We start from the raw sequence: 144,179 nt of genomic DNA on the forward strand, positions 1-144,179 counted from the left end.
TTAACGCTGAATTAAATCGTGACACTACACTCAGATAAATTAAGAACAATTTCATTTTACTAAGAACAATGTTGGTTTTATCACAGCATTTTAAAAGAGGTCTATTTTCTTTTCGTATGCGTTACTGATTTAGTTTTTTTTACATAAAAAAACAAAAGGAGCCTGTATTTGAATATTTATTTACTATTGTTATCCAGTGCCGGATTTGCCACATACCGCGCTCCAACGTACCCGTAATAAAAAAATATTAATTCACAGTAGGATCTTGCCTCACTTCCAAACCTTACAAACTATTTACCGTAATGTTCTAAAGTTTAATTATAATCGATATATTTAGCCTGCATCTATACCACTTCTACCTTTCAAGCGGCTAGATTTACCTACCATCTTACTTTGTGGAATATAGATCACAATTTGCTAAAATAAGTCTAATTGAAAGTGTTACTACTTCTATATCTGTCGATATTAAATAAAAAAAATAATTGTTTGTTTTATTTAATACCCTAAACTTGAGAAGGGTTTGATAGAATTTGCTACAGGCCCCGCGCTGGCTTTATCCCGCATTGTTGTTATCGTAACTTAAAACTAATGCAATAGAAAACTTATACCAAAATTATACTAAGAATCTAATATCAAATGCCTGTATAAAACCGGAAAACATAAAACTGAAACCTTTTAATGCAATCCTTGTAGTTTCTGATAGTGTGCAGGTTAAATAATAAATCAGTCTCACATGCAATAGTATTTAGAGTGCGGAATACGAGCGTAAACGGGTACCAAGTAAACTGCTATAGAGTTGCTATCGTTTACAGAGAGAGCGCGCTTAAGAACAGTGGCGTATTTACCGGCAGGTTGAGTACGCTGGATATTTTTAGGGCGGCAAATTTGGAGACAGATTTATTTTGCTAACTCATAAAAATCAAAAAGTTTTTCTGATGACCTCAATATACACATTCTGCGAAATTGCAGAATGTGTATTTTCCTATTCCCTCTTCCCCTTATCAACCTATTTGTCTCAGTCCTACAACAGGTGGGGAGGCTGCGAAATGGAAGGTTTGTACTTTACGTAAAATTTTGTGCTTTAAAGCACAAACCCAAAAAATATTTAACGTGTAACGAAATTGTTGGATCCTAAAAATAATCTAGGACATGATGATGACAGTTGTAGAGGCAAGGGCGGCCGTACAGCATATACCTTGAAAATTTGTGAATTCGCCACTCTTTAAGAATCTATAGATTAGATTGTTTGATTGTAAGATTGTTTTTTTTTTTCAAAACTAGAGAGTTATTATAAAGAAATAATAAACCAATTTCATTAGTACGTGGGAAAGTGATATTCTGACCGATTTTCCTGTCTTCATAATATATATAATAACATTGTCATTTTCGCGTGACATTTAAAGAGTAACAATGTGAGGAAAACGTTTCACAGGAATTCAATTGAGATATTTTTATTTTGATCTTAAAGAATATAAATAAATTGTCTGTATTCTGCTTTTGTTCGGAGCACACAAAAATACATTAAAGCAATAGAGAATATTCAAATAAAGGATTTACGAAAGTATAGTAGGTAGTTATATATAGATTCCTGCGAGTAATTTGGTATTAAATCCCTGAAGTGTAGACGTCAACAATACTGCCTGATGTTTTTACATGCTGTCCTGATTTATTGTCGCCTTTACTATTTTACACTCTCTCTTCATACGATACAAGACAAACGCATCTCTCGAATTCTACGGTCGAATACAAACAATTTACGTATTGTATACCTTCAGATTATAACACAAATTACGAGAAAATAGATATATTTAATAACTAAAGAATCATTGTAAAACTGTGGTATCCTTTACCTACATAATAGCTTTGTTGTTCCTGATTAATATTGAATATATTATAATGATCATTGCATCTTACAATTTATTATATATATTATTTGTATAATGTACTTAATTTTTTAGATAGTGTATAAAAAGTAGCTATAGGAATACTTCAAATAGATAAATACCTGGAGCTATAATACTAATTTTTGACTTTGGGTTTGCTGTACATTTGAACCAGACTATGCAGCATTGATACAAAAGTTAAATGTTGAAGTTGCTCGCCGTATGTATAAATATATTTTACACTTTGCATTTTTTTCGGGTAACAAGATTTATGTGTATAGTAAACACTACATTATATAAATACGTTTTCTCGCTTGTTTATGTTATATGTACTTAAATATATAAAGTTTGTAAGCATTACACTGTTGACCTTGAGCAGCTAAAAAACAAGGGCACTATAGGCCCAGCCTAACATTTCTGATGTTTCGTGATCATAATAACCAATTATAATGATCATCTCAAATGCCCTTACGGCTGAGGGTCGTATGGTGAAGTCAGAAGGCCAACACTGCTCTTCTTTTTTGGATAGATTCCGTGATATATTAATATTGATAAAACACTAAAAATACTCAACGTATGTAGATTGCGTATATTATAGAAATTGTCGCACGGCCAAGGGCTAGTCTTATAATTACAGTTGTATCGCGTTGTACATTAAAAAAAATGAACAAAATGTTTCAAACGTAAGAATGTTTGCAGTCATAGTTCAATAGAAAAGTTTTAAGAACTTTTTAACAAATGTAAACAGAATTACAGAAATTGACCGAAGGCCTTTAGGTGACCCCATCAAGAGATAATATATGTAAATAGCACTATAAAGCCTAATAAATTTTATACTAAGAAACCGGTTTCGATCACAACCACCATGCAACAGATTGCACGTATAGAATTGATCTTGAAAAATGTATTAAGAAATGTTATTTTTTACTTGTTGTAAAAAATATGCATTTGAAATCACGAAATAGACTAATAAGGTCACCGCTGTGACACACACGGCTTTATTTTACATTTAGGTTAGCTTACACAAAATATTATCTATATAGCGCGGTACTTAAATAGGAAAATAAAAATTATTGCGAATTCCATCTCACGATAAAATCATTATTATTTAAAGTTTACTCCTGACTTTATAAATAGCTATCACAGAGTAACAGTCATAATTAAGTAACGAGGAAGAATAAACGCACGAACATGAACAAGCCATATAATTTTATACATATTCTTAAACCCATCAAAACCTACCTGAATAAATTTTAAATACTTCCTTGTAGTACCAGAATCTCATGCAGCAAACAACGAAATCAAAGTGTATGTAAGCGTGTAAAAGTTAATATGTATTGTCTTTATTCATATAACAAAAGACACGAAAGAAAATGTCTAAATAGGTAGAAATATAACAAGCCAACATAACATGCAAGTATTTAGGCACGCGGGTATGCGATCCAAAATTTAATGTCGAGTTATTAGTCGCTCGGTTGTTATTGAAATATTTACATACAAGAATGTCGCTGCAGGTGGGTTTATTGTTCTAATATCGATTATTAATACTATAAATAAAATGTTCGATAATTTTTATATTGTAATTAATATTTATTTCTATTATTAATTTCTCATTATATTATAATAACTTGATCATTCAACGACAGCATGATGTCTTAAACAATAATAATTATTTTTATATAATTATAAAAAAAATGTATCTTCGCTTAGGTTTAATCATAAAATAATTTTATACTATTGCCTCATCCAATTAACAGAAAACAATATATTATATAATTTATTGCACTTGTTTTAGAAAAAAAATTAAATTCTTATGAAACGACATTTAATTGATACCTATTAAAAATATGTATGTATGTATGCGTTGTATTATTTTTAAGTTTATTGTAGGTGTTGATATAGCTTGTGTCACTTTACACTTGTAAAATTTTTGTTAATATTTAATTAATTCATACTTAGTTATTATACTTAATAAACATAAAAAAAACCAACATCTATTATTTTCTTCCATATCAAACGATTTTATATTAAATTAAAAACATTCAACAAAAGTAATTTTTATTCACAACCATCCCTATTAACATTTCTTATAAACTCTAGTATAATATTCGATTCCATTTTCAATTTGCTTTTCGCTTACAACGCCATCTTCGTTTACAAGTTGGAACTGTTTTCTGTCAAAATCGGGGAAAAATGTATCACATTCATATAGTTTTTGGATTTCTGTTAAATATATTTTCTCACAATTTGGGTGTTCAATGGCTGCCTGAAAATAAAAAGAATTTTGTATATATTATGAACGTTTTACAGTCGTTATATATAATAGATATAAAAATTGAAATATTAAAATTAAAGTACAGTATTAACCAAAATTAATAAAATATTATAGACTGAGAGCGACATCTATTATTTATTTAGTTAAGCAAGTCTGGTTCAACACCTTAAAATAGTCCTCTTACTAAAGTATATAACAGGAACTAGTAGTCTCATAAAATTTCTGCTCTGTTAAGGATTTATATTATAACATCTAGCGATAACAACAAAAAATCTAGTGGTGCTACAACAGATTTCTTAAATAAATTGTCTTTTATAAGCTGTTATACAATCAGCCTTCCATGCCTGACATGTCATTAGTTATATATTGAAGACATGCCAGTTTCTTCACTTTAGTTGCATATATGAATAAATACCATACTAAAAAAATATTCAAACATCATGATTTTAATGTACAACCTCAGGATTAAGCATTGCAAAGTCTGGCAACAAACATCTATATGTGTGTTGATACATATAAAAATTGAGTCTACAGTAGGGTGTTGGAAACATTAATTATAGAGGTTGAACAAATTCATAAAATTCATTTATCAATGATATTTTTTTATATATGGAACAAAAAAAAATTTGGATTGTACTTACTTTATAAATGTGTGAACCACCTATAACCCATGCAGCTTCAATGTCGGAACGATTCTCTATTAACTTGATAGCTTCATCTAAATTATTTACAACTTCTACACCATTTGGGACCTAGAAATAAGAGTAGGAATACATAAAATATTATCTTCATATCTATGAACATTTAATCCTTCATATTTATGCACTATATGCAATACTGCAAACATGTCATTCTAAAAATTATTTAAAGGTTTTTCATTTTAGACTAGTTGTAGTAGGTTGAAAACATTACAAAATTTAAATTGATTATTGAATAGTGTAATGTTTTCTAAATACAGTCAAAGCCTGTTATAACAACATTGAGTCCTATTTCATCGTAAAAACTGATAGTCATAACAGCCGATGATGTTGTTATTAAGTACCTTATACAATATTATTCAGTTGGGACCTTTAAATTTGGTCACTACCGGTGTGTTGTGTCGGTTTTGACTGTAACTTAAAGTTAATTGTAATAACTGTTAGTTAAATATTAATACTCTGAGCAAGATTGTAGTAAGACTTTTTAAATTAATCTTAAAAATGTATATTTCTTGGCCACATTTGTGAAATAATAAAAATAAAAGTTTTTTATATTGTACCATGATCTATCATAAATAAAGACCTTTTCCTATAGATAGTGGATGTTAAATTTACCTCTCTTTTGACATCATCAACATTTCTTGTTAGGACAATATTAATTCTATTGTGCAAAGGTTTATATTTTGGTGGAATGCAGTCCCATGTTACTCTTCCCATTATAACAGCATTTTGCCTGGAGTTATCCTGAACCGTAGATGTCATTTTGGTGAAGTATGCCATCTCATTTCTGAAAGTACCATTAAGTAGTAAGAAAATGAGTTATGAAATGAAAATGAAATACATTTTTGAATCGTCGGTAATTTATATATAGTATCTATATTTTTTATTTGATATTCCAATCTATATATATTGCTGTGTGTATATCTAAGTATACTGCTGATGTTGGACTTTTCTTCACGCTTGATTTATTTTAATATGTGGCGAGCTACCTTAAAATTAGGGTAATAATTAAATTATACATACTTTAAACGCCAAGGAAGAGTCCCATTTACACCGATTCCCATATTTTCGCATGCTGCAGCAATCAAGTTTAGTTTGATCTTTGACATAATGATGAAACTAGATTTTAAAATAAAAGCTATATTCTAAATTTCGCTAAGCACTCGATTTTAAACAAATACTAACAAATAAATTAAATGATAATGAGAGAATACAAAAAAAAGTTTAGATTTCTAACATTCCACTTTCTGGCTTTCTGCTTTCCCGGCAAAAATTTACCGCTCTAAATTCTAAAATGTAAATTGTAATGATTTCAATGATTGACATTTTTATTATATGGTAGTCTTTGGTTGTCATAGTTATCGTGTATCAACAGACTTGCACTCACTGATAATGTTTCTTATTAATACTCTGTGGAGTTATGGACTAGAATCTAGATTAATCGTAAACTGCACGAGATAACTAGGTATACTTTAATCTGTGTGTTTTTGATGCATAAAAATGTGAATTATCAATAAAGTTTAGTATTAACGCTAGAACCTCTTAGACAAATGGGTCACGCATATACATATATGTATAATATTTTCTCTAATTCGAGTTTAATTTACCAATCCAAGTTCAGTTTGTAAAGTGAAATATCAAAAAAACAACACGACACAAAATACAATCGTTTCTATGGTCCGTCCACTCTAATAACTTTGTTTCTCTGTATCGTTGTCTTGCTCTTGTTATACCTCTCATTTGAAGACTTCACCTATTAGATACTTTTACTAAGTTTGACATACGTTTATTAGAAATGAATACAGAGAACTTAATAATATGTAGAATTAGATACTAGCCCCGAAGTCGAGTCTTTGGAAGTATGAAATTGAAACTTATTGTAAATTTTAATGAACTATCAATAAATTATGCATATTGCTCTCAGACAGGAAATAACTATCTTTTGACTTAGGTACAATAAAAAATGTATAAATATCAGTAGCCACTGGTAGAGGTACTATTTCGTTTTACATTCAACTTAAATAATTTATGTATGCCCATGTGGGTATTTATATCTTGTATATAGTACAGTATATACTTCTATAAATATAAATGATTGAAATTATTAAATTAGATTTTATTACATTGCTGTTATTAGTTGTTTCCTAATTAATAATAAGAATATTATATTACACATCTTCTTACTATCTTTGTACTATATTTATTGCTCAAAATATTTTAGGCGAAATACCTGCAGCTGAGTTTCATCTTTCGAGAACAGGAGCATTATTTAAGGCAGTTTTTCCACGCACCACCTCTATGTGGAACCAACTGCTGAAGTATTTCCGAACCAATTCGATTTAGCAAGAAAAGAGCATATCAATTTTTAAAGGGCTGAAACGCACTTGCGTCCCATCTGGCAATGTGTCCATAGGCAGTCAACATCAGATGAGTCTCCTGTCCGTTTGCCCCTATTAAAATAAATTATGTAGTCTGAAGTCCCACAGACTGTATGTCTAATATAGACATTATTTATGCATCTGTTCCATTTGTCACATTTATTTTTACATGACGGTTTCTTCATAGTAGGTACCTATTTTCAGCAGCCAATTTAATTAATAAAATTTAATTTGATTCATGAAATATATCGATAAAAAGTGTTTCGGCTAATCTAGAATTTAATTCAATCCACAATTTATTTTCATTCCCCTTTAATAAAGCTGACAAGGAAAGCTTTTATCTTGAAGATACGATATCAAATTGCAATGGACGCTCGGGGACCGAAATAGGACCACTTACCCTATAATTCAATTAGTTTTTAAATGATTTCCTTTGGGGTGGCTCGGATCTGATAGTTGGTCACTTTAATTTAGAAGTTTGTTGTGGTTAACTAGTATAGTTTGGTTACACCATCTTTGCGTCTTTGCATACTAGGCACATATGAACCAATATATTTCATTACACGTATTTTAAAGTATATGAAATAAAAAAACAAAAATACTAACGATTTAGATAATAATAAAAATAAATAAAAAGATTGGTCCCTATGGCAGTGTATTTTTAACGCACGAGGCACGTAAATTTTTCACGAAGATGCGCAGCGTTTTTGTCTTAGAAAATGAACAGACCGATTGAGAGAGAGTGAGAAAGGGAGATCGAGAAAAGATACACGCTATTAGTTGATGTATTCGTTTAGTAGTTACATATTAGAACTTTAGATGGCAATTCTGTCGCATAACGTCTTGTACAGTAAAAGCAGATTTAATATTTATTTAGATTATCATAAGAAAGTACACAGTGTGAATATAGATATAAAAATACATGGAGTGATCATCTACTGGGGCTTTTACCTTAGTGATAATAACAATTACAAAGAAGTTTTACTTCTGACATGTGTACTTTGTACGTACGCACTTTTTTTAATAAGTGAAAATGCGCTTACCCAGGCCCGAGCCATGGTTGAGCTTGACGCGGGGACTGTGCAGCTGTATATACACTCAAATGCTTCTGCTATTCAGAGATTCACTAAAAACACCAAAGCCTTTCTCACGCCCTTATGGGGTTCGCCAGGCGTTCTACCCAAGCTAAAAAGTATTGGAATTACTAACCACTTGCAATTTCCATTCTTGGCCTAGAACCAACTCCGACGATCTAAAACTACACAGTCTCCGTTCTATAGTTCGATGCCCTCTGTATACTATAGAAATTCGTATGTACGGTTTAAGCACTCGCTCGGTACCGTAGCTAGCAGAGGCTGGAAACAAATTTAAATTACATTAAAACTTGCACTCGAACCGGGAATCGAACCCAGTACCCCTCACCTTAGCGGCCACATACAAAGACCGCTAGACTATAAAGTCTTAAAATATATAACTTTATTGTAAAAATAGTAACCTTAGTTATAGTACACGAATAAACGCTATTTTTTATTAGAATAGTATAATTTGTTATTTTAATTAGATTTTTGTTAAATAACATTTTTATTGGTAGTAAATAAAAAATTCATGTGTCGGGTTCCAAGCTCTTCCATAACTACATTTTAACTGTTAATAACACGGGTATTGAATCATGCAGTATATTAGTGAACGAGTGTGTGTGTGCGTGAATGTAAGTGAGTGTAATATTAACTATTGTACGACGCATTAATTCTTAAAATATTTAATTCATGCACTCTGTACGCAGTTACATGTTTTGCATCAGGCGTATTACGAACAATGTATTAAGAACATAAAACTTCCGCCCAGTTAAGTAAATATAAATTAGAATTTGTTAACCCGCTCGCTAAACGGATATTACTTCGTAACTTGGTGAGAAATATAATTAGAAAACTTTCTTATCGTGAACTTACTTCACGCTCCAATGATTTTGATGATAAAAGGAGTCAAGATTAGGGCAAAGCCGAACGGAAAACAAAACGGAAGGGTGCCAGCAGATGTGGACTTCCTTCCAAGCTTGTAAAGAAAGTTTTTAGTTTTCCTAAATTTGAATGTATGAGGCCTGCCTTAATTACATTTAATTAAAAATATATATATTATATAATATACTTATACCAATATTGTCTGAGAAATCCAGAAACTATATTATCTTTAAACATAGTTTATATTTTAAAAATATACATTATTTCATAGAGTATACCAAATCCAAAGACAATATTAGCATATGTATTTTTATTTTCTTTAATACGGAATAGAATCAGAAATGTCTTCTCTCTACGTATTGCTGGCTAATTTTCTTATTCAAACTTTTGTGTAGTATTATTACAAAGAGAAAGATCTGTGTGTTAGTACATCGGAAAATTACATACCATAAACTATACGACAGACTCCAATTGTTTATATTAGAATATCTCTAGGTAATTGAGAACTGGAGACATAGACAAGAAATGTGCATAAAATGACCTCTCTATCCTCTATAGATTGATATATTAATATCATACAATTCAGCAGAGATACTTGAAGGTCCTGACCCTCCTCAGTACAATTTCGTAATATCTCGTGATGACGTAACGATGGTGAAGTGATCGTAGCTTTAGTTTAAACAATAGCCGGAATAGTTAGGACCATTAGTCAAATTCAATTTATCAATGCAATTTATTCTTGCAAATATACGTAAGCATTAAGAAAACCATTGTCCCGACTTTAACGGGCTGATGATAAAGAATCTCAGTCAAGAAATTTACGCGTCCACCGGGAAAACGCAAGTATAAAACGTTTTATTAAGCCTACATCCTAATAAAAATCCCTAATACAATGGTGTCGTAAATAGGGCTGTCGGAGTTACAAATATAATGCTACACTCGTGTTCCCTCGTCTTGGCTTCTCGAAGGTACCATGACGTTATAAAACTACGAACAGTTAAGGTGTAGAGAGACTCTTTGCAACTGAGACTTATCCTAATGGCTCTTATCTCAAAATCCAATACGTTTTTGATGTAAGCGAGTTTTTCGGGCTCCAGAAGGTACACCACTCCTTCTTTGTAAATTGTATTAGTTTTTACAACTAACTCCTAAGCGAAATTAGAGAATTATCACTGAATAAATTCAAATGAATCAATATATAAAGAATTTTGGATGCCGTGCTAATAAACAATGATTTGGTGCTTTGACCAAATAATTGTCTACGGTTTACCCAAGGCATGCGTCTGCGGCTAGGTTTCCTTCTAGCTGCCAGTTTTCCTTGAATGATTAGTTGAAGGAGCTCGTGTTTTTTTGGTGTTACGAAAATCGTGTCCGGATGACGTCCTTTTCTTAGCCGTCATAAGAACTTATTTCTCATGCATTCTGTCCAGCTCGGTTATACTTCGTACGTCCAAGATATTTTAAGCATACGTCCATAAACCCAGATCTCGAACCATTATAGCACAGCACAGCCATTATAATATACAATCATTGATATACAACACAACTATATATAAAATCAGTTGTAAATTAAATAAATTTGATACTGTAAAGTTATGGTGGTTAAACGTTTAAGGATTTCAGATGGAAAGTGGTTTTAAGAAAGCTCAATTTCGATATTTAAAATAGGTGACATCCCTAGTCGTAAATTCTGTTAATGACCAAGCAACCTGCGTGCGTCTTTATGCGTCATTAACCCATAAAGTGCGCTACCATATGGTTGGGACTTGAAAATAAAATTAACTTGTCTTTCACTTTATTTATGGAATGTGATTTGATTGTAAAAATAGGGAATTACTATTGATTAAAATTATCACTTGATGTTCCCGACAATTTTTTTTTATGACATGAGTATCTAGTAAGACAGCGTACAGGACAGGAAGATCAAATTTATTTAATTTACAACAAAGTATATAATATATATGTTTGGGTTATAAGTCAACGAAAAAAATTATTTTATGGCCTTAAAATTTTATTTTGTTAATAATAATAGACAATCATTATGACGTAAGTTCGTTTTGTCACAGACGGCTGACTAACTTTATTTTTGTTTTTTTATTAATTATACTTCATGACTACAAGTAGCAACCTGTATCCAAATACATTTGACGTTGATCTGTAAAATAAATAAAATGTTACATATTTGATTCCTGAACACAAACATTTTTTATAACGAATGTTAGTAATATCACTACATAGTATAAAACAAAGTCGCTTTCTCTGTCCCTATGTCCCTTTGTATGCTTAAATCTTTGAAACTGCGCAACGGATTTTGATGCGGTTTTTTTAATAGATAGAGTGATTCAAGAAGAAGGTTTATATGTATAATAACATCCATTAAATAGCGGAAAAGTACTGTTATTTCTGAGGTTTCTAATGTGATGTCGTAAATAATTACATTTTTTCCGTTTACATTGCAAACGCAGGCTGAACCCTAGGAGTTTTATCAAAATAATGTACTAAGTATTGTACACAGTTTTTGTGTAGTGTATTTAGTATCAGCATTGCACCCGTGCGAAGCCGGGGCGGGTCGCTAGTAGGTTCATAAACTATGATAATAGTTACCTCATGTTATATGCAAGTCGTAACTCAGATTTACTATTTGACTTCGTGTAGGAAATGAAACTTAATATATTCAAAAGGCACTATCTGAATTTGGTAGTCGTTTCACGGCTAACATTTCTTCTCGCGCGATATATGTAAATATTTAGATACCACTTTACTCAGAGTCGTTTATTTTGGTTTGGTTACCTAAACTCTTTTATAAAGACAAATATTTTAACAATAGGTAGGTATATGATTTTAATTGCCATTACAAGCAATTTAATGAACAACTCTGAGTAGGTATTAATAGAGTAGTATTCAAATGTGTCTTACGACCGCGCTTATAATAATAATTATAGTCCCCAAAAAACTTCTTTTTTTACCCCGCCAAAATGTATGTCACCAAACAAACGTCAAATTGAAAAAATGGTCCCGTTTCACTTTATAGACGCGTAATTTGATCCTTTTTATTTTTTTCTGGTCTTGTTAGTGGCCAGGATAATGTAGAGCAAGACAGGATATACGCAAAAAGGGTGTGGGGAAAAGGGACAGTCTATCGTGTACTTTCTCTTATAGTCTGTATAGATTTGTTGAAATGATAGGGTCCGTTCAGCTTCAATTTTCTGCTTTTCAGTGAACGTCGGAGCGTCGGGCAGGGTATACGTCTCTCATGTTTAAATCAGAAAATTCCGTGATTCCATGTGATGTTTTCCGTTTGTTTGACGGGAGTGACTAAGGAATTCGCAATGACTCGATTTAAAGCGAATTAGAAGGAAAATACATCGTTATATGTTGTTATTGTAGGCAAATGTAAAAATAAGATCGTCTGGTGTTTTGTTTTCATGTATTTATGGACTTTTTGACGCTCGCAAATCGGGTGTGTAAACTGTAAGAGTTGTGTGCTCGGTTGGAAATTTGGAAATTGGATTTATTGGGATTTGGTGAGCTTAAGATATTTTTGATTTTATTTCTGTCTGTAAATATTTATATAAGCTAATAAGAGTTTTTATGTTTGTTTCTTCATATTTTGTCGATCTATAGAAAATTCGATACAAATTACTTAAGCCCACAAATAATTAATTGAAAAAATAATGAATGTATGTATGTTAAGTTTTTCCGCAACAACGCTGAACGGTTGATTACATTTTGAAATAATTATGGATAAAGTATCATCAGTAATAATTTACAGTAGTACTAAATACGCTAGCACTTATAATAATCTTTTGAAGGTTAAGAGATAAGGAAAATAAACACGGCCCGTGATGAAAATGTATTTATTTAACTTGTATTTTCGGAATAATTATTCGGAATTTATTTATTTATTTATTCTCTGATATATAATAAAATTCAAAATCATTTATTCGTTTAGATATGTAAACTTATGAATGTAAAAAATATATATGAAATGTTTCTAAATTTGGTTTTATTTTATTTACTGCCAGTTCCCAAATCAGCATTGTCATCAGGTATTGTCTAGCATCCTAGCCGATGACCTGATCTAGATATTAACAAACCCTTACATGAATATATTCGATACTATGTATTTGTTTCCATGAGAATGTAAGTACGTACTCATATTTCACTATGCTTCCTGCTGATAGAGGACAAATATTTAAGACGTCAAAGAACATGGTGTATTAGTTGCACCTCCTGAAAAACGTTGTGTAAGACAAAAAACTTGGCGATCAAAAAGTGTGGCGCAGAGTTTATTGCCAGTTCTTCTATTCCGTTCTACGTCCTTGATTTGAGAACTTGCAGTATAATGTAAAATTTGAAGCATTTAGCATTTAATATGTTTTTTCTTTGACGTTCATAAGTGTACATTGTGTTGCCTAGATGAATGAATGATTTTTGAATTTGAATACATGAATAGATAAAATACATAGGAAATTACGGGATTTCTGCACCTAAGTTAACCGATAGCCTATGGGTAGCATGAATGCATGGTAGAACGGAGAAAGTAGAAAGATAGCTTCCCAATAGTTGAGCACAATTTGTGTATTTAATTTTTTCTTTTATAGAATATCAAACAAATATGTTTCTCAGACAACAACAGTTAGGTCAAAAGCGGCCGTAACTAGCGCGTATGATGTAATGAGAGTGGGTGACGCGTGATATGACATCGTTTGGGGTCTGTGATCTCTGGTATCTCTGCTCTTCGCCATAGAAATATTGCAAATATGAAGATAATGAATATTTAATTCATAGGTATCGTATTTAAGTACTAAAGTTATACTTAGTAATAATAAGTCCAAGAAGTATGAAAATAAAATCTATATCTAATATTTATGTACACAAGCATACAGTATTCAAATAGTATTAACCGACATAGTAATAATCATAACTAAAAATTTATAAATAGAAAATTAAAATAAATTTAAAAATTTGGTGGCCATGCCATACTTAATGTCCTATAACCTCCAGATGGGGCAAAGGACGGCCGCAGTGAGTATCCGACGCGTTCTGTTACGTGGCATTTCCTTGCTGTTACTTAAATTGAATAAAAAAAACTTGAATCACAAACCCTGTTGATGTGATTCACCGGCATTACCAGGCGCCAACTAAATTACCGTCTATACACTTGAATCCAAAAGAGTCTGCTACTAGTTCAGATAAAGGGTGTAGAACCAACGAGATATATTGACAAATGAGAAAAATATTTATTAAAAATGTTTATAAACTAATTCTATGATAAAAAAAACAAAAATCATTTAATGATGTTGGTAACATAATGTACACTTATGAACGTCAAAATAAAGAAATTTAATGTATTTAAATGCTTTTAATTTTACATTTACTGCTAGTTCTCAAATCAAGGGCGTAGAATGGAAGAGAAGTGGCAATAAATGAAGAACACCTTTAATGGATTAAGAATGTTTTGTCCTCACTATTATCTAATAGTGAGGACAAAACATTCTAAATACCAAATAAAAATAAATTCCAATATATCTATATTGGAATAAATTAACGTGAACGATGATGGAGCATTAACTAACTAAAAAAGTTCTTTAAACTTTATTATTTCAATATTCAGAAAGATAAGTTGGGATAAATATGGCCTAATTAACGGCATAAGATTGACCCTCTTAAGCTTTGCAGGCTACTTGATTTTATTTGCCTGGACACGCCATGCGTTGGACGGGATGGTCGCAGAACTTGACTTAGAAAGCGGGATAGTCGGTCTTAAAATGAATGCCGTAACAACCAAAGAAATGACCGATGAATGAATATGAATGAATATATCTCAAGAAATTGACAAATAATAGCAAAAGCTTGGAAGAGTTTTAAGCGTTTTGATTCATGGAAAATAAGAAAACGAAGTAAATGGCAGCTTTACAGTAGGTACTTGTCGACTACCTGTACTAATATTCAGTCTCAAACTTGGGCGTTCACTACAACGCAGCATAGAAACGAAGGAACGGTAGTGATAGGGAAGTGAAGAATATATAAAATACAACATTAAAAACAATAACTCAGGTAGCAGATGTCACAATGAAAAAAATGTTGTGTCGTTTTATGAAACCACGGTAAAAGTGAAACTTTATTTCACGTTATAGATATTTAACCAAAAAAATTTTGGAATCATATTCTATTAAGGGTATAAAATCGCTTTATCAGTCTTAATTTTATACTTTGAAAAGTTTGTGACTATGTACGAAAATACACAGTGCCATTACACATTAAGTTCTTAATTTAAGGGCGGCACGGATGAGAAGAACTCGTCACCGATATTATTTTCAATATAAAGTGTTTTCTCCGTAGTGGCTCAAGCGTGCGAACTTGAGTATGGATGTTGGAATCACGACTGTCCACCAAAAGAATTTTGTTTCTATGTGCACATCTAACACTGGTTGGCTTGGTGAAGGCCAACATGGTAAGGAATAAGTCAGAAGACGAATGTCATCATACAGATTAGATTAGACTGATCATTAAAAAATGATCTAAGAAGCGGATGCAATCTGAAGAATACCTACTTGCCTATAAAATCTTCTAATCATACATACCCACACTTTGTTCCTATCCTTGAAAGTGTGTATATTAGCATGCAATTAAGGGAATACACTGCCAGTGGAACATCAAGTAATGAATTGAAGTTAAAGTGCCGCGGAACTAAATATTTGCGTTGAAAACATACGGATGGATATTCGTTGTCTCAACGCTCAGAATTTACCGGTATTCAAGTTCTCTTCATATAGTCTTCTTTAAGTAGTTACAATCCCTCATAAAGAGAGACATTTGAAGCTGATCGGAAGATTTGTATTATATCATCGACCTAAGATTTTGCAAACTTTTCTTAAAAAACTTTACGGGGACTTTAATAAATTGGAACGAAACATTAAGACGAAACGCGCTAATTATTCCGTCTTTTTACTAAAAAATAACATTACAGTACAATAAGACTGTTATAAATCTTATCAATCACGTAATCCAACTCTTCACGAGTATTGTAGAAAATTAAGTCAACATAATATCACTTTATTAGAAATAATTATTGTAATTCATGTAAAGTCGCACTCTTTTTTTGTGAAATTTATTGTAGGAAAAAAATCGGTTTTCTGTAAAGTCGGTTAACTGACGATAGTAGAACGTGACAACGTCATAAGAAAATACTGATGGAATAGTTGTATTTTTCAAAAGAAAATTTTCATTTTATCTGTTTGATAGATATTTTGTTTGGATATACAGAAGGAGGTAAATGGAAATCGCAATTGAATTTATCAAGTAACATTTATTTGTACGTTTATAAATACAATTATGTCTATTATTGAACGAAATCAGCTAAACGCGAAGGCCGATTGTGCCTCTTTGTCGCTCGTTCCGCGCTCTCTTTTGCACTTCAAGCCTTGAATCGAACGCCTCAGACCGAGGTAAAGCCACATATGTCATGTTTTTTCGTGCGTGCACCTGGCTCCATCGAAATATAAGATTTTGAAGAAGTTGTCACATCAAAAATTATAAATAAACTGATAACATGTTAGAATCACTATTATTGACAAATTGAATTTTGATATTTAGTAAAATATAAGTAGGTGAGGTTTGAGACGGTATTTTATAGATTCAGTATAAAATATTCACCCGTGTCTTATTCTAATTTAGATTCAGTAAGTGTCACCAACACGTTTCTCTAGAATTCAATTAGTTGACAGACGCCATGCTGCCAGTCATTAATTTGACATCGCGCGTAATTCAACGCCTGACATTTCGACTGACCTTGCCATTAATAAAAAGGTTTCGGCTATATTTAACGGACTTCACACAATGAATACTCATTATATATACAATATTCATTTTATAGATTTTTGATTTTAATTCTGTCCACCTTACTAGACTAGACTAACCGTGTCTAAATCAGCAGCATTGTCTTGAATCTTTAACAAGAACCTTTAATTTACTATCTATTATACCTACTATACTATATTTCTTACCTATTATATTGTCAAATTAAGGCCCAGGTCCAAAAGGTTGTAGCGCCACAGATATTTTTTTGAATTTCAACATTTCAACAATATTGTGAGAACTTGATTGCTCATGCGATTTTTAATGTTTGTAACGTGTGATTTTTTTCGTCTACCATCTATAGACATATATAGGGCATACAGAAACTGATTCGATGATTTTTCCAGACCAATAAGCACCTGTGACGTTCATGACGTTAAAATAGTTTTCACGGTTCATACGTTATATTTGAGTTTATCTATTTTTATCGCGAAGTTCCAAACAATTCCATTTCATTTGGTATATTTGAACATCTGTTGTCATGAATCATCCTAGATACGTAATGTCTTGTAAATTGATGGATCCATTTATATACTTTTTGTGTTACTAGGAGTACAGTTAAATAAAACATAAATAAAATGAATTTTGCATATATTATCTTATTTCTTTTAGTAGCTCTGAGCAATCTAGTCAGCAAAGAAATATCTGGAGCGGACTATCTGTTTCCACCGGTGCCTATCAGCGCCTCTCTTATTACAGTCCACAGTTTTGTACTTTATCAGTCCATCTGGTTGGTGAACGACCACTCCAGCTTCTCATTGCCTCTGCGCATTCTATGGCCGAAATAAGATATACTTCGCTGTCGGCGTATGGTAGACAGGGGAGTCCGGGTTTGGTCTGTCTGGTTGTAAGTCTACCACTATTCCAAGACAAAAAAAGGGGGTATACTATCGTTCTTCAGCTTACATTACTTACTTGCTTAATTACACCTCTATCTATAACCTCTTTAGGACTGGGCATATGTCTGAATCTGTTTCATGATTGACAATCTAATAGGCGTATATCCGCTTTCTCTATCTGACAAAATCCGTCCACTTTTTAGGTCTAAGACATGTCGGTTTAATCACGATGTATTCCTTCACCGAGCGAATATTAAATGCGCACATAGACAAAATCAATTGGTGCACAGCCGGGGATCGAACCTAAGACATCAGGTATGAAAGTCGCACGTTGAAGCCTGCCTTTTAAATTATGAAGATCGAATGTTATTTTAATCCATCGAATAACAATATACAATTTGCACACAGAGCTTTGTAAACAAAAAAGCTGTAATGTAGAGTTACGGCCGCTGTATTTGTGAAATAAATCATTTCAATGTTTAATGTTTTAACGCGATATTGTAGGCGAGTTATATATACTTTTGTGTTCCGCTGTGGCTATGTTGTATGGAAAATATTGGCGATTCCATGATAACTAAAAAGAGAAGTATGAGGTGGTGTTGTATGAGATGTCGAACTAATAACTTCTTGATGGGATGGTTTAAAAAAATCGCGTGAGTGGTCTAGTGGCCTCAGCGTGCGACTTTTATTCCCGAGGTCGTAGGTTCTGTGCACCTGTTCTGTCTTTGTGCGCATTTAACATTCACACAAACGCCAAAGGAGAACATGACAGGAAACCGGCTCATGATCTACTTGCCTATTAGATTAACAAATTATCATGAAACAAAAACAGAAATCTGAGATCTGAGCCTACAAAGGTTACAGCGCTTCTGAAATATTTATGATAAAGTATAAACGGATTTTTACCATTTCAGGAAAAATGTGAAGCGTAATTTGAGCTGTTGTATGTTTTTATTTAATTAAACAGGAATAATAATATACTCACTGTCTTTATTTATAAAAGTTAATTAAATTAGATTTTCACATTTTACTGTGCTTTATAACTCTAGCGCTAACAATCAGTGGCGTGCTTTCTTGGGTGGATATAAAGATTGCGAGCATGGGACGGGGAATCCCCTACGATAGCGTCAGTCTCTTTTGCGGGAGTCCCCGAATTCTACATAGAGCTGAGCTAGTGCTAGTGGAGGAATCCCAAAAAAATTTTTTTATGCAAGTGATTTTTTTTTGTTTGTTCTTAAAGTTGAAAGACCGGGTGGGTGTCACCCCAAAAAAGGTGACAACCGGTGCGGACCGCCCCCCCCCTTTTCTACGCCACTGCTAACAATATAGCATAGCTTAACTGAAATAATAGTTGTAACCCCTCGAAATACATCAAAGGGGTCGCTCAAGGGTCACAACTGAACAAGGGAGTTGATGAAGCGCAATAACCTTTGATTTCATCATGCCATGGACCATTACGTAGGATCCTCACCAAATCAATATAGATATATAGTCAACCCACAGGAGAAAACTGTATGAATCAAAGCATATACCGTCTCCCGTCATTTAGCCTAAAACTCCATCAGTAAGAGACATGAAACCTGTATAAGTGAGAATCATTTTTCACGAGTGTTCCTCACGTACCAACCATAAGTTTTTTTTTATAGGACAGGGGGCAAAAGGGCAGGAGGCCACCTCATGTTAAGTGATACCGCCGCCCATGGACACTCTCAATGCCAGAGGGCTCACGAGTGCGTTGCCGGCCTTTTAAGAATAGTATTAATAAGTGAAATTAATACTTGCTTATAACTCTATAAGAGACAGTTAAATGTATTTTAAAGTCTTTGCTACAAATTAAGGAATTCACAGCTTTTCAGGTTGTTACGGCTGGTTTGAGGGTTTTTTAAACCTCTATATGTGAGACAGACCCCTTCTGTACTTCTCTTCTATAAAGAGAATATGGAGACAGCTATGGTTAGTGAGGAATCATTAAAGAGAAAATGAGATCGCGTTCCCCGAAGCTCTCGCTTATACCGGTTTAACTGTACTATAAAGATTTCTTATCTGAACAATACAGAGAACAAATGTAAAAGTTCGATAGATAGTGAATTGCACCAGATAATCGAACAAAGTAAAACACATAAAAACTTTTGAGACTTTTATTATCGTTCTATTTGTTTTTAATTACTTTATTAAGACTCTAACATACGCCGATGACTTTGAGGATTTGACCTCTACTACAAACAATAATTTACTAACGCCATCTAGTCTAACAAAATAGTGAATAGTCTAACAAAACTACGTGAATACGAAACCAATTATTAGCTAAATATAAAAATTTATAAATAAATATTGGTCTAGAAAAAATGGTGGCTGCCAATTATTTAACTAGTACATACATGATTTTTTTACATGTTTAATTCGTTCTGAGGTTAAAACTTTTTAATGTCAGTATTGCTAAAATACCGAAACCGAGTCATCATCATCAGCTGACGATGGACTCTGATGGTTGGTACTGGATCTCGAGGATGGTAAGCAGTAGACATACCGTCATTGAGCTCGTTGTAATCAGCTCAGCGAGACGATACAAGAAATGTGACTATATGAACCTGATGATGGACTCCGAAGGTGAGTAGTGGATCTCGAGGATGGTAAGCAGCAGACATACCGTCATTGAGCTCGTTGTAATCAGCTCAGCGAGACGATACAAGAAATGTGACTATATGAACCTGATGATGGACTCCGAAGGTGGGTACTAGGTCTCGAGGATGGTAAGCAGTAGACATACCGTCATTGAGCTCGTTGTAATCAGCTCAGCGAAACGATACTAGAAATGTGACTATATGAACCTGATGATGGACTCCGAAGGTGAGTAGTGGATCTCGAGGATGGTAAGCAGCAGACATACCGTCATTGAGCTCGTTGTAATCAGCTTAGCGAGACGATACAAGAAATGTGACTATATGAACCTGATGATGGACTCCGAAGGTGGGTACTCGGTCTCGAGGATGGTAAGTAGTAGAGATACCGTCATTGAGCTCGTTGTAATCAGCTCAGCGAGACGATACTAGAAATGTGACTATATGAACCTGATAATGGACTCCGAAGGTGGGTACTGGATCTCGAGGATGGTAAGCAGTAGACATACCGTCATTGAGCTCCTTGTAATCAGCTCAGCGAAACGATACTAGAAATGTGACTATATGAACCTGATGATGGACTCCGAAGGTGAGTAGTGGATCTCGAGGATGGTAAGCAGCAGACATACCGTCATTGAGCTCGTTGTAATCAGCTCAGTGAGACGATACTAGAAATGTGACTATATGAAGCTGATGATAGACTCCGAAGGTGGGTACTGGATCTCGAGGATGGTAAGCAGTAGACATACCATCATTGAGCTCGTTGTAATCAGCTTAGCGAGACGATACTAGAAATGTGTTATATGAACCTGATAATGGACTCCGAAGGTGGGTACTGGATCTCGAGGATGGTAAGCAGTAGACATACCATCATTGAGCTCGTTGTAATCAGCTCAGCGAGACGATACTAGAAATGTGACTATATGAACTTATTAATATTTAATATTAAATAAATATTAGGTAATATTTACTATAATACCACTATATTTCTTTGAGTTTATTGAAAAAATATTCAATTTCAACGATTCGTCTTCCAGTTGAAATTTTAAATATTTTTCTTGGTTCTGAAACCTACGAGTGCAGCATGTTATATCTAAGCCCGAAAATGAAATCAAAGTCAATCAGACCCAGTACCCACCTTCGGAGTCCACCGTCAGGTTCATATAACACATTTCTAGTATCGTCTCGCTGAGCTGATTACAACGAGCTCAATGACGGCATGTCTACTGCTTACCATCCTCGAGATCCGGTCCCCACCTTCGGAGACCATTATCAGGTTCATATAGTCAAATTTCTTGTATCGTCTCGCTGAGCTGATTACAACGAGCTCAATGACGGTATGTATACTGTTTACCATCCTCGAGATCCGGTCCCCACCTTCGGAGACCATTATCAGGTTCATATAGTCAAATTTATTGTATCGTCTCGCTGAGCTGATTACAACGAGCTCAATGACGGTATGTATACTGTTTACCATCCTCGAGATCCGGTCCCCACCTTCGGAGACCATTATCAGGTTCATATAGTAAAATTTCTTGTATCGTCTCGCTGAGCTGATTACAACGAGCTCAATGACGGTATGTCTACTGTTTACCATCCTCGAGACTCAGTATCCACCTTCGGAGTCCATCATCAGGTTCATATAGTCACATTTCTAGTATCGTTTCGCTAAGCTGATTACAACGAGCTCAATGACGGTATGTCTACTGCTTACCATCCTCGAGATCCGGTCCCCACCTTCGGAGACCATTATCAGGTTCATATAGTCAAATTTCTTGTATCGTCTCACTGAGCTGATTACAACGAGCTCAATGACGGTATGTCTGCTGCTTACCATCCTCGAGATCCACTACTCACCTTCGGAGTCCATCATCAGGTTCATATAGTCACATTTCTAGTATCGTTTCGCTAAGCTTATTACAACGAGCTCAATGATGGTATGTCTAATGCTTATCATCCTCGAGACTCTGTACCCACCTTCGGAGTCCATCATCAGGTTCATATAGTCACATTTCTAGTATCGTCTCGCTGAGCTGATTACAACGAGCTCAATGACGGTATGTCTACTGCTTACCATCCTCGAGATCCAGTACCCACTTTCAGATTCCATCAGGTATCAGGTTCAGCAACTTATTTTACTTGGTTGTACAAGTTGCACTTGAAACTTGACAACTCTAAATTTGAGTTTTGTTTGGGTAGGTACTTATATACATATACTTATAACATACAATAATTTTCGAAGTTCATGTCCTCGCCTCACTTGATATTTCTTTTTATATTTTGGCATTTCTAAAAAAATCCGCGGGTAAAAACTAAAATACGCAAATATTTAATTATTATTGGCTTCGACACACAAGCGTAGTCCTCCCGTCGCAAAGCGTTGAGGTGGACTGAAGACAAGCCGCATGCAGGGCTCGCGGGTGTGAAATTGCGGAGGGAAGCCCATTGCGCTTGAGTTTATTTACCTTTTATTACTTTCCATGCCCAGGAAACGAATTAATACAATTTTTTTTTTATCAAAATAATAATATATGCTATATCTAATAATACGTGTAAGATTAAAATAAATCGCATAAACCGTTTTGGAGCGAATTTGTAATTTATGTCTAATCTACGGTTCGATGGTAAATTTTTTTTTGGGAAATTGGTATTGCTTTTATCTTTTTTGATTTTATCAATCGATACAGTAGGCTTCAACCCACAATATATATTTTTTTCAAATGCATATGAGCGACAGTTCTCCCAACAATTTAATTTAAACTAGGGCTAGTTGACCGATTTGAGCACTGTTCAAGCCTTAAGACTAGCCAATCTCGCTGGCGATAAAGAGTACGCAATAAAATTTGTTTTACGACTTTACCCTTAGATCATTGATTTTAGTTACAGTTTTTTTTGTTTTATGTAGTATTATTTTGTATATATTATATTATGGAAAATTATTGGAAAACACTTCGTTGTTTTTGAGTTATATTAATTTACAAACACTTCGTTGCGTACAGATGAGCTATCTGTTTCAAGCCACTATATGTTCAAATATATTCGTAGAGATACGTTTCTAACATATAAAAAATTATATATTTATCCCTTTAATACACGCAAAAAGATGACATATATGGATTTTGACTTCTATATGCCGTAGGAGATAGAAGTTAAGGTTTAAGCTCTACGAACACTACTGTCATTCTTTATTTAAGTAAGCTACTCAAATAATACAAAATCATTAATAAATTAAATTGAAATTGAATATAAAAATTAAATAGTTGTTTTGCTGTTGTTTGTTGAAATAATAAAATTTTTAATCGTATTTTTTGTATTTCAATAATAATCATTATATTCTCTTAAAACCATACTTATTAAGTTATACTGAAACTGTACACGAATCCGTTCGGTAGATTATTCGAGAAATACATATTAGTTTTAAAATTTTAGAAATACAATGATAACTCCCAAAGCTAATATTCGTACTTTTGCATTTATGTTTAGTTAGGATGTAATTTAGTTTATAGTTTCAGTCAGTCACGATTAACGTTTGGGTCCTCGCCAAGATCAACCATTACATTTTAATGTATTCCTGATTAATCTAGGATTTAGTTGTCAAAATATATCTCGTCCGACAGGCGGACATTGAACAATCATTCTGGTAACGTAAACAGTTATTGTGTCATGACGAAAATGGAGAATGTAACGAGATGTAAGCTTTGGGTGGTGAGAAAGACCGCGACTGGAGGGAATCATCTGTTTGTTTTTATAGAACAGGGGCCAAACGGGCAGGAGGCTCACTTGATGTTAAGTGATACCGCCGCCTATGGACACTCTCAACGCCAGAGGGCTCGCGAGTGCGTTGCCGGCCTTTTAAGAATTGGAACGCTCTTATCTATTATGTCAGGAGTCAAGGTGTCATGGATTGGACGTGCTGATGACCAATCCAAATCAAACTCAACCTTCTCGTCCAGGCTGGTTTTTTTAAATCACTACCCTGTTAATCTGTCAGTTAGACTATCACAGTTATCATTGAATTAAATCTCACTTTCAAACATATTATTAACTACATAAATAATTATGTATTTAGCAATAGTTTATCGCTGGCTCCCTTTGTGTACGGGACTTGATGAAAAAAAAAGATAACAGAATAAACAACATCTACGGGTAATAAAATAAATTAGGTTTAGAATCTATATCTTCATTTTTTTCTTGCTTAAACTAACCTATATTAATCAGTGATAATGTAGCGTTCAAATATTGAAATAATTAATATAACAGACATAGTTACATACAAATCTTTACTTTTTACGATATAGTATATACTACATGTAGTACCTTGCCTATGTCCAAAGAGAAGCTGTATATCAGAAATTTACCGTCTTGTCGATTAATTATTATAAATTTAATTAAAATAGTGTTTATGTTTTTTATTTTTAGTTATATTTTCTTAGTTCTTCACATGTATAAATAATTACAACAATAAAGGCTTTTATTATTATGATTATTAGAGATTATTTCACGAACTTGTCCATTTCCCAATTAAAAGTCAAATTTGTATCAAACAAATTGTCTGGTAGAGAAATAAATAATTGTATGTGGTTAAGATTTTTTTATATGTATGTCAGCATATATTCTTATATTATTAATATATCTTGTACATCATAATGGCTTAAAAATGCCACCAATTCAAGGCACTACGGAAAATTGAATGAACGATTGCAACAAAGATAATGCATGATATAAAATTAACTTCGTTTTAGTATTCAGGCCACTGTATATGTACAGTTATTTTTAGTCAACGCGTGCCCATTTGTTTACCGTCATACCTATGCGCCACGTTAGCTGTCAGGCGTCGCCGTGACAGCTGTCAATTTTCGCGCCTTTCCGTTCAGCAACGCAACGTTTGTTTTGCTATTTTCGTGTACATAACAAACACTGTATAACTAAATAATTTCAATCATCTGCAATTGGAATATGGAAAGGTATTTCTGTGCCTGATACACATGTCTATAATTCTTGTCGGTTTCTTCAGGATGTTTTCTTCACCGTAATAGCATTCATAGCGTGGAATAAAATCTTATTGTGAAAAGCCTGGCATCGTTACACTTACTGTATATATCTTTATTCTTTGCAGACAAAAAAGTCGTAATGGTGTCTGCATTATGTTATTGACCTTCAAACTAATATATATATAAAAGTCGTCTGAGACTCATAAATTTATTTCAATTACAAAGTTGTTTAGGAGCGCCGATCAATTTCATGTAATTTACTTAACAAGGCGTTTTTTTGGTTTGTAATTTATATGCTATTCAATTTTTTAAATCAAAGAAAATGATTTAACATCTAGAAAAAAAAAGTATTGCACATAATTAATACATAAGTTTTATATTTGGTATTAGGAAATATGTGTTTATTGTGTGTCTAAATAACGCAGGCAGCTCGGGTGGCAAACTATTTGACTCAGATGTGATGCTCATCTCTTTCAACTTCCATACTCAATTCTTTTCAATTCTAAAACCCCCTCTTATCTTAAAATTAATTTCAAATTCTCAGGTTCTTATATATGTTACGTTTCTCTAGTATCCTTTTTGGAAATTTCATCTCATAGCTGATGCTTCTCAGGAATTTTTTCATTTATTTTATTAATAATTAGTCGGAGATGCTATACTTAAAAAAAAATTAATTGTGCACTTCTTGCACTTTTCCCATCCTATTTATATTATTAGATTTGTATTCTTAGGGTTGCCTAGAAGATATCGCTTGTTAGCGGTAAGGCCGCCTGTTGAAATTTAAATTTGCAAAGTCACAAATTTTTATGAATTTGAATAATGAAATGCGTAGTGTTATAATACTTTTACAAATAAAATGAATTCAGTCCGATTTGAATTAAAATTCAGGATAATATATTGCCATATGAAAGGTAAAAAATACGGAGAAAGAGCGTTACATATGTATGCGAAAATATATTATGTGAAAATTCTTTGAATACGCAGACAGGCGTCATACATCAGTACATTTTATTATATTTTCGCAAATTTTCCTTGGATTATATATTTTTTATATATACACAAAATAGGTAATTTATTTTAAACACTCCTACCACAACCTCGTTGCGTGGTTGAATTTTGTTGCCTTACCAATTAAATTTGGAGACCGATAAACTTGGAATATGCGATGCCAAAATACAAACGCGGTCTTATTAAAAACTTGAGGTTTTAGTACCATGTTTGTTATCATGTTTATATCCGTTTAAAAGAGACGTAAAATAAAGCTAAAGTATTCTAAGGTCCACAATCTGTACCACAATCGATCTATAATAATACCAAATAAATGACAATAATCTACATACCTATAACTGCAAACAGCGTATCACAAAGTAATGCTATTATAGAAAAAAATCTGGCATTTTTTGTTAGAATGGCATTATTGTATTGACTCTCATAATGGACCACGCATCGTTATTTAAAAATACAAATTAAAACCTTTTTTAGGTCTGGCCTCAGATTTTTTTACTCTGTTTCATGATCATTTGTTTTGTAAACCTCCTGTGCCTGACTCCCGCCGTGGATTTTGAGGTCTCAGGCAAGCCGGTTTCTTCGTGAGGTAACCTAAAGAAGTTCCCTTCACCGAGGGAATATTAAATGCGCATATAGAAAGAAATTCCATTGGTGCACAGCCGGGGTTCGAGCCTTAATGGATGTAAGTCGCACGCTGAACCCCCAACACTGGTCTGCATCGTTAGTTACCTAACTTATAATTAGACATTTTTTTTGTTATTATTAGTAAAAAATATTTCTTAATAAACAAAGCAAATGAGCAGTGTTGGCCTAGTGGCTTCATCATACGACTCTGATACCTGAGGTCGTAGGTTCAATACCGGGCTGTGCACCAATGGACTTTCTTTCTATGTGCGCATTTAACATTTGCTCGAACAATGACGGAAAAAATCGTGAGGAAGCCGACACATCTTAGACCCAAAAAGTCGACGACGGGTGTCAGGCACTGGAGGCTGATCACCTACTTGCCTATTAGATTTAAAAATGATCATGAAACAGATTCAGAAATCTGAGGCCATAGCCTGAAGAGGTTTAAGCACCATTGATTTATTTATTTTTAAACAAAGCAAATATGTTTGTCTAATTTTATAACTATATATATAGAAATGATAATCAAATAAATATAACAAAATGTATTCAGGCTTCCAGTGAACGCCCATGAATGAAACCTGAGAATTTGCGTATCACTGTATCGATCTGGTTCAATGGAAATGCATGCCTCGCAAACTAGGGTGCAAGTTTACATATAAGTCTGAATATACACTAAGCTTGTATAGTATAATAGACATTGGCAAAAGTGGATTTGATTTAATTATAATTGAATCATCCATAGAAATAATAAGGCTTTCTTTTATATTTTGATTATTAAATAGTTATCTGCAAAAGAGATATATGTATAACGATTATAGTCACTGAAAATTGTTAAAGAAAATAAATTTAGTTCGGAGACAGTTATTGTACTTACTATGTACGAATATATGCTAAAACTCTTTGTTTGTTGTGACGCTGTATTAACCAAAAACATTTTTTTAAATCGATTACTAAGTGAAGATTAAATACAAGTGTATTACATATATACTTTACCTTATCGGAAACAAGAATGTTAGGTTACAATTTATGAGTGTGGGAAAAACTGAAGGGATGAACCCTTCACTTTGGATTTGGCTACAATTAGTTTTAAAATATCGGTTAGAATTCCAATATCTCTTCATCCTCAAAATGAAAAAGCAAAGCTTGTGGCAAGGCCAATTCATTAGTACAAAAAGTATTGTATATTCTAAAGAACAGTGGGTAAATTTTTCATACTATGGCCTTATTTTTCGAAGTCCGGGCGTGTAGAGTTAAAATTAACTTTTAACTTTAACTTTAGCATGTGATAATCGTGGCAAAAATTACATGGAAATGTTCACTCTCTCAATGTTATATTCCACAAAAAGGAATGTTCTGCATGACACTGTTGAAACAATCATAAAAGGAGCTTCATAAAGATATTGTATATAAACGAAATAAGGAAGGATCTCTGTAGGTACCTATAGAGTTTGTGAACTGTGGCGTTAAAAGAATTTTCCCATTCACGAAGGGATGAGCTGGTATGCAATAACGCTTTTCTTTCCGACAGAGGTCGAAGGAAAATAAGCCCTGGAAAAGGCTTGAATGAAATGTCGCAAATAGAAAAGATATCTTTAAATACTTTTCTTACTATGTAAGTATTACATAATGTAAAGGTACCCCAAGATTACAAAAAAATGTTTAGGCATGCCTGAAAAGTGCCGACTGATTATTGAGTTATATTATTGAGTATTTAATTATATTCGGTAAAAATTCGAAACCTCGGCAGCGCATTTGACTCTTATTCTTGTTAAAGTTTCTTAACCTCTACATAATAAATCCTCGCAATTTTTTTTTAATTCGAAAAGCAGTGATTTTGAGATCAAAAAGGAGACTAACTAAATCAGCCGCCCATGGACACTATCAATGCCAGAGGTATCGCGAGTCTGTTACCGGCATTTAAAGATTTGTTACACTCTTTTCTTGAAGGACCCAAAGTGGAATTAACTATATTTTTTGTATACCGACGCGATACTCGAGAACTGCAATAAAACTTTCATTTTATTTAACGAGCGTCGAAATGTTCGACTGATTTTTCATGTGACCTCTGAGAAGTTGAATCAAAGCCACTGAGTCATTATAAAGTCTTGGCAAACAGAACAATTGTACTTTTGATGTTGAATGATCGCTCGGTTTGTTTACTCCAACGCCGCTCGTAAAATTTTGATAATATAAACTGCTATTGTTAAACATATTATGAAAATCATTTTATTTTATTTTTATTTTTTATATTTTGGCACAGAAACAGAAAACAGATTGATTAGATACATACAGTCATAACCTGAAATCCAATTACATTTGTACACAGCATTTTAGTGGCATCTTCAGTGCTGTTACACTAAATCATACATATATTAAGCTTTATGAACAAAAAATAATAAATTAAAATAAGTAACTTAGGTTGCAAGTCTTCGCCGTGAATAATCTTTTTACATTCACAAATACTATTGTGAAAAATATCAACATCAGAACACACAGAATTATTTTATAACGGAAAATGCGTTTTATATTAGGTCGGTAATACTTGTGCTGACTTTATGGCATTCATGACACATACATTAAATAAAACTTAAAACTTATCATGAAAATAATAAAGTTTAATAAATTTATCAAAATAAATTTGTATATATAACTTTTAATGGAATTAAACTTAATTAAATTTCTTGAAACAATATAACGAATGGACTTTTCATAAAATAAATATTGCGATTGACCTAATGCACGTTTTAGATTAGCACGCCACTCAGAATTCATTAGCAAATGAAATTCTCAGGAAAACTACATGACAACTCGGAAATTGACATATCACTGGTTATTACGTAGTAGCTTCCCGTAGCATTAGTTGTTCGTAGAGGCTACAAGTGCTACAATTATGATATCTCGTAGCAAATCTGTGAAACGATTTGATTATCATTTCAAATTCGTAGGATTATTTTAAGTTATTTAATTTGTTTGTTAAAGTAAATTTAGATATTTAATGAATAGCTAAACTGAATTAAATAGTGAAGTGTGGGAAGGAATAGCATTGTTTCTAAATTGGTCAATTCAATATCATATATTTTTTAGTCTTTTGGTGTTATTGAACACTTTTCTTGAATAAGCAGGTAATCAACAAGTTTTTGGCCCAGTTCCTCACTATGTTGTGCTTGGGCACAGAGTCAGGGAAATCCATTGGCGTAAAGCCAAAGTTCTAACGCGTAGTACGTTCAGTAATGTAAAGCCAATCACACAATGAATAAAAAATCTTGACTTTAAACAATTTTAAATCTAAATGTAATTTTTTTAATATTAAAGTGAACTTTGAAAAAATATGGCTTGTCTTTGAGTTAATGCGCAAACGCAGTCATTGACTATCGCCCAAACCCAATAACGTATCTCAATCCATTTTAGACATCTTATTCCAAATATTTAAAAAAAAACGTCTGCTAATCGACGGATTGTAATAGCCATCTGTCGATACGAGCTATTTATGGTAGGCTGGATCGGTGTATGTGGATAGACTTTTGTATGAAAATGACCGTTCAACTGTGCCAATATCCTATCTAAAGATTTTAATTATACCAGTTTTTTAAATGATTAAAAATCTATTTGACATGTTTTAAATATAGACATGTATATTTTAATAATAACATCATTTATTTAACAATTTAATACAAAAATAACATAATACATAAAAATATATCTAATAACTAAAATTATTTTTTAATAATTAAAATTTAAGTATTAAAAAATATTATTAAAAGGAGTCCCTTTAGGCAAGGTTCCGAAGATACTAGCAGCGTTGCCCCTTTGAATACTTAGACTAATTCTTTGTGCGAGGTAGCTGCCAGCTCTTCGTTCTCCTGTGATGTCGACTAACCTTTTTGATAATTCCCTAAAAAGCTTTAATGCGCTAGGACCCCACGGACCAAGGGTCTCGACACCGAATGGGACAAAATCATATTCAGAGCCTAGACCCCTGTATTTGCAGACTTTAGCTTTTTCAGCCGCATCACAAGCCGCACCAGTATTTTAATTATATTTGTACGGTTCTATTTACTTTATTTAGTTTATATTGATTATCAAATATGAGTGTAAAGAGCGAAGAGATTGAATTCCATCCGTCGCCAAAAAATGGAATGTCTTCATAGGGTTTGGTTATTGGGATGCAGATATGACATCGATCGACTGTCACGGTCTGACAATCCACAATCTCAGATTGTTTTCAATTCAAAAACGTATTGTATGCCATATGGTAGTTAGAATTCTCGTTAAGTGTCGACTTTTAATATAACCCTAATACTCTTCTATGGCAAATTAGAGTTAAATTCTTCCCCCTCTCAAAATAAAGTAATATGCAAACTTTCGTTACACGATACCGTTCTGTAACAAAAACTGTATCCCTTGGCAATATAAATATTGAGCCTGCCTAACTTTTTGTTTGTTCAAACAAGCAACTTCTCTATTTCCGTCGGTACTTTTGAAGTATCATTTTGTTCAATAACAAATCTATAACTTAACTTTACTAATACTTAAGTTTTTGCTATTTTCTTACGAGTTTCGCCATTGTATCACTGAATAGAAATTGTCTTTTGCATGAATGGGAGAAAAATAGTTTTCTATTTTTATGTTAAATAAAGTTTAAAATAATACAATTGTTGCTTCTATGATGTTTCGATAAATAATATAAAAAAAACGACGTTTAGAAGATTTGTCAAATAAAAGGCTACGTTCGTACAACATTATTGTTGACATTAAACATGTTTTTAACAATTACATAATCAATAAAACATCACACAGTTTAGTTCATACTCGTTTACTTCGCTGGATCACTTACGACGCGATCCAAGTTAAGCCTTGGCCTCAGGAACTAGAAAACGCCACCTTCAAACCGCTTGCCAATAAGGCACTTGGAGCTCGCTTTCTCCATCACCACGGCGTCTTTCCAGAGATATTGGGGCCTACTGAGGGGTCGGCAGTTAAATTCACAAATTAGCCCGACAAATGGAACTGCAACCGGTACTTTAATACTTAGTGTAATATCCTAATCGCTTCAAATATCACGCAGTCTATCGAATCCACAAGTAAACTATATATATTTAAATGAATTTACACGTAAGCAATAGAATAAACGTGTTCTTGATATATAACGCCTCTTTATAAATATAATATTTCCGTGATATACAAGGCAGTTGGATAAACACGTATATAATAAATCTTGTTTTCCAATATTATTCGGAAACGTTCAAATACAATGTTAAACATACGTGTGAATATAACACGAGTGTGATACAGGCTGTTCTTTTGAAGTTTCGTAACCTATTACTGTATTTGTTGTATTGTTTCGTCGGGAATCAAATACAGTGGCGTTTTTAGTGTTTGAGCAAAATATTTGTCTGAAACATGTTACAGCGCGCAATTAGGTATTTTCATAATATTTTATTTTTATCTATACTAATATTATAAAGAGGAAAGGTTTGATTTTTTGTTTGTTTGTATGAATTGAATAGGCTCCGAAACTACTTGGCAGATTTGAAAAATTCTTTCACTGTTGGAAAGCTACATCATTCCTGAGTGACATAGGCTATATTTCATTTTCAAAAAAAATAGGCATCCTTACTAAAATTACGATAACATTAACATTTGTTTATTATTTGATACAATTCTAACAGATGGCGCTGAGTTAAAGGTAGTTTAGTTTAGGTCCGTGTCGTGGTACCAACATTTCACATAAGTTCTCCTACGGTTTCCCTTGATTAATTTACTACTATGTAATATAACAAAAACCTTAGCCACAGCAACGCTTGGCCGAGTCTGCTACTAATTTAATAAACTATTTTTTTTGTCACCTGCGCTGCGTTGTCAAATCGCACGCTCTATTATCTAGAGTTTGATTTTGTATGATTAAAAGGAATCTTAATTATTTTTATATTCACCCATACAAAGGTGTATCTGCCTCATACTAAGACAAACTATGATGCTACGTTTTCTATCAAATGTGCAATTTATAGATAAACTCGTAATCGCCCTGTATTTGCGCGGGAGCATTGCCCGGACTGAAATAGCGGACTAAATATACATACACCAGGTGTTCATAGTAAATGGGACATACTGTATATTATTCGTAATTATTATAAATTTAGTTTTATCGTAAATAGTTGCAGAACGGTGTTTGGTCTCATTTAAGTATGCACGCGGCCGATTCAAAATAACTAAGATGATTTTTGAAGTTGTACTTCTTTTAGCGCGATGGAGAAAAATGATGAGAGTGAATTTTTACGATGCGCGCGCACACCGACACCTGAATCATCATCGTAAAGTTAGGTCTAGGTAGCATGAAAATCGAGAACTATGTTCAAGATGTATATTCTAGTATTTTAATATTTAGAACACACTTCTTTAAAACTCTAGAACCGATATGATCACGGAGTGAATGGATTCCATCGGTGGCTGAATCAGTTTGGGAACGTTTGATCTGTTAATGTGATAAACGAGTTTTTCATCAAGTGACACTATCGCTTAGTAATAATTGTGTAAATAACTTTTATCTGAAGAAGACTAGATTGTGTTAAATAAATACTTATTTAATAAAGTAAAAAATTCGGCATCTGTTTTTTTTTTGTTCTAAAGCGTGACTAAATTTTAAACAACTCTTTAATTTATAATAATTCTTTTTTTATATTTCTAAGTTTTATTCATACCAATCAATAATAATTAAGGCAATTTTTTCATTATTTTATATCGTTTGTATTGTTACATGAATGAAAAAGAATTTGGAAATAATTTTTATAGAAACATTTGCCAGCATCGTTCTATACCAAAAAAGTAAAATATATAAATATAATTATTAATCGGCACAAAATTATTCTAAATATTACATTGCACATTTAAGATATCTAAACTTTCGTATAAAATATTAAACCAGTTTAAGCTTACCCCAGATGTACGATATCTATCTATGAATCACCATATAGCCTAAGAAACAAAGCCTTATTTTAATGTTTCCCATCAAGTTAAGTCAATACCAAGTATTATAAAGGTCGGAATTCACCACTTACTCCACTTCCTGGACCAAGCAATCTCGTTTTACGACCTCTCCGGGAGATATGAAATTCCTCAGTTGCGGGCTGTGTTACAAGCTGTTAGCGATATTAATACTGGCAATAAAACTGATTTTACAAAATCTTTCCGACTTAAAGATAATCTATTTTATTATCGGCAAGACAGCGTTTTGTGCTTGCCTGATGACTTTTGGGACCGTGGGTGCGATGTTAATATGAGAAATTTTTAAGTGATATATATATATATAAAGCAAGTAAACTTTTCGTGTGTTTGAGAGGAGTCTATATAACAGACAAAACACTGTTTGCAAATTTTAATCTAAATAAATATTTACTTCAAAAGTACATACACTATACAATTTTGATTTCATCATTTATATATCTTCGTGAATTTATATAAATAAACCATTAGGATAAGAAATAAGCTTTCTAATGACATAAAAATACGCTTTGTTTTATGTATTAAATAAATATTCATTTCAGTAAGGGCGGTGTTGACATTAATTCTAGCGATCTGTAGTAATTTACGAGTTTTGGGTCTATTTTTGGAGATATTCCAGAGATGGCTTTAGGCTTTTGTGGTCAATTTAGTATTTGTGGTGTAGGAAATAATGTATTAGTATATACATACTTACAGAATTAGAGAATTCTCGTGTTTGTAAATACTCTTCCGAAACGGCTTGAACGAATTGCTTTTAAGATTTTTTTGTAAATCCAGTTACAGATCATATATTTTTATAGCCCTTAGTTGAGAGAAACTTGAAAAAAAATATTATTTATTAAATAAAAATATTTTTAAATATCATTTGCCGTGTGCAAAGTATATACCACCAAGTTTACGGGCGATAATCGCAACCGCAGCGGCTGCGTTACCGCACAAAAATCTGGTCTCGGGAGTTTTGAAAATAATTAAATTAAAATAAAATTCCAAACCGCTACCACCGCGAGTCCTAAGCGTCTGATAATATTATTTAAATTGACAGAATCTGCCGACGGTGTGACTGATGTAGGGCCGTTAAAGTATTATAAGCAAATTTACTGCTATTCCTCTTTTCAGCAAAAGCAAGCAAAGCTATCAAAAATATTAGGATAAAAACGTATTTTTTTGTAGAAATCCTTTCGATAGAATATTCCAAGTAAAAGAGATGGATTGTACATCAGGCTTTCATGATATACTTGCAGGGGTACCTCAGGGCTCTGTACTTGGTCCAGTGCTGTACACCATATATACCTCAGATCTACCATGTACCCCTGGCGTCAATATTGCAACCTATGCAGACGATACCGCAATCCTGGCTTCGAGTAAACAACCGGAAGAAGCCACGTTAAAGCTGCAGCGAAGCCTAAATGAAATAAGCAACTGGTTCGATAAATGGAGAATCGGGGTAAACACGGGCAAGTCAGTGCAGGTGACATTCGCTCTGGGAAGAAGGACATGCCCGCCTGTCAACCTAGGAGGAAGGGAGCTGCCTCAAAGTGATACAGTCAAATATCTTGGACTGCACCTGGACCGTAGGTTGACATGGCAAAGGCATATCGAGGCAAAACGGCTTGAAATAAACTTGAAATACAAGAGGTTGCACTGGTTATTGGGTAGAAACTCTAAATTGTCCATCGACAACAAACTCCTTATTTATAACTCTGTTATAAAACCCGTGTGGACCTACGGAATACAATTGTGGGGAGCAACATGCGACTCTAACAAAACTAAAATTCAAAGAACACAAAATTACATCCTTAAACAAATAAGCAACTCGCCGTGGTTTATTAAAAACGCTGAAGTACATGAACACCTGGGCATACCTACAGTTAAAGCGGAAATAAAATTGTACGCCCAGAAGTACAAGACTAGGCTGGAAAATCATCCTAACCACCTAGCTGTTCAACTCACCCTACCCGAGTGTATAAGCCGTCTCAAAAGACGAAGAACCCTTGAACTCGGCAACATTGTCTGAGCTAATATTATTATGGTAGATATTCCTATTGAGGAATGTTTCCACCCGTCAGTCCTCCTACAACTCATCTGCTCATAGTCAGAAGACTGATTGCACGATGCGCTCTTGAAAAAAAAAAAAAAAGTTTTCGAGAAAATCACACAATCTATGGTATACCACGGATTGTGTGATTTTCTTCGAAATTAAGTATACCACAGTAGTTTTCTTTCGAAATTAAATATACCACTAAATTTCGAATAGGAACCATGAATGTTTTTGTAGACATTGAAACCGTAAGATAAATTTTACCTGTTTTTGGAAGGTCTTAACATGGTAAGTTAATTAAAACAAATATTGTTCAGCTTCCTCTAGCTCGATTTTTATCTTCTCCGTGATCATTTGTATTATATAGGCATAGAAATACAAACTGTTCTTTATACTCAATTCGAGGTTTTAATAGCCAGCTATTAAAAATAACAGTGACAGTGTAACCTTTAAATGTTTTGGGCCTTTAAGGCCATTTGCTTAAACAGTCCTCGTGTGAAATTCGTTTACTTTATACACCTCTTTAAGGGATATGTGCGATGTAAATTACGTTGCGTATTCAATGATATCATCAGAGATGCTAATATTATATATATACAATTTTGTTTTTCGTTCTGCGCCTATTTGCAAAATCAAATTCTTATTCAACCATTTATTCAATTTAGATGCGTCTTAAGGCATGCTTATGAATGTCAAAAACGTTTACAAAATTCGCGAAAGAACAAAACTACGCCACCCGTTCGCAAAACTACCAGGAGGCCTTGTTCTGAGAAGAACGTGCAAGAAACTCAGCAAGTTTTACCCTCCGTCTACAATCAGCCTACAAGCTAATCTGTGCTGTGGTGGTGACGTGTGGAGTAGCTTCTTATTGGAAGCATCAACTCATCTACTGCCTAGAGCTATAGCCGGTCTTCTAGCTCTAGAATATGGTGATGTTTTAGTCGTTGAGTTCTTTCGAGTGATAAATAAATATTTATATCGACGTGTATCGAAAACGTAACGCACGCATGCAGTTTTACAATAACTACTTATTTATAATAATATATATGTATAAAAATAGTTAAAAGAAAATCATTCAATAATACACGACCAAAAAAAGGTTTTTTATTTAACGACAAACATTGTATTCGTTTGGGATGAAAAGCCTTTATCGCTTTAGTTTATTTGTGATCGGTTCAAACCAACTAACTGCCCTCAAGGGTATTCTTTGAACGCGAACATTTATTGCTTTATTGAAATAGGAACAAGTTCAATTGAAATATTCCCGCTGTGGTGATATTTAAATTAATTATTTTTTAACAAATTATTGGATACCTAAGCTATAGTATGTTATACATGTTTATATAGCAATGTTATGCTTAGTAAATTAACATTAGTTCTGTGCTTTCTTTTATATAACAGGGGGCAAAATGGGTACACAGTGGAAGAAGGCTCTTCAAGCAGACATACTTGTCACATATGAAGTGACAGTTTGTTTTTCAAATATTGGAAATTAAAATCGATTTTTGTTTAGTTTTTTTATTATTATTACTGTTTTGTTTTGTACGATCTCTCTTCGTATATGTCATGTTTGCCTTTCAGTGCTTATAAGAATAAAAATAGTATTTTGTAGTTATTTTACCGATGTAACAGTGTGCCGAGCGTTGGAATGCTTTTATCAATAAAAATGTTTTATTAAAATGTTATAAGTCTTGAAACTTACTTCTTTTTAAGACACGGACTATGAAACAGCCTAGGGTTATATAAAAACATAATATTGTAAATGTGTAATAGTGTTTCTAATATATATTAATTTTGATGTCAGTGTTTTAAAATAGTTTTAAATAAATAGGTACGGGTCCGCTGCTATTATTTCTCGTGTCTCCCCAAGCAAGCTTGTAAACACTCGATCTAAAATAAGTTATGTTTTCTATTAGTGTTTATATGAAACTGCTTCATTAAAGTAATGATTAAATATTAAAGTAATGACTAAAATTCATTTTAGAACCTGTTTAAGTTGACTTATTGTAGTACATGATGAGTGCTTCATTAAAATCACATAAACGCTCTACTGGTCAAGAACAAAGTAAACTACGTATTGGGAACTGAACCATTTGACTCACTATTCGTGGGTTCCGTCGCCCAGGGACGCACCGGCATTTGGTGCGTCCAATTATCTCCAATAGCCCGGAAAAATGTGTTAACACTTTATGCCTTCACTGGTAATTCGAAGAAAACACAGCACATTATTTATTCAATAGCCAATGTTTAATATGTAAAAGGTTTACCTTAATAATGTATAGCCGACGCGAAGGTTGTTAAACGTAAAATTCAACCCATAAATAAGTTAAAAATAACGTTATTAACCGGGATAGTTTGTAACACGACTGCCTGGCTTATCCGGTCGCTGGAAAATTGAATTATTTACCGTATCGCTATGGAAACCAAGCGTGTTCCTGTTTCATCCGTTTATTTAGGTACTTAAGTGAGGATTGAACCACAGAGAAAGTTATACAAGGTTTAAAAGACCACAAGGGCTCTGTAGTCGTTGGTTCGGACCTTAACGCTTTAAAGATGGCGTCGGGCAACTAAAATGTTAACGTCATAGGCCAAGCGCAGCTTGCATATAACCCTTTAGGAAAATACATGTTCATGAAACAGATAAGTAAATTTGATGCCATGTTTATCAAATACCCTAAGAAATAATCGGCCTATGAGCTGCTGATGACTCCTCTTCACGGCATTTGTAAAAAAAGGTGTGGCACTAGGCGACTGCCGCGGTAAATCCATTGCATAGCATTTTTTTATCAACTTATGCTATTATTATTTATTTAAAAAAAAAATTCTATTAACATTCTGTTTTGGATTTTTAAATATTTTTCGTGAATTTTACAATGTTTATATTATTTCTAATATTAAGATAAAATTACCTTACATAAAGCTTTCAAAAGTATAGGTTTATATCTTATTTTCACGTGAAAGAAATCGCTATGTCAGTGTCATAATATAAAAGCATCGCCTCCCGACCACTATCTGTCTTGCGTGTCAAACGTCTTTTGTTTTCCTACCCAAGATTAAGCTTCATTTAATGCCCTATCCTGGACAACAAAGCCTGGATGGTTTATGTTTAGATAATTGCGAGAAACCCATAAATTCAAAGATGTCAGCGTTTTCATGCTCCTTAGTACGATAAGATTATTTTTTATCTCTCTATATACATATGTATATACAAATAAACTATATTTATAATGGGACATAAGATCTGAATCTGTAAGCATCCCTACTCATCGGCAAATAAGACAGAGGGTGTATGCCGAGAGAAAAAGCCGGCGTTAAAAACTCTCGGTACTCTTTTAAAAGCAAATCATCAAACGACACAACAGCAAATTTATTACCGGTAGCCTGTCTAGCACTAGTCCCAGACCCTCGTATAAACTACATAGTCATTAACTTTATAGTAAGCCTTTTTACACTGCTTTTATTTAATACATTTCTTACATTTATTAAAAGACAGAGATAAAAGAGCCTCTGGGATTTTATTAAAGAAGAGTATCGCTTTTTCCAAAAAAGAATTACTATTTTTAAAAAGTCTCTAGCACCGGAATATTGTAGCCTGCGTTTATTCGTTTATTAACATTGTGCGTATGTTCTATGTTAGTAAACTTATCACTATGTTTGTATACTTATATACATAATATTTTAAGAAATACCTTGCAAAGGAAAAGTAGTATATTAATTTCCTTGATTTATTCTCTCAGAGATTCCCTACAATTTAAAATGTATAGCCGGCAACACACTCGCGAGCCTTCTGGTATTGAGAGTGTCCATAGGCGGCGGTATCACTTATCATCAGATGAGCTTCATACCCGTTTGCAGCCTGTTCTATTAAAATTGTGATGATACGTTTTGGTGTAGTCGGCTGCCTAGAGACTCATCAACTTTTAACTTCCCAAGGGCTGAAGTAATAATGATCAATTTATTACAGGTCATGCCGAACCAAACCGGCAGCGGGTTCCAGTGGGATAAACTGTCACCTGCAGAGTTCCAGCAGTTGCAAGAGTTGACTTCATGTAAGTAACCACTCGGCTCTGTGGTTTTGTCTATGTCGCTTGTAGTTAACCTATTTCTATCAGTTTTATTTATAAAATTGTTACGTTTAAATATCTAGTACCTGGATGACGGCATTTTTTTATTTTTATAAATTGTGTTTTTAGGAAATTATATTTAAGTACGATTAAGTAAGTAATAAAATGTTGAAATATGTTGAATAAAGATAATTATATTCATATTTAAGTTTTTATTTGACTGACATCTTTAAACGAGCAATTCTATGCTTAAGTTGATAAAACCGAATAAAATGGCATTTTAAACTTTGATAATTTATTTATTTTTTATTTTATTTATTTATTAACACTTCATTACATTGCAATATAAAAATTGAACATAATTAAATGAAAAGGAGGACAACTGGCGGCCTTATCGCTTTCGAGCGATTTCTTCCAGGCAACCAAATTTATTTAAAGTATCACAATAATCTTAACCTGTTTATTAATAATTATTAAATAATTTTGAAAACAAATAAATATACATTCTTGTCCTTGGTTCGCGCATATATGAAATGGAGAATTAACCTTTTAAGGAATATCAGTTGTCTCTCAGTAAATTTGTAAAAAGCTCGCATAAGTTAAAGAGGATATTTCTACTAGAAACACTTATTTTATTAAAGATCAAAGGCATTAAAATAGAAACCAATTAGCTTTATGGAAGGCTTTGATGACATTAGACTGATTGCGTTATTGTACAACAAAATTCGTCTCTGTTTGATGTCTGTGTTAATTTTTCTCTTTGTTTGTGAAAGGCTGCGTTGCTGTCTATTACAATTACTTTTTTTGCCATAGGGCCCAACTTTTGAAATATGTTTTTATTATTTTTGTTTTATTTTATTGTATTTTTTTGTGTTTCTGTGTGTGTGTTTTATTAGCAATGAATGTAATGTCTATGTTTAAGCTAATATCTAATGTAATGTCTAAATCTTATGTAAAATAGGGTAGGTTTTTTCCAGATTAAAATTAAATTGTAACCAAATCCAAGGATTTTGTGAGGAGTAAACTTAACATCAGGTGAGCCTCCTGCCCGTTTGCCCCCTGTTCTATTAAAAAAAAAAAAAGTACCAGAAACAGTTAATAATCTTATTTGTCTGCTGAGAACTAATCGGACAAAGTCGCGTGTTGGACTTATATGAAGGGGGCGACTATTAGCTAATTGTATTATTTTATTACCTACACGTTGTGGATTATCGACTCATCTGTTATTTCGCAAAAGCTTGTGTGATATTTTCCTACTCTTGGGGAGGACAAAACTCGCAGACGCATCAATTCGAACTGTTTTTATTTATTCCTTGAACTGAGAGGACGGTTTTTATGTATTAAATGTAAACAAAATTTAGCTTTAGTAGGTTTTTATTTCCGAAAAGCGAACAGTGTTCATGTGGTAGCATAGCAAATTGTTCCATATGTTAGTATGTAGCTAAAGAGGAAGGCTAAGTTAAAAACATTTTATAACATTATTTACCTAATTATTATTATTTTTTGAGCACAAAACACATTGCGAGCTTGTTCAACACATTTGAGCATTATTGTAAAACAAAAGCTGGCAAAGCTTGTACCAATACTGTTGAGTTCATGGTTGACAAATTAAAAAAAATGTTTATAAATAAATAATTATCTGTGTAACTTACTTTGCTTAGAAAAAAAAATTAAGCTTAAATTTAGCTTTTTCCGTACGAAAAATACTATGTAGTTCGTTTTTATCGTCAAAGTGTTTACGCTGTAATGTAAGGAGGCAGATGGATGCTTTAGATATGGCAGTATAATAGGTGTGTATACTAGTAAAATGGTATCTTATAATCTATTTACATCATAAGTATGAGAAAAAAAAATAATATTTCATTTAATGTCTAAAATTAAAATGACATTTGCATGCCAATTTTTATATAGCTGATTGTGTGGATTTTTTTGCAAATAAACGATGTATTAATTTGAATTTCCGTCTTTAAGTAATTTATTAGACATTATTGTTTTTCAGATTCAAATAGAAAATTGCAAGATGTGCTCAACGAGCTGTGTGATGTTCGGAAACAGAACCCGGATGGGGTGAGTCGTTATATTTTATTCCTACGTGTGTACAACGCCTTAAGCTTAGCTAGGAAATTACCTATAAAGATACAAGTAGAAATGTAATATTAAGTTGGTTTTAGCCAACAAAAATGCAGGCTGACAGGTCATTTGTTAGAGACAATTTACGTCAGAAACGCTGAAACGCGAAGGATTTTGACTACATTTTTTTTTAGCCATAATAATATTTTCCTTTTGAAATATATGTATTATATTTGTAATTATTATATATTACAATAACTATTAATATTTAAAAATTTAAGTATTATTATTTATGATTATAACATGTAATCATAATAATATTTACTTATTACTATAAGAAATATAATTTAAAAAAATGTAAATACATTTTTTTACTTGAAACTTTCTTGACGTTTACACTCGGTATGTTACAGAGGAATTTTGACATACAAGTCAAAAAGCCAACTAAACATCAGCAGGGCTTAGCGTAGTTTTACTTAAATAAATTATATTTTCAAATAATATATTTGATTGAAAAATATATATTGTGAAGCACTCGCTGTACCTCTTGACATTTGTGAGGCCTTTGATAAAGTTTGTTACGTAAGCCTCTTAGCAAGCTCATCATTAGGGTTACCCGTTGCTGTCTGCAAATGGATTACAGTTTTCTTAAAGGGGCGATCGGAATAAATTTATCCTTAAAGGACTTACGACTTAACACAAACAAAACCCATGCCGGTCTAATGAGTTGTGGATTCAGGCCCACCTGTCAGCTTTGGGCGCTTCATTGATTTTAAGTCCCAGGTGGGATCCAAACATTTGGTGATATGCCAAAAGTCCAGCATCTTTCCAAACAGTAACAGCTTCTTAATTTTTCGTAATAGTTTCGTTTCGTTTGTGGAGGACTGCAGTTATCTTTGGACCGGTGCTGGAAAATGTAATTTGGGTGTGGATGCTATTGAGAGGCGAGCAAATGGAATTATAGACGACGTTTCACTAAGTGTCGATTTTTGGCGCTCCGTTGCCTGGCTTTCAACCCTCTACAGATTTCGCTTCGGATAATGCTCAGGACCATACAACCTGAATCCGTCATCCCGTTTAAACAGTCTGAGAGCACGGTGCAGTTTCACTACTTCGTTGTTAACATCCCCAAGTGCACTACACGATTTGGATCTTCGTTTCTTGTAGAAACAGTAAAAGAGGAAATATTAAAGAAGTCAAGGAGTTCCCTTGATTTCTTTAATATTTCCTAAATGTTGGGATTGTGGCTAAACGTATGTCTAGTTCTGTTAAACAAATTCCATGATTTTGGTTGTTTCCGAATGTCCGCTTATTTGTTCAAAGGTCATCCACGTATATGATGCGTGAATTTGTATTATGTTTTTTTTTATGTGCCTATATATATAATTATATTTTCTTATATATAAGTAAACATAATGTTTTCAAGTATTATATTTACATTTTATATAATTTCTATAGCCGCTAATCCACCCTATCCTTATTTAAGTATGAATCAATCACACTAATCAATTAAAAGTCGTGTTAAATGAAATTTACGGTGAAAGTTGTTAGTAGTACAGAAATAGGTTTAGAACTAAAATGAGAAAAGTTTGAATTGAAAATACAATTTGAAATTGCGATATAGTGTTACTAAGTTAATACATTGGGGGTTTGTGCTTTGAGAAATCATATTTGTTTGAATGTCACAATATTTTAGTCTTTCTCTCTTCAATCGGTAGCTTATGTATGAGCGTCGATGTCTGCAAGGATCTTGATGCGAACAATCTATCCCTTATCTCCATCCAATTACTGGAGCTTTTGACTAGGTGCTGCAACCGACTGCCAGACCATGATTCTTCGAAGCTAGACTTAACTTTCCCTAGAAAAAAATTTTTCGATACTAAAATACATGGTCTCTCTTCAGTTGGTACCTCATGTCTGAAGGTCGTTCAGCAAGAATCTGTCGCGGACAATCTATGTCCGCTACTAATATGGCTTCTGTCGACGCCTCTCTTATAACAATGTACAGTTTTGGGGTCGATGAGTCTTGCATTTGCAAATACCTTGGGATTGCATGGAACAAAAAGTCATTGTTTAGATCGGTATAACAGCCAGTATCTTTATATTAAGTTACAGAGTAAGGAATCCGGTGCGCTCCAAAACGGTATTTGTTTTGAAATACTTGAATACGTGATCGCTATCGCAATTGGCAATTATCGACTACCAGTACTGCTTAGTGCTTCTTTATTTAGATTTATAGGTTAAACATCTCCATTTGTGTATACCTTCACGATGAGTGCAAGGATATAGAAAAGAAAGTTCTATTGGTCCGCCTTCGAATGCAAGACCTCAGTTGAACATCGCATGACTACTAATGCGATAGTTAAACCTTTGCCTGTATAAGATCGCTTACGAAGATAAGGTCGCCCTTTGCAAGTTTTTTTGTAACTAATGTATATAAATTAGATATAATATTATCGAAAGCAAAAAAATAAGTAGATTATATTAAATCGTGCCGAAATATATGAAATCCAAATATAAATCATCATTATCCTATGACGCCATAAACCTTTACGCAATAAATCCGTTATTAGGATAAATAGCGCTGCCGTGTATGACGTCATATTTTCTATCTCGCTCCCACATGACGTCACAGGTTCCACATTGCACTTCATTGACGGAATATTTGATATCGATAATTTTGGCCGTGGGTTTGATTTGTTTTACTAATAAACTCTTGCAACGCGGTCGTTGGTAGCTTAGAATACCCACTGATTAATATTCATAATATAATGCAAAACTATTAAGATTCAGTATATTATTCATATATTATTACATGATTTAAAAAAAAATTACAGACAGTTATTCAATTGGCTTGTTTTGTATCTGTAGCTTGGTTTGTGACTCGTCGATGCAACAAAAAAATCCTTTTTAAATAAATATGTATATTTTAATTAATTAATATATTTACCTAGTCATTCTTAATGGCACTTTGTTTCCTCGCGTTTTATCTTTTCAAGTAATTCCGATTCTCTTCTGTAGGTTTGTTTTGGACGGCTACGTTTCCGCTTGAAGATTCCGCGCTGGCAAAAATATGCTCGGCTAAAATTTAGTGAACTTAGGTTTTTGTTCAAGTGACGCTTTAGATGCAAATTAATCCAGTACATATAATAATAACACCTTCATTCATCCACATCTTATTAACACACAAATATAAATGATGATGAATCCCTATTTCCCTTGATTCCGTTCATCACTCGGGAAGGGCTAAACCGGTTTCTCTTATTATTTTTTATTGTGTTTGTAATTGTGTAACCTACATGAATATATGATTTTTGACTTCGACTTGACTTTTTTACTCACTGTCGTGTGTATAACGAGCTATATGACCTGCCCATCTCCATTTAAGTTGTAGGGCATGTTGCTGATCATGAAGGTTGTGTTATAACTTTAGTAAGAATCCGAGGCGAGGTGCCTAGTTAACTTCTGCGTATAACGAAAATCACAATCCTATCACACATATTACAATAAGCTGAATGAAATAGGCTTCCGGAAAGGGTAATTGGTGTACAATTGGTTCTTTGAAGTCTTTTAAAAATAAGTTGGACGGGTTTTTTCCAATTTTTTACTTTTTTCACTTTTCTTATAAAATATTTATTCCAAATAGTGCCAAATATGAACCCGGGACCTGCAGATTAAAATCAATAAATACTTCAAGCGTCCAGTAATCTTCAGCGGGAGAAAGGCGCAGTGGATTAAACATTCTATGTCCTTATATTAAGGTTGAATTTTGTGTACAAAGCAACGGTGACGTCACAACGATCTGGGTCATAGTGACGTCAGGGATGATAAGAATATCTGATATGATAAGCTCGACTCGTTAATGAGGCGTTTTATTATATGTAGTTACCATGTTTTTTATGTTTACTGAGATTAGATACTAGGAATAATAATGCAATACAATAACATATTATAGAGATTTATAAAAATACTGATATTTTATTCATGTACTAGTTGCCCTGGAAAACTTAGTTTTGGGTTAATATTTACTTGGCTATGTTTATTAACTGATTTTATAATAATTAAAGTATATTCCCTAAAACATAGAGATTTTAATTTTTTATAGATACGTCTGCATTCTGCATAAATAATACCTGATTTATAAATAATATTTCAATGAAATTACACCATTAGTTGAAGTACCTACTCATCTGTCACTATCCATCATAGCTTAAGCACAATTTGAGAATTAGAGACGAAATATAAAATGAGTGATTAATTTTTTAGAAATAGGTATTTTTAATCTTTATTAATTTCTCTTCTACATCTTCTATTTTAATAGAGAATGTTGATACAGCTATAATCATGTAGTCTACTCCTTAATAAGCACACCAAAATTTATATTAAAGTAATTTTTTAAACAAGGGGCAAACCGGCAGAAGGCTCATCTGATGTTATGTAATAAAGCCCATGGACACTCTCAATGCCAGAGGGCTCGCGAGTGCGTTGCCGGCTTTTTAATAAGTAATCCGCCCTTAAAGGGCCTTAAGACATAAAGCTTCCGAAATACTTCAGTGGGCAGGTGGTTCGGCACTGCTGCCTTAAAAACGGGTGGAATTTTGTATTCTGCCTTTACTCCCGATTAGGTATTAATCCGAACTCCTCTGAATACTCTCCATGCTAAATGCGGTAAAATATGCAGAGTAACCCCACATCTCTACGCAACGCCAAGGGATCAATCGAAAGGGATTGGTCGTCGACGATTCGAACTGCTCTTCGTTCAATAAGGTCAAGTGGAAGGAGTTGTTATAGAGAGCTTGATGATATATAAAAAAATCAATATTAATTACTACAGTTTACATGTGCGTAACACTGAAAATGTTTAGAACTGGCCAGTTAGAAAGATTGCTAATGAAAACTTTTTTGAATTTCAATTTTAGAACTCTTTGGTATTCTAAAGTATATTGCATTCATTTGTCATTTGTTTTCGTGATTTGGCGGCAAATCTAAAACTCTTGTTACACGTGAAAATGAAACGTGAGAGACTTCTTAAAAGCTGAAAATAAATAGTGAATGCCGTAATATCAAAAGTTTATATTACGTCATAGAAATAAATAGTTGCCCTTAATACTGTGGGCTGTGGGGAGTTGAGACATTGATTCTATATTTTGTAGTAACACCATGATTTCTGATACAGATGTGATTCGTGGTTACGTTTCTGCGAGTTTCATAAAATCATATTTTATACAATTTGACAATAAATGTAATGATCAGTTTATATGTATTTTTGCACCACTGATTTTATTATCTGTGTATGTGTGTTTTATTGCATTGATTATTTATAACACAAAACTTCTACTGATATTAAAGTGTAAAACTATGATACCTTGGATTATTAATAATAATTGACATTTAGAATAAAAACAAAAGGAAATAATAGAGAACTTTTTTATATACTTCAGAAATACACACATTATCCTTACAGCCTATGCCAATACAATAATATGGTATTGGTCGTCGTATTAAAAAAAACATAAAACTACCCTAAAATACTCAATATAAAAAGGTATAGTGTTGTCAATTGTTTCTTAAATAACTTAATTTAAGATAAACTTTGTTCATTTGTCTTATATAAATGTCACCCTACATATTGCACGAAAGCTCTTATCATTATCATAACGCGGAAAGCCTTTACGAAGGCCCTGTCGGAGTCAGGGAGGCCAAAACGGCTTTATTTAGGAGGCTTAAACAACTTACAGGATTTAATCGAATATAATAGTCAATATCATACGAATTTTGTCAATTGTTTAACAAATAATTATGTAAATTGTGTTTTCCAATTTATCCTCTTTAGTTTTGTGATTATAAAATGTTATTTATGTGTCTGTGTTTATTTTTGTAATTGCAATATCTTACTGGTAGATTAATAAAATTGGGATTGATATTATTATGACAAAAGTTTTTATAGTTCTTAAATTTAATTCAGTTATCGCTATAATGAATTATGATAGTAGCCTTATTTAATTTGCTATTAATTGACGTATTTAATTAAATACTCTTTACACAAATAAAACACTTAAATTATTTCGTCTGAATATAATATCTCAATTTTTCATGAAGTGTGGCCACTGTACGAGGAAGTCTTAATGACGTCATGACACACGCGTTCACATTAACTAGCTCCCACGTTATCTTCACTGCCTTTTCCTCTCCATTTTGTGCGCAAAAAATAACTCAAGTAAAAGTCTTAAAGCCTCCTTGCCAATATATTTCCTGGGAATTTGTGAGGTCTTCTGAATTAATTGGTTATATTCAGGATGCTGCTTTGGTGTGCTCAAATTCTTACATATATTTTTTTTAATTAGATTTATTAACTGCACTATGGCAGTATCGTGAACCGCATTTAGAAATGCGACTTCCATCCCTAAGGTCGTAGGATCGAGCCCGGGCTTTCACTTAAACGGTGTAGGAAAATATCGAGAAGTTTAGACCCATAAATTCAAGGGCGTGTGACAGGCAAAGGAGGCTGATCACCTACTTGCATATTTGATTGACAAATAAGCAAAGAAAGATACAGAAATACCACTGATATATTTATTAAAAAATATTAATCAAAATAATCTGCTCCTGTATTTTTCTTTGCCTGGTGGCATCGGCGTGTGATCTTTTTCCTCTCCAGTTTGTGCGCAAAAATAACTGTCAATATTATTTTCCTGGGAATTTGTGAGGTCTTCTGAATTGATTGGTAATATTCAGGATGCTGTATATTGGTGCGCAAATAACACATTAAATTATATGTTTAGACATAAAATATTTATTACTTATGAAATGTACATACATATTGGCCGCGCTAATCGAGCATGGCAAATTTTAAATAAGGATTTTTTTTTTGAGGAGGCCTTTGTCAAAAAAGGACACACAGATACACAAGAAGATTAAAATGAAAATATTTTTAAATGTAAAAGATATTATCTGAATAAATTCTATTATTATTATACTTATTTTATTAATCTTCCAAATCCCGTCTAAAATTCCGTTATGCAATATTAATTCGCTGTACACAAATAGGCTTTGAAATGCAAATGAAAACCCTTATTAAAACAAGCCATCGAATTTCTAAAGGTCAGAAATTCACGGTTTCGATTCAAAATCAACAACCGTGGACTTTCGATATTTTGAACTTAATTTCAATGCAATAGAATTGATTTTGCTGCGATCTATTGATGACCCAGTGATAATTACGTGGCCTGCAAAATAATTATTTTATGAACGCCACAGATATGGGAAATGTAGTGAATAAATACCAAATTTACATGGAAAATTTATATATTTTCGCCAGAAATCTTTCAGTTGTGATCTATAGCTTCTTAATATTCTGGGTAAATTCTTGGGTACCTTCGATCGATATGTTTCTCCAGATTGCAGCTGTAGGTTCCTAATACATATCATTTTATAATGATATCCATCACTGTCTGACTTATTTACTTGTATGGCCGAAAGTTCTTTATTAATGTTCAGTAACAGTTAAAATCATCGAATTTTTATTTTATTAAGTCCCTATCCGGTCGCCAAACTCCAAAAAAGTACATTGTTTCTTGCAATTTTTGGTCATCGTATCTTATATTAAAAAAATTTAAGACAGTGGATTTACTCATTGTCTTAAATTTTTTTCAGTTCTGAGTTTTATGATCACAAATAGTTATTTTAATTTGCGTTCATATGCAAGGTAAAAATGAACTTTTTTAAAAACATTAAGTATTTAATTAAATAAAATAACATTATTCTGACACTTATTTTTAAGTTTTCAGTAGTGAATGACATGTGATTATATTAGCATTCTGTTAGTAGCGCCATCTGTTAACGAACTTTGTAAAGTAGCGTAAAGTTATTAAAATAAATTTGTAATGTATAAAATAAATCATTTGGAGTTATGTAAAATTCAATTAATTGTAGGTATAGTAGTTTCAATTAGATGAAGTTACAGTTGTTAAACGTTAAGTTTAAGGACAGTTGGTTTATATAATAACTGCAACTCACATTAAGTTCCGTGCTAGAAATCTTATGTTTAATAAACCAAGCAATATTACGTGTGTTTTTATTATACTGGAGTCCAGACACGATAATTCTGACGTATCCTTAACATGCACTATGCACTGTAAATAAAATAATAATAAATGATAGCAGTTTTTTAAAAGTTTGGACCCTGGTCCACTGTTTGTGAACAGTAATCATACTGTGGGCCGCAGAAGCCTCAAGGGCGTAAAATCGATGCCTGGATTAAATATTCATATTTGCGCATTCCATGTTTATGTAAGGAGTAGTAGTACAGAGTACAGATCGAATAACGTTTCTGATCTATATTTCAATTTTATTAGATAATTGGTCACAAAATATCATTTACTCACGTACCTACTAAATATGTTTACTTTAAAACCTCAGTAAAAAATTGTTCTAAAATTATACGTAAATGTGCCAGTTCTGAAATCAAGGTAGAACGAGAAGAACTGGCACTAAGATTTTTGTAATTTCAAAGTGAATTCACATTATCAATCGATCGATGATTTGATTTGATATGATCGACAATAGCCACATTTAAGAGCTTTTTAAGAACCCAGTAACTGCTTCAACACCTACGAGCCGGTTGCTGTACCATGAGTTTGACAAAGTTTAAAATGCCTTTGTAAAATATGTGTGTGATCGTGTTTCTTATTTGACAGTGATTTTAAAACTATTAGTCATTAAAGAACCAATACGTTTATTTTTATATGATAAAACGCGTCTCTAGACAAGATAGCGTCCCACCAGTCCCTATGACGTACAATGCTAGTAAACAACCAAATGAACGTCATATTTTTACGTGTCAGTTACATTCTTAAATTACACAAATACTTGTATTATTTTTCTATCAAAAGCAGTATTACTACTGATGCGTCATCGTCATCTCGACTAATCTGTGACCATTTTATGTTAAGTGACTGACGTATAGATGTCAATTTTTTAAATATATTTTTATATATATTCTTTAATAATATAATAATAATTTATTGCAAGAATATGGTACAATCGTTAGTTCGCATATTGCCACACACAATGCCGCGCAAATTTGTCTTAAACAAACTTTGCATTTTACATTATTACTCATATGAATTGGTCAGTTCTTATACTATTTGTATGGCACATATTATAATATCATACTTTATTCAATTTACATCAACTACAGTGTCTCACGCAAATAATCATTTATTGAATAATATATTTTTTTCTAAAAGTAATATAGTGAGTGGATGTTTTTCTACTCTAATCGGTAGAATTTTATTTTTTTTGGTAAAATTGTAAACCTTTGTTTCGATACAAACCTATATATTGATTGTTGGCACAGCCAATTTCTCCCCAATATCCTGGACTTTTTGATAAATTACTTTACACCTTTGGAGAATCAACTCATGCTGCTGGGTTTAGCTTGACAGGTTAGCTAGGGCTGTTGTGGCTAAGGTAGGACGGTCGTAATGGGCTTTTTTCCGAGACTAGTGCAAGGATGTCTCCCGCGGGACTCGAACCTTGGTTTGAGCCGTCGCAGAGTGGTCCCTCAGAAGAGTAGGACGGAAGCTCACTTAATTTTTTATTGGCTATTTTACACCATAACGCCTTATATGTTAAATGATATTTATTTATTTAATTATAAGTAATCTAACAGCTTATACTTATAAAACAAAACACTAAGACAATACAGAAAGCCTAAACAGGTACATAGATAAACAATTTATGTATATAAAACAGAAAACAACAAAGTGCAGTTATAGATAAACATACATTTAAAAAAAAATACAAAATAAAACTAAGTAAACTGAAATTTAATATAAAGACGCATGTTAGTGTGAAAATAGTAGACTAAAATTGGGACGGCTAATGGCGACGTGTATTAATATTAAGTTTCGCATGTAAATAAAATACATTTTTGTAATGAGAAATAAAGTTCTTTAAACAAATAAACAAGATGACATTAAAATATTTGTCTTATGTACAACTAGCTGACCCGGCGAACTTTGTTCCGCCTTAATGGCAATAAATAAGCAGTTTGGGTTTTTTTATTGGAAAAAATACAAAAAAATTAAATACCTACATTAATCATTCATTATTATTTCTGTATTTTAGTACATAGGTTGCTTTTCACTTAAGTACCTTGTGATACACATTTTTTCATTTTTTGTTTTATTATCAGGCGCAAAAACAAACAACGCTGATGGTCTTCCGACCCGTGAACATGCCACGTATAATTGACCATGGGAAAAACATGAATGTTCTAGATTTAAACCACAAACTTTTAAGGATTGGCCTTGTGATTTGTTGATGGTCATGGCAAATGCAAGACGTATCGGAAATTGAAGTCTTTTAAATTCAAACGGCATATCGGTTGGGATCATCGGGATCCTCGGAATAAGAACTTCCTCACCTTTGAATTTTCCTATCATTATCGTAGCGTAAATTACATTGTTCTTCAATTTTCTAACCACCAAACGCATACCATTATGTAGTTCAGGTCATCTACATCTTTATTCTTTTTCTTCTTTTTTATCAGTAAGCAATGTAACTCTCATGTTTGTTGTCAGCTGCAGTTTCGTCACATAGCGCCATAGATTTGACGATTTGAGGCAAGCGTTTATTTCGTCGACAGCCGTAGATCTTGGAATTACTGGCAGTATTTGGCGGAAATCGCCAGACAGTAAAATCATTGCTCCTCCAAAACATCTCGATTCATTGCGTAAATCTTTTAATGTTCGGTTAAGTGCTTCCAATGCACGTTTATGCGCCATTGTGCATTCGTCCCAGATGATGATTTTCGATGCCGCTAAAACTTTGGCCATTGCTGAGTGTTTTGCAATATTACACGTTGGTTCTCCAATAGTTTGAAGATTTAACGGTAATTTTAATTCTGAATGAGCCGTACGGCATCCTTCTAACAATGTGGCTGCTATTTCAGAAGAAGCAACTGCAACCGCTATGTTGGATCTCGCCCGAACAGTTGCTAAAACTAATGACATGAGGAATGTCTTGCCAGTTCCACCAAGGGCATCTAGGAAATATAAACCACCATTTTCATCATCGTTTGCCTTCATTAAAGTATCATAAACTTCCTTTTGTTGGTATTTCAACAGGGGTACATTCGTTTGAACTACTAAATCTAATTCCTGGTGATCATATTCACGTTCCCGTTCCAATACTCGATTAAATGCGTCATTCGACAACAACAACAAATAGAAACATTCATCATTCTTTGGATGAACTGTATACATACGACAATACCGAGTTTTATAGTTCTCTTCACTGTTTATACGAATGGGCAATAGCACTATCATTATAATTAAATTGTAAATTGTAAAAATAATTAAACGTATTTATTTAATAGAAATATTTTGAATATTGATTTCTTACAAATATCAAATTGTCATATATACGTCATTACATAGCTGTCATTATACGTCAATTACATAGCTATCATTTGCGTTTTATTATTCCAAGTCTGATTCTTATTTGTTATACCACTTTTTATAGTGACTGACGTTTCATGTCAAGTCCCACGGGAACGCTGTCGAACGGGATAAAAAGTATCCTATGTCCGTCTCCTGGCTCTAAGCTACCTCCATACCAATTTTCACTCAAATCTGTTCTTTCGTTCTTGAGTTATAAGTGGTGTAACTAACACGACTTTCTTTTATATATATAAGATTACGCCATTTCAAGAAAATTCGTAACTAATGTCCAACTCATGGTAAAGCCAGTTTTAACAAAGCCGACCAATTTAATACATAAAAATGCAAAGCCACAATACGTATAGATTTGTATACGATAAAATTCGCCATTTGATCGTAACAAGCAATACATAAACATTGGCCATGAATACAAATCGTTTTTCTCTTCATTGATGTTTTTTCATTCAAATTGGAAAATAAATTAATTCAAATGTGTTTATTTCTTCTTCTCTCTCTCTCTTAAGTCGGTAGGTCTGTCTGACAGTCGTGGTCTGCAAGGAATCATCTGGAGTGGACAATCTGTTTCCACTGGTATCTGTGCGACTGGTTTCTGTGCGCCGACAGTGTATAGTTGTGAGGATGATCAGTCTTTCACATGATCGGAACATCTTACAGGTGAACGGCCACTTGATTTTTTGCCTTCTGTTCCAGCCAACCTCCGTTCTTCAAGCTCTCAATTGCATATAATATGATATAATTCGTTGTAGGCATATGGTAGACAGGTCAGTCAGTGGGGTCAGGATCAATAAATTGGCATTCGATTTAGGGTCCTTCAAGAGTGTACCAATTCTAAAGGCCGGCAGCGCGCTTGCGATCGGAGCCTCCTGCCCGTCTGCCTCCAGCACAAAAACACCTAAACTAGAAGCTAAGTAATGCTTTTGTAAATTATTTCACCGTACATATCTAACTAATAAAATATATTTTATTACTGAAACATTTTAAATAATAAATGTCTACTGTATACACGGCGCAGGCTAGTTATAAATTTTACAACTACGTCTTTGATGACTACAGTAAATTGCATTGTATATTTTCTATAGAAAACAAAATTGATTTATAGGTTTACTAGGTTTTTTTCATCACAATAAGAAGTATTTACGTTTTGAAACGTAATTACACACATTTTAGTCTAGTCTATGCATATGTTTATAATTCCCACGACTGTATCTATTTTATTATTTTTTAGTTTTTAGTACATTATTATATCGTTATATCTTAAACATTGCAATGTATGTTTAACATAAAACCGTTTAACTTAAAAAGTTTTTTTACCTATTTTTATTTAAATCATTTACATCCCTAGCACTCGACATGCTGTATGCCGACCACTCGGATCCGTTCCGATTTATTTTTATAAAAATAATAATATACATGTGTATTTTTAAACATTGATATTTACTTGATCAAAATTCGTCATAAAAAGTTTTGGTTTCCGGCTATTACTTTGTATCCATTGTTTAAGCATTCAATGTGTTAATTAGAAGCGTAAACAAAATAACAATTATTACACTTGAAGTCAATATGAGCCATTTAGTTTTTACCACACTTATAAATTATATTTTGACATTGTCGGTTCCGATAACGTTAAATAATATATTAATAAATAACATAAATTTGTTTTAGCGTTTTAGTTATAAGCTTATATTTTAATGGTAGTTGTTACCCTGCTTATAACAAAGCAATTTTTAAACATTTATATAGAAAACCGCCACGGAACATAATTCGCCTCATACTCATAGTCTCCATGAAGACAACAGAATGAACGCAACTAATTTACAGCTTGACGTTCGGAAGTGGGCTGATCAATCTAAGTGCCTTATTAAGAGCCAATCAGGTGATCCGTAACAATCGAATAAGTATATATTTTATTATATTTCGTAATTATTAAGCTTAATTTATAGTTATTTTTATTATTTATTATTCTCCGCAGCGGCCGCGTTTTTTATTATAATATGGTATAAGAAACCTCATATAACAATACTATTTTTTCTGTAGACGATATAAATTGTATCACTTAGACGAGAGTATATTTGAATTTGTTAGCATCAAGTTTAATATTGTGTAGATTCTATTTGAAAAATACTCTTGAATAATTTCCAATAGAAAAGACATCCTTTGAATTTGCTTTAAAGGATCAAGATGGCGGTCGCTAGGCGCCAGCGGTTGCTAGGCAACGCGGCCTTCGTTACCTCGTTACCTAGCAACGGAACATCCGTTGCTATAAACGTCGTCCTACGATTTGTGGCGAAAATATTTTCGTCCAACCTTCAGAGTTCTTTTTCAAACAGTTGCTGTGAATAGGCTTACTTGAGGATTATAAGTTTAAGAAAATCGTGCAATATTTACCTTATATAAAAGCTTTAAAGACTTTCGTCAAAATGTTTTCTGCAGTTATACGAATTAAAAACGAAGTTTTTAATAATTAAGTAAATTTGATAGTATTATTTTTAATAACCCCTTTCTAACTTAAAAAAATAGAAATTATAACAATGCAATATAATGTCTAAGATTTGGGAATTCTTTAAAAAAATACCTGTCAAGGTTCCTAGCTCTTCCATTACAAATTTAATAGTTAATTACATAGCAGAGGTAAAAAAATATTGAATTACAATATTGATTTTTTAAACAAAAAGCGTCACGCGTGTGCAAGAGTGTGTGGGTCATGTGGGTGTAATGTGACAACTCGAACTCCAACTCGAACTCCAACTCCAACTCCAACTCTCCTTAATCTGTGTTCAGAAGCCGTTCCTTAAATTATGTGGTGGGTAGATATTGAGCATGCTATTTCATTTATTGTAGATGTAATCTGCCTACATTGCGTAGGGCGTAGTCGGTAAAGTATGACCAACGAAATCTTCCCTATTTAGATAGCCTATGATCAAACCCACTTTTCATTGTAAGATATATTTTCCTATGCTAACTTATTAAAAAAATGATAATTCCAAATCTGACATATAATAATATTTAATAATTAATGTTATAGACTGTTACGGATTGTTTTTTATTAAATATTTATTGTAGACATAATCACAAGAAAAACGTAGCTTGCAAAAGCATTGTGGTAACAAAACTGGATACAGTTTTTCTGTTCAGGTCGTCGAACGTATTATATACTAAGTCCAATAATACAAAGATTTACAGCAACATAGCGTATGTAATCGTCGGAGTCATATATGACAATAGTAATCTATCTTAATTAGGCAATTAAAAAAAAACATTCTTTTTATTGTGTCTCAAGTTTTACATAAAATACAGAGTTGAGACAGTTGTTAGAAAATAATAAAAAACAAAAGGCAGGCCCAAAAAGCAAAGCCGGTAAATAATTAAATAAAATGTAAATTATAGTACATCCGTATACATAACAATAGCCTCTGAGAGTCTCATGTAGCGAGCGTTTTACAATTATTAAACTGTTTGGTATTTAGACTGTGGCACGAGGCTGAGTGGGACGTAAGCCTTAAGGGGAGCTCCACAAATAGATTCTACTTTCTAGGAATGAATATTAACAGTATCTGTTTACTTCAGTACATAATGAATAGAGTTTATTTGTTTCGAGATATTTACTTTGATGAATATTGCCGTTATTAGCAACGCTTCGATAGAAGTAATTTTATAATAATATTATATTTGTCTTACTTTATAACGGATGAATTTTGGTATAGAGGTTAATGATCTGGACTGTCTAGAAATTTGAAAGATCCAAGATATATTTTTTTATTAAAAAAGCAATGGTGCTACAACCTTTTTAGGTCTGGCCCTCAGATATTATGATATGATAGATAGTAATGATCATTTGTCAATGTAATAGGCAAATAGGTGATCAGCCTCCTGTGCCTGGTAGACGCCGACGACTTTTATGGACAAACACAGGGCAGGTCTTTGGCAAGCCGATCCAAAACCGTCTCTTGGTACACTTTTGCACTGGTTTTGACCCCCTTTTCGGATAAATGAATCTCATTTGGCCTGTAATAGTACTCTCCCAACCAGACTATTGCTCATGATGGATGATGTTCATGTTGCACCCGGAACTTTATTTCCAGCTTCTTCAGAACTCCTAGTATACTGTACACAGTATACTAGGAGTACGTACTTTATTGTACTTCTCTTTAATATCGAATTCTTTTTCGTCCGTGAAGAGGATATCACCGTTGGTGTTTCGCGTACCGCTTTAACAATATTTTTTTTGGATGCTCGTAGACCAAGATCTTCATTTAAAAGCTTTTTTTCCTACTTTTTCTACTGACACCCATGTGCAACTTGAATATGCTACTCGGTTTTCTTTTAATTTCCACTCCAACCTGAAAAATTACGGAAATGACTGTTGTTTTTTTTAAAATCATAGTGAAACATTCAAAAATCGAATGCAATAATTTTGTTTTTCAAGTCATGTTTGAAATTTTAAAATAATGTGCCAGTGACAGAGCTTTGGGACCAACTCCGTAATTATCAATGTTATCGATTTCATTTCAAAGTAACGAGCCAGCGTGGGTGCACGTGTATAACGTTTGATGTCAAATGATATTTAATAATATTTATAAAGCCGTAATTATATTAATAATTAAATTAATATAATTATATTATTAATAATAAAAGTAATATAATTATATTATGAAATGAGTGGAATGTAATTAATTTCGTGAACCAACAGTTTCACGAGTAATTTAATATTTTCGTAAAGCGTGCATTTATTTTATGAATGCAAACTTTTTGGTGATATTAGTTTCATGCAAGTTCTCTGTTGCAAATGTGTTCAGAATAAGAATTCGCCTATAGTTGCATACGTTAGATTTGTCTCCGGATTTATGTACTGGTATAACAAGACAACTGAGAAGGTGGATTGACCACATTAAAGAAACGGCAGGTGGTATGGCAGAGAGGAATGGCGGGATTTGGAGGAGGCCTTTGCCAAAAAAGGGCACACAGATGTACCAGAATTGGATTAAAATGGAAATTTGTTTAAATGTTTATGAAATACATATATAATGTATATGAATAAAGGCTATTATTATTATTATAACATGTGCATACATGAAGAAAGATACCCAATGATATTGATTTATTCTAAACAATAGTTAAAGTCATCATGAACAGAATATGAAATAAATAAATAAACACTATAAAACGAAGTTGACGGAATAACATCTGGGCCGGGCAAATAAAAGATTATTTGCATTTAACACTTTAAGAATTTTACGTGTGTCGGTCTATTTTTTATATATATGCCTCTAACTTCGTTACGTAATTCCGACTTAAGAGTGATCATAAAATTCTTGAGCACCAAAACATATTACCTACTAGAGAATGTGTTGATAAGGATTAATACCGGCAGCCGAGTCTCATCAGACGTCGAGGCAGATTACGTAATATCACCCGTTTCAACGACGTCCATCGTTTCACGAATGAGCGTTTTTTAAGGCAGTTCTTGCCAGTCTTTTAAAAAAAGATTAATGCACCGACAATGTTTTTTGCTTCCTTTCCCTTATATGATATGTATTTAATTCCAGGACATCGACTATGAAGGTTTCAAGTGGTTTCTCGACACCTTTCTCGAAGTATCCACCCCTGATGAACTATCAAGGTGAGTTAGCAATATCAAATATTTATAGGCAAAGTTTCAGATATTTTTTACAGAATTTATAATATGATATTTTGAAACATTATATTTAACATTTGTGTAACACACATGTACCTACCACCTGCTGTTTTATTAATCTCGTATATCCTAATGATCTTCCTTTTATGCGTTAATTGTACCAGTTAATTACTTTCTTACTCCACTTTTCTGTTTCTCTTGCTTCGGTCTGTTACGTCTCAAGTTTATTTAATTTTATTGTGGCATATGTTTATCTATTTCTCTTTTCTCTCATTTACATAATTATTTAATATAAATCATGGTAATTTGGAATAGTTAAACATTTTAAAACCACAGCAACATGATAAAAACACACTGCTATTGTTACATTGTATTAATTAAATTAATACATTAATACAATGTAACAATAGCACTATTGTCATGAGCCAGACAAATTCATAGAGGAAAGTCACCAAATATGGAATACTATTTTGTTTTTGGGATATAAAAAAAAAACTTTATATAAATTAAAACAGTTTAATGTTTTTACTAATCAGTCATACATTTATATGTAGTAATTAACAGCCTTTAATCAAATATATTAGTTATCAAATTAAAATCTAACATAAAAAACAAAATCACAAATGAGTAACCAAATATGGAATAGGTACCCATATATGGAATATAAGCATAAATCAACATAACAATAACAAAAATGGACATTAATATCTTTGAGATCAATTAAATAAATATAACATATTGTGATAAATGAAAGAAGTTACATAATTACTTGCAAAAGTCACAGATCCAAGTATCAAACTCTGGACCAGCACAATCATAATGTGCCCAGAGCCCACACATCAAGCATTTAATCCAGCTTTCTCCACTTTTATCCATGGAAAAAAGTCTTGAACAGAACATACATTCTGCATCAGCAGAGTCAGGAGGTACTTGGTCCATCAACTCATCATGTTCACTACCTTCATCAAACTGGATAACGTCTAGTTCCTCAGAGTCTTCTTCTTCACTATCATCCTTATTTTTCTTCGTTTGTTTGTTTCTCTTCGCAGTTTTCTTCTTATTCTTTGTCTTGACTAGTTTATTTTCTTTTTCTTGTCTCTTCATATTTTTATTTTCTAAATCAGTTTTGTAGGGAGAAGATGTTATGACTGCTGCTACAGCAGCTTTTCTTCCTCTGCTAGATACTTTTCTTCGTTTCTCTGGCACTGGACTTATGGCATACGGAGACACCAGACCCAAACTGCTGCGATTAAGCCCAGAAGTCGAAGGTTCAGGTTCAGGTTGTAAATTAGCAGTTGTTTGTGGTGCAGGTATTTCTACCAGAACTTGACCAGTTTCAGATCTTGATTCCAGCGGAGGGATATTGGTTGTACAACCGTCTATTAAAGCATTTTGTTGCGCAGCAATAAAGTCCACATCACTGAAGACATTTTTATTTAAAGGCCACAATCCAGTAACTTTGAACCCGTTGGCTGCGATTTCGCCTGTTTGTACTTTCAAATAGGATTTGCCAAACAACTCCACAATATCATATGGACTTAGAGGTCTGTTGTTGTCTCTAATCCACATGCGTATTTCCTCACTATAGTATGTTTTTAAAGGCCCCATGAAAGTTTTATCTAATGGCTGCAATTTATGAGTCGTATGAGGAGGTAACGAAACTATGTCCACGTTATTTTCCCTAGCAATATCTATTATATCGATATTGTGAGTATGACTATAGTGTCCGTCTAGTATCAGTAAAACCCTCGATTCAGGAGTCGGGTTGGTGTGTTGAATAAAGTGCTTGAACCAGTCTGTAAAGATGTTCATTTGTATCCACCCTGATGGGTGTGCAACTCCGACTGATCCTGGAGGACAGCCTCTCATTAGCTGAGCACTCATATTTTTTCTGGGAAAAATAATGAACGGTGGCACAAAATGACCAGTAGCATTCATGCAAACAACTATTGTCATCAGAGATCCTCTTTCTGCTGAAGTCAGTGCAGCTACCTGGCGTTTACCTTTGAGGCCGATGATTTGTGGTATCTTACTTTGTACTATTGTGAGGCCTGATTCATCCACGTTGTAAATACGATTTGGTGGATAGTTATTCTTAGCGTAAAGCTCTTCAAGGAGGTTGAAAAAGGCTTCCACTTTTTCCTTATCAAATCCAAATGCTCTGGCAAATGATGTACCAGTTGGTCTTCTTATCGAAAGTTTATCTTTATGACGATTTAAAAATAACTTTAACCACTTTTTTCCAGCCATACCTGATTCACCGAAGGGATTCTGCAAATTGTTTCGCTTTGCTAGCATGAACGCCATACGGCGAAGATCAGTTCTTGTTAAACCGTGAAACTTACTCTCCATTATTAGTATGTATTCTACTAGCTGATGTTCAAGTTCGGAGCCCAAGATAGTTTTTCGTCCTAATGTAGTAGCTGCTGCCACTTCTGGAGACTGTTCATCTTTTTGGCAGAGACGAAATAAAGTTGTCCTAGGCACTTGAAAATGCTGTGCCGCTTTCAAATACCCCATTTTCTTTTCCCGGACGAATTTTATAGCTTGTGCCATTTTTTCTTCATCCCAGGTTTTTCGTTTGGTTGATTGTGAACCGGACATTCTAAAAACAAACATTACATATATTTTTTAGCAAGCAAGTATCTATCATATGAAATATTATACCTAATTATGGAATATTCCATAATTAGACACCGACGACTGTCCATATTTGGATTTTTATACTAGTTCAAACTCTTCTAAATATTTTTTTAAGTCACAATATTTTGAAATTAAAAGATCACAAAATGGTGAAATAAATATAATACCGATATACTAAATAGTATAACACTTATGTATACAAACATATCAGCTGGTAATACTCATTTATTACTTACCTTTAAAATTTTCCGCACGACAACAAAACAAAACACGCCTGCCACACGTGAAGTATTCGCGCAACTGACTCGATGGTGTGAGTGCGATAGTTAGTAGACCGAATGGAACAGAAGATGGTCGAATGTTGCGTTTCATACTTATAGTCTTAGAGAAATGAAGGTATTCCATATTAGGATACTATTTCATATTTGGTGACTTTCCTCTATAAAAATAATTCTACTTATTTTTACATTGCTTAGTGCCTATCTAATAGGTCGGGTAGGCAATTTATTTGCCACGGGAGCAAATACCATTAAGTGATCTCGTAAAAAGTACTCGACTTGAAAACCTTTGATGTCTTCAAAATACTATACGTAATTTTAATTATATTTTTAGTCGCTTTCCAATATTGTATTGCGACATATTGTGCTTGCATCAATACCAGCAGTAGGTAGTTTTATGAGACAATTATCAGACGAATCAATACAGATTTGTGTGTTGTCATTCATAGTTTTTGTTTGTTTATATTATTTTATCTTTTTTCTGGGTATTGGAACAGTTGGTGCGAATTATTATTTTACTATACACACATAGTATTTATAGTATACACTTTCACAGTCAAGATTTACAGTTATATATATTTTTTAGTTAATTTTATTACAGAATATTATACTAAAATCAGGATATGCTACATTAGAAAACCCCTATATTATGTATAAATGCTACAAATGTATATAAACATAATTTTCAATATACTTTTTATGTTGCTTAACGTTAGACTATCTTATCACTGACTGGGTAGTTCATTAATTAGCCGAGTTAGCAAATACCTCATCGTTCTCTCGCCATATACGTCGTTTGCTCTCGATGTAGAGCCGAACTTGCGCTACCCCTCGAGTCTATAAGTTATCCTCAATTCGAAAAATGTTTCAGACATTTATTCCTCTCGTTCGTCCGCCGTGACAAGCGACCAGCGTTACGGGAAATGGCGGCTGCGAGCTCCACTGCCGCCTGCGCCGCTGTTACCGCACATGGCGATCATCAGGTAATTGGTAGCTTACATATATACTATACAATTGAATTTGCAATTGTTAAAATGAATTTATTATGCAATTGTATTGGCCATACAAATATGGGTAAACTGATGATGGTTGGTAGAAGACCCAGAAGGCAAAAGAACCGATCGGTGGCTCTTCAAGTAGTACCTAAGTAAGCAGATTTATTGAAATGTATCGCCCTCCCCCTTTTTGTCAGTAAAAGCAAGCAAAGTGCGGGTAATATGTGTAAAAAGTGAATAATTACTATTGACATTATATGACATTATCACCAATTAAGAAAATTAAAGAAATCCCCCCCCCCTGCAGTGCTTACGTAATACTTGAACTCAAGCGAAAGACCCATCGTCCTCAACTATGTTAACTAAGTGGTTCATCGACATGGTTAGATGAGAAAAGAATAATGAAGAAAAAGTACATTCTACTGGGAATGTTATGATTGGAAGCTTTAACACACAATGCATTACGTTATAATTCTGGCCCTCCTCTAGAAATTATTTAGCTTTGTGACCCGCCATTAAAAAGTTTGCCTGCCAGTTCTAACAGCGGCGATGGACATGAACCAGTTGAATTAGATTCTCCGCTCCAAATATTTCCATGCTGACCATGACGCTCAGAGATGAGCTACCGACTGTACAGAGACAATGTATTTTAGTATCGAAAATATTGTATATGAAATTATTAAGTAGTGTTTGGTTTTTCTAGGGAAAGTTAAGTCTAGCTTCGAAGATCCATGGTCTGGCAGAAAGGTTGCAGCAGTTAGGGAAAAGCTCCAGTGACTCTGTGGATGGAGATAAGGGATCCAGGAGTAGAACTGGTAACTAAAGACCATTGCTGTGATTTTTTTTAGATTATTATTGATATTGTACGTACTTAGTGTATATACGCCCCTATTTCATTTACATATTTTTATATTTTATTATAATGCTTTCATAAACGTATTTTGAGTGTTCTACAGCTTTCGCTGAGAGTCTCACGATTCTCTTTCTCTCTTTTCAGTAGTTTTTGGGGAGTTGTGTATTGTTATGAGACACAAAATTTTTAGTTACTCTAATTTAAGTATCGGTATTGAGCCATATCTTGTCCGTCAGTATTTTAGTACATTTGATTTTTTTGAATGTTTGGTAATTCGTAAATTCGGTCCGTCTAACATTATAATAATATTATGTTAACTTTAGTTAAACTTAACTTAAGATTTAATTAAGGTAAAAAAATAATACAACTTTTTTGCGAGTACAGTTATACATATAGTCATATAATCGCAATACTGGATGTTAAAGCACATCCTGACAGTCAACATTTTTGATGAGGTAACGCATATCTTCGACATAGCCTGGTTATGCATCTCCTCATTCGTGTCAAGACATATCAGGACTTCTACGTAAAATGATGTGTTCTATCAACAGATGGCACCATACGCTGTTTGCATTCGTAAAATTGTATTTATGTTTTGTTATTCGATAACTTCAGCAATATTTTATTACTAATTCTGCTATTCGATAACTCACAACCATCCAGCCGATCTTGAGTTATAATTCTTGTAACTAATTCGTTTTATATATTTAGATATATAAAATCATCCTTTTGCAGGCAGTGTACACCCAATGTTCTCAGTAACGACCCATCCCTCCTACTCTGCTCATGAACTGGGCGTCGGCAGGAACGAGACCAGTCCTTCACATAGTCAGATGTCCAGGAACTCCAGCAGGAAGAGCAGCAACTCGCTTCGAGTTAACCAGTCTACTAAGATCGAAGGTATGAGATTCTCTTGTTATATGGAAATCTGAATACACCTGGAAGATGGGCGATGCATCCAGCCTTTAGATTTATTTTTTAGCGCGTTTTACGAGTATATGGTTTTTGTATATATAAAGAAGTGTAAATAAATAAATTAAATACCAAAGAGGATAAAGTAATAAAAAAAAATACACAAAACTCTGTATTTACGAAGAAATCTGTTTATAGGTAAAAAGGTAAGTCTAAACTTGGAAGTGTAATAATTTTCTTGTATTTTGTTATTTTTTGTAATATTTAGGTTTGCCATAATAGTCATGTATGCTATAAAAGATAACTCGTAACAGAAACTGTAGATACAGCATTAATAATTTAATGAATTTAATGAATGAAAAGAGTGGCAGATAGTTTCTTGCCAGTTCTTCTTACCCGCTCTACGCCCTTGACTTGCGAACTGGTTGTAAATATAAATTTACAATTAATTTTGTTTTTCTTGACGTTCATAAGTGTACATTTTACCTATATGAATAAAGATATTTTGATTTGATTTGATTTGAATAAATCAACAGCATCTTCAGATTCTATCTCTTCACATTGTCAAAAAGATTCCCGCCTTTTATTTTTCTTTTTTTATTCTACAAAGAATATTGGTAACCCTATCATTCTTATATTCCAGACTTTAAGCTCCTAATGCGTCGCTCATCGACTGTGGAAGTGCACACCGCTCGGGTTTCACTGAAGGATATCGTGTGTTACTTATCCTTGCTGGAAGCTGGGAGGCCTGAAGATAAGCTGGAATGTAAGCTATATTTTTTCTTAATTCCAGTTTAATTTTTTATCCTCTGGTGAGATTTATCCGTGGGCTGTGGAAAGAACTAACTACATTTAAATACAAAAGATTTTTTTATTTATTTAAACTGAATAGAATCTTTTACGATAATAATAATGATATTATTCCCTAAACTCAATACGTAGATTACAATTATTCAGTGGTACTGGTTTTTTTTAAATTTTAAACAAAGACGCTAAGAGCATTATTAGAATTTGACCTTTGTTTCACCTTTGACAAATTTATGTATAAATTCATATAAAATATTTTTTTATGTATATGTTTCATCTTTTCAGCTGTATCTTTCAGAGCGTTAGTTAAAAGGCTTGTTAATTGAACGGCTAATTGGCTATGACTACTGTATTTTAAAATGTGTATTTAATTAATTATTTTAGTCATGTTTCGCCTATACGACACGGATGGTAATGGTGTATTGGACACAAATGAAATGGACTGCATCGTAAACCAAATGATGACAGTCGCGGAGTACCTTGGTTGGGAGACGTCAGAATTACGACCCGTAAGTTATAAGAACACTTAATTAATAATAATAAATAAATATGAGATATACTACAAATATACGCAAGATAAATATCGTATATTTGTAGTATTAATCTTGTTTTTGCAATAGTCTTAAAAAAATACTGAATTTGTTTTTATTTATCGTGAATATAAATTGTAATTACTAGATAATGTTAAGCCCTCAAGTTAATCTCTTCCTTGTCTTCTAGATTCTCCAAGACATGATGGTAGAAATTGACTATGATGCCGATGGCACCGTCTCTCTTGATGAGTGGAAACGTGGAGGGTAAATGTTTTTTTATAATATTTATTTATTTATTTACATTTCGTTGCAAAGAAACACAAATGACACAATACATAAAAATTACAAGGGATGCAACGGGCGGTCTTATTGCTAACAAGCGATCTCTTCCAGGCAACCCTAACCCTAATAATAATTAGTATATTAATCTAAAATCTAACTAATAATGAAATTATATTATTTTAATTATAACACAAGTATATTTCACAGTATTTACAATCCTCATACAATACATAGTATTTATAATAGTGGATTTAAAAGTTGGGTCCCTGCGGCGGTGTACCCTTAATGTTATAGCATTACCTCGCTGTATTGCGATATTTAATCGTGGAGCGAACCACTAGCTCTGGAGTCTCCGATACTAGATGGTACCGGTAAAGATTTAGAAGAAAGTTGGCGCCTAGATACCAGGCGCTATCTTAAATCTTTAGCGCATGTGCACTTTATATGTTATTCATTTTAACTAAGATTTTAGATAACCTGAAAAGAATTCTGTGCCTGGAAATTGTGAGAAAACACGTCTCAAACGTATGTCAAACATAAATGAAATTTTATACAAAATCAAGTGCAGAAATATGTGACATGGGCTCATAATAATTATTGAAGTGATACAGATATATATTTTGGCTTGTTAAGGCAAAATAATGAGAGTAAATTTTTACGATGCGCATGCACACCGTCACAAAAAACCGACATCCTGAAGTTAGCTATAGTCAACATTTTATTATTAACAAGAAAATGCGTTATAATAAAACTTTCAATGTATTAAATACCTTTTTTATATTGTTTGTACTAAAAACGTAGAATAATTAATTTGAAAAGATTTATCTTGTAACGCCAACGGAGTATTTATTTATCCTTTATCGCCTTATACAAAAACACGCATAACAAAAATAAAAAAACAGTTACAAAAGTTATAAGGCAAAGGGCGGCCTTATCGCTTACAAGCGATTTCTTCCACGCAACCCTAATGAGAGACAACGATAAAGAAACACTAATAGAGGGTAGAGTACATAAAATGAAAAACAATTAACAAAAAAAAAAAACAAAAAAACTTAAAACAAACGTCAACCCATTAAGTGCGTGAGAAGATCCAGACGTCACTCAGGTTCTGGGGAGTAAATAGACTCAAAGTTATCAGCAAATATTTCTGCTGTCATTGATGGCTCAACAACAAGTTCATCTGCCTCATTTTTTAAAACCGATGGGATTCCTGTTATAGAGCTGAATTGTTTTTTATTAGTATAACTTCTAACGCGTGTACAAACATGTTTTTTTTAGAATGACTACGATCCCACTACTGGTACTCCTCGGTTTGGACACCAACGTCAAAGAGGATGGAGAACACGCATGGAGGCTTAAGCATTTCAATCGACCCGCCTATTGTAATCTGTGTTTGAACCTCCTAGTTGGACTTGGGAAGAAAGGGCTGTGTTGTATTTGTGAGTATAACTTATAAAGCTAAAAACTATAACTATATTTTCAATATATACAGTCCAAGATAAACAACAATATATGTTTCGGATTTACTGGATATATTGCCTCATATTGATTACGGCTGATCCGTTGGAAAAAAACTTGAGAGGCCTCAAGGGACACCCGGATGGAACGATGCCTCAGATTTTTGTATCTGTTTCATGATCATTTTTAAAATAATAGGCAAGTAGGTGATCAGCCTCCAGTGCCTGACACACGTCGTCGACTTTTTGGGTCTAAGAATTATCGGTTTCCTCACGATGTTTTCCTTCACCGTTCGAGCAAATGTTAAACATATTATATAATACAGATTTTTTTTTAATTATTAAATTTTAAGTTTAGTTATTAGGTATATTTTTATGTATTGGCTTATTCACGATGTTTTCCGTCACCGTTCGAGCAAATGTTAAACATATTATATAATGCAGATTTTTTTTAATTATTAAATTTTAAGTTTAGTTATTAGGTATATTTTTATGTATTGGCTTATTCACGATGTTTTCCGTCACCGTTCGAGCAAATGTTAAACATATTATATAATACAGATTTTTTTTAATTATTAAATTTTAAGTTTAGTTATTAGGTATATTTTTATGTATTGGCTTATTCACGATGTTTTCCGTCACCGTTCGAGCAAATGTTAAACATATTATATAATACAGATTTTTTTTAATTATTAAATTTTAAGTTTAGTTATTAGGTATATTTTTATGTATTGGCTTATTCACGATGTTTTCCGTCACCGTTCGAGCAAATGTTAAACATATTATATAATGCAGATTTTTTTTTAATTATTAAAGTTTAAGTTTAGTTATTAGGTATATTTTTATGTATTTTGTTATTAGTAAAAAAAAAACGTGAGCTGTCACGGGACGCCTGGCAGATGTGAAGCATCGACATTATTTTGTAAAAGTAATATGCAGAAAAGAACAGATTGTGATAGGAACTAAATATGTCATAATGATAAAATCAAATATTACGATTATTTCCAGATAACGATGACTATTTGTTGAATAAACATTATTTTCATTAAATATTTTTAATGTAAAATTTACTACTGCATTTACACTGTATATCATATAGCGTGGCGATGCGTCGCCACGGCATGCGTCGCCACGCCAGAAATCGGTTTTACGTGCGGCTATGTTTCACATCAAAAATACATATTACAGTTTGTAAATTCACCGTCCACGAGCGATGCGTGCAGCGTGCGCCTGCGTCGTGTATCGCAACGTACTGCAAAGCGAGACGAGCGCCCTCTACGCTCGCCCATCATTGGATTGAAGGTATGTCTAGTAGTATCCATTATTACTAGTGTGATCTGACATATTCTGATGTGTGTATGTTTTCCAGGAAATTGTCACGGCAAATGTGCGCGTTGCCGGAAAAAGATTAAAGGATACAATGGCATAACTGGACTCCATTGTCGATGGTGTCATATTACTGTGAGTTAATTTTTTCTTATTGAACATGGGTCTCATCTGATGTTTAATAATTTGCTTATCAGTATTCCTACAGCTACTTATTATAGCTAAACATTACTTATATAAATATATACACAATTAAATAATTTAAAAAAATCAATGTACACTTCTAAACATCAAAAACAGAAATCTATATGAAATGCTTCTAATCTACATTTACTGGCAGTGATCAAATCAAGGGCGCAGAACGGAAGAGAGCAACTGGAAATAAACTCTCCGCCACTCTTTTTAATAGCCAAGTTTTTTATTTTACATAACGTTTGTAAGGAGGTGCAACCATTACACCATGTGTTAATTGACATCTTAAGAAATTAATAATAATAAAATTAATTAAATACAAAGATCTGTCCTATATCAGAAGGAGGCATGGTGAAATAACAGCACGCACTGGGAGCAACACACAAATACATAGTCGAAATAACTAACATCACCGCATACACGAATTCAAGTACGACCAGTCACCACAAGTAGCACCCGTTCACGAGTATGACGCATGGCCAGCCATCGGCCCCCTCGCCATGTTTTAGTGAGAGAGACAACCCAACGGATGTAATCGTGTAGATATTATACACAACAGCCAAAAACGAAATACACATTCAAACATAAACATTAAGCACGATTTACAATTATAACCTTACACCAATTAAAAAACCATATGTACATTGATCATTATAATAAATTCAATATTAAATAGAAATAACAAAGCTAATAAAAATACCAGAGTTCTTTTAATTTTTTATTTGTTTTATTAAATATATCTATCTGCTGGTAAATTGTATATATTATATATCATTAGATATACGATACAAAGTTAGATAAATAGATCGTATTAGGCCGAGGAATTTGAAATGGTTGTTTTGTTTTGTCATAAACGATATGCCCATGCGCATACGCCACAGATTTTTATTCTGTTTCCTAGTCCGGCTTGAACTCCGAAAGTCGAAGTTGACATTGACGACGATTTAAAGAATTCAATACATATTAAAAGCTAACAGTTCAATATCTAATGAAGAAATTGTTATCTAACAATCAGCTCCACAATCGCTGTGTGGGCAGCGCCGGTGGAGCGTGTACTCTGGGTCGTCACGCGAAGCACATCCTACCCCCCACAGCCATACGACCATTGGTCCTGGATCGACAGCGCTCTTTGCCCCATAAACCGCAGGCGGAACAGGTGACTTGCTTTTCACATACGTTTAAATTATCCTACGATGTTTTATTTATCATTTACTTTTTTATTAATAGGTATAAGGATGATAAATCCTAACAATTTATTTTTTTACCGTGAGTACTGTGGCTAGGGCTTATGTCAAACAGTGATTGTTTCTGGTTAGGCAGAGAAGGCGGATTTTCAGTTAAACGCAAAAGTCTCGCCCATTGGTCTAATAGAAGGTCACGGGGTGATGTTATAGTTGAGCAAAAAGTTTTGAAATTATGAATCTATTTCAGCAAACTCTTCCTATCTCCATCTCTCTACCGATCTCAATCTCCGCGGGGGCAGAAGAAAAGAAAGAGCAAAAGAAAGAGCACCGAGCCCCACCCATCTCCTTCCAGATAACACCTCCAGAGGGAACTTGTCCTCTTCTCGTATTCATAAACCCCAAAAGTGGGGGGAGACAAGGCTCGAGAGTGCTGAGGAAGCTTCAGTACATCTTGAACCCGCGTCAGGTTCATGACATTGCCAAGGGTGGTCCTATGCAAGGTTGGTTGACATCAAATAACTTCGTTCTTTAGTTTTCTTGAAAATAAAACTTTAAAAACAGTGTTTTCCAACCGTTGTTGTGCCGTACCTCACCTTTCTAAAATGTTTATGCCCCCCATGTAACATAATTTTTATGTAACATAGGTTTTACTAAGAAATTACTACGACGAACGAAACACTGCTTTAGAGTAAAGGTAAAGGTCCTGAACGGTAATGATTACATTTAAATCAGATATAAATTTATTCTATACTAATATTAGAGTGTAAATATAACTTTTTGTGTTGTATTTCTAAAAATTATGCCTATAATATAAAAAGTCCAAAAAGTAGAAAAAAACAATAATACACAGTGCATAAACGTATTAATTTTTGTACGAATCCTAGAAAATACATTTCCTTTTAAAAATTATATGTAAAAAAAGTAAATAATTCCTGTAGACGTAATCACCAAATAAAAACATCAAAGAATTTTGATTTCCTATAAAGTATCAAGATAATTATAGTCGAACTATTGTGACGTAAATGTTACCAACAATAAAAAAGTAGTTTAGCACTGCAGTGATGTAGCAGCTATATATCGCACGATGATTCTCTTTCCCCATACACTCTTTAAATGTTATTATGTTTATGAGATTTCTTACACTCTGTTGGTATATAATTATGAATATTTTTATAGGCCTACAAATGTTCAAAGATGTGAAGAACTATAGAGTTATATGTTGTGGTGGTGATGGTACTGTCGGCTGGGTATTGGAAACTATGGGTAAGACAAATATGTATTACATTTATAATTAGATCGAATGGATTAAAAAAATATTACTTACAATTACTATAATTACACAAATGGCTATCAATAAATTCGCATATCATTTTTTATTTAGGAACATTAATAATAAAATAATAATTAGGCCCGTTTTATTTTGAATTATGACAAAAAATCGGTTGTCTGTAAAGTCGGTTTAGCGTCGACTGAATGTGACAACGTCATAAGAAAATACTGATGGAATCGTTGCATTTTTCAAAAGAAAACTCTCGCCTATTGATTGACAAATGATCATGAAACACACATCATACAGAATTCTGTATTACACGCCTCTGGGCGACATGTTTGGCGAAAGTTTAATTGCACTCGTTTAACAAAAGTACTCTTTCATCTCTTTCTTACACATAAGGTTTTTATTTGATAGAAGGGGCTCAAGGGAAGGTGACTTAAGCTAGTAATAAATATAGTTTAGATTTATTATAAAGCAGTTGTTTTATTTGATTTTTAGACAAGATTCAAATGGAGATGCAGCCCGCAGTCGGGGTAATACCATTGGGCACTGGAAACGATCTGGCTCGTTGTTTACGATGGGGTGGGGGGTAAGAAATAACATATCTACTTCTACTCAGAGTTAATTATCACTTAAGTAATGGAGTATATATTAAAAAAATATATAAATATGTTCAAGCCAAATTAATGAGAAACTCATAGTATTGTCTTTAATTAACATAGCTTTTACACATTTAAAGAAAACACTTTTTTACCGGATTAAAGCTATGAATTATTGTAAACTTATAATTATTTAACTTAAATTTATCCGACTTTTCGCGTGCTTTATAGCGTACGTGGTCACGGAGACCAATTCGGTAAAAAAGTGTTTTCTTTCATTAGAAGCTATTAAACAAATACCATTCATAATTTAGTATTGAGAAGTTACTCGTTTGATTATTAATTTGTTTTTTTTAAGTTAGTTTCAATATGTATTTATTTTAAATATTATAGGTACGAAGGTGAATCAATACACAAGATATTGGATAAAATAGCTCGAGCAAGCACCATCATGATGGACCGGTGGCAGATACATGTCGAGAATATGACTCACGATGTATGTATTATTTCAAATATAAACTCCATGTATTCCAATGTGGGGCTGAATTTGCGCTTTATAATGCCAATCCTTGGTCCGGATTCAAATCATATATACATACATATATTAAATGCTTCTAATATTACGTTTACTGCCAGTTCCCAAATAATGGGCGTAGATTGGAAGAGAAGATGGCAATAAATTTTCCGGCACTATTTTTAATCGCCATGTTTTTTTGTTTTACACAATGTTTGTAAGGAGCTCCAACCATTACACCATGATCCACATCTTAAGTAATTAATAGTTAGTTTAAGTAACATAAATTTGTTCTGTATCAGCAGCGGTCATGGTGGGATAGGAGCACGCTTTTACATTCTTGTGGAAACAATAGGAGTGAATTACCGTCTCGCCTTGCTAAGCACGCCATGCTTCTTAGGTGCTAATTAGCCTTTCAAATGGCCTCAAAACTGAACGTCGTTCGATATGTCAAAAAAAATACGGTAAAATAGATCGAAATTATTCAATACATTTACTTACATTCGGCTGTGATATAGTGTCAAGTTAATATGTTCAAAGAAAAGCATTCGTGTTTGATTTTGCAGCCCCAGTTTAGTAGTTCCCATACTATTTTGAGGATATCAACTGACTTGTTAAAAAATAAAAAAAGCGCCGAAAGCTTTTAACATAGGTATGTTATTTCAGTGTGAATTGGTGCAAATGCCTGACTCAGCGCCCCATCCCACTTCTGTGCCATATAACATCATTAACAATTACTTTTCTGTTGGAGTCGTAAGTATTTAGTTTATTTATTGTTGGCTCAGTACTTAAGTGACCCCTAAATTTACTACGACCTAGAATTATTTGTATGTAATTTTGATTTTGACAAACGGAGGTCATATTGAGCACTAAGTCTCGATTTGGAAAGTTATCCATAGACTTAAAAGTCAACTTATTTCTGGCAAATGGACCTTCATTAATCTTTTTTAATAAATGCATAAAAAATGTTTAGTTAACTTATTAATATGACTATAAGTAGTATTATTATAAGTAGTAAAAATTTGTACCAAGTACTAATTATGGCTAACCAAAGTGTACAAATATTAGTAAAATGCCTTCCAGTTAAAAAAATTAAAATGTTTATTGTTTCTCAATTTTTTACGTTAATACATGAGTATGAGACAGCCCCAGTAAGTAGTCAGAGACACTTGTGTTGGGGTTGAGTTTTTATACAAATTCTCATAGTTTCTCTCGTAGAATTGCCATGAACTTATTCTTTGCATGCGTGTTTGTGTGTGTGTGTGTGTGTGTGTGTGTTTGTGTGTGAGTGAGTGTATGCATGTTGTTAAGTATATAACAAACTGCAGAGGAAAAAGATCACACGCTAATGCCACCAGGCAAAGACTGCTCTTTTAAAAAGAATATTTTTTTTTAATAAAAAATTACAGGACGCAGCAATTTGCGTGAAGTTCCACACGGAGCGTGAACGGAATCCCGACAAGTTCAGTTCCCGGATGAAAAATAAATTGTGGTACTTTGAGTTTGCGACGTCGGAGCAATTCGCCGCCAGCTGCAAGAATTTACATGAGAATATAGATATTGTTGTAAGTCTCTTGTGTTGTTTTAAAATATATTTTTTTATAGAATAGGGGGCTAACGGGCATGAGGCTCGCCTGATGTTAAGTGATACCGCCGCCCATGGACACTCTCAATGCCAGAGGGCTCGCAAGTACGTTGCTGGCCTTTTAATAATTGGTACGCTCTTTTCTTGAAGGACCCTAAGTCGAATTTGAATGAAAATAAAATACACAACATATTATGTATCATATTGATGCATATCTCGAAACAATTTTTTCGCCTGGAATCAAACACGAACTCCCCGGAGAGTTATTTTTAATTAATATATGAATTCAGTGTGACGGGTCATCGCTGGAACTAAGCAAGGGTCCGGCATTGCAAGGTGTGGCGTTACTAAATATCCCGTACGCGCACGGCGGTTCAAATCTATGGGGCGCTAGTGGGGCTCATAGGAGGGGGCGATTTCCTAATGCGCAACAAGGTACTATTTTTGATCTATTTACTAAAGGTATTTTGAATATCGAACGTCAAAACGCTAAAGCTAATGTCAAATTTTGTGCACAGAGTAACAAACATTTGTCACATATATAAAATACGAAAAAGTTTGTATCAAAGAGTTTATATAATTTATTTTTGCGCAGTTTTTGACATAATTTTTACTCATCTGTGAAAGCGCCTGCTTTGGTGCTAATCATACGATTTATTAAGATTTTATTAGATCTTGATAATAAGCCATAAGTGAATTTAATAATTTAAAAATGAGTTTAACACCTGTTTAACTAATTTTTAAATTATTTAATTATATCGTATTATCTACTGTATTATATTGTAGTTTGACTTTAATAAATTATCTTAACATGTGTCAAATAGATTAAATGCACAAGACAAAAGTACTGACTTAATTTTGTGCAATTTATGACATTTTCAGATATTGGCGATAAGCTAATCGAAGTTATAGGATTAGAAAACTGCCTGCATATGGGACAAGTGCGGACGGGTAATATTTATTTTTATTATTTTATTGTTATAAATAAAAGTGTACTAAAATGTTCAGTAAATATTAAAACTAGTGTGTAAACTTAAACATGTAAATTTGAAATTACAAAGGTCTTCAAATTATTGTTTATACCTTTTACTTCTTTTTTGTACCTCTTGCTTACCCTTTTTTCCATTTAATAATTTGTAGGTCTTCGTGCATCTGGTCGTCGATTAGCGCAATGCAGCTCCATCACTATCACCACGAAGAAGACCTTCCCCATGCAGATTGATGGAGAACCTTGGATGCAGACTCCTTGCAAGGTAAGGTACCGTTGGGGAAAAACTTTTTGTGTATATTTCTAGAAAATCTATATATATAATATAATATTTAGTATTGTTAAGGGTGATTGTGTTGGTCTAGTGGCTACAGTGTGCGCTCTCGTCCCTAAGGTTCGATTGACGGCTGTGAACCAAGTCTGAAAACAGTATATGTATTTAACATTCGCTCGAACGGAGAAGGAAATCATCGTGAGGAAACGTCTTAGACCCAAAAAAGTCTACTAGTACTAGTCTAGAATAACAAGTTTTAGTTATTTTAAAGTTAGTTATTATATTAGAATTATTTTTACATATTAACAATTTATGTAAATTTAATGTGCATGCAAAAATTTCGCCAGGATTTGAGTCCACGACCAGTAGTAACTCCAGATACCTAAATTATTTTATCAATTTGCAGATAACCATAACACATAAGAACCAAGTTCCTATGCTGATGGGACCAGCTCCGGAGAAAGGCAGAGGATTCTTCAAACTGTTCACGCATTGTTAATTAATTTCTAAAGTGCGATAGAGATGAATATATGTTTTAGTAATAAAATTCCGTGATTAAAAAAAAATTAAAGCTTGCATGACGATTCTGATGAATGTGTTGCTGAGATACCTTTTGTTAGCGCAGAAATACTTTTAATGGATTTTGAAAAACCAAAATTACCTCAAAACGTGCTTTTGATCAAGTTATATTTAAAAAAAACTGGTCTTCAGGCGGCCTAAAGGATTTTTTTCTTAATACCCGATATTATTTGGACATTTTTGAACGAAAAATTAAAAAGGGTTTGTCATGTTTTGTTACAATATGTGTTCTGTGCATTTTTAAAGGCGTAAGCCAGTTATTTTGCCATAATTCACGTTTTTTTTTAATTTCCACGTTTTTTATTTTACGGCTATCTTCAAAAGAAGTGAAGTTTTAAGGCAAAATCTGACCAAGTTACTTGCGTATATAAATTTCATCTATTTTCCGGAATCTTCTGTTTCCACCCTACATGCTAGTTTTGCTAGAGTATATTTTTTCTAGAAACCTAGAAAACTCCATACCAGTTTAAATGCCGAGATTATTTGGGCATTTCTTTTTCAGAATAATTATTAAAAAGGGGTCATATTATGTTACAATATGTGTTCTGTGAATTATTTTTAAAGGTAATTTATTATGCCAGTTATTTTGCCTTGAATTACGACGCTTTTTAAATTTCCACACCTCAAAAGAAGTGAGCTTTTCGAACGCAAAATCTGACCAAGTTACAATATAATATCATATATTTTCCAAAATCTTTTGTTCCTACGCGTTTTGCTAAGCTATTTTCCAAACAGTAATATAAATGAAATATTTGTAAAAAAAATTAGTTACTGTACTGTATAATAGTTTTGGTGATTTTAATTAAATATTGACCAACACTTAACACAAAATAATTTGGTCAAAACACAAAAGTAACAATTATAAGAGTTCTTTTAAGGGCGAGAATGTGAAGCAAAAGACGAAACCAAGCCATGGATTATGATTGGTCTACTCTCAACAGCATCTCTGACGCATTGATACCCGTCACTATACGTCTTTTGTTTCTCAGTCTCACCTCTATAAAGACAATGCCATTGAAACGACTGTAACAAATAACACAGTAATATGAAAAAAAAAGGTTTCAAAGAAATTAAACAATATTTAAGCCATTACTAAAATGTCGTCCATTTCAAATACTGTTTATATATAAACTGGACGAAACATATATTTTATAGAAAATCTATGTGAAATTTATCTTGAGCAAATATTATTTTGAAGGCCTCATGCTGTGAACACATATATATATGTTGACTCTACACTTAACGTTAGGATTCGACTGATTTTTTTTTGCATTTTTTAAATTATATATTGCAAAACACACTCAAAATGTAATCTCTATATTTGTACCATGATTTTGACAAAATATTAAATTGAATAGATAAATACTTGTATTAATGTGTATGGGAAATCTAAGTTCTGTGTTATAAGTATAAGCGTGTCCAATACAAAAATTAAAATAAATTTTATTTTAATGTAATATTTTGTTAATGTCACTTACAAATTATTTTAGAAAACCTATTGATCAAGCTTTTTGTAAATATAGTGCAAATTAAAACAACGTCCCAATCTTTTGAAAGTCGGTGAATCTTTGATCTTGAATAAGCATGTAAATTATGTTAAGTTTCATTCTGTAAATACAATTATTGATGGTTTAATCTGCTCTTACTGCAAGCGATGACGTCATAACCTGAAACGCTCTACCGAAGTTAATTCCTACCTCTAACGATATATACAATTTTTAGACCTTAGTCCTGCCTTTCAGGCGATTGACCACCCCGCGACGGCCAAGGCCGAGTATCGTAGGAGGAGTAGGAGGAGTAGTAGAGAGAGATCGTAGGAGTACGCTCTTGCGTTGGCTTGCCAAAACAGCCCGAGATGAGCTAGCTGTAAAGGGGTTATGGCAAACTACGAGATTCCATGTTAACCGAAGGATGGGTTTTGCAGGAGACGCTTAAGCTAGTTTTAGCTGAAGGTTTTTCCGAAACAACCTTACAGGATTGGCAAAACAGCGAGCAGAGTTGTAATGCGAACACCGAGATTCCATTGAATATAGTCACTGGGGCCTAAGGTCCGTCATTAGTTAGATAGAGGAAGTCGCAAGAAGCTTCCTTCACAACTCTTAATCTTTATTCCCTAGCTATCCTATCCTACCTTCCTTTTGCAAAGGTATTAAATGATTAAATACGTAATCTTCTTTGAGCGTGCGAAGTAAGATTTTTCATACAAATATTATGTTTAATATTCTTTTATACTTTTTTACAAATTTTACTGCAAAAGTTTGTCTAAAGAAAAAGCTCACCGATATTTTTACCAATAATTTAAATTATGTTTTCAATAGATTCACAAACTTTCAAAAAACCTATTTTGAAATGTTTATATTTTATTATACGTATATGATGTTTATAAATATATTGGTAGTGTATCCGAATTAAATGTAATTAGAATTAAATGCTTGTTATGCGTCAAATAAGGCTTTCGTCCGCTAAATGTAAATGTTTTTTTGATCTCATTACACTTGAAAATATTGTCATCTCAGAGTTTATTTAGTTTTAGAATGGTACATTGTCACAGGTTTTGTCGTGTGCTAAAAATAATATAAATCTCATGTTATATATAACAAAAAATATCTTCGAATTACAAATGACACACATTAGTGTAATATAATAATTATAATTTTTAATAATATTACTATACAAGACAATTATATTTTTTTAATGGGTCATTAATTCATTATTCATCGGTAGCCTATCACGCGTAGCACAGGTCGACATTTGGACAATCGCCGGTATAATAATTAAAATTCTCTTGCTGCTACTCCCAACTCCTCTAATCTAAGAAGGCAGACTGCCTTGCTGGTAGCACCTTAAAGTTGTTTTGGTGTTGATGACCATTACCTGTATGAACGCCACGGCCCAAGAAGTAGTTGTGACAAAATCATTCTAATTCTATTGAAACATCTTAATTGCATTAAGATATTACAAAATAATTATAGTTTGTAAGTTATTATTTAAGCAAACGGGTTTTGTTGTTAAGTTTATTATCGCTATAGATATTTAAGTGTGTTATTAATGTTAAAGACGTTTTAAATGTAAACGCGAGAATACTCATTCATCGTTATTTAATTTACATTATTGAGTGTCAGTACTGTTCTTTATTTGTCCAAGGATAGGTTGGCAACTGGTATCCTAATTATATGACAGTTGACACTCTATCTAGTTTTATTAGTTCTTCTGTCGAATGTGAGATGGCGCTACTTGCAAAAAGATTAAACCACTAATGCGTAAATACTAGAAATCTAAATGGGCTTTTTGATAAGATTTACAAATCAATTCCAGACTATTTTATTTACTAAGAACCTGCACTAATTGTTATTTTTAGTTCAAGGTAATCATAATTTCAAGAACACGTGAAAACGCTTCCCTAGGCAAGATGGCTAATGTCAAGCTGTGTTAATTGTCTTTATTTAATATTGTTATTTGATCAAAAAACTGTTTAATTCTATGATAATAATAGGATTACGTAAAAAAATAAATATTTTACTTATCGTCTTTTTAATACATTTATTTACAAGTAATTTTTCAGAACAGTTTTTATATCCATGTTTTCTACACATTATTAATTTACTGTCAAATAGTATTAGTATTATAAGGAAGTCGGTTAAACTGAAAAGATATCTATTTAACGACTCAGTGCATAGTGGCGCCATCATCATATTTCATATCAAACTCAATTCATTTTATTCATTTCAACAATTTCCCATTACTAAGTAAATGTTACCATATGCTAAAATTTTATGTGTAATGTATGTGTATGTGTGTTATGGAAGTTTATGATCATAATTTGTCAATTTAATTAAGTACTATTAACTTACTTATTACTTTAATTAAAAAGAAGATATTATAGGCGAGTCTTTGTTAAGAAACAAGAATCTATTAACTTCAGTTCCTCATGGTAATTTCATGATCGTTTCTTTGCCCACCTAATATTAAAATATTAGGTGGGCACAGAAATATAAATATATCTATATTTACATCTATAATTAGACCAAGGTTAGTAATGTTGCTCGTTTACGCCCAAACCCAATAATATATCTCAATCCATTTTTACCAGCTGAGAAAGACATCTTAAATCAAATATTGATGAAAGTGTGCTAATAACCAATCGACGGATTGTAAAAACTGTCGATACAAGCTATCCATAATAGGTCGGATCGGTTTATGTGGATAGACCTTTGTATGAAAATGAATGTTCAACTGTGTAGTCTATCTTAAGATTTTAATTTAAATAAACCAGTTTTAAAAATAATATAAAGCTATTTGATATGTTTTAAGCAAAGACATGTTTAAAACATATTTTTTGTTAAGTGTAATATTATTTGTACGGTTTTATTTACTTTATATTGATTATCAACTAAGTAAAGAGCCAAGAGATTTCATAATATCCGTCGCCAAAAATGGATAGTACGGTTTGGTTAGTAGATCGATCGACTGTCGTGGTCTGATTACAGATTGCATACAATCTACTATGTAAATCATTGTGGATTAATTATTGGGTTCGGGCGTAGGGGTATAAAACCAAATTAGGAACCGAGTGAAGGACCGAACCTAACTATTCCTCCGCAACCTATACAAATTGTAAGGAAAATCGTTGCGTCTGAGCTGTCATAAGCTAACTATGCGAATTTTAATTTTTAAAATTTAGAATATTTAGTGTTTTTATCGTGTTTAGTTCATTTTGATCTTTTAAAAAGATTTAAACGGCATAAAAAAATGGTTGTTATTTAATTAAATTGACAATTTGAGTCCGTATTTTAAAATGTACTGGAAGAAAGCTGTCAACGATTAAAATATAAATTGTGACATTCTTCATTCTAGTTCAAATTTACATTTTCGAATACGGCCATGGATGAGCTTTAGCATGATTTTAAATTTCGTAATTAATTATGCGATATTTATTTTGCATTTCATAATTATTCAAATTGAATTATTTTTTATTTATATATTTTTTTCAAGGCATTTAAAATCATGTCTAAAGTGGATTTGTTGTAATGTAGATGAATTTAGCGAATTGCGGTGAAACCAAACTAAATCTACGCCAGCTTTAATAGATATAAGAACATTATAAAATTATATAAATGGAATTATTATTGTAATGAATATATTATGTGCATTTAGTTTTTTTGTGTTTTATATACCCATCATTGTTGAAGCAATATTTATTTTCACAAATACCAAGAAGCAATTCATACGAATTAATCATCTTAGCAATCATTCGTTATTTGTTTGTTGCTAAAGCTTTTACCGCTGGTACTAAAAATAAATAATATAAGTGCGGTACGATATAACGAAAAAAGAAATGATTTTGACGCTAAAAAAAATAAATGCGTTTATTATGGAACATAAGGTAGACAGGTATCACATAGTCCACGGATTTAAATTTGAACCCGTAGGCATCCCTACTCATCGGCAAAGAAGACAGGCCATGAGAAAAAGCCGGCGTAAAAAACTCTTGGTACTCTTTAAGTTGGTTCGCAGGCTAGTTTACTAGCTTAGTAAAAATAACAGTAAGAGCAATGAATTCTTTTAACTTTATCTGTACATATGAAAATTGGTAAATTAAAAAAATCTGCAAAAACAACGATTTCGGACTGATCAAGGCGTTTAATTGTTTTTTTTAATAAATGTATTTTTTAGTGACTATAACTTTATACACTTTCGGAGCTACAGAAGCCCATTTTGTAATAAATGCTGGAGTCGCGAGAGAGAAAGATACGATATTATTACTATTATTAATATCTTTAACCTCTTCCCTGAAAATAATTTTAAAATACAAAGAGACTCCAGAAACTTACCATACCTCCTTACCACACAATACATACATATTTTTTTTTCAAATCTCTTGGTCAAAAATGCCGAGCATGCAAATTCGTAGGAACATAGAAAAAATTACTGTTTTAGTTAAAATTTGATTTCATATTTCAATCAAGTTGCCGTAGAGAGCAATTATAGCCGTCAACAATTTTTCGACACCATTTCATTAATACAGTTTATCTTTAGCTTCAAATTAGGATTCGGCGATTACCTCTTTATCAGCGCATTAATGCTCATTTATTTGCCAAACAAGTCATCCGATATTTTCCACAATCCTTATAGTACGGCCTAATGATAAACCTTAATATGACTGACTGACTGATCTTTAAAGTCACAAACCGTAAGTAATATTTCTCTATATACTAACGAAAATAATTGAAAATACAATTTTAATTTTAATTTATTTTTATGGTTGTTCGTCATACTCGATTTCCTATGCATAATCATTACGATATTAATATTGAAACTTCCAGCCACGCACATTATACATTGAGAATTGAAATACGCAAGATGAAAAACTTGATTGTGGTAAATTTTTAAATATTAGTTTTATATTTCTTTTAGCAGTAGTTTGATTCTGAAAACAATAATTGTTTCGGATGAACGGCATAAGTCTGCATTCAAAGTTATTAAAATAATATAGGTATCGTGTTTAAAAGTTGTAGGTAATTTTATTATTATATTGTCGTACAATTGTGTAACCTTTTTGTGTAAGTTCTTTATAGTTATTTATTGTATTCCAAATTGACCAAAATATTATTAGTTATTAGCAATTTTGGCTGATTCGTAAAAATTAAAGTATATATTAGAAATTGATAGATTTCAACCTATTTTTTTAAACCTATCGTTTATGTTAACGCTCAGCAATAATCTAGAGGCACTTACGCCCAAACCCAATAACTTATCTCAATCCATTTTTGAACATCTGAGATAGAGATCTTCATCTAAATATTAATAAAAGTGTGCCAATGATCTATCGACGGATTGCGATAAGTATCTGTCGATACAAGCTATCTATGGTGGGTGGGATCGGTGTATTCAGATAGATCTTTGTATGAACATGATAGTTCAACTGCCATTATCCTATTTTAAGATTTTAACTTACACCAGTTTTAAAAATAATTGAAAAGCTATTTAGTTTGTTTTAAACATAGTCATGTACATTTTGACGTTAAAATATGTCCGTTTTCACACGATATTTTCCTTTACCTTTACCGGATTGAGACTCAAATGCTTTTCTAAGACCATCTCTGCTCAGTAAAATCTACATTCCACGATAAACCGCTGGATTTACTTCATTTTGAAATCTGTGAAGTAGTTTTTCATAAGAGAGAGATTACAGATTTTTATCGCCGATAACTGTGTTTTGTTTTAGTGTGCCCTCGTATTGGCTCTTATGGTGGTAGCCGTAGTCTATGGGCAATGCCCCAACTGTCAGCCGAAGGATGAGATGCCAGGACCCTAAACAATCGCACAAAATATAGACGTTTACTTTCTTTAGAATATTGTTTTATTTCTTAAAGTACATACAAGAGACCATTACTAACGTTTTTAAAATACTATTTTACAAGGAAACCGGTAATTGTATGCGAAAAATATAATAATGAGTACATGCCAGACAATGTCAAACAATAAGTGAGATATAATAAAAAAAATATAAACGGAACTTCTCTCGAGGTAAACCTAATTGTTTGTACACTGGCTGAGTTCACTAAAGTTGCATATTAGATATTATAGATAGAAATATTTTTTAATGTTTTTTTTATGTTGGATAATTAGTGTGGCTTTTATTATTATTATATCATTTTTTATCGAATTAGTAGTAACTATTAGGGTATGAGTAGGGATGCCGATTTAAATTACATATATTCCAAAATATTATTATTTTATATGTATGTATTTTTATATAATAATGATGTGGAATAAATAATACATAAAAAAGCATGCGTACAAAATACACGTCTTCGACAAAAAAGCTTCTCCGTGACGTTTCATCCGTCAAAAAAATTGCCTCATGCGCCTTAAGAAGTTTCACTTCAATTAATAATAGGTATGGTATAAAAATTGTGAAGAAAATATAATTAATAGAATTGTGTAAAATGTTTAGATTTTTAGGCTCAAGTCCGATCCCATATGGAAGAATGATCATCTCCGGTGTTCCTATTTTTCCTTTTGACCAAAATCAGCGAATCGAATGTTCAATCTCTAACGTAACGATCGGCTTGATTCTCACTCACTGCCACCCAGTGAAAGAACAGAAGGAATTTCACGCTTCGTATTTGTGAAGGTCATTTTTTGGTCTCAATTTGGTCTTTTCAGAGTTAAACGCTAGAGAACTGCTATATAGCCAATCAGACACCAAATTCAGACTCAGCTGAGCATATTGAAACGCCTCAAACCAATCCTGACAACACAAAACAACAAGGCTGCGTCATCAATTTTAACATTTTTTTCTTAGGTTCATTCAGTATAATTCATTAATATAAAAAAGGAACAATGTGGGACCAAGAACCCTGACCTGCGGCACACCAAAGGTAACTCGATACTAGTTCAATTCCCTACCCTTAAAATTTGGTTGTGTCCAGACAGACTCGTGAAGAGTTGGTGAGTTATTTTAACATCCTGCTATTAAATATTGTCGTTTTAAATATTCTGCTATTAAATATTGTTGTTGTTGATATTAATATTATAAATAAATTCGGCCCAGCCTTCGCGTGCACACGCCCAGTTTACAGACAATTTCACTTTCCTGACAAACCTAGAAAGTTTATTTGTTGTTTCATAGGATATCCAATAATTATGTTTTGGCAACATCGCCACACTTTGCTTAACATGTTGCGTTATCTCTTGACGCGTGATTTATAATGATGTAAATATTTCATTTATTACAATATTTGTTACTTTACTGAAAGATTCTCTGTTTTACTATTTATAATGTTAAATTATTACAATCACTAGAAAGTAAATCTGGCGGCATTTTTACGTGTTTTATTCTGTTCTGACTTTGCAAGGAGATACTAATCTTCAGTTTTAAAAAAATCTTACTTTCTCGAAATCCAGAAATAATGAGCTGCGGTAGTTATATTTCATTTTTGCTCTCAAACAGCAGATATATTATAAAAAGGACAATCTAATACTTATGAAAATGTGTGATTGTATAACTTAAGAAGGCGCAGCGCAAACCAAAGCCTTGCAACCCAAGCCTTTGTCACAATCTAGTAGCCCGCAATATCGCCGCATATGTATCGAAATAGCGGCATGGTTCCGCTTAGCTTCCACGAAATTACTAAAAGAGCAATTATATAGAAATATCATAATGAAGGTAATAAGAAATAACACAGCAAAGTTGGTAAAACGACTCGATGACAGGTCTCTATGGAGTTGCCCATCGAGTATTTTTCATCAAATTTTGAACCTGGGACCATACAACGATGAGCACACGAAAGATTCGACTTAAACAATAATAATTTATTTAGACATATTAAACTGAGTTAACATTAAAATAGTATGTAACAAGTAGGATTTTAAAGGTTTTGTAGGGTGAAACGCAATAATAATATTGGCGTCACGAAGATGTCTTCGTATATTTACGCAGCGTTTTCAAGAAAAGTTAGAGAGCGATTGAGACTGATTGAGAGAGAGAGTGAGAAAGAATTAACGTAGCATGAAACAAATAGCCATGGAGCGAGAGTAGGGAGCAAGCAAGCCGATATTTCTGAATAGAGAGTGAGATAGAGTGACCGTCGCAACACGCACAGTGCCATGGAGCGAGAGGTGGGAGAGAGAGAGAGAAAATACACGCTATTGGTTGATGATTCGTTTAGAAGTTACACATTAGAACGGACTTTTTATTTATTTATGTTATCATTAGCATGTATACAGTATGTAACCAGTGTGAATATAGATACAAACACATCTACATATACTCTTACCTTAGCAATAATTAATTTACAAAGAAGTTTCTCTTTTGGGTGTGCACTTTGTACGCACGCACTTTTTTACGTATAATTTCCTTATTTTTTTAAATGATTATTTGAATATTTGTTTTGTCCTGTGACAAAGGACAGACTAGGTAGGTAGGTGCACTCATTTTCCGCAATTAAAGCTACAGGCTTTAGTTATAGTAATATCTTAATGTTAATAACATTTTTGTGATTAATATTAATGAACCCATAAATCAATCAGATCAATTTCACAAAAACAAATGAATACATTAAACGACATTACTGCGTGGAATGTACAAAAACATGTACACCAAATTGATCTTTTTAACAATCGTAGGGTGACTATACTTTTAAAATGTTATAGGAAACCTGGTCACAATTTAGTTCCAAAAAAAATGTATGCATTTCAGGAAGTGTATACGTAGTGCTATATTTTTATAAATCGTCTGATATAACACTACTGTAGGTTGACACTCTTAGATTGGCGAGTGCGTAGCCGGCCTTTCTGATTTTTTTGATGTCGCGAACTAGTAATAATTATAACTTATCATTGGTATCGTAATCGTCATTAATTATATTATATAGTAATACTACTAGTCAGATAATGTCATAGCTGCATTTTTATCATAATTATTTATTTCTATTAATATAAAAGATATTTTTAAACCCAATCTGATTGATCTACTATGTAAAAATATGTTGCATGAATAAATACTGTGTAGAATACTTCTGATTTCATAATTAAATGGAAATGTCCTATAGATCATTAAGTCATGGTGACGGAGTGCAATCCAAGTACAACCTTGCTCTACCTTGACATTAAATACAGTGCGCATACGACGGTCCTCAGTACTGGTTCATCGTGGAGAGTATTATTCACTTATGTACCAATAAATATTAAATACGATTGTATAAATCTAATTTACGGCTACAGCTGCCCACTAATAACTAACCATTTGGATTAGCGATGAAGTTGCATGGATTTTTAAACCGCTGTGTTTTTTTTACTTCTTTTATCATGTTTAGATGCTTATGTCTGGTCGAATTAAATAAAAAGTAGTTCTGCTAAAATTATGAAGAAATTATGAAGACTCAACGGTTTACGATAAACACACAAATACTTATTTATTTATTTAAATAAGTATTTGTAAATAGGAGAAGATATTATGTCAATGTCAAACTGCCTAAGAAGTGTATACTGCCGTTGAGGTCTCGGTAGACTGCGAATTGCGATAGCGACCCCGGAGTCACAGTGGGGTTTGAACGACTTAAGGTGTTTTTTGTGGCTACTGCTGACCCAATCTCTAATAGTACGAACAAAGTATAACCATTAATAAATTACCATTATGAAGAGTAAAATCTGGGATGTTTGAAGTATTGCATAAGCCCATCCAATTAATTATACCGTCGGCACTTTACATTTATAGTCCAGGAGTTGGACGATAAATACAAGCGATTTATTTACAGGGACATTTGATAAGATATTAATTTAGCAATTTGTAATAAGTTTACGAGGTTAGTGTACAAACAAATGTTACTTTATTGTTTATTTATTAAAATGTTGGTATTATATTTATTTTACGATACGCCTTATACAACTCTCAGACATCATAAGGAAATTTTCATTTGATATTTTTATTGTTCATAATAAATATTTATATATTTAAGATTTATTTATATTTTATGTAAGCCAGAAACTATAATAACTCTAAAACTACCCAACCGAATTCTCTTTTATATATTAATAATAACATAACCTAATTTATTGAATTATAATTATAAAGATAATAATTGGTGAATTCTTGCATAACGTCAAGTTCTCTGGCGATAGATTAGTATATACATGTAAATATGTATGTCAAGCATAGAGTTGCAGATTAAGGGGAAGGGAAAGAAACCAAAAATTCTTAATATTCTACAAAACGATAATATTTTTTTTTTCAAATTGGTTCTATTACTTATAAGAATTATTTATTATATTCGGTATTTGATCAATCATAGTCTTCGTAAGGTTCAATCATAGTACTAGGTCTGTGATACTTTATTCGGTCTAATAATTCGGTCACAAACGTTAGTCACAGCAGCTGGTAGGAGCTCTGCCCCGCGGAATCGCTGCCCCGTAGAATACAGAGAAAACCAACGCACACACAGTAATGTAATATTTATATGTTTTATCTGCAATAGAATGATTATTTATTACATTAACAATGAAACATAGTACATATTAAACACATATTTTATTATATACGAGTGCAATATACAACAAGTACAGCCATGTTGAATTATCCCAAGTTTAACGCAATTAAAGAGAGTTACCTCTCGGTCTATCCCGGATTCAACGATTCACTTCCCGTACGAGCGACATTTGCTGTCTTTTATCGTTTGATTTATTTTTACTCTTATAAGATAGGACTGGTATGTATACTTTATGATAGGACTTATTCCAGTTTATAGTGTTATGTTATGGTCAGCATCATGCTGCTGCGCAGAATGCCCTACAACCAAGGGCGGATCCAACTTTGGCACCAGGAGGGTGCCACGTAGTCGTGGTCAAGCCAAGAACTTATACGTTTGTCATCATACAAAGTTATGTATTATATTAAATTAACTAAAAATAATTATGTTCCACCTAAGTCCTGGAACCAGCTCAGGGGGTCATGACCCCCCCCCCCTGGATCCGCCGTTACCTACAATTTAAATGGAGATGGGCAGGGCAAGTATGCAGATACAGATGACATATGGTCTAACAGTAACCGAATGGACTGTTCTAAAAAATAAAAAGAGCAGACCAATAGAGCGATAAGCGTAGTAGCATAAACGATTGATGATAGAAATAAAATGTTCCACAACATTAAAGAACATCAATATGTACAAAAAAAAATGTTCGTTGTTGTGTAAAACAAAAAAAAACTGGTCGACTAAAAAGAGTGGCGGAGAGTTTATTGCCAGTTCTTCTCTTCCGTTCCGGCCTTGATTTGAGAACTGGCAGTAAATGTAAAATTAGAAGCTTTTAATATATTTCTTTTTTGACGTCATAAGTGTACATTGTGTCACCTATAAAATGATTTTTTAATTAAAGCATGTGAAACAATGAAAAAGGACACATATAACGACAATTTTAGTTAGTTCACTTAGTACGAATATTACGGGTACGATGTAGACATGTTTCACAAAGAGTAGAAGTTGAGGTTTAAAGAAAGGAAGAGAGGGAGAGCAGGCAATCTATGGGATAGCCTCAGTGCCCCACTGTGACTTTAAATCCTATATTTTTTAACTTTTTCCTTTAAAGCATATAAAAGCATACATACAAAAATTATAACCTTATCGCTTACAAATTAGCGTATACTATGCAAAATATACACAACATAATTGCATATTTTAATTAAATATCTAACACATACCTACATAATCGATCTAATAGAGCGCGTATGCTTAATGCTTATCAGCAAGTTAGTTTTTTCGGCACATGTTTTTTTATTTAGACGCAGAAATTTATCTTACGGGAAGTTGAACCCAGGAGCACAGGGTCCGTTATCATTTTGGGTCAGTGGTCTTCTGTGCGTTTTTTGGGTGCCATTCACGATATTACCCTGTGTGCAAGGGTTTTTTGTCACATAAGTATACGACGGTATCACTGGCGTACAACGATTCGAAATTTTATTTTGTTTAACACATATGAGCGCTCTATATAATAAATACCAGAAATAACTTGTAATAAGTAAACGATACAATTTACATGTTAAATAAGACATTAACGCCTACATTCTTGCAAACGAAATACGTTAAGTGATTCAGTATGTTGTAAATGTCACTGGAAACTGAATATGACCCAATAAATATATAACAATATGTTTTTAACAAAATACTACCTGTGTATGTATTGTACTAGATGTATGTATAACGAAGAAAATAAGCCTTGAGAAATTTGGGTTTGGGTGAGGAGGACGTTACATGTTGGTCATGCTGGTCCTGTTCCATGGTACAATCATAGAGCCTTGACAAAATCAATTGATTGCAGATCTAATTTTACATTTTTTTGTTTTTTTGTGTTGTACCTCAAACGCAGTATATTATGTTTATCTCACAATCCGTTTTATTGTTTTTTATCACTCTTTAGTGTATAATATTTTACCGTTTCGATATTTGTAAATATGTGAGGAACATGTATACTAACAATACAATAATAGACAAAATAGTATAGTAAGTAGTAGTTTTATTCTAGGATTACATTGTCTTCACATATAATTATTTAACGAATGTATACAAATATTGTAAATGCTATTTTAAAAGATTAAGTGTCGAGTTTCTAGCCCATTCTTTTCATCATTCGTTTCCCACACGAAACTACCTTTTGGAAGGGGAAATTACAATCACCTTTATATTTTATTTAACGTTCAAAAGTGCTATTTTAGGTGGTTAGTAAAGTAAAGTAAAGTAAAGTAAAGTAAAGTAAAGTAAAGTAAAGTAAAGTAAAGTAGTAAAGAAAAGATTGATATAAGATTTTAAACTGTATATTTAAAATACTTGGAAAGATTGAAAACAAATGAACTTAATAACTTTATTTCTTTCTTTTGGTAGTGCCACTGACGCATTTTCCATACAAACATTTTTTGACAATAATCTACGTCATTATAACAGATATCTCCATTTATTTAAACTTCGGAAGGTTTTGTCTAGTGTATAAATAATAAAAAACAATTAGTACTAGGGTTTTTTTTTTCGGAAAATTGCAGTCTCCATGGGTAACATAGCAATATGTTCCATATGTTGGTAGTAGGTACTAAAAGGGCTAAATAAAAAAAAAACATATGAAGACGCAATGAAATTCGCTAGGGCAGGTGAAACAATTAAAAGTATTTCTTTTATGTTTCAGGAGGCAGACGGGCAGGGAGTCATCCGAAGCTAAGTGACACCGCCGCCCATGGACACTCTCAATGCCAGAGGGCTCGCGAGTGCGTTGCTGTTCAAATTGCCAGTTATGGTTTCCTCTCGTTTTCTTAGAAATTCCTTTCTGGTAAAATTAATCACCTTCATACGAATTATAATATCAAGAGTTACAGTAATATTTATATCAATAATTAAATACGGGGAAAAATTACGAATATTTTCATTTTACGAATACATTAGCTTGGTACTATAAGTATTTATTGACTATAAGTGATAATGAAGTAAAGTAAAAATTAGACGAAAAATAACCATAACCGATAAATATAAAAGACGTTGCATCCGATTGGATGGACCTTCCTATTAATAAATTCAGTTTTCGAAGTAATTTGCAATTTAATTAACAAAATTCATAGCAACAATTTAATCACAAAACCGTCCAGCTAACTTTCTCTCGATAATTGTTAGAATGTCATGCATTCGGGAGAATTTCATTCTTAATACGGTAGCCATTTTTAAACATGGTTAATAGCCAAGTTAAAATGTTAATTAACACTTATTTGGGCTTAAAAGTTAAATGAATAAAACGATATTCAGTGCTCTGAATAAGAATGCGGAAGGAGTGTTGATGGTAAGTGCGAATTATGGATGTGGTATTTTAAATAGATTTATTTATTTACGCTATTTGCTTGCAAAAAATAAATTTAATCTAAGCATTCTGATTTTGCTTAGTGCATATCATTTGTAAGCGAGCTCATCCAGCTAAAAGACAGCAAAGAGACAGGCCGCCCGTCGTACACTCGTTTCTTCTGGCATTGAGAGTATCCTTATAAGTTAACACAGATGAGCCTCCTGCCGCTTTGCCTCCTGTTATTTATCTCCTATGCGAAAGCTATCAAAGGGTTAGATAAGAAAGAGATATGTGCTTTTTTAAGATATGTATGATTCTTATGTGCACATACAAAAAGCTTAAGGACGTTAATTTTGATATCTGATGATGAATCTTTAACTTCCAAAAAGGACACACTAACTCCAACACACGAAAGACTAACAGTCGGTATCTACTACAAGGCTGACAGAGACGGCGCTATACGAAGCCGAAGCTAGCCGAGTATTCTAAAGTACGGTGTGACTTAAAAATGGCCGAGGTCATGATGCAGGTGAAGAATATTCCGTGATACCATAAACAATGTATGTCTCGAAACAATTAAAATCACAATTCGATCCCCAGAGCAACCTTACTAGTAAAACGTTATGAATAAATCAAATTATAATACCGCATCAATTTACTTCGTAATTCACATTTAATCTTGAAATGGAGCTTCTCTTAAAACAGCAATTATTTCTAGTTTGGTTCGTTCTGTAAATGTCATCTCGATTATACTAAAAAGTTGAGAATTACGCCCGAGATTGTAATCGGCCTTAAGGCTTTATCTTCTATCGATTTTATTCGTAATTAGTCTGTCACTTTGATTTCCTCTAGAGAGATAGACAAAGCCCGTGAACCGTCTTCAAACACGAAACCTCCTTGGTTTACTATTCGGCATGTATGGCCATAGACAAGCTGTGCCCATAGTAGGTTGTTGTGTACGTATGTTCAAGTGTCGGTGGCCCGTCGGGAAATGATTTTGTGACCACCAAATTTTCAGCGAACTTCTTTAGGCGCATGAGGGTAACATTTTTACGGAGCATCACGAATATGTGCAAAGTTTTTGTCGAAAAAAGGGGAGAGAGCGATTGAGAACGATTGAGAGAGAGTGAGAAAGGAAGATCGAGAATAAATACACGCGATTGGTATTCGTTTTGTGGTTACATATTTGAACTTCAGATGGCAGTTCAGTCTCATAGTATCTTGTACATTAAACTAAAAAAAAATATTATTTTTTTATTTATATTTATTAACATTAGCACGGATACAGAGTGCAAACAGTAAATATATATATATATATATATATATATATATGTACATGATCATCTATCGGGGCTTTTACCTTAGTAATAATTAATTTACAAAGAAGTTTCACTTATTACACTTATTGACCTCATGAACTTAATTTGCCAGAAGGCTCGCAATTGCCTGACTAAAAGAATTGGACGGATGGTTAGTCGAATTTGTTCGGAAATACTTCTGTGGGCAGCTGGTTCTACATCGTGATGATGCGCGGCAGAAATTGCCTTAAACGCCAGTTGTGGAACGAAGGACGTCGTTATCGCATTTGTATAAATATTTGCCTTTAACAACACATAACCTTTATATGTTAAACTACGCATATATTTAAGGCTATGTAGAAAAACCTGTTACTTTTCAATATTGGTTAATTAACTATTTTTCATTATTTTTAAATATCAGAGTCTCTTAAAGTTGTGATTGGGGATGGCGCCTACATCCGCGATGTTGGAGCTTCCGGTGTATCTTCCTAGGATTGCCTTAGTGTATGTTTTGGTTAGATGTTTTACAAAGACAATTTGTATCTATTGAAACGTAGGCTTAAGCTAGAATGGTAATAACTCAACTATTAATTTGTACCTTGGAAATGATTCAGTGAACAACAATTCGCTATACATTATGTATGTGTTGCAGCCAAAATAGATTTTATGGTTTAAATTGATTTAAATGTATGTATAATGGTAGCTCCTAACAAAAATTGTGCAAAACAAAAATCTTGGCGCTTTAAAAGAGCGGAGGAGAGTTTATTGCTAGTTCTTCTCGTTAGTTCTATGCCCTTTATTTGAGAACTGGCAGTAAATGTAAAATTAGAAGTATTTATAATTTAATATTTATTACTTTATTAACGTTCATATGTGTTACTTACATCAATAAATGATTTTGAATTTTCATTTTTTTATGTATGGTAATATTGGGGCGTCTTTAGGCTCTCGTTAAATATTTCACAGCCTCTTGGCTGTAAATATACCAAAGTTTACTAGGGATTACCTATTGCAAAATAGAATTATTGAATGGTCTCTCAGTAGAAGTCTTCTCCAGCAGATACGACTTACAAATGAAAAACTGTGTATGAGAACGTTTTTTTTATTACTAAGAGACATTTTGAAGGTCAGAAAGCCAGATTGCATCTAACTAACAATAATGTGTTATATTTTATCACTACAAATAATATAGGAATTGACTTATTGATGTGACTCATAATGCATATAACTTATATATAAATTTGCATGCCATTATGTGTGACAGAATTTGCGAACTTTCGATGGTACTACCATACAACATTTTTATACCATATTCTTGCAATTAAATTATTATTATAACAAAATGGGTGTCTATGGGCTGCGGTAGTTGCCTATTATGGCTGACCTATAAATGAAATTAAATGAAAATGTTTTTAAATGATTTTTTTATGAAAGACAAGATCGTATTTCTTTGGAAAAAACCTTGTTATAAGAAGTAATTCGTTAAATGAAGGATATCAATGCTTGAAAATAATAGCCAGTTCTCAGAGAATAAATTATTTGTAAACATGGCCGAGGCTTCTCCCACAGTGACTTTAAGGGTCTATAAATTAAGTTTTGTTCACAAAAGATTATATTAATTTAAGTCAAATGAAAAGTTTCTTCAAACATTTTTACTAATTAAAACTCTGTGCTTCTGATATTATGTAAAATTTATTAAATTATTTAATTCGTATCGAATATCGATATATTAGATTGAGGTCACCTTTGGAAAACTGTTACAAAAGCAATTGATTTGATTCATTCCTCTTAAACTTATATAATAAAAATGAACCGAGTTAATAAAAGAGTGTTTTTATTTTATCCTATTAACTTTAACTACTATATATATAGATAGTCTTATAAAAAATAAGTAATATAACGTGTCGAACGGTAACATACAAGTTTTTGTTGATCAGATATCTTAAGTTCGTCATAGCTCAATTAGCAATGAGCACAGATAATTAATATGGATTATATCTTAATACATTTTCTTACATATTCATTGTACATTTTACATAATATATACTTTTTGTTGCATCTAGGAATATAATAATATATATGTAAACATTATTAAAATTTAATGCGTTTGAGATGTTTGCAACTAAGTTCACCGTTGAATTTAATTTGATTAAGATAATGAGCGATAATTAAAAATAAATGAAGCCACTCTTGCATCGTTAAGCTTGCTTTAACCAGTGAATTTCACCCCTCAGATGGTAGGTTCACAACTCGGCTGTGCACCAATGGACATGTTCTATGAACGAATTTAACAGTCGCTCGTACGGTGACGGAAAACATTGTGACAATTAATTAGGAATGACATTCAAAAAATGTGACGCTCAGATCTAAAAAGTTTGTCATAATTAATCAAATATTTACGTACAAGTACAGCTTCAAGAGAACCATTCCCATAAAGGTCAGCAACACTGAATTTCTTTGTTTCAGTCACCCGCTAATTTAGCCCTACTATAAAAAAAAATTACGTCAACCTAAAAAGCAGTTCTTAGTACGTTCTTACTAATATGGGCTGCTGATAGTCAGAAAACCGCCTATAATAGAAAAATAATTAAAAAACAGAAATGCAAGACAATACGAAATTAAATTTAATAAGGTTTATTAAAATGATATCAGTTATCAGAACCTCTCTTTGACTTGTGTTCCGACATGAAATTATGTTTTAAAATCAAGGACGTTTTCCCACTTAACATTTAATACCATACATTAATATTGTATATTGACGCATCCGTCAATACGAGATTACGGTCATGTCGGAAGTGTAAGGACCATCCGATCTGGTTATTCAATAGATCACGAGGTGTCGAGTTCAATTCCCGGGAATGTAAATTTAAAAAAAAATAATTTGTATTATAGTTTTATATGTCTGTAAACTGCGGATAAAGCTAAATTATTATAACTATATCTCCTTATTTGATCAGAAGCTCCTGTCTGAACGTCGTGGTCAGCAAGGAAACATTTATAGCTGACTATCTATTATCTGTGCGCCTCTCTTATAATAGTGCATAGTTTTGAGGACCATGAGTCTTTCACTTGGTCCAGCTGAATGGTGAACGGCCACATGATTTTTTGCCTTCTGTGTTACCAAGCATGAACAGTTTCTCCTAGTTCTCATCGTCAGAAATGCGTGGATACCACAAAAACTACTGAATTCATTTCGGTGAAAATTAGACTGTTCTCAACCTGATATAACAAAAAAGAACTTATTGGGTTCCGAGGAATGAACAGAGAAGCATTAAGAAGTATTTACATTGTCTAAATCTGATAATCATACACAAATAGTATTAAATTCCAATACATTCGCAACACATCTGCGAACCTTCTGGCAAAGGTCCATGGACGGTGGTATCGCTTAACATAAGTTTGTTTGGACCCAGTTCTACAAAAAAACACATTAATACAAGTTTAAAATGTATTAACTGCGTAAAACAAATTACGCAGTTGATACAACGGACGACCTTATTGATCAACAATCTATAAATGTTCCTCTTTAGCGATGGTTATGTTTTAATAAGAAGATTCGATTCCAAGATAATTGACAAAAAGTAACAATAAACTATACTTGGCTTTTATTTTTCATTTTAAAACGATATCCTTTGACTCACAAACATGGGGCCTACTTTACGCCGGAAGGATAACTTTCGCGCAAAAGCCTCCTAGCTTTTCTGTTATTTTCAATTGCTATATTTGTCTAATTGACCGACTTCGAAGAAGTTCGGAGGAAGACGTCTGAGCTATTTTTTGTTAATAAATTAGATCTACCCATAACGTTACATTGTACCATAAATTAAAATTGACAGTCTTATTTTCAGTACAGTTCGTTGGAAAACAGAATATAGGAAACATAAATATTATTCTATATATTTATGGCTTCTAAGGAATTAAAATCGGTTGCAGAGACTCTGCATCTACTGAAGTTATTTTCTACCACTAAAACGAAAAAAAAACTATGACAGTTTTTCGTGGCAGTCGAATTTATACAGTAAATGGTTATTCAGAGAATTGGCAAATTCAGTTGATTCTTTCTTTCCTGTTTTGGTTGTTCCATAAGAACAACAGACCCGCAAGAAATCGATTAGGATGATCATGAATGTCATTCGATAAATAATATAATTTAAGTTATGACCTTTAAACGAAAAATTAATATATTTATGTGTTTAGAACTGGGAAGAAACAAGCGAGGACAGCCACCAGAAACTTGGAAAGTTGGAATAGCGGGGCAGAATTGGAAAATTGTCCCTACGAATAGAGACACGTTGGAGAATTTGTATTTACCTATGTGTTAAGTTGTGAAAAGTTAGTCTAAAATCGATAGAAAGCTACATAAGTGAATTATTAAAGTATGTAAGAAATAATTCAAATCTACAAAGCATTAAATATAGGTAAAATTCTTATTTTTATACTAAAGTTATTTTATATACACTGAAACCTATACAATTATTGAACTGAAACTTTTTCAGAAAAATACAAGAAAAAACATCAAAATCTAGATAATTGCTTTAAATATTTTTTGTAAATAAGATTAATAAACTATTTCGAAAAATAAGTTTTGCTAAACGTCACTAAGACAAAATCCCAAAATTCTCCTTAGCAGAATCGATGATTTTGTGTTTAAAAAAAATCGATCATTTCAAGATGACTTTGTTCCAAAGACAATAACTAAATACTAATAAACTAACGCATAATTTATAATTTGCAAAATAATGAATTGCAATGATTACGAGCTCAAACACGACGTTTAGCGTTTTAGAGCAAGTGACGAAAAAAATAAAATGTAAGTATTTTATTTTATTCGTCAAATTGTACAAAAAGATCTCGTTTTCTTGTATATGCGTTTTATTATATCATACAAGGTATTCAATAGGGTTTAGGAGTAGTCAGAGACAGTCACAGACGAAATATATTATATTTGAAACGAAATGTGTCAAAATAGTTTTGTTCTGAAGCCCACACTGGCTTCAGCTCTTCCGTGGTAGATGATACACATATGGGCCATGGGACGAATAACAATATTGCCCTAACGATGCTAGCAACTGCTGAGAAACCTGATTAAGCCAAAAGATAAAAACAGAAAATTTTCAATGAATTTTAACCAAGTATGTGCCCTCTGATTTTAAAATAGCGATTTCCTTTAGAAAAAATGATAAACTTAAACAGAACAGGCTCGAAAACGATTGCCAGAGTATAAATAGAGTCGCAATGTTGTTGAAGGCATCAGTCTCATTCGAAAGTTGAGAGGATATACAACATGTACGCTAAACTGGTGAGTCTATTTTCATATTACGGATTAACTGCTTAACCAATTTCTATGAATTTCGTTTATTAACTTCTATTCAAGATGTGTTATAACTTAGTTCTATAATTTATTAGTTTAAGGTACTAAACATATTATATATATTTTAATTGTATTTTTTATTGCTTTTGTAACATATATGTTTACCTTAATTGTCAGATATTTTAGGTAAAATAATTTGTAACATATACCGTAGATTTAGTACTATGTATATGGTGGTGGGAGGGAGGAGGATACTTTAATTAATAAACAGATACTAAATTCGTTGTTAAAATTAAAATAATAAATTATGATGTTTGATGTTAATAAATAAATATTCAGCATCATACATTATCATTGAAACTTTCGCCATATAAAAAACATATCTTTGTTGTCATATACCTATTTAAAAATTCTCGTACAAAAGTTTACGAACGTTACATTATAGATTTCAACTCCATTTCAAGAACACATTGATATTTAATTTACAATTAAATATCTATATAATAATAAGTATATATCACCCACTCAAAATCTCCTTGAGATCGTTCCTCATACCATCAAAAGTGGCTAATTGTGGGCGCAAGGTGACAGCAGGTGTGATACGAATATTTAATTAAAAATTACTGTCAAGACAATTACGCAAATTCTTGTTGAGTTACAGCGGAACACTAAATGAAATTTTTTAATAACTAGACCTGATTTAAAAGAATATTTAAGTATAGTTTTTGCAATTGATTCGGTAAACATAAGTTTTGGAAAGATTTTAAATTTAAAAACTTAGATTCCTAAAATTGCATTAAAATTTCAATATTCTTAAATTTCTTATTATAATAAATGTCAAATGCTTAGATATCATAAAAAAAAACAGAAAACCTTCATAATTTAAAAGCCTATTATTTATCCAACAACAAATGACACATAAAACGCGAACACAATTTAAAAAGTCAATGTCTCTGGTTTGTGGTATTAAATGTGGTTGAAAACTAGACGCAATTCAATACAGCTATCCGATTTCTGATTCGCCACTCTATGCGCATAATTAGCAAATAATGTCAAATTGCTGACATTGTTATGAGCGATCTAAATCATAACGTGGGCGTGGAATTTAACTCAAATTATTCAAGAATTAATTGTCGCGTATTAATAAGTTGATTTATACGTGTATTTATAATCTGACTAATATTCAGTACAATAGATTCTATAATCTATCCTATTTTAGTGGTTTGAAATAATTAAGACATAACTGTTATTTTGCCAGTTTTTATTTAATTAATATACAATATATTAAGAAGTCTATGGCGGTATGTTCTGTTCTTTGTACCGTATTCTTTGTTCTTCTGCCTACTTATATTTTGTAAACGATAAACCTTACCAAATTAAAGCCTCTAAAAAAACTTGTTTTATAGTTCATCGTTTGCGCCTTGGCCGTGGTAGCGCTGGCCCGCGAGTACCCAGCTGGAGTCCACCCCGCGATCTGCCCCAACTACCCCTACTGCGATGTCACGACCTTGGCTCGCTTCACACCCGACGGTCAACCCATCCCTGAGTGGGTCTACAACCCTTCCATTTTGCCTGTAGCACCCGCTGAGTAAGTATATCACACATGACTTTTACAAGGCCGTGATATTAGCTGATTTTCTCGAACTTTCGCTATGGTATTGAAAAATAATTAAATCCATTTAGTAGACAAATGTTTGTCTATGTTTAAGAGTTAGCCTCAATAATAATGAAACATAACTTTTCAGCCCCAACGCTGCCGCTGCTCGTGAGTATCCTGCTGGTGTGAACCCTGCATCCTGCCCAAATTACCCATACTGTTGGTGAACAGTTAACCATTGGCAATCCAAATAAAACAGACCGTTTTCTTGACAATACCCGATTTTTTACGAAAATATCACTAAAGTTTTGAAGCGACATCCCAAATTTCATCTTGGCTTTATCAAAATAATGATAGTTTCGTATACAATCAGCGTAATTGCAAATTCACTGCCATATGTCTAAAATGTAAATAATTCGTGTGTTCAAAATAAGTTTTATACTGAGCATTTGGTTTTGTAAAAAAAACTGTAAAAATGTAAATAAACACGTTATTAAAAATATTTCTTTTACTTTACCCATATCTATTTGTGCCACTTTAATACCAGTTAAAGTAATATCCTACAAAACAAGAATGGTTAAGCCACAATTATAAAAAAAGAACAACCAAGATAATATATCAAGTTTAAACAATCAGAGATAGCCTCAACATCAATGTGTTTTATTCATTCATCAAAACTTTAAATGGGCAGTGTACGTGATAGTATAATAATTACCGACGCATCCATCATTTCCAAATTGCCATCGTATTTGGTATTGCAAGGGCGAGTATCCGATCGCCGAGTTCCCGCGCGAAATGACAATTGCTTAATTAAGGCAAAAAAAGAAAAATGGTCGACCCGTTTATATCTATAGTTATTGTTATATAGTAAGAAACATTTCAATTATTTAAAAAAATATAAATAAGATTACTATATAAACCTAATAAAAATTGTTCGGAAATTGCATTCACGCAAGTGAGTTAGGTAAAATTACGCCCAAATCGATTTTGACCTGAATTTCATTGAAATTTGTCGTGTTTGTAAACAATATTGCATTAATCGATGCACGCGATCTATCGCGACGCGTTTCATGCAATTTTTATTGCAACTCAAGCGGAATCATTTAATTTTGACATTTGCTTGAAATAATTAGATTTATTATATATATTTAATTGGACTGGCATGCCACACCTCGCACTTATTCTTTTTTTGCTTTTTTGGTTTCAGCGATTACTTCCATAATTAAATAACAGTAATTAGTTTTGTTGTTGTTGTTGTTTGAAACATTGTTTCACAATGTTTCAAATAAGCTATTTATTACTTATTGGTAGGATAAATAGTATTTTTGGTTTTCACGACTCTCAGATAGTGCTATACGTCATGAAATGCGAGGTATCTTATTGGGAACTTTTATCTTACAAATAATTTATGTGTTGCATAGCTATTTGGCACTTTAACCAAACAGGCTCTTAGCTTCTAAACGCAAACAGTTGTCAAGACAAGAAAAAATTGTATAAGTTGTATATTTAATTGAGCAGTTCGCAAAATGATAAAGATAAAACTGGCGTTATTAATACTCACTTTATATTGAAGACCAAAATTAGTCACAATTCAATAATAATATGTACTTATTAGTTACGATACTGTAAAGCGGTGGAAGAAAAGTCTTTTAAATTAAGTCAGATAAAATCTTATCAACCCCATATCACCGCCCGCGGACAAGCTAAAAAGCTGAGGCTGAATTAATAAACTGTTCAAATATAAGTCTTTCCTTTCACTTCGATTTTGTTCCCTTGGAGTAGAGACTCTTGGGCAGTGTGCAAGTCCACAGGTGCTAATTAAAGATTTATGTTGGCTCTTAGTAGATAGTAACGATGACCTGCTGCAGCTGCATGCTAGTGCTCTCCTTAACGAATATCACAATACAGCGAGGAAAAACCGCCAGCGTTAAAGAGTGTATCTTTTGCTAGAACCAAACTTTTTTTTTTATTATTACTGTTTAGTAAATACTGTATACTTATTTGATTGTTAACATTACTAATAAACGATGATTTTATGTATAATGTATCCAATGTTGGATTAATTAATAAGATATTGCGGTCGCTATTAATTTAATTTAATTGTTTATTTCGGAAAACAAGGTTCCATAGCAATGTTAGTAAATACAACTTAATAACTTAAATCTAAGTGTTAGTAGGTTTACATTATATTCATACCGGAATCATTCCGCATGAAATAGCGGAACAGTGATTGAGGTATTGGCAATCGACTCGGTCCGCGATCATGCGGAGGATGCCGTTACCGCTAGCTCTCACCCTGCGCACCAAGGATGCACATCTCTTGCGCATGGTGGCGTAGAAACAATCCACCCGCGCCTCAGCAAACATCCCCGATGCGCTGCAGAATCGAGGCAGCAATATTAAGGTTGTATGGAGAAATTATCGTACCAAAATTAAACTCTCGGAATGTAATAGCTAATTTAATTCAACACCAATATTGGAAGCTGTTAGTAAGAAATAAAGGCAATCGTAGCTCGTCGTTTGCCAAGCCGTGCTGGAAGTTTCTTTCCCCCTTTATCCATGAGCTGAAGCAGTTGTATACTCTCTTGTTCATCTAGCAGCTTCTCGAACATCTTGATAACATCATCGGATGACATATGCGTGCCTTCTGTCAATGTGTCAAGTTTGACAGCTATGGCTGTGCATCTTTCTGGTGACAACTGAAATTTAAACTGCATCGTTTCATTCTGTAACATGGTTCAGAAGTACCCAGGGGATTGTTAAAGAAAAAAAAAACTAAAAAAAATGTAATTCGGAAAGAAACGGAATTTCGTCTTCAAAATTCTTAACCTATATATGAATATAAAAATGACCTCTTCGTCGTGTTTCAGTTCATCTTCAGCTGCAGTCTTCTTGTTGGCTGCAGAGTCGGTAGCATCAGTAGGTATTACGGTAATAGCGTTAGCAATGCTGACGACATGACGAGGCACCGACGCCGTAAGCAGTCAATACTATGATGCTACTGCTAGCATATGCAGCGAGGCATGGCCTCCTGTATAATGTACATAATGTAATGTTATGTCTTTGAGGCTGGCAGTTCATACACGGAGTGCTAACCTTGTATTTAAATTAATGAATGGCATATTACTGCAGACTATCTTGATTTTGAACGAGAGTGTCGGGGGATGGCGGCAAGGAGTTATGTTTTGGCGCGTGGGTTTGCTCGTTGTATATATATCACATTCTACATACATTATAATCTTTAATACTCACTTTATTTACCATACTTTCATATTTGTCCAACGCGTTATCTTCGGCAACACTTATATGTCTTGAACGCAACCAGGCGTAGTTAGAACCTGAGTCTCTATTATCTCTTGTTGACACTCTTACAACGGATTTTACCTAGAATTTGTTTACGTAAATTAAATACTTTAAAGATTTACTAACGCGTAATTAAGTTACTTCAAATAATATGGAAATTAGTTCCTAATACTATTACTATATATAGTTTAAACCTACTGTGTACCTACAAAGTAACTTTAAACAGTTTGATAATATTTATTTTCGTATAACGTCACCAATCATTATAATGATGTGTGACAATACAGTTGAATCAAAATAATTAAATTTTCGATTTTGTAATTAATTTCTAGTGATAATTTGTTTCTGTTCGCACAGAAGACATTATTGGCTTAAGCAGTGGTGGCTTAGTGGTTTCAGCTTACGACTGTCAGTTCTGAGGCCGTAGGTTCTATGCGCCAACTATGGCTGTGCGCCAACGGATTTTTTACTTAACAACTCAAAGTGAAGGTGAAGGAAAGCATCATGAGAAAACCGGCTTGCCTTAGACTCAAAAGACGGCGGTGCATGTCTACAAGAGGCTAATAACCTATCAAATTTACAAATGGTCATGAAACAGATAAAGAAATCTGAGGCCCAGAACTAAAAAGGTCTGTGCCACTGATTTATTTTATATAATTGAAATATAAATTTTATAAATTGATGCCTGAATAATGAACTTATGATGTCTTTATTATTAATTGATCTATAAAACAGAGATAAAAATCAAGGATAGAATAAAAATGGTTTCTGATAAAGAACTATTTAAACTCAAGATTACTATTAGCGTTTGCAATTCTTAATATTCTGCGAGCGTTGGCAATGTGAGTATCCATGGGTGGCGTTATCACTTAGCATCAGTTGAACCTCCTGTCTGCAAAAACTTTATAAATAAATTATTCAGACTATATTAAGTGAAACAGATCAACGAGAAAGAAGGTTATCTCCTATTTAAGAGAATCTGCATAAAGATATCTATCCCTTAAATGACAATGCTAATTGATTTATATAAATAAACATGAAGGAAAGATTTATTACTTCGGAAATCGGGAATGAATTAATTTGTTCCACATCAATAAAATATGTAAACGGTGCTATTTTTTATTGATACTTCACTCCTGGAGATAACATCAGGAAACTTTCAGGTCTTGGATCGATATCGATGTAGACACAGGTTTATAATTACTGACATATTGAAAAAACGTACGTAAAAAGAAATCATAAGAAATTTAATATTATGACAATTCCCTGGGTATTTAAAACTCTTACATTTTAAAAATCCTTTGACTTCGCGTCAGATATGTGATTTTCTTCACCGTGCAAGAACATAGAAATACCATTAGTGTACCAATGTGATTCTTACTTCTGGTAGTGAATCACACGATAATCCAATTAGGCCCATTAGCTAAGTTAGGAGAAGGCACACGTTGGGACGCCGAGAATCGTGAGGACAAGCAGAGATGCCGGGGAGACGGAGACGCGAATACGATACGTCGTGTTTCTACTTTTCTACTTGCAACGACTAACAAGACTCCAAACCAAAGAGGCCTGGTTTGAGCACTATATAGGGGGCGAAGCCTCGATCACAAATATATTTGTCAAACAAGCAAATATCATATAAACAAGTCAAGACAAGGCGCTTCGACCTCACATGGGATAGATCCTGACTGGCCATGGGACTTTTGGACACTATTCAAACTGAAAACCCCGCGACTGTGAAAAAAGTACCGACCAAACGGTATTATAACGTGTTGATTGCCCGACTTTTGAAACAGCCAGGTGCGATCTGGACTTCAAGAGTGCCATGAGGTTAACAAACAAACAAACAAAATATAATTATTCATCTAGGTAAACAAGTACACTTATGAACGTCAAAAAAAAATTAATTGTAAATTTAATTTACTACCAGTTCGCATGTCAAGGGCGTAGAGCGGGCAAGAGGAGAGATATACTCCGGGATGGGCTATTCGCCATGTTGTTTGAGCAGAGATTGCAGCTAGAAAAACTTCTACCATAGAATCGTCAAATAGGATATATTTTCTGCCAAGCCCACCAGACCTAACAATATAGTAATAAGCAATTAGTATGTTTTTTTAAGGAAGGTAAGATTTGACACACCCTGTTTACTAATTTCTTGACAACAGATCTGCCGGATCGCTTGTCTTACAGGCTATTACGGTTCTTAGTAAAAATAACTAATCATTTTAACTTTTTTTTTTATTCTGGGAGTACATTGACTTCATATATAATTATGTAACTAATGTATACAAATATTGTAAATTATATTTTAAAAGAGTAAGTGTGGAGATTCTATCCCATTCTTCTCCACACAAAACTCATCTTTATATTTTATTTAACGTTGAAAAGTGCCATTTTAGGAGGTCTAATATATATTATATAGGATTAAATTATTTGATTTGATTTTGATTTGCATCGGTTTTTACAACATTAACTGTTAAACTTGTAACAACACTTAAGTTAAACAAAACGTTATATTTTTACGACTTGAGTTATATATTTTTTCATTTACTTACATAATCAAGTAGATCCTTTGGGGTAAATGTATCAGGTTTATTCATTGTCGTTTAGTCGTTACGAGAGTTAACTTCAATATAACCTTTTGGTTAATAAATAAATGTTTATCTTCATTATTCTGTGGCCAGGATTTTAAACACTAGTAGTATACTACTGTTTCTAAAAGTGGATGTATTGATTTGAAATTCACTGCAGTAATCTCTGGAAATAGCGATTTTGAGTCTACATAAATACTTAGCGTGCCATAATAAACTTAACGAGTTAACAATATGAAATTACAGGCAAACAGACATTTAGGTACTGTTTAGTGACTAATTAATACCTCCGAACGAGTTTGCCCATTTCAACGTAAATTCAAAAATATAACTTAATCAAATCAAATAATATATAATTATTTACAATCGTAGCAAACAAACATACGTTTTTTTTATTATAATAATCATATTTCGTTTATGAGTATCTACCTCATTGAGCTTATTAAACTTTTATCATTCAATGGGTTATCGCGATCTGTTTTAATAAATATTGATTACAAAGCGGCGCTTTAGTAAGTTGATCGTAATCTTAAAATCTAATGTTTTATAAGATTACATCGATGATTATAAAATAAATATGTCGGAGGAATATCGCCACAGCATCGATATTAACATCGCCGTTAGCGTCTTTAGTGGCGTCATGTGAGTAGAAAATACAAGAATCGTACAATATTTAATTAAAAATATAACATACATTACAACATTGAATTTTCAATAGCGAGTCTATCAGAACATTTACTGGTAATTCGGACATTTGTTTTTAATTAAATCTCTTGTATTTAAGATTAACAATTTGAAGTTTGTTATTTTGCGCTAATCTAACAAACGGATTACGATGCACCTCCGGGTAGACGCGGCCTAGTGTCATCCGAGTTCCTTGAATGCTTTTAAAACAGCTACTGTTGTTTTTTAAGAAGCGACAATCCAAATTGTGTTCACTTCAGGATGACAACAATGAAAGGCTGAAACCCCAGCGTGCTTCTAGAGGAGCAAAGATTGAAAGACTATGGTCAGGGTGTGAAATTTCTTGTAAATTTGTTCTATAGAAAAAATCTATAGACTGTAAGCCAGGCAACTAAAAAGCGATGGTCAAGACTTCAGGAATTATCAGGAAAGTTTTTTTTTGATCGAGTCAATTTAAAAAAAATTACATATTGTATATTATTTAACATTAAAAAATAATAATAAAGTATATGTATGTAAAAAATAAAACAAATCACAGTTGAATATACTTTATTAAAACAACATTCATTTGATGAACAAAAAATAGATCACATAATTATAATAATTCACTACAATATATCTACGACATTGAGATTCATTAAAATTTGTGAAGAATTAAATTAAACAACATACATAGTAAGTCTGATATACTCCTACTTAATTATCCATAAAAACTAAATCAGATATTTCTTTAACAAATGGGCTTATTTGGCTGTCAGTGTTTTACACAGGATTTATTAATTACCCTTTACCGATAAACACTGTTAATATTTAATTTTATTACCGATAGTGTAGTGAGATTAGAGAAGAACGCTCTCATACGTCGTCTCAGACGTCCTCGTATAAGAGCGTTCAGGTACAACGTAACGAATTTTGGAGAGGGGGGGGTTTACCTGGTGGGTTTTGAAACTACGCGTTATGTAATTTAAAAAAAAAGTATGTTGAATTTATACTTCTTTGGCGTAGTTTTAAATTTTGCTGAATATAAGAAAAATATAAACTTTGAAAGATAAGTAGGAACCTACAGAAAAAATTTGCGCGCGCATCGCTGTCTCATGCTTATATCCCCCACTCAACTTCCGTTCGCCTTGCCCGATCACACTTTTCGTAACGCTTACGTCACGCGTTCGCCAGTTTACTCCCCAAGTCAAGCGTGCGTAAAGAAGTTTCACTTCAAAAACCTAAACTGTTGACTATAGCGAACTTCAGGGTGTCCGCTTTTTGTGACGGTGTGCGCGCGCATCGTACAAATTTATTCTCATTTTTCCTGAACGCGCCAAAAGAAGTATAACATTGATAACATTAACGCAATAACAATGATATTTTAGCAACTTTCTAGTGGACGCCATATTATCCTGACATAGATAAATATGGTAACATCGTCACGGTACATTTTACTAGGGTTTTACAGAAACTGTTACATGGGCGGAGCTTCAAATATCTCCAAAAATGGCGCTGCCTAATACTTGACCGCTCCCTATACAGCTACCGACACAGAATAAATTTTATATATTTATAATTTTACTGTACGTGTGTATATCACTGAACTTGCCTTAAAAAGCGGGACCGATTTGAATTTAATGTTAGTTTTATTTATTATTATTTTGTTTTATTTTATTTTTGTTTATTTTGTGTTTTTTCCTTTGATATATTGCTTAAGTTCTAATGTAATTGATGTGATATTTGTTAAATTTGTGATGTCAAATTTTCTTGTATTTTTAGGCATACACATTGTTTTAGAATGTATATATAAATAACTGAATGAATTTTTTTATAGCACCCTGGAAGGTTTAGATTCACAAATCTTATATACTTAAAAGAAAGTTTATTTTTAAATCACATCATTTATCATGTATGGATCTAAATTTCAACAAGGTAAATTTGTAGTTTCTATGCATAATTAAGTCTACACACAATCATTCGAGATTAATTTGTCATAAGCTCAAAATTATAACTAATAATAGCTCAATAAACTTTGTCATAAAAACAATATAAATAAAAAACGCTATTTTAAATTGAAACAATTGGTTTTAACAAAATTAAATTAATAACACTGTAAATTTAACTAAAATAGGATAGCTTAACCGAGATAAAAAAACCCGAAGGCTTACAATTATGTCTTAAATATCACACTGATTGATTTACCCCCTTATTTATAAATTGCTCCCTTTTAAAAAAGTACTTATCTTTTTTTTCATCAGTACTTTAATTTAAAAAATACTAATTTGTTTCTTTTCATCAGTTTGAGAAAAAGAGACGAAAAGTACTTTAATTTAAAAAGTACTCATCTCTTTCTTTTCATCAGTTTGAGAGAAATAGACGAAAAGTACTTTAATTAAAAAGTGCTATTTTTTTATAAACTGGGGGTAATCCTTATTTCAATACAGACTCAGCTACTGGTTAATTCAGCATCTTTGTGCTTAGAATAGACACATATTTTAAATGCAGTACCACAACATCGATTTTTTTTGTTGCCATATTTTTTTTTCAACACATTATTCTATTTTTTATACTTAAGTATGAGCCATACATTTAAGATATATTTGGTATAAATTTGATATTAAACACCGCGCAATTCCGTCGCCATTTTTATTTAAAATAATTTTGAGGTTTGTCCTTGAACGGCAACATCGACAACTCTGGCAATACTCTCAGATAGAGAAGTGGTTTTATGATGTTTATGATGAAATTCAGTGAATAAAATGTCGTAATGTTGTCATCGGGTATAGATGCTTCTGCGCAGCGCAATCCGTAAGTTATAACAAAAGTCAAAAGGGCTGAAACTACGAACGATCTCTTGTATGTGTCGTGGCGAAATCTGAAAAGATCAATCAATATAATTTAAAAATAATCAGTAGACTTTAAAATCATTTATCAAACAAAAAGGCAAGTAGGCGTTAGGTCTTATCCGGTTTCCATACGATGTTTTCCTTCGCCGATCGAGCGATTGCTAATCTGCACTGTCGGGGATCGAATCTAATATATCAGGGATAACAGTCAGGATAGAAAACACTCATTTTTTTTTCATTATTCAATGTTAGTAAGTAATAATAAATCATAAATATTCATTAAAAATTAATGAATAAACACAATATGACCAAAAGAGACGATAGAGTACTAAATATAGACATAGATATCACAGTAAATCCAATATTTATTAATAAAGAGGACTGAATACACAATTTGAGAAAAAGTACTTTAGCACCAAATCCAATCTTTATTATTTAAGAGTACTTAACACTAAATTTGATCACTATATATATAAAATATCATAAATATATATATGCGAATCATAAATAACTTACCTCGCAACGGCTGGAGTAACGAACATAGACCATCCGAGCATTGCACCCGTGCATTGGACCATTGCGAACATTGGAGTTGTTGAAACATGGATGTCTTCTGGATTATCACACCAACGGAAAGCCTAATAAATATATTTTAATTATAGTATTGTCTTTTATTAACATAACTTCTACACATTTAAAGAAAATCACTTTACAGATTACATATTTAAATTTAATTACAATATATAACTATATTCCGTAAAAAAGAGTTTTTCTTTAAATATTTTAATTAGTTTTCTCTGTAAAGGTAGTCTATAATCTCGAAATGTATAACGATAGTAGATAATTTGAAATGGCTATATTTATCAATAGTCAACGCATGGTCACTTCATGCGAATTGTTGTGACAATGCGGCGTTTAAATCTGGCTGTGGCTATAAAATTACAATTATATGAAGTATTGTAAGAATCATAACACTTGATTTAAACTTAAGTTAAGATAAATTAGAAAAAACAAACAATTTTTTTTTATTTTGAACAATATATTATTAAAATATAATTATATAACCTTGTATAAAATATAATTGTTTTGTATATTATATTTTTGTTATAAATTCACTTACCAATCTCACAGTATATTCGGGATCAATTCCACTCAATACCAATGTATAAAATGCAACGAGACACATTGCAATAGCTGTCACTGCGCATGTCATGTGAAATTTAATTGATTGCTTTGGTGAATATTTCAAGTAGGAGCCATATTGCCATATATAGGGATCCGATATATATATGCATAGTGCTGGAGCCAGGAACGCACCTGAAATAAAAAGGCATAGTCGATAATTAATTGTGCGAGCTGAGAAAATTATAATAATTTACTAATTTTCATAGATTTTGTTACTCGTAGTACTAAAATATATCTTTAATGTCCACAGTATGCTGAATATAAATTTGTAATTAAAGGATTCCTCAAACTGTATTATATTTATATATTGTAACCTAGTTTATTTTATATAAAAAAAATCCGTGGCGCTACAACCTCTTTAGGTCTTGGCCTCAGATTTTTGTATCTGTTTCATGATAATTTTTAAAATAATAGGCAAGTAGGTGATCAGCCTCCAGTGCCTGACACACGTCGTCGACTTTTTGGATCTAAGACATGTCGGTTTCCTCACGAAGTTTTCCTTCACCATTCGAGCAAATGTTAAATGCGCACATAGAAAGAAAGTCCTTTGGTGCACAGCCGGGGATCGAACCTACGACCTCAGGTATGAGAGTCGCACGCTGAAGCCACTAGGCCAACACTGCTCTTGTTTATTTTATATAGTTAGCTATTTTACAAATTGACCAACAAAAATAAGTGTTTGTAGTTCCAGAGATTAGGACAAATTAAAACCTTGAGCTTTAGTTGCTTCATGTAGCTTTTGTAAGATACTTATCCAAAAAATTTTTTAAATCAGTCCAGTAATATAAAATAATTTTTATTTATTTATAACATAAACATATATTACCAATTATTGCTCCTATAATACACTGGTGTGGAAAGTGTGTACCTATGTACATCCTTGCCAACATCACACTAATCAGTAGACTTCCAAACAATGGGTATACGGCATACTTCCAAATAGACGTCTTCCATTTGCTGAAAATAATTTCAATAATTATATATTTTACCTACTAATTGTACATAAATAAGATCCCTTTTTAAGCAAAAGACCTTTACATATCTTCTAAACTTGATAAGAATAAAGCATACTGGTTAATGTTGCTTACCGATCATTAAAAATGTGAGAAATCCACATAATAGCAAGAACTAGAACGGAAGCTGCAGTAGCTGTATGCCCAGAAGGATTTCCTGGCCCCGTTTCACATGTTTGAGATGTTTGTAACAACTTAGGCCTTTCAGATCCTATATAGTAGTTTGTTTCTTGGACCCACCAGTATGGTCTGTCTTCTAGGAACCACCTGAAAAAAATTTTGAACGATAATGCATTGATCAAAAGAAATAAAATTAATAACAGAAATACATCCCCCAACTAGGTAAGTGATTTTGCAGAGGGTTTTATTCAGAGTTAAACATGTGTTTTTGCATTGGAAATAACAGAAGACTTACTTAAAAACAAAAAAAAATGTAGTCTGTATAATGCTCCAATGAACTTGGTGAATAATTTATTAGTTACAGTAGAACAATGCCATTGAAAGTACACTTGACTCACAATAATTTTGAACTACAGGGATAGAGAGAACTAGAGATAAATTTAAAATTACCAAGAGAAAATAACCATTACAAATTCTAAGGAGTAGGAAAACCCAGTTTTTTATTAATTATTGCATGTTGACAAGTGCATTTGAATATATTTCTTTAAAAGCAAATTCGATTATTGAAAAATCTTTTACATACCATTTTAATATGCAATTTAGCCAGCCACCAAATGATGTGACAAGTAAGAGCTGTGAAGCAAATACAGAGTCCACAAATGATATAACTGGGAACAATATATCGAGTACATTGTTTGGATTATAGAAATTGTTCACTTGCTCTAAGAATGGAGCATAATCTGAGCACCTGGAAAATTTTATAAAATATTGTCAGTATAATTACTAGTTCACTGTTATAAATAGTTTGAGGAATAATGTGATAATAAATTTCTATTTTTAGAATTCTCTTTGTAATTCAGAAAGTTTATTAGTTTTCTTGTGCTATATTATTTAAAAAAGCTTATATCCTTTTTTTGTCATTATGGAATATCTACATAATTATCAGCTAGTATATGTGGGCTAATAAAAATAGTAAAAATAGTTCTCAAAAGGGCTTTTGTAATAAATCAGTCTCTCAGAAATATATATATCCATTAACATTTAGAAAATAAAAAGCAACAGAAAGGAAAAATCAATAATATTACCAATATTGGATAAGTTGGATGCAGGTAACTCCGAGTGCGTACAAATGTTCCTTCATGGTTCCGATTTCTTTTTCACAACTTTAAGAGATGTTAAAATATTTACTTCAATTTAAAACATTTTGTGTGTGTAAAAACATCGAAGATCAAACAAATATTACTGGAAATTGGAATTTAAATAAGTCGCCCTATTAAATGTCACACGGCGGCCGGCACACTGAAAATTGAAATTTGAAAATTTTTCAATGTCAATGTCATATTGAATTCATTTATTGATTATTTTGTTGTCAAATTTTGTATCATTAACAGATTTTCTGACTATTGGAATAAGAAAATGTAAATTTTTATTTGATTGCAGATATAAATATTAAATAAAATTCACAATATTGCTTAGTATTAATGTTTGCTGCCGTAAAAGTGCCGTAAATGAATATGGCAAATATTAATTGTGACCATGCGACATCTAGCGGTTTGATACAAAAGTATAAGGTTAAAGAAATCATTTTTACTATACGCTACTTAATCAAAGATGGCATTGCTCAGCTTATGACACTTTAATTAATTTTGGAAGACACAATTGTTGTAATTAAATAAAATTGACAAAACAAGTTATTGTGACAATCACGTTATTATATGTAAATTATTAAATTTGTTTTTTAGCAGCTAAGGCTACTCAATAATAGATGCCACTTTATGTTAATTGTTAAAGATTATTTAAAGGAGACAAACAGTTTTCTTTATTTGAACAATTTTATATATATTAAAACAAAACTTTCTTAATGTATATTTAATAAAACGACTCTTATCTGTTATCACCTTTTTGCTTTGATTTCGTATATCTATAATCTATATTCTGACCAAACATAAAAATTCTACCGACGAACTCATCGCCTCCATTTAAAGTATGCACTTCTCTTGTTTAAGATAATGAAAAACTAAGAGTCCGAGATTATTTTTTAGAACTTAGAGCGTGGGAGAGTGTTTTACCTATTCCACTCGCCCGCTTTACGCCTTTGATAAGAGAACTGACTAATAAAATCATTTTTTAAATTTCTCTAATTACTGTATGTTCTTTTGAGTCATATGGTAGTATTCTGTATATAAAAAAAAATGGTTTTTCTTAATTTAATAATCATATGGCCAAAATATAGCCAAATGGTTTATACTAAGTAAAAGTCACTTGAAAACTTTCTTTTAAAACCGTGGGTTAACGGGCTGGAGGTCAATTAGTGTCCGCTGCCCTTAGACACACTTGCAGAAGGCTCGCAAGTGCTTTGCCGGCCTTTAGAACGGCCTATTTGATATAGATATGAATACACATATATTAGAAATTTGTAATCATTACTTAACATTTTGTCTGGTTCAAACTCAACAAATAGGTGTAAAATATGTTATAAATAAATAGCGTACCACCTCCACACCACCTAACCATAGCCTCATTTATCTTTAAATAAGGAAATTAGATTTTTATTTTCACAGTGGATGCAAGAAAATCCTTTGAATTTTTCTTTAAAATGAAAGCAAAATAATTTCGTGAAATCGCGGGTTGGACGCGCTAATCGCCACTAGATGGCGTTAAACCCCCGAGGCCAGTGAAGCTGGATTATTGTTTTAATAATTGAGTATTATACTATGGTAGCTGTAGGATCAGCGACAAAGGTTCTTCTTAATTCACGTAAATGAATAGATTAGAGGTTATTTTGTGTGAAGCATACTCGATCTAGGACAAATATTAAACATTATTAAGCTCCAAAATTTATTTTTTATTTTTAATATACAATACCGAAATTTACAAATATTAATTTGGTGTCTTCTCTCTATCAACATTTTTTTCCTTTTCCATTATAATCCTAGAGTAACTAGAACCAAAAGACTTCTATACGTACTGTATAACGACTCCCTTATTTGCTACTTTTAATAGTCCAGTGAATAGGCTGTCTCACTCTTACAATTTAATTACGTACGTTTGTTTATCATGCCCTTAATTAGGTTTAAGTTTATATTTAGTTTTTTTTATAGAACAGGAGGAAAACGGGCAGGAGGCTCACCTGATGGTATGTGATACCGCCGCCCATGTAAATAAAACTACTAGTTTTAGTTTTATTTATATTTTGTGGTCGCTTGTTTAATTTTTTCCCTTGCTCACTTGCTTATGTTCTAATACGATCGACGTATATGAGTCTTAAATTTGAGATGTCACATTTTCTTATATAATTTTTATATTTATGTCACAAATACACACGTTATCTTTACAGCCAATGCCAATGCGACAATGTGGAGAAACATTTAAATAAATATAATAATGTACATACAAATTAGATACATAATAAACACAATATCGCTACTGTGAATTCACTCTGCGAACATATGTTATGATAGTATCAGAGACAGCATAAATATATAATATTGCATTCACGTTGTTTTACAACTTATAAATAAAATAAAACAAAAATATTTTAACAAGCCGAAACAGCAAGAAAATACAGAGAACATAGAGGAAACTAATTAAACAATCCTTCGTCTCACTGTAATCTAATCCGAATAAAAATGAATATAATAGATTTTTTCCCCTTATCTATTATATTAATACGATTGGTGCCAAGCAAGGTTCTCTTTTCCTCCTTTATCCCCTTGGAACCTCCAACCTTGCCTTTTAAAAAAAACAACATAAAGTCCTTATGCCTACAGAAGTTAGTGAAATATTTAACAACATGCCAAGATATATTATATAATTTATGATTATCACGTTTGACATGCCACTTTTAAATACAAGCATAATGTTAAGCCAGGGCTAATTACAACCACAGTACACACGAATTACATTTAAAACATACCTTGTTCATTAAAAAAAATTGATATTTTCTTTATTTTTTAAATAATTCTTATTGTGTGTGTTTCTAGGTGTGTGTTTTGTTAGTTATAAATGTTATGTCTATGCTGTCTTTATAAGCATGTCAAGAACACGCCCTGTTCTGAGAAACTTCTAGAAAGTCGGGTATGTCCTACAAGAATAGGTGCTATTTATATATTTATTGTAATAGGGCATGTACTATACCATAGATATTATATTTTCAACCATAAAAAGTACTAAATAGCATATCTACTATATATTACACTTGTAAGACACAAAACAAATTAGCTTCTATATAAATATAATTTACACATAAAGAAATATAATATGGTAAACAAAAGCCTATCAATTTCTGCAAAGCAAACAAAAACAGCACTTACGTTGCCCGGGGTACTCGAGGCGCGAATAAACTGACTTTCAGCAAATTTAATCTTTGAACATTGGGACGGAATTATGGAAATAATGTCCGCGAGATATATCTTAAGATAAAGTTGTCTTAAGAATGCTATGTTATTCGATATTAGTTACTTAGTACTGGGTCTGAGTACGTACTAAATCGTTTGTGCGATCTATAATTTAAAATGTAGGGAAAATTAATATACTTAGCTTTCCCTCGCAATATATTTATGAAAATATTATGTATGTATACAAAAATAGTGATAAGTTTACTAGAATAGAACAGAAGCACAATGTTAATACTCGGAACAAACTTCAGCTGCAATTTCCCCGTACTAGACTAAATAACGTTAGTAATTCTTTTTTGGGAAAAGGAATACTTAAGATAAGATATTGGCACAGTTGAACTGTCATTTTCATACAAAGATCTATCCACATACACCGATCTGACTTACCATGGATAACTTGTACCGACAGATGGCTATTACAATCCGTCGATTGGTTATTGGCACACTTTTATCAATATTTGGATGAATATGTCTATGTCAGACGGTAAAACGTGGATTGATATCGGTTATTGGGTTTGGGGGTTACAGACAAAGAATTCGACGGCGTCTGTCAGGCACAGGATTAGATTGACAAATGATCATTAAACAGATAAAGAACTCTAAAGTCCAAACCTAAAAAGGTTATTATATTAATTATGTTACAGCCCACTTATAGAAGGTAAATAATTTTATAAACCTAAATTCTACACTAGATAGAACAAAGGCCCATATCCGAAAGTTTAAAAAATTAATAAATACATATCCGCCAATATTTCCTGCATGTACACCGACCCATTTCTCGTAAACGCCGTATGATCACATAGAATTATTGTATTAAAATATAATCTCCCCCCTCCCTGAGGGGGCACGTTCTATCTATCTCGCTCTAACACAGGATTACAGCTATGTAAGTATCTAATATCAAGGTAATATTCCCCCGTACCCGGTCTTTGAGTCAAGCAATGTCGTGGGTTCACTTCTAGGAATAACAATTGAATTTACTTAAGAAAATAAGTCTATTTGCCTCATGGCCAATTGATAGTCTGGATTTAGTTTATAATGCTTATATTATTTATAATAAATTCATAATAGGTAGAAAAATTTAAATTTGTTAAGCTGTTTTAGAAACATTGGCACAGTCGAGGATTTGTCATTTTGTTAAAAATAAACAAATCACAAATTTACCTTTTGATTAAATTTAAGTATATTATTAATATTTAAATGAGTCCCTTTCCGCTGCTTGGACCTACACTAGACGTGTTTCTATGTAACTATAAAGTAATTTATGATAACTTTAATGGTCATGACTTTTTATTAAGAGCAATAAGAAAATTATGACGTTAACCAACCCACGATTTAAATGAGACAATGAAATACGACCTGGCAATTGTCAAAGTTGCCGCCAAAACAGCACAGACAATGCAAAGGGTTTTTTGTTTCTGGCCGTAAAGTGTGGTAGTGTATCTGGGTTGCAATATAACAATAATTTACTACTGTAAAGTGAAAATAATACGTCAATAAAATAATTTCTCTTCGGGCGGCGACCATTTTGTCGCAAAGCAATTAGTTACGCTTGGAAATTAGGTAAAAGCAATGTTTTTGTTTATTGTCCTTGAATTTGCCTAATTTTTATTACTACAGGGTTCTTGGGTCGTGTTTGAAAATCCCCGTTTTAAATTTTTGTTGAAAGTCCCGCTAATAGAGAAAAATATTTGACTGTCTCTTTGATATTTTTTAAATATAGGTAAATAAATTATTGCCGAAGCAGTGTCGGCCCAGTGGCGTAGTGCGACTCTTATGGCTGAGGTCTTAAGTTCGATTCCTGGTTGTGCTGTTTGTATGTGCGCATTTAATATTCGCTTGACCTGTGAAGGAAAACATCGTAAACCTGCTTGCTTCAGACCCAAAAATGCCGTGTGTCAGGCACAAGAGGCTGATCACCTACAAGCCTACTAGTTTGACAAATGACCATGAAACGGATACCGAAATCTGAGGCCCAGACTTAAAAATGTTGTAGCGCCATGACTTGTTTTTAATCTTATGATAGTTTTCGCAATAGACGAGATCGCGAGTTATTTGTTTTGTTATCAAATATACGGAACTTAAACTGATTATAGACACTGTCTTAGCTATTTTTAAATGTGGTTTGTGCTTTACCGCAAAGGTTTACTTTATTATCGTGCAATAAACGCTGTTTCTACAAACAGAGACAATTGTTGTATGCTCTTGCAAAGATACTACAATTTTTGGCAAGAGACAAAAATATGTTTTTGTTTTCCACGCATGGACACTATCAACTCTCAAAACAAAAACTTGGTGATCAAAAAGAGTGGCAGAGTACATTTCTGTTTTTTTATGTTCATAAGTGTGCATTGTGTTACCTATATGAATCAATGATTTTTTAATTTGAATGCCGGAGGGCTCACGAATAGGTTGCCGGCCGTTTATATATCAATAACATTTCATTTATACTTCAAGTTAAAAACGCCGTATCAGCTAGACTAAATAACTGTCGGGTTAACAAATCAAAACAAAGTTAATTCTCATTTATCCACTTAGAACCGGTTATATCCGCCCCTAAGCCGGCTAAATCCGGATAAATAGTCTGTCAAATTGCCGCGTGGGGGCGGAACGGGCACCTGCGACCCTCTTTTTTATTATTTCGAAAATGGATTGCTTAATCGTTGTCTGTTTTGACAGCGCACAAGTGATAATAGTCTATTGTCAATGGAGTTAACTTTTTTAACACCATAATCTGTATTTATTGCGTTATAGTGTGTATAATAATGATAATTTGTTTGCAAGATGGTACAAAATTGTCTTGCAAATTTATTTGACATAATTAAAAGGTAGTTTATTTTGTAGTTACATATAATATTACATTGGTATATTATAGTCGATTTTATCACTATGTTATCATTAAAATGTATTACTACATTATCAAATTAATATTAATTATAATACCAACCAATAACAGAATAATATTTTTGCTCAAAAGTATTATTAGGTCCATTTTTAAAAACTCTAGTAGTCTTTGTTTTTGGTCAATTATTAGAAACGTTGATAATATTTATATAAATCAGATGATCTCAGTCTTAAAATTTACTTAATAATTTCTCTTCCTCGTAATTTATTAATTATGACTCTTTAACCCTAAGATGTTTAATAATATATAATTGTACATAAAAAGAAAGTCATTAGGCATCGAACCTATCGTAACCTCAACACTGCCAGTTACCTACTTGATAAATATAAATCAATACGCATCCTTTGAAATTATTTTTTTACTTCAATGACTAATAAGAAATGCATTAACTAAAAAGCGAAATGTGGACATAAAAATAAGCTCCATAATGTGACATCAGACATTTTAAATAGTTTTAATAGTTCAAAGTCTTTATTCAGATAGCAAGCTATAGATATCATGCTTAACTGACGTCATTTGGGAAGCTTGTTCGACTGTGATTTATAAGAAATGTGTTTAACAATTATATTTGATGAGAAAGGTACGTACAGATTTATTAATTATAAAATAAAAAAATAATAAATCAGTGGCGCTACAACCTCTTTTAGGTCTTGGCCTCAGATTTCTGAATCTGTTTCATGATCATATTTAAATCTAATAGGCAAGTAGGTGATCTGTCTCCAGTGCCTGACACACGTCGTCGACTTTTTAGGTCTAAGACATGTCGGTTTCCTTACGATGTTATCCTTCACCGTTCGAGCATATTTTAAATGCGCACATTATTTATAAAATTAAAGTCCATTAGTGCACAGCCCGGGATCAAACCTACGACCTCAGGTATGAGAATCGCACGCTGAAGCCACTAGGCCAACACTGCTCTGCTGCTTATAAAATAAACAAGCAAAAAATGTGATTTGAAAGTTTTTAATGTTTATTAATGATTACAATTATACTATTTACAATTTTCTTAACCTACATAGTAATAATAAAAAAAACAAATTAAAAAAGAAGTACCTGTTGCAGTGTAACTTTATTCGTTGCGCCAACTCTAGAGTCACCAGGCGCCAACTCAACAACTTAAGTCTTTAATTAGCGCGTGCGCCCGTGAATCCTACCGAGCAAGTCTTTGCTCCAAAAAGCAATTAAAACAACTAAAGTGGAAATGGGCGGGGAACATGCAAAGCGGAACAAGAAAGTACAAGACTGATCCCAAGGTAAAATAAACGTAAAAGAAGACTACTTCGCATAGACTAAATTAAGGAACAGCCAGTGGTACGTGCCATAAAAAGACGCAAACCTACAAAGAATGAGGTAGAAATATAAATGTGTTGGAGTGTAATAATAATATTTGTTATTAATTTTCAAATAATAATATAAATATAAACAATGCATTATACTGTCATAGACATTATAAGGACATAGATTAATTAATTAATTATTATTATTAAATTGTGAGATGATTCCGAGCAAATATAAAATAAAATATAAATCGGGGTAAAATAAAGTGGTTAAAAATGTTAGCGCATTATCTGACCGCAGCATTATTTCTATTAAAAGCGTTCCCAATATGTCACAGAAGCAAAGTTACAATTAGCTGTTTTGGGGTGAGATAATGTGATACTCTTGTTATGGAGTTAATTGAAAGCTTTTTAAAGCTCTTGTGTAAATGTCATTAAAAGCACTTTGTCGATTGATGGCCGATATTCTTATTTTTGATAAGATTTTATAAATTTCAAATTCAGTATTTACAATATTCTTAATCCACATACAAAAAAGTAACAATATTAATAAAAATTAAATTAAAACAAATTTAAAAGGTTGGGTCGTTGCAACAATGTACCCTGATATTTTCCTTTGGGACGTGCAAGGTAAAAATACATCAAGTACATCACAGAATAAACCGAAGTCTGTAGTAGTCTGAAGTAGTTCGATCGGGGTCGCACGCAAATACTGGGCTTATATTCTAGTTCATATGAATTAATGTTTAAAGCTTAATACTAGAAATTAGTTAAATAAAACACGGGTTTATGTTATACCTAAGCGAGTCTATTTGCTAATAGTGTCCAAATTGAAACTACTTAGATTCAATTGACTTCCAAAAAGAGCAGGAAATGATTCTTTTATTGACTTGCCACATAATATATAAATGTGTTTTCTTAAATTTTTTGCATACATTTTCTTTGTTTCATCGATAGTGTTTTCTTATATAAAATTCACAACTGGCAACCCACTGTCAAGGCGTGTTCGCCATTCGTCGTAATAAAAAAGAAAAAAGGATTGTCGTTTGATTCCAATTTTGAATTCAATCTACGCGGGTCGACGCCATGATTTTACTTTCATTGCCGCCGTGGGACGTTGCCGACTAGTTGAGGGACGCTCGAATTATTAATAATAAATAAGATAATCCCTGTTCTATGATTAATATTGTCTTTTTTTCTTTTTGAAACGATACTTCCTTTATATTCCATTGTTAGTATTTCTTTTCGCTTACTAAGAAACCAGTAGTAGATAACGACACGCAAATTAAAAGCGATCAATGTTTCACCAGAAATATTTATTGCCCCGAGAACCCATTTTACCACGTTTACAACTTAACCAGAAAGAAATTGTAACAATTTCATCCGTTACAAATCGTGGCGACGAAAGCTATACAAAATGCATAATAGGCCATAAACAAAAGAAAAAAAAGTTTAGATGGAAACATTTTGACGTTTCAAGACAGTGACGTTTATGATTGCGTTCGGGGTTTTGTTCAAAAGAGGTTTTATAGGTGTGTCCCGCAGAGCGTATGTTGTTAATATAGCTACCAGTAGCAAATGATTAGTTTCGGTAACCATTTTAAGTGTAAATAATCTTGTTGTCTATTGTATTTTGTTTATGGTGTAGGTGAAAGATGACTAAACGGTTTGAATAGTATATTCACGTAGGACGCAATGGTAGCAAAAAAGGAAGAAAGAACCCTTACAATAAAAAATGTGACTTACAAAAATGCATTCTAATTATCTTGCATACGTCTTATTCGTTGAGTAAAAAAGCTAAATTTATTAAGGAAATATTTTCAATTGAAAAAAGTATATCACTTAAATTATTAACCCATTGTATTTCACAAAAAACCATATCACATAAAGACGAAATAACTTATTGGAGTGTGGTGGTTTTGCCTGTACTTCTGACGTATCGTAGGTATGTGTGTACTATGAATGTCAAATCCCATATAATATATATTTGACGATTATTTAAATGATCCCAATCCTTGGGATTGATTTGCTCCAGTTCAAATATTTACGGCTAATTTACATTATAAACAATTTGTATGACTCAAAATTTATCGATTAAAAGGATTCGCCGAATGTTGCCAGTTCTTCTTACCCGCTCTACGCCCTAGACTTACGAACAGGCAGTTAATGTAAATCTAGATTCTATTAATATATTTTCTGTTGACGTTCATGGGTGTACTTCGTTATCTATATGATTAAACTTATTTTGAGTTGGTGTTATACGTAATGATTATTGAATTGGCAAGTATTTGGTTGCTATTAGCGACTAAGCATGTCCTATATATCCTGATCCTTTGATATAATGTTAAAATAATATCCTTACTCGAGTTATTTAAAGGCATTTTATTAAAATTATACTTGAAGTTTTTTTTAGAGATAATATATATATTAAAAATTAGAAATGAAAAGTCCAAATCCATCCCGTATTTTACTATAAATTCAACAATAATACAAAATTATCTCAAAATCTCAGAGCCCTTCACCTTTCACGGGCAATAAAAGTTTTCCTTGGGGAGGTGGCAACATTTTCACCCGAAAAAATAGTGTAGATTCCGGAATGATTGTTCCCAACTAGCCGTGATTCGGCGAGGGCGATGTTTACGACCCACCCGGATTAAATAATAAAAGTCCTTTTACAATATTTATCCTACTAATACTATTAAGGGTTTGGTTTCGAGTTGATTTACCACAGTAAACGCCATAGACTTAGTATATACGCCAGTATATACAAAGTCTATGGTAAACGCTATATAGATAGCGACTGCTGATATGACACACAAGGTCATATTGACATTAGTGCTGATAAAATATTATATAACAAACCTTTGTGTATGTCACAGCCAGCAATCTTAATTAGCCGTTCAATTAACAGTTCAGCTTCTTAACTAAACAGCGCTGTTTAACTAACGGCCTGAAAGATATTCAGCTATTTGATCAAACAGCTGGACAAATGACTTGGATCGATGATATTGCATGATTTGCCTTGTTGACAGTTGTTTTAAATTTAGTTACAATTTTTGCCACCTACTCAATATTGTGGTATAAAACCTGGGTTATCGCGAACGACAAAAATGAATGATGTAATAAGTTTATTATTATCAAACATTTTTAATTTCAAACACTATCTTTAGTTAAATACTTATACATTAGTTACAATAAACACACGAAAAACTATTTACTTATGTTTCCTTTTCAATTTAAAACCAAGGTCATAGGTGTAATTAGGTATTGTTTTGACGTTTATTATTTTGTTTAAGTATTAGATTAATTTCAGATATAAATATACAAAAAAGCCTTTACTGTTTTTTACCTATTTATCTGCATTGACTAATTTTTTACACTAAATTAACTAAATGAAGTTAAATCAAGTGGAAGGAACTGGTACTGCCAAGCCACCATCCAGACTCGGAGGTGAGAATAAAATGCAGAATCCTACTGGAAAGTCCACGTTTTATTTTTACAAAGTGTATTGCTGGGAGGATTCACAATGTGATCCAAGACTGTATCTTGATACACTTTGGATGAGGTTTTCACCTCTTTTTGACAAATATGTAGGTTTGTGAAAAAGAGGTGAAAACATAAGACATGCCCCATCAAACCATCACTGCAAGATGATGATCACGGTGTACCTTTCTGACTACTTCAGCAGCGATCTCTCCACCCTCTTTCACTGTAAATATTTATTTTGGGTATTTTTTTTATAGGGTGGTCATCAGGTAAGCCTCCTGCCCGTTTGCCCTGTTCTATAAAAAAAACAGTACGATATACGAACATACGGCTAATACCAAGCTATACTATCCTTATATATATATATATATATATATATATCTTTAACACTTCATTGCATTAATTTGATGATGAACACGAAGAAATATGTAAAATGGCGTAAAAATTAAATACATTTTTAAAATGATATACGTGTTCCAATTTCAAAATGATTAAAAAGTTTAAAAAAGGAAATGATTTATTGAACAGTATTCATGGCCAGACTAGTTATATTGCGTTTTAATATTAACTTAATGTTAAAGTTACAAATGTTAATATTTTTAGTTTTCCCAATGACTTTTGTCTTACAATTGGGATTAAAACGGAAAATATTCTTAAACTGCTGTAGCATAATAAGCGTAACAGGAATAAACCTCGCGTAGCATTCTCGTAGCAAGCAATTGATATTCCTTAGAAACAGTTGCAGTCTTGTATTTCTATTATTAATAGCTGTTTGATGTCACAAACTCATCTAGATTCATCATCTCATCATCATTCATCTCTCAGCAGGCACTTGTGTATCCAAATCTGTCAGATGTGACGAAGCACCACATTGTGTTAAATGTGCAAGCGAGAACATGGTAGCGAATCACTTGTTTGGTGCGAGAAATTGCAACCCTACTGTAAAGACTTCTAAGGCGATGTCAATGTAATGTAAGATGGTTGCTGCAGCAGCCAGTCGCGGGGCTCTTGGTAGAATGCTTACGCGATCCCAAGTTACCCCAACGTGATTGGTGGGAGTGGTTTAGTGGGTAGGGATTTAGAGCGAGTCCCACACTCTGTGCGGAAATGCATTCCTCTCAATAAAAAAGGCACTTGTGTATCTAAGTGTATCAAAACAAAATTTAATTCAGTAAAGAAATAATTTAAAGACAAATTATGTCAATGTTACATTATACATGTAATTAATCAGTAACGCGAATGTCCGGATCTATGGTAACTAGAATCCACGTTAGAAGTTCGTAGACCCTTGTGTGAATACTTGCGGCGTTATTCCAACGCGAAATGGATGCGATGGCTGCCAATCTTGTCCCTTCCACGATTGGACCACCTCTGCCATCCTAAAAAGAAAAGATAACTGTCAACTATTAAAATCTGTGTTATCTGTGTAATGTAAGTGCACTATCGACCGACATGACTATTAGAGAAAGCGCTGCAGTGATAGCCTGATAGATGAAAAAAACAATAAGATATTTTTTCAGGCGACAACTGATTGGATTGTTAAACGATGACACTCAAAGTCAGAGATCTTGCGAGTGTGTTTTTTTTTATAGAACAGGGGGCAAACGGGCAGGTGGCTCACCTGATGTTAAGTGATACCGCCGCCCATGGACACTCTCAATGGCAGAGGCCTTGCGAGTCATTGTCACGCTCTTTTCTTGAAGGATGTTAAGTCAAACCGAAGTTAACATAAAATACTTTACACCAACTGTACTTTTTAAGTACAAATAACTATAGAAAATTAAAAAAAAAAACACTTTACAACGCACTTCGCGAATAAGTACGCATGTTATGGTTAGTAGCTATGGCAGAAATTTCTCGACATATCTCAACCAAATACAGAACCTATTACAGCAAATTCTAAATGTTGTCTCGAAAATTTTTCATATTAAAAAAATTACTCAACCCATACAAAATTGAAAAAAGGGATTTTAAGATAGGACAATTAATAATAAATGTCTTCTCACTACTATAGTTAGCACTTTTTTCTAGATGACATAAAAAGACATATCGTACAAACTCAAAGAGTATTCCATGTTTGGCTCGAACTTCGAAAGCTAACAACATCATTAAAAAAATATATTGGAGTTTTTAGTACTTAATTTAGTACTTGATTCACAGCTTAACGATTGCCTACAAAAAACCATTTAAAGAAAGTATGAAATAAATAAATATATGAATAACATTTGTTGCTATTGACAAGGCTGATGTTATGCTACAGACCACAAAGGTTTTTTAATGTCTAAATCCACGGGTATTTTGAATGCGCAAGAGTTGTTGCATTTGGGACAAGACTGCATATAATATTTAGAACTTTATTAAAATTATGTAAGTATTTTATAGCTAACTCCCTGACTGTATTCCCATCGGAGGTATTAAATAACTTGTAAATGTATAACTCAAAAGATAGCATTGGTAATTACGATAATTAAGCACTACTTACTTGAATATGACAATTAACACGCGCCCAGTTTTTTGAAACGCGCATGGTGAAACGACCATTTACGCGCAGCAAAATACGCGAGTCTCTATACACTATATGCAATTTTTCTTAATGTAATACATTTGATACTCACAAAGAAGTCTTCGCCTTTTCTAAAATGGTCGTTATCAGTGGTGCAAATTTGGTACAACTCAAGATGAGGGCCTATATCTTTTCGACACGCATCGCTGGATATAGAGGTGACATTTCTCAAAAGCAATTTGTTTGTCATATTGACATCCTAAAAACATATAAATTTAACTTACGAATAAATCACTAATTAAAACTGTAAAAAATAAGAAGAATATCTGGGTGTTAGAATGGATGCATTTAAAGTAGAACTATCATATACTAAAATCAATTATAGACAGATTTTTGTCTATAACAAAAGGCATTTAATATACGATTGTTCAGTCAAGCCGTATTTCATATATGTAATGGAAATATGGGATACAGCAGGCAAAAATAAATTTTCTAATATACAATTATTTGTAAAATAGATGTAAAGTTATTATGTGTACAAATTACCAATATGTAAACCAATATGAATATAAATAAACTAAGAAAACATTTAATTTAAATAAAGAAGATAATTAAATGTATAAAACTGCTATGTAAGAAACATAATATAAAAATAATAAAAATAATAATAAGAATTAAAAAAAATTGTATAAATGAATTAATGAACGAATAAATGAAGCAAAACAAGGTCCCTGATAAGCAAAAGTCAGGGGTGGGTTCGCAGCTCCATTAAAAAAAAAAATACAATTATTACAAAAATCAAGAGACTAAAAAAATCTATCAATAAACCAAAATTATGACGATTAAATAACTATGTTTATAGCATCTAATATTTAAAGAAAGTGCTCTCTCCATAGTAGCTTATCATTTAAACAAATCAAAAACACCACTATAGTGTCTGCAAGTATTACTGTAATATTAGTATTGTTTAACCAATTTAGAAGGGCATTAAACATCCATATCAAAATTAGTAGACTAAATAACGGCTGTCTGATAGCGGCTGGTTCATGTATATTATATTTCTCATGTTAATAACATAATATTTAATGAGAAAAAGTTTTGTAAACATTAAACAGGAAAACTATGACTAAACCGGCATGTTAGAACCAAAAATTAACGTGTGGCTCACAAAAAGCTTAAGGATAGAATAGGTTTATGTTGAAAGGGAAATTTACTGGTTTAACTTCCCGGTTATCTTAAGAATAAGTGATCAATGACACAATCTAGATTAATAGGACTGCAAGCTTCGGCTACAAAACAGGGCGAGAGTTTTGCAATAATAATTTGTTGTACTATTATATATTTCATTATTAAAATCTTCATTCTGGGTTCCATCTTCTGTTACTATAAGTGCTAGGGTTTTGCTGACTTTAACAAACACAATGTAAATGAAATTAATATAAACTTACAGATGGTCCTTTCCATCCAGAGAAAAGCATATTGGCTCCCGGTTTTGTACTTCTCAGAGGCAAGTCTATAGGTTGGATTTTGTCGGTAAATTTAATTGTACCGTTAAGTTTCACTACTGCCACGTCGTATTTATAGTGGCTGTGCTTGTGATGTACATGAATGATCTCAACTGGGAAACTAGTACCTGGTGCTGTCATGTCATTTGTACCCACCACAACATATTGTACTTTTCGGCGACGTAGACTGTATAAATACATCAAACGATCAATGACTAGATCAGTATTGGCCTAGTAACTTAAGCGTCCCTAAGCTCGTAGGTTCGACTCCTGGATGTGCACGATGGGACTTTCTTTCTATGTGCCCATTACCAAGGCGAGTTTTTCTTTCATTATTCGACAGTGAAGAAGAAAACCTCGTGAAGAAACCGGCTTGCCTTAGTGATCTTAAATTACCACCAGTGATTACCTACTTGCAAATGATCAAGAAACAGATACTAAAATCTGAGGCTCTTCCAAAAAATACCTACTGATTATTCATTTAAGAATACTTAGAATAAATAAATTATAAATAATGATTTATTTGAAAACGTAATAAGTAAACGAAAACTAATTAAACGATGCAAATGATAACAGTGGAACAGAAGTGTGGCAAGTCTGTGCCAAAAGCCATAATATTGATTAATAAATTAAAACCAAATAACAACAAATTTCATCGGAAAAATAAAATTACCTCATGCCGCATCTAGCGGCAGTTAGTATCCAATTCTTATACAAAATGGCGCCCGAACACATGTGACCCTTCTCAGATCTTAAGGATGCCTGATATGGCACCTCACCAATTCTGGCTTCTCTTGCTAAAAATTAAAATTATTTACATTAAACAGTATCAAGTCACTTTTATTTGAAACTGACCGGTACACCTACCACCTACATATACTGGTCTTGATGTCAAAACCTAACACAAACTTTTTAAAATAGGCCAAAGAAACACAAATATTAACAGTTTTATATCCCAGCTATTAACAGTTTTATTGGAAAGATCAATTGCCGTTTTTACTATTTTTCTTTACTTATTATTTATGTTTCCCAGCCACCTCTAGAATGGCTAGACCGATTTAGCTACATAGCTAAATCGGTCTATCCATTAGCCATAGCCATCTAGACAAAAAACAGCTATTTATATATATATATATATATATATATAGATATATACTGTATGTATATGTATATATATTATCATACAATTTCAAATAGTATTAAAAATATTACCCGAAACGACGGCGACGAGAAGTATAAGCAGGAGAGATGTAAACATTTTGAAAACACTAATTGAAAAATAGTTTTCGTGGCAATATATTACGCTTATGAACATAAAGTAGTATTCATAATAAAGCTATTTAATCTAGATATAGATATAGATATAATAGAGTACAACAAATATTTTTATATTAATTTTTATTATGTTTTTTAGTTGTGGTTTAGTTTGTGGGTTCAAGTTGTTCTCTTGTTGATTACTGAAATGAAAATCCTTTAATTATATTAATTATAATTTAATTATATTAACAATTAAACTACGATTATTTTAGTAACAAACTTTACTATTTCTAATTATAATTAATTATAAATTATCAACGTTGTTTTTAGTTCCTTTATATTGACGTTGAAATGAATAAAAGATAACAATTTTTAATTAAACAATGTTTTGTATGAATTTTCTACAATAGTATTTTTGGGACAAATTACCTGCAGGATAAAACCCGATTTAGATAATTCTTTGACTGTGTTCTCGATATAATATGATAGTATATAAAAAGGAAAATTCACTTCATTACGAGAATTATGTTTATAATTTTTGCAGCGAAATCATAAAAATTAACTTACTAGAATTAAAAAATATATTTTTTCGATTTATCTTTAAAAATACCAGTTTTTTAGTTGAAATATGTATAAAAGTGCCTTTAGTGTCTTTTTTATTATTTAAATTTCAAGGTTATCTTTCGTAAAGTAAAATAGTATATATAATAAGTAATATACTATTCTTTAGAGTAGAAACAATTTTAATACATATATTTGTCTAACAGAAAGTGGTTACAGGCACAAAACTGCCTTTAGACATTGAATGCCAAAATCGTGGATACAAAGTAATAGCCGGAATTCAAAACTTTTTATGGCGAAATTTTATTAAGTAAATATGTATGATTGTACATTATTATTTCTTTAAAATCATTTTTCGATACCGAGTGGTCAGCATACAGCACATTGAGTGTCGAATACTCGTATCCGAAAGCTAGGGATGGCAATGGTTTAAAAAATTAACGAGACTCTCGCACGGATGCGAGTGGACGGTACGGCTACTATGTCCCCGCTCCACTCGGATCCGAGAAAAGAGTTAAAAACGCTTAATTGAGGAACTTCGGACGTCGGGGTGATACGGGTGTAATTTCGTATTCTACTACCTCGACGTCCGATGATGAAACTCAGATGCAGCTAACCGAACCGCACTGAAATTAGTAGCAGATGAGTAGATAGTACATTAGGACTGTAAGAAATAAAGCATTAAATATCAATAAAACATTAAAAACTAATTTATCTTGAATCAATAGAAATACTGTAAGGAGTCTTAGTAATCTTCACTGAAATTTGTCGAAAGAAAACCTACTTCCAAAGTTTGCGTAAAAAAAGCATTCGTTAAAATTAAAATTAGCATGTACCATATACTTAAACAATGCAAGCAATGGTGGGGAGCACTCCACCAACTTAAATTCACTACAGTAAAAAATAAAATAAAATACGTTTATTTTGGAACATAAAATCATCAAGGTATCACTTATTCCACGTCATTAAATTTGAAACTGCAGGCATCCCTACTCATCGGCAATGAAGACAGGAGGTGCAGGCCGAAAGAAAAAGCCGGCGTAAAAAACTCTCAGTACTCTTTTAAAAAAGCAAATCATCTCAGTTTAGTTCTCTTTTCTTATTCCTGTTTTATTACCTTAATTTTTCTCCTTTCTTCTCTTTCCACTACCTTCAATGATGCGCCGTCTAACTAAAGACCGTAACAAACTGTTTTTTCTGGTGTAATATATATGTCCCGTAAAATTAATGTTTGAATAGTTGTGTTGTTCCTATGTCTACTACTTAATTATTTATTCAGACTTTGATAAACTTAAGTAACTAGAATACAGGTTTCATCCCGATATTCTTCTTTGGGACGTGCGAGGTCATCATCAGGTACATCACAGAATCAACCGCGGTTCAGTAGTGCGATCGGACTCGCACGTAAATATTTGGCTAATAATAAAGCTGTACAAAATGTATAATAGGCCATAAACAAAAGAAAAAAGTTTAGATGAAATCATTTTGACGTTTCGAGACATTGACGTTTATGATTGCGTTCGGAGTTTTGTTCAAAAGAGGTTTTATAGGTGTGTCCCGCAAAGCGTATGTTGTTAATATAGCTACCAGTAGCAAATGATTAGTTTCGGTAACCATTTTAAGTGTAAATAATCTTGTTGCCTATTGTATTTTGTTTATGGTGTAGGTGAAAGATGACTAAACGGTTTGTATAGTATATTCACGTAGTACGCAGTGGTAGCAAAAAAGCCTATTATTAAGAATGTGGTTAACATAAATGCATTCTAATTATATTGCATGCATTTTTTTCGTTGAGTAAAAAAGCTTAGTTTATCAAATAAATATTTTCAATTGAAAATAAATTTATCTCTAGAATTAATCCATTGTATTTCACAACAAAAAGTGTATCACATAAACACGAAATAACTGAACTGTGTGTATACTGTCTGGAACCCTGTAGGTCTCGTATGTCAAGTATGTCATCGTGTACCATGAATATCAAATCAGTATAATAAAAAACTAAAACATCAATTAATGTCAATGAACAAAATAATATTAATTAATAAAAAACACACTTTTAACGCAGTCTGTCATTTTTGGCCATATGAGGAGGGTAGGTCCACTATCGTTTACAACAAAGCATTGGCTATCAAGCAGCCGGGCTGTTTAAATTTGGTATTAACACTGTTCCTTATGCTACCCTAATTATATCTGTGTGTGTATTCTCGATTTTGGTCCTTCAACGAGAGTTGTTAGCATTTATATGGACATGTGAGTTTCATCATCAGACTTGCAGCGGACTACTTAGTTAAGCCCCGACGTACGTTGTCACACAACTAAGCGTTTTTAATGCAGTTTCTGTCGTGCACCACCACCATGTAGAACCACTGAAGTATTCCTTCCCGACTAAAAAAGCTCGCAGGAGGCCCCGACACGTACTAACGGATCCGGATGATCCAATCACAATAGCTAACGACAAATTAAAAGCCGCCCGCGCAGCTAATAATAATAACAGTTGCCATGAACAACAGATTAGGGTAAAAAACCGCCTTCGCCGGGGAAGACGAGGCCCTTTACTTCGTACTTCGCTAACTCCAGTACCTTAAGGCCAACAGCGAGATTTCTTTCATAAAAAAACTAAAGTATTTCAGTTAATAATTATTATAGATTGCCATTAAAATATATATGTATAGTAGAACAGTTACTGAAAATGTTGACGTCATTCCTTTGCCTATATTGTTAATCTATTGTTTAATCTTTTCGAAATTCCTAATGTATTCGTAATCTTTAACTATATAATATCTTCATATAAAAATATGATAATACCTATCATCAAATATTAAACAAATAATATTTCATTGTATAAAATAAATACATAAAAAAATAAATGCTGTGGTATCGACAAATATTTTCAAAAGATTTGTATGTAAATATCTTTGTTATGAATTGGCTCAAAAAGTACTGGGCCGATTTCAAAAATTCTTTCTACAATTGAATGCTACATTATCTCTGATTATGCTATTTTTATATTTATATATATGCTATTTTTCAAAAAAAATATAAGGATAACTCAATTTCCAATTAAGGAAAACAAATTCCTAACCTCAGTGAAATATTTAAAAAAATATCCCGTTAATGTCATTTATCCCGTTATCATTTTGTGTTCTGCGAGTCCCAAAGGGAGCCAGCGATATGATTGCTAAATACATTATTCCAGCAGTAGTTTCATCGAATGCATCGAACGGAGATTACTTCGAAAAAAAAAAGTATTGGCAACTTTCTAAATTAAGCCATTTTTCATTTTCTAAATATTTTCAGTGTTACCTAGGTTCTATCTATATATTATGCAACACTAAGTGATAAAAATTATTCGTAACTATTTCACGTTCATAAAGGTATGTCTATACTGCATCTGGAGTTCTTTAGTTTTTCATCCCCGACTCCTTTCTGTCTTTGGGTAAGCCTATAACAGACTCTTGGTCAAAAACTCGTCGCTCGTCCACACTCTACCTTCGTCCATGTTGAACTTTTGGGCTTGATTGAGAAACAAATTGAATAACAAAAGATAAAAATAGTTTGTTAAAATTCTACGGTATTCGTATATTTTTGCTGTTCCGTCGCTTAGTTATTATATGTTTCTATCAAAAAAGTTAATTATTACAATATATACACATATATATATACAAATATATATAAAATAAATAAATAAGCCTCTTATCTATCTATATATCCTGAACTGCTTTTTTCTTTCTTTGTTTAGTGGTGTCTGTTTATTTATAAAATATCTCTTAGTTCAGTGTGTCTCTTGGCAAAGGCCTCCTCTAACAATATCGTTAGGTTCTGGTATTTAGTGTTGCTATGTATAACTTGATTTCATTCCTTTTGTTTTTTTATTCTTGTTATATACACAAACAATAAAAAAAACAATATATATATACTTAATGTTAAATAACTTAACAATAATAACTTACAAGGAAAATATCTGGCAACGATGCATATCACTGTATATCATTTTGTTTTTTAAGAGAGTCGAAAGTCTTTATATTGGGTCGATATGTTGGGTCAACCTGCTAATATATTGCTCCTGCTAAGGCTATTTCACTGCCTTTAAAGATACGTCCTTAATTGTCCTGTGATTAGTTTTGGCCATTATGAACGAGTCTGAATGCAAAGTATTAAACTATGTCATCTAATTCTGGTATAATTAAAAATGTTTAATTTGCATTATCATTTAAAGTATATATTATATTATAATGGATCTATGTTAGTATATATTTATTCAATTTATTTGAATAACGAAAATGTTGAAAATTACATTTCTCTTAGCGTGTATAGCTATCGGTTAGATGATTTGAAAATCCCTTTTTAAAAAAACCTTTACACATTTTTTTGTATTTGATGTTAGTTTTTGGCTTAATTTTATTTTGCATTTAAAAATTGAGTACAGTTTTGTGTCCGTGTTTTTCCGTGTTTTTGTGCCCGTGCCCATCCAGTATGATATCTATGTCGCAGTAAAGTAGTAAAATCAGAGAGTTAACTTAATTTCTAGACAGTTATTAAATATCGATATTCAATCAAGTTGCTAGAATATTGGTTGATTAATTAAAGCAGCGTCAAAAACGTTTAACTATTTGTGTGACCGAAAGCCAGGGTGTTGATTAATAATGTAAAACAAATATTTCATTTGAAATTATGTACGGTATGAACCTAAAGAACTGAGAGCTTGGAAATTCCGTGTTTTGTTTTATTGTAAATGGTTAGGTTAGATTAGTCTTGTTGCCTAGGAACGTTTAGGAAGGTCATTTATCGTTTTGTTCACTCACTTGTCTGACGGAAATTTAGCGACTTGATTGCATATCGATCTTTAATTAACTGTCTAGAGATTCAATTAACTCTCTGATTTAACTACTTTACTGCGACATTTATACTAATATTAAAAAGAGAAAAGATTTGATAGGCTCCGAAACTACTGGACCGACTAAAAGAAACCTTTTACAAAGTGTAAATCCTAAATACCTCGGGTTATATAGGCCATCATATTATGTTAGACCTGACCTTTTAGTACAAAATACGTAAAACGTATTTACCTGTAATAGTATTTTTTTAAATCTTATTTTTTAAACCTTACCCTTTGGATTAATTCTTTATCTTTCCCTAATTAGACTTGCCTGGTATTCATAAATAAATATATTTTTTTAGTAACGGCTAAGCAGGCTTCGGAGGTAATTCCCTATCACGTCTCAATACGGAATAGCAGTTCACATATTTGTAGTGGTACTATCATTGGCGACAAGTGGATATTAACAGTTGCAGATTGCGTCTACAGGTAATATTCATATATATGAACAGCTTTACATTAATATTGTGTATATTATGTGTTCAAGTTATATGTACTTTATTATATTTTATTGAATGTTTCTCGACAATGTCGTATTGGCATAGGCTGTAAAGATAATGTGTGTATTTCTGAAATAAATAAATATTTTTATTTCAGACTTGACTCTGCGAAGAAAGAGAATTTTTGTTCCTTGAGTTGTCATATTACACCGAATTGTGACAAGCTGAATTTGTTTAATCAATTTAAATATTAATTTACCTTATTTAATTTATATCTAGCAAAGTCTGCAGTATTAAATAGTAATTTTTAAAAAATTATACATTTTAACTCATAGATAAATTATTTGTGTAATATATGTGTGTACATACTTTATACGATAATCACATAGAAATCAAAGCAACGCATAAATTATAATTTGTAAGATTAGCAATGTTTCTAACTTAAATTAATTTTAAGTTTCGGACAGTTCTAAACATTTTCAGTGTTACCTAGGTAGCCTTTGTCACCCAGGCATAGTTGTCTACCTATGGTGAATGAAGTTTTATAATCCATCCTGTAATTTCTATTCAATTCAAAGAAATAATAAAATGGTACTCTTTACAATAGAATTAATTTAAATAATAAAAATCTCTGCGATATTCGGTTGCATTAAGAAAAAGTTTTCCATTGTAATATATTTTAATAGTACGTAAATAAAATTTACTTTTTTTAATTATTATTTTAGCGTGAAAGCCATTGCTTCCTTATCTATCGCTGTTGGTACCATCGACATCACAAAACCTGGAGAGACATATGCCGTGTCTACGATTAAAATACACGAAGAATATCGGCCTAACAGATTTAAGTACAATTTCGCCCTGTTAAAGATTGATGGAACTATTCAATTTAATGATAACGTTACGTCTATTCCTCTGCCTGAAAATTCGACCCAGGTAGGGGCCAGTGTTGATGCATCAGCATGGAAACTTAGCAGGGTAAGATTTAATGAATTAATAAACCCAGAGGAACATCTAGTGCGTGATCGAAACATTTTTTCAATTTAATTAAGGCCAGAGGTTTCTGCTGTACCATCGGACATACATTCCTACGATGCTTTTCTTTATTACAACATATTACGCAAGCGTAGGTCATGCACGGTCGGATACAGGCCTTGTATAATCACCTTATGTCTAAGGGACAACAACTCGTTTTATTCAGGGGGAAATAGAGGACAAAGAGAATAAAACAACTAATTTTACATACAAATTAAAATACCTCATAATTTGGTTTGGGTCAATCTCAAAATATACTATTGAAATATATATGAAATGCATGCAGTGATAACTTACAAACACTAGGAATTAAATAATTAATAGCACAGTTTAGGTATGGTTCTTGCGCACAAACTTATAAAGTCTACAAGAATCCATGATTATGACAAAGAAACAACTTTGTTTATCGCACTTGTATTTTATGTATTTAAAAGAACTTAAATAACTCCAAAGTAGCTTATGATTTTGACAAATCAAACTAACATCAACACACAGAAACCACAAGCAAAACTCATCGGGCGAGTTTGCATATCCTTCCGAAAATATACATGAAGAAGTGAAAGGATTAAAAGATTTCCTACAAAAAATAGTAACACTACTTCTACTCGTACTGTATGTAATAAATTTAAAAAAACTTAAAAAATATTCATTCGCCCAGAATGGATTACAAAATTAAAGCTGGCGACTTTTGACGTTTAACACAAAAAAACCTGTGTGTATCCTGTATTATGTACACGCGTTAGAAGTTATACTTCTTTGGCTAAACAAGATAAAAAAATTTTTTTAATTCCTTATTGTACGTTTATATAAAAAAAACTACACTAACCATATAAAAAAATTACCCTTATCATTTTCCCCTAACACGCTTAAAGAAGTATAACTTCTAAAACTAAAATGTTGACTACAGTTCAGTGTGTTTGTTTTTTGTGACGGTCTGCGCGTAAATCGTTAAAATTTACCTTCATCATTTTTAACGCGCTAAGAAGTGTATCTTCGAAAAAATAAGATTCATGAAAATAAAATTGTCACTTCGTTATCGAGAATATACTTATTTTAATATTATTAATAAACATGAAATCTTTCAGGATATAGACTACACAAATTATTTACAAGTGATAAAGAAAACCACAATCTCCAACTATGATTGTATACTGAGACACAAATTCTACATCAACGAGGCTTCTGTTCTTTGCACAGACTATCAGAATGAAATGACCGAATCAGATTATTTCGTAAGTACTTTTAATTAACATTATTAAAGGTTTCTGTAGAAGAAAGACTTTCTCGTGTTAGGTTCATTTTTATATGTCACAAGAGTTTAAGATATGCCGCCAATTTACAAAAACAAATGACAAATGAATGCAATATACTATTAGATTACCAAAGAGTTCTAAATTTAAAAAAAAAACACGTGTTTCTAACTGGCCAGTTCTAAACATTTTTGGTGTTAACAACGTATGCTAAGGCTAAGATAATTTGTTTACAAGCATGGATAAGATAGTCATAAAATTAATTGAAAAATCTTAATCGAAAAGGTTTTCAAATATTACGAACAAAATTAATAGTATATAAACGTATTATTTGTTTCTAGTAATACTCGTAATGCATTTCTATTTCAAGCATCGACAATGTGTGTGTAATATGTCTAAAAAAGCAAATAAATACTGTATACGTAATCACCAAATAAGCAAATCTATGATACCCCTATAGTGTATAAACGTATACGTACTTGAACGGCCGCTAATTAAAAAAAAATTAAAAAAAAACAATATTTATTTTGTTTTAGCGTGATCACGGTGGCCCAGTTGTCGAGAACAATAAAGTGGTTGGTCTCGTTATATCCTACGTGGACCCATATTATCGGCTGCCAGGATTCAACGCCAAGGTTGAAGGCGTTAAGAAGTGGATCCAATCGAATATACAATAGTATTATTTAATTAATGTGATATTAATATGGTTTATCTTAATATATATAAATTACGTGTCACGTTGTTTGTCCGCTATTTCTTATTATTTATATGTTTTTGTAATTACCTATACATTCGATACAATAAATACACTTACATCTATTTATATTTTTATCATTTTCAATTTAAAACCAAGGCTATGGGTATAATTATACCTAATAAGTTATCACTTCTGACGTTTATTGTACATGTTTCAGTTTTAGATTAATCTATAAAACCACAAAACCTTTAAATTTACCTGCTTATTTTTAACACTAAATTCTATTCATAAAACTGAATTCTATCTCTTCTCTTTCACCGTGTATCCTGCTATAGAATCCTTACTAATTTATATCAGACGAGCTAAGTTTTAAAATTTGTTCCAAAATCTTCTTTTTCATAATTTTCTTCTGCCTCGTAATTAGCTACTTTAAATATTAATTGTGAGTCAATTTAAGTTTTGGCACAGCTTTAACATGTCGCTGTTTATACATATATATATAAATGTTTTTCTTTAGATTTTATTTAATTTTAATTATAGTTCCATGTTATTTTGAGTCTCTTTTTGTTAATTAATTATGCACTTCTTGCACCCTAGGTAGGTGTATCTTTTTTGTATTGTTCCATTTTAGGGTTGTTGGAAGAAATCGCTTGTTAGCGAAAAGGTCACCTGTTGTCTAATAACTAATGTAACCTATTTAGTTTTTATATGTATATTTATGTATACGGTAACAAAGTATTCATTCTATATGACAATTTTGTTTTCACGCGAACTTTTCTAAATCTTTGTGCCATCGGACAGAATTTTTAATTCTGTAATCCATTCCGGCTGATGCGTTATTTTAAAGCCTATTACGTTGATTTCATACGTAAATAAAGTTAATTTTAATAATTGATTTTCAATAACAGTCCTTTGACTGTCAGGTGGACCGTAGTCCCGTCACGCATCAGGCGTTTTTCCATTAAAAAAGTAGATAATGAGTTTTCGCCTTATATAAAACCATCATTTGGGTCAAAGACCTGTCAGTTTATTGACACACACATCTTCTCGGTATGAACACGAGGTGTCAGTGGGAATTGTACGCAGTCCTCCGAGAATGCAAGAGAAGATGCAAGAATTGCACAAAAGTTCACCTCAGGTTTTAATAAGCGCAAGATGAGTATATCTTTTACACAAAAACCTTAATAAATTCGTATTTTTATTCGAAAGTATATATTCAAACCTTTTAGATTAATATACAAGTAGACTTGATCAAAATAAATATTCTAACAATTAAAAATCGTATATATATGTTTCTAGTAAGGTACTGCTATTCATTTTAAAACATTTTAAAAACAAAAATGAAATAGATATATTAAAAGTCTAGTGGTAAGTATTTTACAGATTTTCATGAAGTAAGCTTCAAATCCCGGTTGCTATGTTATATTGAAAAAATAAATAAAAAGCTTTAGAAAGGCTGTCACAGATATTTTAAAGTATCCATTTGCTATTATGATTTGGATTTAAAAAATGAAACTAAAAGTGCTAATAATTAACAAAGACAATGAATGTCAAAGTTACGTATTATCTACCCACACCTAAATTGGTCTGAAATTAAAAACGATAACCAAATTAATGGCTTTTCTTGTATGTATTACGTCCTATAAATAAGTATTAAACAAATGTTAATATTTTTTGGTCTCCCACATTTTTCGTACGTATAATTGCTATTTAAACCCAAAAATGTTCTTGCCCTGCTCCAACAGCATTACCATACAATTTCATACTCAAGTAGAACCTGCGTAGCAGGAATAAACATCGATTTCGTAGTAAGCATTTTATATTCCTTATAAACAGAGCGTTGCGTTGTATTTGTATTACGAGGGTAACACTGAAAATATTTAGAACTGGCCAGTTAGAAACATTGCTAATGAAAACTTTTTTGAATTTCAATTTCAGAACTTTTTGTTAACCTAATGTAGTATATTGCGTTTGTCATTTGTTTTTGTGGATTGGCGGCAAATCTAAATCTATTGTTACACCAATCACAACGTTACGCGAGAAAATTTTCAGCCCATGTTTATTATGACTTTCGTTGTAGGCTTACTCAACAACAAAGCTATGATAGGCTGCGAATAGCATTTCTTAATGGAACCCCATCTCATGCCACTATTTACAATTGGTTTAACGAGTTTAAACGTGGACGTAGCAATCTCAATGATGATCCGTGTGAGGGAGTTCCTTTAACAGCGACTACTGATGATATCATTAGTGCTGTGCGACGTATAATAGAGGAAGATAAGAGAGTGACCAATCAACAGACAGGGGCAAGCCTAGGCCGACAATTACGACGACAGCCTAGTACGACAAACTGAAACAATATTACACAAACAATTATGCATCAGGAAGATTTGTACCAGATGGATTCTCCTTAATTTACCGACGATCAAAAAACACCTTCCCAAAGTCTGGTTTCGCCAAATGTTACATAAGTTCAACGGCGGTGATCAAATTCTGTATTTGACTTCGTCACAGGTGATGAAAGCTGGATATATTGTTACGAACTCGAAAGTAAAAGACAATCAGCTCAGTGGGTGTTACCTTTTGAGGATCGGCCTACTAAAAAAAAGAAGAAGTCCAGGGAAAAGATTATTGCCCTCATTCTGTCGGAAAGGTCATTTCGCGACAATTGTGCTGGAAGATGGATGGACAGTTACTGCAGACTGGTATGTCAATCACTTGTTTGCCTATTGTCTTGGAAAACACTCCAATAGCGCCCTCGAAGCAGGATCCTCCTTCAAAGCGACAATGCTTCAGCGCTCTCCACAAAACGGATTGTTGAATATTTGACTACGCCAGGTGTCGAGATAATGAGTCATGCGACATACAGTCCTGACTTGGTGCCCTGCGACTTATTATTATTATTATATACTTATATACTCAATTTATTATCAAGAACTAAAGATGAAATTCGAGGTATTCGCTTTACGAGCCCTGAAGATGCGGTGAAAGCGTACGAAAGATATGCCATAGATACCTCTAAGGAAGAATGCGTCCACTGCTTTTCTCAGTGCTTCCATCGAATGTGTAGAGAGGAACGTAGATTACTTCGAAAAACAATATAAGTATTAGCAACTTAACATTTTCAGTGTTACCTAGGTATTTAAAATAAAATTTGTCAAACAAAAAACAGGCACAAGACTTAAGTTAATATTAAAATTGGCCTATACAATACACTTTACCAATTCTTTAAAAGCCGGCAACGCAATCGCGATCCCTCTGGTATTTAATGTATCCATGGGCCGTATCACTTAACATCAGATGAGCCTCCTGCCCGTTTGCCTCCTGTTCCACCAAAAAAACTTAGTCTTGCGGGGGATGAGCAAGAAAAGTATTCTTCTAGAAATGAAAAGGCCAAGGACCAGAACCAATCAGTTAAGAAAGACTTTGCACCTACTGGAAGCAGTCACCGGCTCTATCGACATCTTTATATGTTCGCAGAGTTAGTTCACAGTAGCAATTTTGTATATCTTATGTATTTAATAATATTTGTATTTATTCCAACCTATTGGCAGTACTAAACTGTAAGGATAATGTATGTATTATTATGAATAAATAAATAAAACTTCTGATCAGAAACATATCAAAGTACTAAACTCGTTCTGATAAGGTTTTATCATATATGTTGAACATCGTTGTTTTTTTTATAAACACTGTATAAATATACAGTTTGGAGCTAAAAAGATCATTCCGCACTTCAACATCATGTATTCATTTCTTCCTTTATGTGTATTTGCGTTGCTTTTTCAAGTGCAGGGTAAGTATTTATATTATTTATTCCCAAAAGTAACTTACACAAATTCGGAACTGTCTTAGAGTGCCCTCTATCGGTGAAAATTAGTATTACGGTATATAATAAGTAATAGTTTTTTCATCAAGACAATGTTTGCCAATTATTTTATATTACAAATACACTTTAAAAAAGCTTTTTCGGATAATGAGATTTTCATTCCTCATAACGCGGTATTTCCCCCTATAACGCGGAGATTCTCAACTTATATATCTGTTAATATCGGGTCCATAAGTAGATTTTCATACCTTTGCACCTGTTTCAATTGTTTAAAAAGAAAAATTTATTAATTTTTTTTTAAATTTGTGTTCCTAGTTTTTGAATTGTAAAAAAATTGGTTTTGTTACAATGCGATTTCCTAAAACGCGGTCCGTACGCAGGATAACTGTATTACCACAGATAAAGCCTCTACTCCTTTTTAAAGGTCTTATAATTCGCTGGAGCCGGCTGCACGCACGAAAAAACATGTCGTATGCGGCGTTACCACACTCTGAGGCGTTTTATTTAAGGCTTGATGTTTAAGTGAGAGCGCGGAACGAGCGACAAAGTTCCATCCGCGTTCGGCAAAGAATTGACATAATTGTATAAATAATAAATGTAACGTGATCTATTCAATTGTGATTTCCATTTACCTACTTCTCTATATCAAACAAATGAAATAAATTTTTATTTAATACAAAATATTCTTCTGACGTTGTCATGTTCTGCTATGGTCAGTTTACAGACAACCAATTGTTTTACGTTAATTAGTTCAAACCCAGAACACACATACTTTTATTTCAGGTACATGGGCAAGAGAGGCTTTAGTAGGCGAGTTTCCATACCAAGCGGCTGTTCTACTGAGACTGCGCAATGACGAACTTCTGCATATATGCTCCGGCGCAATACTTAACCAAAGATGGATCTTGACACTCGCTCTTTGTACTGTACAGTGAGTCTTATTTTATACTCAAAACCTGCTTAGATCTTTGCCGGCTCTGATTTTTAATTTTGTATTGTTTATACTCTCAAACATCACGTTTAAGTTCACTCTCAAAGTGAACAATCAGATTCCTATGATAGCATATTTTGTTATAAAAAGGATATACATACATGATAACTAAAGAAGGCGCTTACCATGCAAATTCCTCACAAGGTAGCCCTAAATTCTTGGGACTCTTTGAATTGCATAATCGTATGGTCAAGCATCTCATCATCAATATTAATAATAAGGAATAAAGATAATTATTAACACAACAGGGTTTATTAAACGACTCGTCAAAATGTCTTTATGGAGTTTCTGAAAATGTGCACTTAATTTTTTTTATAGAACAGGGGGCAATTGGGCAGGAGGCTAGCCTGATGTTAAGTGATACCGCCGCCCATGGACACTTTCAATGCCAGAGGGCTTGCGAGTATGTCGCTGGCCTTTTAACAATTGGTACGCTCTGTTCTTGAAGGACTAGTGGGGAGCTGGTTCCACAAAGCTGTGGTGCGCGGCAAAAACTGCCTTGAAAAACGCTCAGTTGAATAGTTCACTTAGGGAGCGTTCAAGTATCACGTCACGCAATATTTGGAGATTCTTGACAAGAGATTACCTAAACATAATTTTAAACGTATCCACAGGTACAATCCGTCTACAATTAACATATTGGTTGGGTCGAACGATCTTGCTGGCAAAAAAAATACCTACTACTCCGTAGATAAAGTTCGTCCGTACAGTCGACCCACGTACAATGTAACTATATTCTCCCGTAACAATATTGCCCTAGTCAGGGTTAAGACCCTGATAAAGTTCAATAGAAGAGTCCAGCCCATTGTGTTATCGACCCAGGATGTAAGGAGTGGTCAGACGCACAGCTTAACCGCTTTTAGGAATTATAATGTGAGTAAATATATACTTTACTTATAAAAGTATCGATAACTTTCTAACCAGCCAGGTTATCTTAAATGTCCATGGCTCGTTAATCCACTCAAATTTCCAAACAGTGAATTACACATTAAGTTACTGATTACTGTGAGTAACACTCAACGTAAAAATATCCTGATATTATTAGTAAGGAAACCAGATATAGCTAAACATTTGTTTTTTTACTATGTAGATTTGGAAAATTGTAAATACTGTATATTTCATTGTTATGTTTAGGTATTAATAATATTTTGTTAGATACAGTACAAATTTGTAGAGATATATTTTACAAAGAATATATGTAAAGATGGTACAGCCCATTGGATTAGCTTAGGTATCTTAGTTCCAACCAGTTTA

General features: G+C 32.7%; 4 protein-coding genes and 3 long non-coding RNA genes across 7 annotated transcripts; 4 read left to right on the top strand and 3 right to left on the bottom strand.

The window, feature by feature from the left end:
* Window positions 1–3,924: 3,924 nt before the first annotated feature.
* On the bottom strand, window positions 3,925–6,161 carry LOC110997223 (dihydrofolate reductase). The gene is made up of 4 exons (XM_022265274.2): window positions 5,880–6,161; window positions 5,472–5,643; window positions 4,800–4,910; window positions 3,925–4,149 (listed from the first exon to the last, which is right to left on the bottom strand). The coding sequence occupies exons 1-4, from the start codon at window positions 5,963–5,965 to the stop codon at window positions 3,961–3,963; spliced, it is 558 nt and encodes a 185-aa protein (XP_022120966.1). The 5' UTR covers window positions 5,966–6,161; the 3' UTR covers window positions 3,925–3,960.
* A 6,265-nt stretch (window positions 6,162–12,426) lies between these two features.
* On the top strand, window positions 12,427–78,395 carry LOC110997233 (diacylglycerol kinase 1). Its single transcript, XM_045631453.1, has 24 exons — window positions 12,427–12,716; window positions 40,140–40,224; window positions 42,239–42,306; window positions 59,321–59,394; window positions 63,202–63,313; window positions 64,029–64,140; window positions 64,914–65,078; window positions 65,734–65,856; window positions 66,282–66,406; window positions 66,618–66,694; window positions 67,991–68,151; window positions 69,358–69,471; window positions 69,539–69,630; window positions 70,703–70,843; window positions 71,119–71,371; window positions 72,048–72,134; window positions 72,643–72,733; window positions 73,137–73,239; window positions 73,924–74,010; window positions 74,667–74,822; window positions 75,133–75,277; window positions 75,725–75,793; window positions 75,983–76,095; window positions 76,511–78,395. Exons 2-24 carry the CDS (start codon window positions 40,143–40,145, stop codon window positions 76,601–76,603), a joined length of 2,643 nt encoding a protein of 880 aa, XP_045487409.1. The 5' UTR covers window positions 12,427–12,716; window positions 40,140–40,142; the 3' UTR covers window positions 76,604–78,395.
* Window positions 78,396–82,999: 4,604 nt separating this feature from the next.
* On the top strand, window positions 83,000–84,033 carry LOC123689821. The gene is made up of 2 exons (XR_006750700.1): window positions 83,000–83,061; window positions 83,909–84,033. It is a non-coding gene; the product is annotated as an uncharacterized LOC123689821 (long non-coding RNA).
* Window positions 84,034–98,460: 14,427 nt separating this feature from the next.
* LOC111000366 (cuticle protein 1) lies at window positions 98,461–100,714 on the top strand. Its single transcript, XM_022269770.2, has 3 exons — window positions 98,461–98,589; window positions 100,008–100,189; window positions 100,347–100,714. Exons 1-3 carry the CDS (start codon window positions 98,575–98,577, stop codon window positions 100,423–100,425), a joined length of 276 nt encoding a protein of 91 aa, XP_022125462.1. The 5' UTR covers window positions 98,461–98,574; the 3' UTR covers window positions 100,426–100,714.
* A 7,859-nt stretch (window positions 100,715–108,573) lies between these two features.
* On the bottom strand, window positions 108,574–113,229 carry LOC111000369 (glucose-6-phosphatase 2). Its single transcript, XM_022269772.2, has 7 exons — window positions 113,005–113,229; window positions 112,503–112,667; window positions 111,875–112,066; window positions 111,613–111,743; window positions 110,722–110,918; window positions 110,118–110,239; window positions 108,574–109,630 (listed from the first exon to the last, which is right to left on the bottom strand). The coding sequence occupies exons 1-7, from the start codon at window positions 113,058–113,060 to the stop codon at window positions 109,402–109,404; spliced, it is 1,092 nt and encodes a 363-aa protein (XP_022125464.2). The 5' UTR covers window positions 113,061–113,229; the 3' UTR covers window positions 108,574–109,401.
* An 11,927-nt stretch (window positions 113,230–125,156) lies between these two features.
* Window positions 125,157–129,252, bottom strand: LOC111004040. Its single transcript, XR_006750686.1, has 5 exons — window positions 129,205–129,252; window positions 128,666–128,789; window positions 127,936–128,179; window positions 126,600–126,746; window positions 125,157–125,363 (listed from the first exon to the last, which is right to left on the bottom strand). It is a non-coding gene; the product is annotated as an uncharacterized LOC111004040 (long non-coding RNA).
* Window positions 129,253–134,071: 4,819 nt separating this feature from the next.
* Window positions 134,072–136,092, top strand: LOC111004039. The gene is made up of 3 exons (XR_006750692.1): window positions 134,072–134,130; window positions 134,989–135,115; window positions 135,852–136,092. It is a non-coding gene; the product is annotated as an uncharacterized LOC111004039 (long non-coding RNA).
* The last annotated feature ends 8,087 nt before the right edge of the window (window positions 136,093–144,179 follow it).

This window comes from Pieris rapae, chromosome 15, assembly GCF_905147795.1.
Source record: "Pieris rapae chromosome 15, ilPieRapa1.1, whole genome shotgun sequence".
Taxonomy (NCBI): Eukaryota; Metazoa; Arthropoda; class Insecta; order Lepidoptera; family Pieridae; genus Pieris; species Pieris rapae.

Bases quoted from the DNA above. Each gene is read 5' to 3' on its own strand.
- LOC111000369 (XM_022269772.2), bottom strand. From the start codon at position 113,060: ATGAAGGAACATTTGTACGCACTCGGAGTTACCTGCATCCAACTTATC. The intron at 110,919-111,612 runs GTAATATATGTT...TTTTTATTTCAG, and splicing joins TATTATAGGAGCAATAATTG to GTGCGTTCCTGGCTCCAGCA. The intron at 110,240-110,721 runs GTAAGTGAATTT...TATATTTATTAG, and splicing joins CCGAATATACTGTGAGATTG to GCTTTCCGTTGGTGTGATAA.
- LOC111000366 (XM_022269770.2), top strand. The intron at 100,190-100,346 runs GTAAGTATATCA...ATAACTTTTCAG, and splicing joins TTGCCTGTAGCACCCGCTGA to CCCCAACGCTGCCGCTGCTC.
- LOC110997233 (XM_045631453.1), top strand. From the start codon at position 40,143: ATGCCGAACCAAACCGGCAGCGGGTTCCAGTGGGATAAACTGTCACCT. The intron at 64,141-64,913 runs GTAACTAAAGAC...ATCCTTTTGCAG, and splicing joins GGGATCCAGGAGTAGAACTG to GCAGTGTACACCCAATGTTC. The intron at 75,278-75,724 runs GTACTATTTTTG...TGACATTTTCAG, and splicing joins ATTTCCTAATGCGCAACAAG to ATATTGGCGATAAGCTAATC.
- LOC110997223 (XM_022265274.2), bottom strand. From the start codon at position 5,965: ATGTCAAAGATCAAACTAAACTTGATTGCTGCAGCATGCGAAAATATG. The intron at 4,911-5,471 runs GTAAATTTAACA...TCTTATTTCTAG, and splicing joins TTGATGATGTCAAAAGAGAG to GTCCCAAATGGTGTAGAAGT. The intron at 4,150-4,799 runs GTAAGTACAATC...TTTTATTTTCAG, and splicing joins GTGGTTCACACATTTATAAA to GCAGCCATTGAACACCCAAA.